The sequence below is a fragment of the Parasteatoda tepidariorum genome, chromosome 2, assembly GCF_982258835.1.
Source record: "Parasteatoda tepidariorum strain Cologne lab strain chromosome 2, Ptep-v5.0, whole genome shotgun sequence".
Lineage (NCBI taxonomy): Eukaryota > Metazoa > Arthropoda > Arachnida > Araneae > Theridiidae > Parasteatoda > Parasteatoda tepidariorum.
Window position 1 is genome coordinate 12,412,631 of NC_141756.1, and position 116,594 is coordinate 12,529,224.

General features: G+C 29.5%; 1 protein-coding gene across 3 annotated transcripts; it reads right to left on the minus strand.

Moving 5' to 3' along the window:
* Nucleotides 1-14,485: 14,485 nt before the first annotated feature.
* Nucleotides 14,486-115,498, minus strand: LOC122271711 (protein FAM117B). Of its 3 annotated transcripts, none has more exons than XM_043053902.3 (8): nucleotides 115,005-115,498; nucleotides 28,918-29,072; nucleotides 26,352-26,435; nucleotides 23,536-23,853; nucleotides 19,535-19,594; nucleotides 17,943-18,144; nucleotides 16,338-16,467; nucleotides 14,486-14,763 (listed from the first exon to the last, which is right to left on the minus strand). In XM_043053902.3, exons 1-8 carry the CDS (start codon nucleotides 115,255-115,257, stop codon nucleotides 14,583-14,585), a joined length of 1,383 nt encoding a protein of 460 aa, XP_042909836.1. In that variant the 5' UTR covers nucleotides 115,258-115,498; the 3' UTR covers nucleotides 14,486-14,582. The 3 variants fall into 3 exon arrangements, with proteins under 3 accessions (XP_042909836.1, XP_042909840.1, XP_042909847.1); XM_043053906.3 differs by having other exon boundaries at nucleotides 28,918-29,069; nucleotides 115,005-115,471; XM_043053913.3 differs by lacking the exon at nucleotides 115,005-115,498 and adding an exon at nucleotides 38,610-38,958.
* Nucleotides 115,499-116,594: the final 1,096 nt, after the last annotated feature.

Below are 116,594 nucleotides of genomic sequence, written 5' to 3' on the forward strand. Positions count from 1 at the left end.
TTGGCTAATTGTCCCGTTTTAACTTAATTCATCTGTTTCATGTTATTCTGGAAAAGCCACAGCTGCTGATCATCTGGATGTGTGTTCTGGTCTAAAGTGATCATATAATTTGAAACTAGCTTATATAGCCCATATACTAACAAACAAAGAATAATATGTGTTAAAACTATTAGATCACCTTTTATACAAGATTATAAGATACTAATTAAATTATATGAATTCTTGCAAAATTATTTTTGGTATTATGCTACCAGTTAAATTCTTTGCGCGTAATTTAAGCTGTAATTAGTTCATTTGAAGTATAAAATTAGGGGATAAACTAAGTTCTTTTAGCAACAAGTCAAATATTAATTTAATTACCGATTGTACGGGTTTTCACAGAAATAAGTAAAACTTACGCTATTAACAAATAAGCATATTAAAATTTATTCAAAATTGTTTGAGGCTCATATTTAGAGAGCCCTTTTTGAAGATCTCTGATAGAGATCTACAACCTCATGTTGCAGTCAGAATGCACTAAAGATGTTATCGGTGATTTGTTTTTAAGAGTTGAATTAGGGGGAAAAGAAGTTATTTTTTGAAAAAACTAAACATCTCAAACCTCTTCTCATTTTTTTGATATAAAATTAAATGCAAACTTGTTTATTTAAAATAGTTTTATCATTCATAATTGGTAAATTTGTTTTTACAAATAACTGTCAGTAGGGATCATTTTTATTGACGCTAAATTTTATTCATTGTACCAGTTTTCACGATTCCCATACAAGTGGTATTTCTACGCCAAGAAAATGACACTGAGTAAAATTAAATTCGCTTGTAAAAAGCATGTACCTTTGATATTTTGAAGTCAGTGGAAGTAAACCCTAAGACTGACCAACTTCATTTAAAGACCATTTTACTCTGGAACTCAGTCAGTCGCTCCAGAGAGGTTCCAATGTAGTATATACAACCTGATTTAAGTTACTCAAAAAAAATTATTGCTAGAAATATAAAAGAAATATTTTTTTTACAAGGAAGTTTTCGTAAAAACTAATTATCAACAAATATAATGTTCCTACAAATAAAATGTAGCCCAGCATAGCTCTTATCACAGAAATAAAAATAAGTATTAGAATCGAGCGTTTTTCTTAAACATGGGCGTCACGGGAGTCCAGATTTTAAGGGAGATAAAATACACAGTCACACTAGTTTTCAAAATTTTAAGCATAACAAAAAAATATCTTCTAAACAACTTTAAAAAGATTAATCTCATTCTTGATTTCATCTTCTGCAAGTTTAAATCTATGATGATTCATGATTTTTTTTTTTATTTGTCGGAAATTTAAAGATTTTCCCTCTACCACGGGTAATTAAGAGTAGGGGAGAGTGGGGTCAATTGTAACATTTTTTACTTAACTATTTTTAACTAACAAAAAATCCAATATATTATTAGTATTAATTGACAGACGAGTAAATTAGACTATCCTCTACTAGAAAAAAAAATACCTGATTTTAAATATTATTATATTAGTTATTAACAATTTTTGGCAGTTGTTACAATTGTCCCCACTTACGGGATCAATTGTAACAGTTCATAAATTCAACTAAAACATAGTTAATTATACATATTATCATAGTTGTGATATATTTTTTTATGGATCAAAATAGTAGTGATATTTTAGGAGTAAAAATAATAATGAGCAGAAACCTAAAGGGTTAAACTTTTAACTTTAAGGGGTTAAACATTTTAATTTATGCTGTGAAAGGTGACAAATAAAATAATGCACATGCAACATAATATAAATGATATAGGAAACTATTGGTGCTTCTTAAAGAGTTAAGTAATGGTTTGTAAACATAAGATTATTTATTTTCAGCTGTTACAATCGTCCCTTTACTTATTGTTACAATTGTCCCCAAGACGCCATTTCAGCTTCATTTGTTAAAAACAATGCTAGTTAATTAGCAAAACTACTCTTTTTTTTATTGAAATGTTAATTAAAGTGTCCACTTACATATTCGGTTACTAATTTTTATTTGTTTAAACAAAATTACTTTGTTACAATATAATATTCTAATACCAAAAAAAGTACTTGCGTGGCGTGAAAATATCTTTTGTGATGTAACTCTTTCAAAAGTACATAAAAATGGTTGCCATCAGGGGTGTACATGTAGATTTATTAAATACACCTTGTGCGCCACCTAGGAACCAAATCTAGAACCCGACACTCGAAATTTTTGCTCTGTTACAATCGTACCCTGTTACAATTGACCCCACTCTCCCCTACTGTATCGGTAATAATTGTGCAAATGTGTGTTTACCCAAACTTAAAGAAAAACAATAACTTCTTTTTTCAACAGTTTCGTTTATTTACAACAAATCGATATTTTAATAATAAATCAAGATTTAATTCTTACAAAACGATATTTCTCTATAAGGAATACAATAAAAAAAAAAAAAAGAAACCAATTCAGGAAATACAGTATAACAATCTAAATAGTGTGATATTTATATTTGTACTCTTCAGATCTACACGTAAAGAAACAGAATGAACGAAAAGCAGTCATTCACACAGTGGGTGTTACATCATAAATTACAAGTACCACAAAAGTACTCGTTCATTCATGTAAATGAGCACAAAACTGTCATTCCTTTATCTCTGATCTGATTGTGTTGTATTTGTTTTGTTTTTGTAGCATAGATACAAAGACATTTTTCCCCTTGTTTTGGACAGGAACATGCATTACAAACATAAGGAGCTAAGCTTTCATATAAGAAAACGAATACTTGTAAGTAAATACATGTAGAGATAAGAATAACTTTTTATTTAGGCCTAACCCAAACCAACATGTACAAGTGCTTTCTTCTAGCTAAAACACATAGCACAATAATTTTTTTTTCTTTTAATTTTTTTTTAAATATTTATTTTACAAAATAAAAGCAGCAACTTCCACAAATACTAAAAGAAAAAGAAACAAAACTAAACGTGTCATATAAAAAGAAAGAAAAAATAATGCAATATATATCCTAATAGGCAGGCATTCCAACTGTTTTTCATTAAAATATACATCTGCATGCAATCACTATGATGTTTACATTCAGTAGTAGATGGCAAATTTGTACTTTGATTTTCTGATTATTAAGTCTGTTAAACTGAAAAATTCACTTTCAATTACATAAAACTAAATAAAAAATATCACAAATGTCATGAGAACAATCAGAGAAGTAATAGTGTCCATGTCAAAGTAGAAAGTCAACATGGTAGGTGGAAGAATATAAGCATTTGACAAAGAAAAGGCTTTTTTTTTTTTTTTTTTTTTTAAAAAGCAGATTTACCCTCCTTTCCCACCAAAAATATTTAAAAAAAATTTATAAATTTTTAGCAAACTGGAAGTAAAAAAAAAAGTTCCTTTTTTTAAAATCAGAATTGATTTGAAAGTTCAATTTCACATAAAGAAAGGAATGGTTATCGTTAAATCAGAATAAATAAGCAAGATAGTAATTTAATAACTTTAAATAAAACTCTGTTTTGTCATGAAAAATAAGCATCATAGCAAAAATTTTGTCATAGCACTGATGACACCAGAATACAAGCTTGTATGCATATCCAGAAAGAACATCAACCAGGATGCAATGCTGATGATATATGCATACAGCAGTATTCCATAATGTACGTTTAGTTACATTTGAGACTGAACATAATAATTGATCTACCTTTGAAACTTTGAAATATAGTATTTATAAATTCAAAATAATACTATTCAATAAAAAAAAAATTTAAACATCAAAATAACTATAAATAATAATAAACTTTCAAAATAATTTTTTAACATATTTATCATTCATTTATTTATAGATTCCCTTATTGCAACATAAAATTTGATGTAAATAGAAATAAAATCGTGAAAATATATAAATTATTTAGTCAAAACATATATATTTAAATACATCCTATCAGGTTTTAGTTTCCCGTTGTTATCTTATAGAGTTGAAAGTAAATTACCAAATTCTTCCAACGACCAAATTAACGCATAGAATGATCTCTGACTATTGCTATTCAAAAATGAAGGAAGAAAAAAACATTCAAATAACTTAAACAGATTTGTAATTAAAATAATCACAATTTTGCTTTATGAATAATCAGTATCTTGGCAATTGAAAGTAAAGTAATTCTTTTGTGAGCAGATAGCAAGAATTGATAGAAATTTCTTTTCACCACATATTTTAAATAGGATTAAGAAATGATTGTCAATATTGAACATACTACTACTTTCAGAAAAGGAAAGAAAAAAAATATTTACTATAAAAATTCTGCTTTTTCAACTCCGCAAATCAATTTAAATTATCACTAACATCAGTAAAATCAAAGACTAAATAGACAACTCCATCATTAGGAATACAATATTTGTTATTTTCAAATTTTTAAAAAAAAATGGCCATACTGTTTACATATTTCTGTTTAAATAGCTATTGGGGTTATTTACTCTAACAGTATGTTTTGTTAGCTTTTAAAAATTAAATACTGACTGCTGCGCATAACACTTTGTATTAGACCTAAAATATTTAAAAAATAATAGATTCATGAAAATTAAAGCAAGTGCAAATGACAAGACTTATAACAAAAAATGCTTTTTTTTTTTAAATCGAAAATTAGCAAATGTTATATTCTTAATAAAAAACTTGTCCAAATCTTAAATAGTATATTATATTAATAATTTTAATCTCAACTGAAAACCATTTACCACTGAATTTCGTCACGGTTTAAAAAGCCAGCAATAGACAGAGATCATTCCTTCAAACTTTTGACCAGAGACACTTTTAGAAAACATGATTTTAAGGGGAGGGGGTAAATACAATCAAATAAAAATAAAAAACAAGGGAAGAAAAAATAATAATAACAGGACAAGTTCTTTGCTTGTAAACATTACAATTATCAAAAGCAGTTGCGTGCATGCAAAACCGCCATATGTAAGTTTTAACAGATGCAGACATTTTGAAACACTCAGCTTTGTCATCATTACTTTTCAGTGAAAAAATTTCGGAACAAGTAAACATACTATACAGTCTTTGTTCCAAGTGCACACACACAAAAGATCCATTCTTTTATGAAAATAATGAGGGGGATAGTGTTTAAACATGTTCATTTTCGCAATCATTCCTTTTCAATTGCAACTTTGCTAGGAAGGTTACAAAACAAAATACTTTTTGGTTAAATATTGGGATATTTTTAAGACTTTTCTATTGCACTTTTCATTCACTACCTTAATCGAACTTTTGGCACCACTGCTAACTGGAAAGTAGTCATTGTCATTTGATAAAAAAATTTAATTTATTACTTTAAAATTAGCATTTTGGCAACACATTAGTTTTTTTAAAATATTGTTTTTAACATGTTAAGTGCCACATCAGTTACCGACACTGTTAATGCCACGCCACTCACCGGTGACGGACACTGGTGATGCCACGTCAGTTATCCGTAACCCCGACACTAAACTTTCAGTTTAAACCACCTCAGTCACCAGTGGCTGATAGTGCAAAGTATAATTTAAAACTAAAAAATTACTTTGCTTTAAGCAATTACTGAAAGTTTATTTAAAATTGACTTGATTTTTGTTTATATTACTCTGTTACTAGTGCACTCACCACAATAACAGTGTTTCTTAAGCAGCATGTGTGCCCTGACAGGGCAGGTGTGGCGTTCAACATGTTAAAATTAGCATTTTTTGGCAACATGTTAGATTTAAAGGTAACAAAAATAGGAATGATTGTGTGCTTAAACAGTACCCCATTCCAACATGATGAATGAGTGTAAATGATTCTACGAAGGAGGCACAGGCTAAGTCCCTGGGTCCTGGCAACTTGCCAGTTCTGTGCGTTGGTGATTGGAAGCTGTGGCTGGGGGTGCTTTTCAAAGACCCCGTTTGTACTCCCAGTTCGACTCTCGTGGACTGGAACACGGAGTAGCACGTCAACAAACTATATACACATACACACACACATACACCCAAAACCCCTCTTCTGACCCCTTGCAGTGACTTATCAAAAGTAGGAATGCGGACGTGCTTATCAATCTTGAGAATGTAAGGCTATCCCATCGTACTAAGCACCAGGAATTCAGTACCAGAAGATAAGTACGTGATCCAGATATTCAGTGAACGTGGATTGTAAAGAGAGAAAAGGCCATAGGACGACCCTTTCTTTAAAGAATAAGGACACTCGTTAAATAGTCACCAGTTTCATACTCAAGAGTGATTAATTTCGTCATGTATACGACAGACTGTATGCTTTCAACAAAAATTAAGGAACATTAGGAAGAGCAAAAAGTGGCTAATTATTTTTTAGTCATCAGCTACTAACAGAAAAAAAGTTATGTATGATAGTCACAGGGAAAAAAAAGAACCATAAGATTGCCATTACAATAAGAAAGCTATATGAAACAATATCTTCTATTTCTATAAAAATATACATATACTTCAATGCAAGTGGTTTCACTATTTTAGAGTTAAGTCATTGATATTAAAAAAAAAAAAAAAAAAAATTTGCAAATACCTTTAAGTTCTTCAAATTTTAACAAAATTTGCTGACCAATATAATAAATATTACAAACAATATTTTTACATATTCATTACAAACTGTTAGCATAAAATATATATCAAAAGCAATGGCTTTTGAAACATTATTTTCAATTCTTTTAAAACATACATTAAAGATAAAAACAAAACTATTATGTAAAAAGTTGACTATAACAGTCTAAGTTAAGAAAAAAATCAGTATAAAACAATTTTATATTTTTTTTTTTTGGTGTAATATATTGAAGGTCATCAGTTTGCACAAAATTAAAAGTGAACATAAAATCTGCTATAAATATAGCACTTCAGACCTAAAAATAACCAAAAGAATTATCTTCAGCTAATTATTATTTTTACTATTATTATTATAACTTTAACAAAAAGCAAATGCAAAAATAAAACATTGGATTTCAATATTAATCATGAATAGTTTTTACATTATTGTACTATTGATTATTATTTTATTTTATTGATTTACAGAGTTAAACTTTAAATTATTAATTATGAATGCTCTAAAACCTAGTTAAGAAGAAAAAAGATGTTAAACTGGTGATAAATTTTTAATTTGAAACTGTCAATGCATAATTTAGGAGATATTTAAACAAAAGAAAAGTGATGGTGAATTAAGTAAAAATAAAATGCAATAAAACTCAGTTAATCATACAGAATAATGATTAAAAAGTTTTAATCATACAAGATATAAAAAAGCACTAAGATTAAGGAATGAAATTTAATTTTAAAAAAAATAAAAATCTATTTAGATGAGGATAAGTAAGAAAAGAAATCATTTAAAATTTAATTTTAAATGAATTTTTTAATGAGAATCTTATTAATCTACACCATTTTTACAAGAAAAGAATGTATGCAAATAAATATTTGTTGAAATAAGAAAAATTACTTAAGAGAATATATCAAAATTTATAAAACAAGAAAAAAATTTAAACTATTTTGATTTAATATATAAAACTGATAGGATTTTTCTTCAATCAAAAAAAAAAAAAAACATTCAATCTGATAAAGATAAGAAAAATGTCTGCAACTCATTTATTGGACGTGTTTATAGAGGAGAAGTGTAATTTTATTTATGAATAAGCTCTTTTATTGACAAAATCTCAAGAATCAATAAGCACCCTTGCAATGGTACATTTGCCTAACAGACAGCCCAAGAACTCATTCACACTTTTTAAAGGCATCTCGGCACCTTGAGGTCCAGTCATCATGCAATCCTGCAGCATGTGTGAGGCACTCATTGTTCTTCATTTTTTTTTAATTTTCATTTTAGTGACTTACTCACTAATTTATAAGCATATTAAGTTGTAGAGATGTGAACAAAAAGTTTCACCAAAAAATAAAAACAGATAATGGATTTAAATAATAATTTGTTAACCGTCTTGGTGTAAATTTCACAGCATATTTCCCTCCATAAAAACGTGAGATAAGCCGGTTTTATGTAGGAAAGCATAGAAGCTGAAATATGATTTTTTGTGCACAGTACATTCCATATAATACAGGTAATAGAGCTAAAACTCATTCGAGCTCGTTTTAAATTCAACTAACTAGTTAAATCAAAGATATACTCAACAAACATATATATATGTATATAAAATTATGCAATAAAAATAGTCTATTTAAATAAATAACAAAATAATTTAGAAATTTTTAATTACTAAAAAAAATATTTCATGTCCATATATACAGTATACTCTCGATATCTCGAAAATCTTGTCACATCAAAAAAATATTTTTCCCCTCGGCATTACATATCCACCTATTGTTAACTCGAATTCCTAAGTCGAAGGGTTTCTTTTCGAAGCCTTGCTGTGTCTAATTTTTTTCGAAACAGAAAATGAACTTTCTCACAAAAATAACAATGTAAGTTTATTGTAAATTAATTCTTTTCTATTTAATGCAATATTATTTTTGTCTTACTTTTAAAAATAAAATTATCATTGTTGCATTTAGACTCATAGTCAGCAACGATTATTACATACATATTTAATAATAATTATTCTTATGTTTCATGACTCTACTTTTTAAAGTAATATTTTTTAGAATACATTTTTCTTCTTTTTAAAACATATTTAGTTCCGAACTTGTTATCTGAAAAACTTGCTGGCTTGAAATTTTTTTAGCATCCCTTCAACTTTGAGATATCAAGAGTATACTGTACATATTTGTTTAAAAAAATGAACTTTGCTTTACATACAAACAAATCTTTTTCCAAGCTTCAATTTAGTTGCTTTCCTGTATAATAGCCAGGTTTTTCATTGTTTCTTTCAATGGAGAGACAAGCTTAAGAGAAAATCCATATTCAGATGCTTATGAGTGAGAGAATTATATATTTTTCTGATCTCCTTCAAACAGGTAACATATTTCTCATTTACTTCTTTAAAGACTGTCACAGACAGTTCTCAAAGATTTGAAATTTTTCAAGCCTGTTTAAAAAAAAATTAAAGAAACTAACTGATCACATCTCCTTGAATTTTAATTAATTAAATATAATGTTGCACACTAGTTTTTGTTCTTTTCATATTTTACTTAGCAGTATTTTATCCCATTTGTGTATCTTTCTGCAAGAAATATTCGAGTGGAATAAGGGTGTTGTAAATACTGCGCTAAAATAATTTACATCCATAAAAAAAACATACATTTGAAAGTCAAAATTACTTTAGTTACAATGAATATATCTAAGCTAGTCTAGCAAAATAAGAATATTTAAACATTTAATGCACTAATCCCACTTGAATAATGGTATTATAGCCCATACACATAAACACAGGAGTTGAAATAAAATTAAATTTTGATACAAATGAATACCTAAAATAATTAATATACTCCCTTTTTTAATGGAATAATATGTGTTTGAAAATATTTTTAATAGAGAAAAAAGTACTAATTTTAAAATTTACTAAAACTATCAAAGCAGATATAAAGTTAGAAATGTTTTGTCCCCTGTTTTTACAGTGGTCCAATGTTCAGCAACTTAATAAGAATATCCAATACTATTAAAAAAAAACATTTCACACAGTATACAGTACAGAGTCAGCACACTTAGAATTAAGTAATCCAACCTTGAATTTCCATACTTTTTCAAACACACACCTGATACAAAAAGCCTAAAAAACACTCTAGTTTTAGGCATAATAAGTAGTTATAGTTAACAGTATTTGGTGTAACATTTATAATTACATTTGACATTTAAATGTGTAAAAATAGCAGTATCCAATTGCTTATCAATATAGTCAATTTGTTTATTTCAGTTTTTCTTAAACTAAGAAATTAGTTCATTTTTATTTGTCAGTATTCAAATACTATTGTAACACAACCTTCATAACCAAGTACATAATATTAAATAAACAGGAAAGTGTAATCATAAAAATTAAGAGTTGTCGATTTACTTAAAAATTATCCTGTTAAATAGCAGAATGAAAATGTGGGAAATCAAATAAATTTTTGAAAAAAAGGAACTTGCTTAATGTGAAATTCAAACATTGATTTTTAAGACAAATTAATTAGATACCATAACTGAGTTTGTTTTTGAATGTTAGATAATATAAAAAGTTGAAATATACACCAAAACAAAATTGTTAATTTTCTAGAATTTGGTCCTTCTAAGCATGCAATTGTGTGCTATTTATAAGTTATAGGACTGTTTAAAACTTATTTCTCTTCATTAAACATTTGTGCTGTCTCTTAGGTGCTATTTTAAAGATGTTATACACAAAAATATATTTTCTTTTTTAAGTTCCGTCAAGTTCTAATAATGAAATATTTATTCACGTGGTATTTAATGTTGGCAAAAAATAAACTAAAAATGATTGTATCTTTACCATTTCAATTAAAGTGAGTTTATAAAAACTGCAATAGTTAGAAAATCTCGAATGTTATTCAAAACCGTTAACTTAATTATTTTTTAAAACAGACATTCTTCCAACAATTAACATTCAATCTTATTCATATCTCCTTTCACAATGAAGATGTGACTAGGCCACAATTTTAATAAACTTTTTCTCCATTAGCACTTTCACAATTCTGACTATATTGTCAAATTGTTTAATGCTAAGATTGTCAAATTCCATATGGTAACTTTCAAAAGAGCTATCCATAGATCAGAAGCAGCTTAATATTCATCACTGATTAAACTTCAAACGCATGTATTCATTGCATTCTGATTCAAACTATTTTAAATGTAATTTATTTACCAAAACACATTTGCTCACTTAAATTAAATCTTAAAAAAAAAAAAAAAAAAAGCTTTAATACTCATTTTAAAAGTCTCTGAATCTAACATAGTTGGAAAGTTATGGTATAGAGGTCAGTGATTGGCTGAAATCCAAAATTAACTGAAAAGAAACTAAATAAAAATGTTTTTGTTGACTTAACATAGAATGATTGAAAAAGACAATTCATCTTTGTACAGCATGCACTCAAATTTATAGGTATGCATTCTTTTCTCTAGTTTTAAAAAATTATCTTTAACATTCAAAGTATCGATTATTTGCACACAAAAGAACGTTAAATAACCATATATTTTGAAAAATAAATTAGCTTTATAGCTAATTATTATAATAATATAAATTAGTTATTATATTTCAAATGAACAGGGTTTTTTTTTTGTAAATTGTTAGGTTCCTTGCTAAGTGATTTCTCGTAGAAAAATTTTCAAACAAAGCAAAAAAAGAGCTAAATTTTTATAGTTAGGCATCTCAAAATAATTTATGAAGTTGGCAGGACTTTTTACTGATTAAAAATTAAATTATATGTAGTTCTATAAACAGTTAACATGATAATGACACCTAGTAAGAATGTGACATTTGGAGGAACCAAGTGAGGTAAACAACTCTGCTAATTTTAGGACATTTTTAAAGAGTCAGATTAAGAGGGGGACTACAGGACTTATAGTTCCAGGCTTTTTTATTGTTTAGGGATCTCTAAAATATATGAAGGTAAAGTCGATTTTTGGGATTTTCCAATTAGTAGGCTTTAAGGGTAATGTTTTGCAGTTTTCCATTTAGAATCTTTAAAAGTTTTATGCATTTTTAAAAGTAAAATTTGGAATATAGATAAACAAACTATATCAGGTCATGTTATTTCTTTCTGCCTTTCATCCAATTCACTAATATTTTCTTCTTTTGCTTTAAGTCCCAAGTTTTTGGTTTTCTCCGTATTCATTGATAAAACCCTTACAATTTTCAGAGGTCTCTCTCTGCTGGCCAAGCATAAAAAATTTAGTAAAAACGTAAAATTCTAATTTGTTTCCTTCAATTTTTTAAATTTGTATGTTTGGTAATTCTTACTACTACTCAAGATTTGCAATTTCATACAGGATGTTTTTTGCTGACATGGAGATTTAATCAAACATTAATGGTTAATGTAATTATTTTTGAAAAAAATTAAAAAGGTTTTTCTCGAAAATAAGTTTAATTGTAGTTGAAATTCATAAACATTTTCAATATTTCTGAATATAGTTATGTTTTGGATAGTTTGGCCAAATAATATTCTCATGATATATAATAGGTCTCATTATGCCTTAACACAACCCTGGCTGTTTGTCATAACTATTTAACCATATTAGATACAAAGACTTTTTTCTTCCCTGTTCAAGATTCAGTAAACTCGGGAAACTTAGATGAGTTAAAACCTCTACAGACTTATTCACTGAATATGCCATAAAATTTTTAAGAATTTTAAATATGTAGTGTCATTATCACTCAATTTATCAAGCATGGTCAAGTAAATAGGTCTGCTGGTTTTTCTTTTTAATAAATAAAAATTGATAAGTCTGAAGTGTGAGCTTCTCAACTATCCCTTAAGGCCGCTTTCATATAAACTGTGGAACTTAATGCCAAATCATTAAAAAAAAAAAAAAAACTACAAATGAATTATTTCGGAAATTGTTTCCTTGATTCATTTGCATTTCACATCTGTGAAAATCAAATTGTTTTTAAAAAACATATGCAATTTTGAGTAGAAAATACTTTTTGAAGCAAATCTCAGACTGAATTAATTTTTTAAAGTAAAGAATAAAAAAAGAATTTTTTTCTTTTTCTACACAGATTTTTAAATCAGAGATTAATGAAAGGGAAAATAACAGTAAGAAACTACATTTATTTTCTACTTAGTTGCAAAAAAATACTGCAATTTCAGTAAAGAATGATAATAAAAAATATATTATTCACAATACAGTTTTAGTTGCGGTTATAAAAATTCTTCTGAGTGTAAGCAGGTTTTTGAAAAATAATTGCCTTTTAATGTTTCGACCATTTCTAAAAATGCTCATCTCTTTCACTTTTTTAAATAGTAACAAAAAAGTAAATTAATATTAAAAAAAATTTAAATTTTAAGAAATAACAATAAAACAAAATAAAATATTTAAAAATATGAATGATAAATCCCCAGTAAAATTCTGATTTAAAAAAAATTAAATTACTATCAGGCACAATAGGTTGTTACTATTTTTTTAACCCATACATTCATCTTCATTAACAAAATTCCTTAATAAATAAAGGCTTAAACTGTTAAAAACGTTACTTCCTCGGCTTTTTCAATAAACATAATCCAGATACAAAAATAGTACATCAGCTCATATTTCATCAAGAGGATGCAGAAAATATAAACTGTCAAAAACCAAATAATTGTAAATGAAGCTTTGCAGAATGTATAATTATTTTTTAAGAAAATGCTTTTCAAGAGAAACAATTTTACATCAGATAGACAAGTCATAAATGGCATATCTATATAACCTTTTTTCCTCTTTCCCTTAACAAGATCTAAAAAGAATAAGTCACATGCATGTATGGTCCAAAATCTGATATACACTCATGATGAAAATGTTTTTGAAAAAATTTCTATAAATGGCTAATGAAACTATTATTTAACTAGTAGATAAATATTCACAACGAACAATTAGTTGGTAAAGAAGCACAGAAATTTTTTTAAAAATAAAATACAGTAAAGCACTGTTTATCTGGAATGATCAGGATCGTGCATTTTGCTCCAAAAAAAAAAATTTTTTTTTAGGGGGACAAAAAAAAATTCCCTTTTTACGACTTTGAAAACACTTTTTTCTTGCAAGTTTTTAAAGAGTAAAAGATGTTTTTAAATGTGTCTGAAATAGGCAAAAGAATCATACTGTTGTCGCATAAAAAAATTTATATAGTTAAAAAGAGTGAAAAAAAAGACGAAAACATTAAAATAGCCCTTGTATATGGCATTGGCACATTACGAGTACAAGGTATTAAAAAAAATTGCAATTCGATTTTAAACTTTGCATCAGTTTTTATTTCAAAAAAGGAAGAAAAAAAACAATAATGTAAAATGAAAAACAATGAATAAGTTAAATTCGAAGATGAATGCAAAATGTTTAATTCTCTCCAAAATAATTTCCAATCTTAAGCTTAGAATATGCGTCAAAGGAAGTAGACTAAACCATTATTCATAGCAGTTTTTCTTAAAGTTTTCAATCACTTAGATTTTTAATTTGCCAAATTGATTTAGGTCCCAACCGGTCTGGATAATCGGAGCTCTACAGTATTTAAAATAAAAGATAGTAGTTTTGAATTTCAGAAAGAAAAAAAAGAAACTTGCTTTAAAATTTTAAGAATCTAAGCTGGCCAATAACTCATTGTAAACAAAAAAGTAACTCATTACACTCAACTAACATATAAATAATTTGTTTGTCAATATATATTGACCACAAATTAACACTCACATTAAGAAAGGCAAATATGCAACACTGTCTAGATTAAACATAATACAGACACACACAGACACAAAATAATCAAAATTGTCATGAGGAAAAAACATATCGTATTCTGAATCATTGAGGAGACACGATTCATAGCTTGATAAACACGAGTGAATCAAACTCTAAACCTACTAACAGTATTTAATTAATATTTCTTTTGTTAACCTCCATGCTGTGGGATTTTGGACATTTTTCTTTTTGCTATGAAACAATTTTGTCATAAAGGTGAAGACAGAGGTTTTATGGTGGATGGTTTTTTCCCCCATATAATTTAATTTACTTAAATTTATTGAAGTCTTTTACTAGCGGATGGAGCACCAGGTTTGATGATGTCCCCGTTTGGAGTAGATATAGCGCCACAGTTCTTGCAGAGGGGATCAAATGCGGATCTTTGACTGGGTAACAGAACAAAATGCATACTGGGCTTGGGACAACTAAACTCTTGAAAATCAGCACAAACAGAGCTCCTAAATAAGAAAGGGGAAAAACTTTACAAAAAATATTCTTTAAAATACCTTATGAAATGGTATATTGATGAAAAAAATTGAATTATTCTTCCGAAAATATTTATAACATATTTATAGAGGAAAAAATATATGTGAAAACACATATGTGGTTTGATTTAAAAAAATTCATTTAACTTTAATGTTTATCTGTTCCCTATGTTTAACTGTTTTGTCCCCTTGAAGAAGAAATAACCAACAACTTTTTGAACTTTAAAATTATAAATGTTATAGATATTCTATAAAATTACAAATTGATTTTAAAAAATTAAATGCCTAATAAGAGATACATTGTAACGTAGTGTTAAATTGTCTAGAATTATTATTAATTCCTAATACTCTAAGAAGTTTCAGAGAAGATTTCCAAGCTTCCCCAGTTTCAAGAACAAATGGCCACTACGAAATTCAAGGCCATTTTTAGCCAGTACCAATGGCGTATATTGTTTAATTTGTATTAAAAAAAACAACTTATATTCATTAATTTCAAATAACTCATGCAATTTTTTAATAACCTAGGTGTAAAATTCTCAATAATTGAGGCATTTTGTAAAAGCTATAAACTTTATTTTTTTCATGTTTGTACCAACACATTAAGTAATCTATAACCATTAAAATTAAAATACAAATAAAAGTATAAGCTATTAACATAAACTCTATTAATAGTTAATGCAAGCACAGTTTAATCTATTCATATGCTAGAAATGTATATCGAATATCACCATAGAAACAGACAGGAAACAATTTACATGTAACATGATTTTTCAATAAAACAAGAACGATAACATCCAAAAAGCATACTAATTATTATAATTAAAGATAAAATTTAAACGCTTCAAAAAACCAAATAAGGAAAAAATAAGTTATTTCTTAATCTAAATTCCCGCACATGTATATAGATGAAAATATAGATAAAATTACAGCAAATTTAAAATTCTAAGTTAATGTTTTTTAATAACTAGGTTGGCATGTATTACTTTGGATAGATAAATATTTCTGTTTGACTGTGCAACACTAAATTATAAGTAATGCATTGAGTATTATATATTTGGAATAATAAGGAAATAAACTAGAAAAACAGATTTTAGGTTTTAAAAAAAGTAAATAAAAACTATATAATTTTGCGAATTAATTAATCCTTAAAACAGAAAGTTCTCAAAATTATGATATTGTAAACTGCGGAACATTTTATGTTTCAATTAGAATTATATATGTCCAACTCCAAATAAAAACTGAAATTTTGTTAATAATTTTGGTTTCACAATGTAATTTACGTAACATTTATAGATAATTTGATTAAACTTATTAGGGTTCCTTTTTTGTTGGAAATTCAGCTAGCTAAATATCATTACTAGTCATTAAAAAAAACTGCACAAATTTAACTGCCAAAGAGTTATTTTTATTTGTATTTGCTGATAGAGTTATTTGTATCTGATGACAGCACATTTGTAATTATCAGAAATTTTGTTGCCTACATTAAACTCGGCAATTAATTTTATAAAAATGAAGGATGTATTCCATGAAGAAACATGACTTCCTACCTAGTTTCCTCAGCTATTTTCACTTTCTCACATCCATCAGGGGGCTCTCTAGCAAGAAATTTATTAATATGAGGACTGGTTGCCAATTTATTAGTATATCCTTCTAAATCTGGAGAGTCTTTACTTCCTTCTGAAAAAATCATAATAAACCACATGAAAAATATTTAGAAAAATTAAGGAAAAAAAAATCTTTAATCACGATTTAAAAATAATATATAAAATCAACATAAATTATTTTAATTATTTTTAAATGTAATTCAATACTGATCTTTTATCACTATTACTAAAAATGCTACTCAATGATCTAAAATACATGTCATCCTCCCTTAAAAATACCTATAAGAAATTAATTTTATTCAATGACTTAGTTCTAAAAGACATAAATAACATATTTAACATGTAAAGTTCAAATGTGTGTTGTGATTAAAGCTGATAAGAGGAGCTGAGATTTTCTTAGATTAAGATTACGGATTGACGTGGGGACAAATTCAAGTTTTCTACAAAAATAATTAGAAATTTTTGAAATCAAAAGGTATTTACATTTGATTTTAATTTCTTATCATATTTCCTTCAACTCAGCTTAATCATATTTCCTTCTATTTTCTGTAGGGTAGCTCAGTAGGTAGAGAGTATCAGACTTTGAACGGGAAAGGCCGGGGATTGATCCTTGACATCTCTAAAACCCGAGTACATGTGATATACATGCTCTAAAAATCTGTGGAATCGAAAGATCTGTGGTCTGATGCTTAGTAGTACCATGGGTACAGGGATCTAGAAATTCTTTTCTTCCTCTTCAGATCTATGTGTGAATTGTGGAAGTGGGCTCACAAATGAGCGGTGCTGCCGTCTATCCAGGGGTTCTGAGCTAAGTGACACTTTTACCTCGCAATGCTCTCTGGTAAGACGGAATCTTCCTGACTTAATTCGCAAGACCAATGGCTTGTTTAAGCGTCATTAGAAACAACAAACTATTTTATATTCCAGTTTTAGACTAATATAATGACATATGGTTCTGAGAAATAACATTAAATATGAATTGCAATACAAAATAAAATGAATGGAACTCAAAAGCCTTCATAATCACTCTAAAATAAAAAAAATTCTGAGTTAAAAAAATGATGTAGTCAGCAGTAGTAGAAGTAAAAAAACTACAGAGAATCTACATAACTTGGATCTCTGCATAATCATTACATTTACAAATTTGGCCTTATTCCACTAAATTTTATATGATACATAATAAAAGGCTTATTATAAACACGCTTACAAAACGTTTTTGCAATGAGCCTAAGAAATCCAGATCGGTTGATAAATTCCTCACATAGTTTCTAATTAATCTGAAAGTCTTTAAAATTACCTATGACACTTTTCCATTAAGCTTAGTGCATTGCATAATGCAGGCAATATTTGCAAAGAGCTGGGCATTTTCTTATTAACTTAGAGCAGACATACAATATAATAGAGACTATATTTGCAGACACAACGCATACAATTAAATAATATTAATTTTTAAAAAAAAAATCCAACATATCAGGTATTATAACGAAGGCATAAGGATGCAAACTAAAGCACACTAATAAGTTTTCTTTGCTTAAATGATATACCTACCATTACTCGAGGGCCTAGAACTATCCATTTGACCAGGTATGATTGGTACAACAGGAGAAATAGATTGGCTGCCACTGTGGGAACTGTTACTACTCTGACTACTGGAACCACGATCGAAAGGAGTTTGAGTATTAACACTTTGTGTGTTTCGGAACAAATCAGCAATTGGTGCTCTGTGCCCTTCTGGAGTAGGTTCCAATGCCTGCAAACATAGAATGCAAAACTCAGTTTTTAATAGTTCACACCATAACTGCAGTCAAGGATATAATGTTAAAGGCACTTTGGATTGAAGCTATTAGTTCTTTTTCCTTTATGTGGAAATGTTAAAAGAAGGTGCTTTACTAGAACCCATTTCCACACTTCATAAGATCATGAAAACAATCTAAGCAATATTCATCTGTCCTCAAATACTAACTAAAAATTTACTCTGATATGTTTTGCCAATCTTGTAAAAAATACGAAACTCATTTTATTTTTTCAGCATCTACACAAAGAAGAAAATTTAAAATAAAAATTTTAATATAACTTAAATTCTTATTTAAATATGGAGCTAAATAAAGCAATTAAATAAGGATAAAAAATAAACTATTTTCTTAGCTTATTACAACTTTGAACCAGGATAACCTTTTTTTTATTAAAAAATTGTATGAGGAACTTAAGCAGTATATTTTAATATCTATTTTCATGTCAAACATAATTTTTTAGCTTGTTAAAAGTTTCTGAAAAATGTATTAAACTTAAATTTCAAATGACCTCTGAAAAATTAACATTATTCTCATTATTAAAATTTCAAAAATATAAATTCTGTTATAAAATTATTAAAAAAAAAATTTATAATTTTATAACAGAATTTTATAATTTTAAAAATCTTATAAAAAAATTTTTTGTCATTAAACTACTTTAATTCACATTACAAATAACTGAGTTTTTATGATGGATATACTTTGTCATTATCTTCCAAAAAATATAGATTAATTAACTTATGCAAACATACATGACAAGTCATGATTAAAAACCTAACCCTTTTTTTTCAGAATTCTTTGTTAACCAGGAAGAGAATAATAATAAGGAAAAAATGTATGAACCTGTCTATAATAATGGAGTGCAATTAGGAAAAATTCGAAAATTATGGAAAAGTTTAGAGGCATTGATGTTGACATTGACATAAAGATGAAGGTGGTTTAGTTATAGTCAGCATACGAATAATAATAGCTGTGAAAAGAGCATTTTGAAATCTAGTGACTCACAGAAAATGGTTGGTAGATGTCAAAGAACTTGAAGAGAATAAAGATTAAGAATTGGTAACTTTTATATCAAAACTGTAAAGAATGAAACGCTGTTGGGAGGCAGGATCGATTCAAGGGACTGTTAGGCTATTGAGAAGCAATATTTTAAGGGCAATTAATGTAAATGTGCGAGCTTTGATAACAGGTGTTTGGTAAAGTGACATTTCATTAAATAAGTAATCTAGATTGACTTTACATTGTACAATCACTAAACAATATTAATTTCCTTAAACATGGGAGCTCTCACACATTGATACAGTTAAAAATGCAGTTATGTAACTTAAGATGTGAAAGTAGATAACTTACTCTATCACTTTCTTCACCGTCAGTGTTAGAAATTTCTCTTAAAACTATCCGTTCTATTTCCTGAAGGAAAAAAAAACAATATTTCATTCAGTTTTAATTTTAAACTATTAAAAAGAAAAATATATCCAAATTTCACTTTAAAGAAAATTTATTATACTATTTAAGATATTTTTGCATTTAGCATATTTTGTCCATATTAATGTATTTTTAAAAAAATGAATATTCATTTTAAATATACAAGAATTCAATAAATAATTCCAATAAACTGAAGCAGTAAGATATAATTTGATTAAAGAAACTTCATTCCCTTCAAAAATATGTAGGTAGATTGGAAATAATACTCAACATGTTTAAAGCACTCAAAAAAAGTGTTTCTTCTTATTCATGTCTGGCATGTTTTGGAAATGGACACCTATTTTTGAGAGTGACTGTTATTTCCAATCTGCATAATTTTGAAGCGAATGAAAAATTTTTTATCAAGCAATACAAATATTGGTTTAAAAAAGGATTAAAAGACATCTAAAACATAATTATTGTGGAATGAATTTATTTCTCCAGAGTGGAGATAGATGGTTCTAGCTGTCTTTCATTGGATGTGTGGATAGCAAGTACTAGTTCAAAAATAACTCTGAAGTAGTGAAACTACTGTAGTCGCTACTTTTTTTCGTAGTTTGTGGTGTAGTGTGCAACTTCTTTAAAAAAGTAGTGTAGTGAGTAGTGTGATACAAAAAAAAAACAATAGTTTGTAGCAATCCCTGGCAAATACTTGTAACCTTAGTTCAGAAAAGAAATACAGCTCTAATAAATAAAAGAGCATTAAACAATTACTAAATTGCAAGTATTTGATAATTTTGCATTTCTTAAATTATATATTTGCTGTCAAAAAAGGCATAAAAAGTTGAAGATTAAATGAACAATTTCGAGAAAAAAAATGTTTTGGAAAAAGAAACCAGCATATGTAAAGATGAATAAATATTTCTTAATAATTTCCTTTTATTTAATGTAAGTCAATTTCTTATTCAAAACCATTTTGAACATAGGTGTAAATTAAGTTTACCAGCAGAGTTTGTCTCCCCTAAGAAGTGAAGTAGTTGCTACAATTTCCAAAGTAGTTTGTAATCATTACATTTAAAAAAAAAGTAGTTGTAGTTAACTATATTTGTAACTAAGTAGTTGTTGTAAACTACAAAAATAATGTAGTTTTTCTGACCACTACTCCGAACCATTGAAATAGCAGGTTGTCTAGAAAAGTGGTGTAATATGAAAGTGAATTCCTATCTTATGGGCAAAGAATATGTTAAATGTAAATGAACGCAACAAACCATCTGACATTTTTCTTGCATGACAAGACTAGCCGCCATAGTGCTAAGAAAACTTCACGTGGGAAGTGCAGAGTAATAACCTCATAACATATTTGACATACAGTGACTATTTGTTAATTCAGAAAATGAATGAAAGCTTATCTGAAACAAAGCTGAGTAAAGTCACCAAAAACTATTTCAAGTTGGGAGTGACATAATTTTAACTAAGATGGATTGAGCAAGTTGGCATGCCTTCTGTGAAGTTAAACTTTCTGTGAGTCAGTTTCCTTACTAATGACAAAGTAGTTACATTTTCAGAATAATATTGCAAAAATTACCAAAGGTACAAAGATAATGAAGTTACTCTTTTAATGAACATGAAAAAGGTTTAAAATTTAAAAAAATTTTACCAAATATAATCATTTTTTTCTTCCAATGCCCACCTGTGTTAACATCCGTCAATTCAGGCATATACAGAGCGATTTTGTTGGCCTCTCTTTCAGGGGCACCCTATTAGGTGGGCCAACGTCGCTTCCACAGTGAGGACAGATAGTACAGAGAAGGAAAGAACATTCATGCCTTGCCCGGGATTTGAACCCAGAACCTTTCTGATGCAAGGACAGTTCCCTGCCCTCTACACAGGCTGGTCACCAAATATAATCATAGATTAACCAATATTTTTGCGAATACATAGAGGGGGTGCAGCAAAAAAAAAAAAAAAAAAAATTTGAACAAAGATACTGCATTATGGTATTGAAGTTAATTTCTTTTTAATTTGTGCATTCCTTTCTTTTTGTGTATCACTTAAATTTTTATTTATTTTTACCTAAGTTATATTCAAAATTGATTGTCCTGGTTTTTTTTCTTCTTTTTTTTTGTCGCATCCTATAAATTTAAAAAAAAAAAAATGAACATTACCAAAACTGCAAACATTATGAAATTACCCTTTTAATAAACATAAAAAATGTTTTAAATTAACCATTATTAAATAAACAAAAATATGAAAAAATATTAAGTTTGGAACTTTTCGCCAAATATATTCATAAAAAAAAACAATATTTCGTAAGAAATAGGTTTCCCTAAAGCAGAAAATTGAACTTCGGAGTGACTAGATGTCACCACATATTCGAAAATGTTGACAACAATGGAAGACTAAATGTAAAAAAGTATTACAATATTGTCATTTAAAAAATTTTAAATAACATTTTATAGGATTAATAATATTAATTAACTTCCATAAGTCTGCCTATAAAAGAAGTTACCTTTATCACTGCTATTAAAAGGAAAGTATTTTCCTTTTTAACACAGAATATTAGTTTTCTTACAAGAGAAATTCTATCTGTGAAAATTAAATTTAATTTTTTGCATCTTAAAAATAACTCTCCTAATAAAGCTGTAGGAGTAACAAGTTTTCTTAAAAAATAACAATGACATATTTCATCTCAGGGTGCCTGGAGATTTAGTAACAGTTATAAATTCGATATCTCATCAGAATTTCTTTGATCTTATTCAACTATGCTTGTATAGAAAACTTAACTACTTTAGGATATTACAATTTTATTTTCAGTACATTTTCATGAACTTTTAATGGGCAAAAAGAAGAAATAAATAAAGAAAAAAAGTGCTCCAAGGTTTATATGCTGAACTTTGGAACAAGTTTATATGCATGCTGAGCCACTTAAAAGATTTTATTAAGTAACTTTTACAAATGTGAACTGAGCACAATAAAATTAAGTGAAATGAAAATGTAACAATGGAGCACACAATAGGTCATAAGGTTGGTTACGAACTTGAGTTCATCAAAGTGGGGGGGAGGGGACCTTGCTTTAAAAAAACAAAACCCTATTTTTTTCCAAGGTGGGTTTTTTCAAAATTTACTGAAACACATAAACAAGCTTTACCTCAAAAAGCAAAATAATTGTAAATTAATTGTATTTAAACAAAAACTTTCAAACAATCGATGATGAATTTACTTGATATGCTAATTGAAAAGCATTCAACTTGTTTTGAGGGCATATTAATGTGCCTTAAATTTGGATGGATAAGTGAAGTATCTGTTCTTATGAATAAATTTTTTAATTTATCAAAAATCTTTTATCAGACAAGTTTTAATTACAATTGCTAACTTTTGATATGATATAAATTTTGCATTTTTATAATTGTCTAGGAATGCAAATTTTAAAATGCTGCAAATTATAATTAAATAAATTTATTTCATTTATGAAAATTTTTCATTTTTTTATGAAATAAAATAATTTATATAGCTTGAAAAAATAATTGAATAGGAATTCAAAAAGCAAAGTTGTATATTAAATTTCAATGACAACTGAGAAAAATGATCAAGTATAAGTTTTTTTTCTAATCGACACTGATATTAAACCATTGCTAATGTAATAAAAAATTTTGCTATTCTTTAATTGTGTTATTTTAATTTTTTTGTAACAATCTGTCTGTCTTTATGAAACAAAAATAATAGGTTACATTGCAACAAAACAAGGTATAAATAGTTACCTTTCATGCTAGAAGCAAAACCAGCAATCTCATGGAGGGCTCGAGAAAAAATTTCAATAAAGCCAGGGTTTTTCATCAAAAATCTGATAAAACCCAGGGTTTTGATAAAAAGATTTTTTAAAAAAACACGCGGACTGGGCTTTTAAAAGAAACCCCTGTTATAAATATGAAAAGTGAGGTGATGGGTACCTGATTAAGACCCTCGACACTACTTCTCATTCTTGGAATCAGAGGCTTCGGAATGTCAGGGATTGGAATAGGAAGAGCACGCGATGATGCAGAGGCAAAAGAGGAATAGGTGGCACTGGCATTGTTGCCATTGCTAGCAGCAAGTTGTGCCCCCTGGTGGTGGGGAGAGATGGACGGCAGAATAGGAGATGTGGCTCCACAGGTGGACGATGATATGGCATGGTGGTCCCCTTGAACGGGACTCTGCCTTTGGTAAGAGCTGGAGGGCCCCGTGAGGCGGCTGTTATGATTGGTCCTTTGCAGGCGCTGGCGGATAAACTGAAACAAAATTGAAAAATAATTAATGTACGACAGCTACTTGTAATAAATTAAAAAGATAAATTTTTAAAGTGAGTGCAGAAAGAATAAATTTGCATTTTTTGTAGCAAACTGTTTACAAAGAAGAAATATTTAAATTAGCAACACTGCATAATATGTTTAAAAGAATTATAGGGTTGTTACATTTTTCAGTAAAACAGAGAATAGCCAATTTATGTTTAACATTTAAAAAGTATTTGTTTTCACTTTATTCATCATTATTGCATTTACAGAATTAATTACACCATCACTTAAATCATTAATAGTCCCTTGTGATTAAAATATGCAATAAGGGTTCATTCCGAAATGATGTCTTAATTCTCCAACTACATTTTTATCTTTGATAGGATGCTCAGAACTTAAGCAGGTAAATTGATTTTAAATTTCTGTACACTTTTAACCCTAGACAACTAAACATTCTTCTTACAGATTTTGCGAATTTGAAATGTTACCGTTGCTCTCATAGTACTCTCATAACTAGTACACTTATTTAAAGGAAAGGTGACAAGCACGGCTGTACACTAGTAAGTTTTCTGAAATCGTTGTCTAACAGTCAAATGTTTAGTTATAGCATGCAGATGTTTGCATCAATACCATATTTGGAAACAGTGAGTAGTTTTTTTGCTGTATTTTATTACTATCCTATTTTTTATTTTGTCCATCTAAGAAATGCAGAATAATAATACACGTGAAACTATTGCAACAAAGCTTTTGTGGAGAGCACACAGTGAGGCAGAATTTGACAGAACATTTTGAATTGTTGTATTTTAACTCATTTATTTTAAAGTAAAACTAATTAATCCTTCAAAATTATAATTCTTAATTTTAATTCGGATATTTAATTTTTGAAAAAGATTCACAGATTTTATGCAAATTCAATGCAAATTCATTTCCAAACCTATAGTATTAGATTATAAAAATATGCTGACTTCTCTGCTAAAATAGGTTCACATATTAATATGAGCTGTATTCTGCCATGCAATTGAAAAATTCCATGTAACTGTTTCACGATAAATGGAGAAAAATGGCTAGACAACTATTTATTTTCTATTGCTAATGCTGTAAACACAAAAAATAGAAATTTTTTTAAAAAAATGATAATGAAAAATTATTTTTGAATAAATACTTTTGCAATAACATTTTAAGCAATCTCATACAAAAATATTGAATGTCTAAAAATCTCAATTTCAATTATTTTATCACTTACATCGATTTTTCCATTGCAAAGCAGTATTCTCATAGGTCAGCAATATAGTTGAAATGGATTTTAAATATGAATAATGGGAATTAGTTACATAATGTATTAGAAAATGCAATGAGCTAATGAAATTACACATTCTTAAGATTAACAGCAATGCGTCAATCAGCTTAAATCAGTTATATCAATAACTGATTTAAGCATTATCTATTTTAATAAGAAACTAACCATATTTATGGTAAAAAATCATAAGGTAAATATGGTAAAAAAACTAAGCGCTGCTCAGCAATACTAATGCCAGAAACAATCCCTTTTATTAGTTGTACAAGGTGTAAAACAACAGATTCGAAATATAGGAAAATCAGCCTAGTAATTAAGGTTGGAAGCTATTGTCACGATTATTTTGTTCACTTAAATGATTCATTGAAGGGAAGTTTTTAATTATTTATTATCACTATTCTAAAATTCTGAGTTAAGAAAATTCTTTTTTAAAAAACCATGCAAATCTTTCCAAGTAAATTTAATTTTTATTTATTTTTTGAATAAGGGGCTAACTTTTCAGATCACTTAAAAAACAGCAAAGTCACCTATCTCCTATTTGCTCAATAGTATAAAATTCTTAAAACAATCCACAGGATTCTTAAATTTTAAAAAATGCAATCAATTATAGATGAACATATTCTTTAATTTTAAAAAAATATTATAAGAATTTACTAACACCAAGCATTATTATCGAGATAGATGGATAAAAAAAACTTTTATACGCATAAATTAAATCACAGTTTGTTTAATATATAACAAAGTGCCCTTAACTCTAAAAGAAAAATTGAGTTTAATTAATATTTTTTTTTAAAATTTAGTAGCTCACAGTAAAATTTCATGGTTAAAGAAATATTTAAGGAAAAAGCAAGAAAAAATTTCAGAACAGAAAATTGATACCCCAAGTACAAGAAACAATAAATGAAGAATTAATATTAACATCTTACAGGTAAAAATTTAAGTAATCCAAACAATTATTGTATTCATGAAATTCCTCCTGCATTAATTACTGAGCAATATTGCATTTTTGGATAAGACCACAGCAAAACTACAACTAAACAGTTTCCTTATTTTGAGTAATAAAATTTATTTTATAGCACACACAAACCTAAAAAGCTCAGAACAAAATGTATCTCAGTATAAAAAAATTAACTTAAAAAATATTCATTAAATAATTTAAAACATCTATTTTAATAAGTATAAAAGAAAAATTAGTGCTCACTTTCATTTCTAATGTTTCTCCAGAAATTGAAGATCCTTTCTTTTGAGATAGTCTTCGATCAGCCTCTTCAAATTCTTCTGGAGTCTAAATAAGTAAATCAAAAAAATACATTTAAGTGTGACAATAACAGAATAAAAATCTGAAGTTGAGAACACGCATAACTATATGATATAGAGCTCCATGAAACTATAACCCCACTTCATACTTTGGCATTTTTAGGCCAATCATGTAAATTAAGAAACCTCTGAATCATTATTTTCAGCAAAATGTTATTACAATTCTCTACTGTTAATTATTTGATATTAAAATTGATATATAAAGCCATTAAAAAGTGCAAACCATAAAATTATTAATGCATGGTTTTTTTTTATTTTTAGAAATTTTACACAAAAGTAGGAAATGATAATAGTTAATTTGTGTCTTAATGATTAAAGAAAACAGGGTTGGCAGGTTTCGACAGAGGCGATTAAAACTACCGGCATGGCTAGGACCTTTTTTTTGCCACATTTGTGGAAGATACTCAGAAAATGATATGAAAATAATTACTGACATACAATAGATAATGCACAAGAAAAACAATTAAATGTTATCCAAAGTACAATTTATTTATATTAATATCATCATTCGGAATCAAATATTACATTGTTTGCATTTTGCAGGAGTCTAAGTCTACCAAAAGACAAGTTGACATTTACATTTATGATTGCTTATATCAGAGAAATTATAAACATTTTTTTTTATCAATGAATCTATATTTATCAATGCTTCTTACATGAAGTAAAGATTGAGACTGGGCTAGTGTTTACATGATTTCATAGTCTTACACTTTTCGGAGGGGGAAATTCCCATTTTGGTTGAATCATAAATGAGCACTTACAATTATTCTGACATGCAATAAAGAAACATCAAATGCAGCTCTAAAGAAAACATGGTGGCTCGAAAGAAAGCATATTGTAAATAACATGGTGACCCACTTTTCTTATTTAACCCTTTGAGAAATAAATATAAAAAATTAATTCAGACCTAAGATGAAGACATAATTTCTCACTATCCCACAAACCTAATAACAAATATTTTGGTGATCAGTAAATCTCATTGAATATCAATTAAAAATGCATATTCTGGGAATCAAGGCCCCCTAAATAAAATAAAGATACCTGAATTGATACTTTTGCATGCTTTTTTTAATCACTATTTTAAACTTTTCAGTTATAATATGGACTAATTGTATTTAAATTTTTTAAAAAAGAGAGAGGGGGGGGAAATAAAATTTCGTAAATATGCTGAATGGTTCGAAAAATTTTGCTGAATATGGAAAATCTTTGGGAGGTCATAACATCCCATCCCAGCACCCCTGAATGGCACCAGTATTAATAGAGGACAATCTCTTAATAGAGTATCTTTTATTTCACTTATTTTCTTTCATTATAGTCTCAAGTTTTTTGCAATAACAAATAATGATATCATTGTATGGTATCATTTGTAATTAAATTTTGTTTTATGATACAAAATATTTGGGGAAAACTCCTTACCATTTAAAGCTCTCTTTTAAAATTTACAAAAATTACTTTGAAAATTGCTAGAAACTTACTAAAAATTTTAAGGTATTCAAATAGGACTTTTTTCAATAATCTAGATAAGCTTATAGCTTCAAATATGATGCAGAACAAAGTTAGGATTTTTTTTTAATTACAGTATTAAACGATTACTTTAAATGCTCATATCTAGTGCAATTATTAAAAAAAAATTTAAACTTTAAAATTTTATCATTTCTATTAATTAAAATATACTCCGATAATTTTGCTTAATTTTATTGAGTATTTCTATCGTTAAAGAAGGAAAACAAGAGGAAAAATTAGTTTTTTTATATAAGTATGTCCAAATCTTCATGAATATTTAAGCTAGGTTTAAGAAATTTTGTGCAACTATTGCATATAACAACCAAAAAATTGAGACAAGTTACAAGTTTATTGTTATATTACTTGGCATGGAATATTCATAAACACTCTCTTTTGTTCGTCATCCCCCCTCCCTCCACATACTCCTCCCACTACACCTTCTAACTATATGATTATGATCATAACCACCTTATAATAATTTGTTTTAAATATCATTTGTAGAGATTTTGAAAGGAAAGGATACAAATGACACCATTATTGAAAGCTTTCATGCAAAAAAAAATTTGTACACAAAAAAAATATTGGCAAATGAAAAAACTTAGTTGATTCTTAGGTTATACCATGAACTAAAACTCATCTGTAAAATAAATTAATTTAAAATAAGCTTTTCTAATTGGTTTAAAATTTTGAGCAAATAATTGTTCCAAAATGAAAGGAAATAATTTTACACTCTTAATTTTTCAAACTTAATATTTAAGAGTTCAAAAAGTGTAAAAACTTTTTAGCTAGCATGGAGAGAATTTCATTTTGATAACTTTGGTCAACCAGATGGAGTTTAAAAATATTTCTCTAAGTTACTTTTAATGTGTAAAGTCTTAACATACCTGTGTCTTTCAAAAAGGATCATTAAAAACAAAACTTATTTGAAGAGGAGTATGAATGAATACCTGTGTAGCCCTATCCATCATGAGACGTCCACAATAGCTGAGGTAGAGGGCATCTCTTTGCCACTGTCCCAGCAGATAGATGGTATCCACTGATGCTGTTCTCCTAATATAAGGGGCAGAACTGACATTCTTGGCCAAGGTCTTAGACTTATCTGCTGAAATAGAAATTAGCTAAATAAGGACTGAGTTTTTCAATCAAAAAAGTTAAACTCATTTTAAAACTGATCAGTAATAATAATAAATACTAAAATAAACAAACAAAAAAAAGATAATTGTTACAACAAAAAATTCTAAATAAGAATTAATTTTCTCTATCTAATTATAAAAAGTTACATCAATCAATATGACAATTAGTTCTGTTCTAGTTAAGGTAATGCATAAACTTAACTTACTAAAATTACTTCAAATTATAATTTTAAAACTAAAAATATTTTTTAATTATCAATCACAGTTTTGTCGTTATTCATTACAGATTTCTGTTGCATGGCGACAAAGAATTCACCATCTTTTTCACATAATCAACAAAAAAAATAAATAAAATATCAAGCATGTGAGCAGTCATAAGCATGAAAGCGTAAACATACATGTTTACTAATTTCTGGCACCAAAAAACTTCTTAAAAGACGAGCAAACATCTGCACAAGTTTTTTTATTTATTGTTTTTTTTTAAAACTGAAAATTGAAATCAATTTGGCACCTTGGTGATTGTAGTTGGCGTGAAATATCACGAGAAGGAAATATCCCCTCAATTGCCATTATAAGTAATAAGCAAAATCTTATGATTCTGACTAACTTTAATAGTTTGCTACCTCTATAAATTGTGAGGAAGGGAAAAAAAAAGACTAAGAATGCTTAGAATTCAGAAATATTTCAAACTTCTCAGATTTCTTTGATTGGTTTGCAGCAGTGCTCAAAAGAGTTGACATTTCTTAAAAACAATAAATGCACCAGGGCTCGAAAAACCGCCCGTCCTGGGCTGTCAAAAATTCCATGCGGACAACAAATTTCTCGAATCCGACGTCCGCGCGGACGGCCATTTTCCCGTTAATGTTCGCGATAAATTTTTAATTTTTGTTATCTTACAAGAGTCTATCGCGTCACTTCTAAAATGACCCTCTAATAAGAAATACAGCAACATACTGTGTATGTTTGAATTGATGTTTTCTCTGTTTGATAGTACTGCAGCGGTTGAGAGGGGCTTTTCAGCAATGAACTTACAAAAAAACACATTACGTACTGGTCTTAAACAAGAAGCGTTAAAAGCAATTATGAACATCATCCTTAATGGAAAACCCCTTTCAGATTTTTGTGCAGAAACCTCTGTAAATCATTGGCTTGATTGCGGAACTGGCAAACGTCATATTTGATTCATTTAAAAAACGCAGTACCCTCGGATAAATTGACATTCCAGATAACTTGACCTTTCTCATTTAAATTATTTCATAAAAGAAATAAATTATTTCATAAAAGAAATACTAGGTTTTACTAATAGTAACCTAGTATTTCTTTTATTACTGTATAATGTAATCCTAGTAACTACTAATTCATTGTGCAATTTATATAAATGTTAGTAATAAATTAGAGAAAATTATATTTTTATTTATTTAGAAGCTACGGGTTAGTTTCAAAGGAGGACGGATACATTGTTAAACAAGTCGTCCTAGGGGACGGGTAAAATTTCTGAGTTTTTTCGAGCCCTGAAATGCACAAAATTTTAAAATAACTTAATATTTCTGTAAATTATCTCAGAGACAACGAATATTGGATATCAAACGTTTGTATCTCGGATTGCGTTAGAAAGGAGTGTAATACATATTTTTTTTAAAATTATAAGATACTAACAAGCAATTAACTTGCATTTATTAAAATTTTGTAGAGATATTGTTGAACGGAAATAGTCACCTTTGATCGTTATAGCAAATAGATCAATAAAATTTGTAATGATTTTTATAATTTTTTCAATAATAAGCACTATAGTGTTATTTTCACACCTTATGGTCCATTGAGGGGCAGCAGATATCGAACTTAGGAGTTATTAGAAAATGAATGCTTCTTAATAATGATAGTTGAGACCCTTTAACAGCGCCAAACGATTTAAAAAATTTCGACCTATTCGAACCACCCTACCCCCTAACGATTAAGTTCTTAGCTGAAAGTTGTGGGTTCAATCATCACTCCACTCTTAAGAAATTAATTATTAATATAATTATTTCTTCCAAAATAGTCTTTATTTTAAGAATAGCTACTAAAAGACTAAAGTTATACAAAAAGATTACATAAATTTATCATTAGCTAGTGCTTTTTTACATTAAAAATAGAAAAAATAATAACTACTTCAAACTTCCCATTAATCAATTTTTGAAAACAAAGAAAGTTAACATAATAAGCGACGCCTCCGATCATTAGGTTAAATACATACATATTTAACAACGCGAATACAAGGAAGAATATTAGTAACATCAATACACATTTCATCAATGAAACAGTTACAACTCCTACCGTCTCATAACAATTCCCCTTTAATAATAACTTTACAATGAAAAATATAAAGAGGCTTAATATGTTCTCTTTTTGCACCACCTCAGAATGGAGCATTAATAATATGGAAAAAAAAAAGAACGAAAATGCCTCAGTAGGGGGGAAAAGATGATGGAAGCTTAGTCGATTCTTCTATCGCGTTTTTTTAACAGTTAACGTTTTTTTTTTTTTTTTCCCTTTTCCTTTTTTTCTCTACTCTTTTGTTTTTTTGGAACGGTGCCCGCGAGTACGCACGGCCTTTGGCTCTGAGCCAAGATTTTGTCCCTTTCTACCTAACTTCCTCCTCCATCCCTCTCTTTCTAAAACTCTTCAGCGAAAGAGTGCAAGTTTCGATAGTAAAGCCAATGTGGAAAAAATATGAAGGGAAATTCACAACATTTTACGTTTTAGGGATGAGTTCTTCAGAATAATTTTTAAAAAAAATTAAACCGAAAAAAAATCTTTCGACTTGAAAAAAAAAACAGCTACTCTCACCTTTTCCCCTTCTATTAAATTAGATACATTTAGAAAGAGTAGTTCACATCACTTTTTCTTCTTCTTGTGAACAGCATATCATCAATTATGAATTATTTAACCCATCGCTTAAACTGTTTCTTAAAATTCGTTAAAAAAAATTCGCATGCGAAATACAGTTTCTCCATTATAAATAAATTTAAAAGAAATTTTACTTAGAGAAATAGGGTTTGTTGTGAGGAAAAGTAATCATTGAGATTCCCCACTAGTTAAGTTGTGGTAAATTCTCAGTTGAAAAAATGCAAAAAAAAATTTTTTTTTCTATCTAACCATTAAATAAAAACGAATTAAATACTAGATAAATAAAAAATTAGAAAAAAAAACAGGTTTGTGAATAATCATGACGTTCTCAATGCTTTTAGCAAGATTTCGTATGAAACATTTGCAGCAGTGCAACAGCAAGAAATTATACTGCACACAGAACTATTACTTTTTCAACCATCTTTAAAAGAACAAAAACATTTTATGGTACATAATGATAATATTATATACAAAATAGTACCAAAATAATTAAATGTTACAACAAATAAAACAAAAAATTGCAATCTCAAAAATCAGTAAAATGAACAAGGAAAAAATGGATTTTAGCGAAAACCAGTGAAGGTTAGTTGTTCCCCCCTGGTAGGGTTCTTTAAAAATTTTAATGTGGGGGTAATTTTTATTAAGGACCTGATTGTCAGGCGTCTATGCACCTTTGCAACCGAAAATATTAAATTTAAGAAAAACGGATGCTGTGGGAAAAGAAAATGCTTGTTTAATCGTAATAATAGCAAATAGTTTTCAATACATTCGAAAACATTTCTAAAATCAATATCGAAATAATTTTTTTAAAAAATAAAGTAAATAATTGTAAGGATTCAAGAGCGGGATTGCGACGAACATTCTGGGAAAAAATTCCTCGAATATTCACTTATTTTTCCAGACTGATTTTATCAAATTTCACCAGATTCATGTAATGATGGCATAAATTTTAAATTATTAATTTTTCAGTTATGCCTGATTCTCATAAAAATATTACAAGACCAATTTTTTTTTCAAAAATATTGGATTCCTAAAATCTTTAATTAATTTTTTCTGACACCTAGAGTGTTTTAATTAAACGTAATTGACATATCCCTGACTTTTCCCTATTCCGTAGCCACCTTGAAGAAAGAAAAGCATATAAATGTTAGAACACTGATCAAGGCAGTATAGAGATAATTCAATCGAATCAGCTTTAAAAGGCAAAATACAGATAATCAAATTTTTCAATTGGATACCTGCAAGGGACATCACGTTTGTGTCAGCAAATCAGGTTCAATACACGCACGCGACGTCACTTGCAGGTATCCAATTAAATCTGATCTGGAAATTAAGTAAGCGTGATAATAAACCCAAGCCTTGAAGCTGTAACGTTAACGTGCCATGCACAATCACGTGATTAGACACAATCATGTTATTAGTAGCAAGTAGTACCCAAGTCGCTCACTAAAAGAAAAGCGAGACTGTAGACGTAAAGAAGAGCGAACTGTAAGATTAGACACGTAGGTACTTTACACACGACGCACTAGAGCTGCACAATGGACTATTTTCGAATGGAAGACATGCCATCGCAATTTTTGATCCTCTGCAGAGGGGATGGCTCCCCTGCCTTTTCAGCCCGACACCCTCACCGAAGTCGAGCACTTTACGGTAGAACAGTTTAACGAGGACCGAAATCGCGCACCCTCGGTCCCTACGCAGGCTGCTCACAGTGGTCACCCACCCGCTTACTGACCATAGGCAGTGATGCTTGATTTCGGGATTTTACTGGGAACCGTGTCTACGGGACACTAAGATTAAGACAGTGATCTAAATTAAAAAACTGAATCTCTGGGTAAGACATTAAGATAAATTGTTTTTGAAGATTTTTGCTTCTTAATTCTTTAAAATGAAAATAATAAAGAAAGCAACTCCAGGTATTGAAGCCATTTACAAGGATGAGACAAGTGTCACTGATTAATCACATTGAATTTTCGTTCATAAATACTTTCTGACATGAGGTGATAGGTTTCCTGTTCGTATATTTATTCCTGATATTCAGATTTTTGCATTAAAAAAAACTGAGCTAATGTTTTTATTATAAAAATTCAGTATATAGTGTGTGTTTATCAAATGGAAATAATTTTTCAGGATCTTTTAAAACTTAATAAAATTCCTACTACATTCATATTGTACTATAAATGTTTAATAGTTGATTAAAATTATTATATCTATGATCAGTGAATGTTTTTCATTGCTTAACAGAATAATAATAAGTTTTGCCTCTTGTATAATTAGGGGGAAAAACATTTTCATATGTTTGCACAATTAATAAATTTTTTTAATTTTAATAATATAAAATGGTCTTTTATAAACAAAAAACTTCTATACTTATTTTTGTACGGTCACTTCAAATTCAACTAGTTTATTCCATCAATTAGCTTAAAAAAATGTAAAACACTTTCAAGCTTTTAAGCAATTAATAAGTATATTTCCGCAGTTAAAACTAATAACAATCATAAAAAACCATTATAATTTCTTAACTATTAACTACTAATATTTATTTATTAATACTATAAAAAAAGCACCTCTCTAACATTTTAAGTAGAAATTGAGTTTTTAATTCAACAGTTTTTCAAGTTTTGTGCATTTATTTTTATTTTTTCAAATGGAAAAACGTTTTCCTCTTTTTTCCTTGCCTAAAACTATCTGGTTATTAGAAAAAAAGGGTGTCTGGTATTTTCCACTTAACAAGAAGATAAAGATTGAAAATTTCGGGATTCATGGGTTATGAGCATGGGCATAAATAACTTTTGTTCGTGAAATTTATGTAATAGTTACTGATTTTCTAAATACGCTTACTATTTATAAATAAATGATTATTACTTTCCCTCAATCACCATTTATTTTCATCGTTGCGCTTAAAAAATATAAGTTATCTCGTTTTTCCTAAAAATATTTTAGTTAGCATGTTTTTCCTTTTAAAAGGAATGATTTAGTTAGATTTAATCAATAATTTATGGACTTAATTAGTAATTTAGTGACTTAGTTATAGATGCATGGTGATTGATTTAATTTTTTAGTTATTAAGTTAGCTGGCGATTTAAGAATTCGGATAGTAGTTCACAAGCTAATTAATAGTTTAGTTAATAAAAGATTTAACAAATCAGTAGGTATTATGAATTAAATGTGAAGTTTAACAGCACAAAAAAACGGATATGACTGCACTGAACTAAAGGGGAAAAAAACTGATGCAACGAAGTTACTGCAAGAAAAATAGCAGAGTAGCAATGAAACTAACAAAAAAAACAAGGCCACCTAGGTGTCCTAGAGCCCGCATATACTTTAAAAACATAACCACCTGGAGAGGTCAACATGTGTTACAATCCGTTGAGCATGTTTGATTGAATGTTTAGTTTACAGGCTCAAAACCAGAGGAAGCTTTACTGCTCCAGATACATACGAAATCAAACAGTGTTCAGTGTTATAAACTAAGTCGGACTTAAGAGTAAAAAACGAATCAGACAATAACAAAAAAAAAAATGTAGTCCACTCGGATGCCTCAGGATTAAATACAGAGTTCAATGACAAATAGGCTGCAAGCGAGTTGGGGAAAAATGCTATCAATCAGTGTGACTGAAACTTAATAACTCAGTGCTCCCTCACTGTCTTGGGACGATATCCAACTCTCCCTCCAATCTGATAAACATTCAATGGAGGCCGCGGTGACTTAGGGGATAGAGCGCTCACCTTAAAATGGTGTGACCATGTTCAAAGTCCAGTGATGGCTGATCGATAGCTGCATCCATTTCGCACCGACCACGGTGCTGACGTAAAATATCCTCAGTGGTAGATGGATCATGGGATAGCTCTTGCCGCCAGGCTTACCATGGGAGGTTTTAATCTCAATGTAACACAAATGAGGGTTAGTTCCATCAAAGAAGTCCTGCATGAAGACGAATTTCTCCCAAACCATGAGTTACCTTGTCTTCTGGATTGTGTTCAAAATCACGGCGCTAAACTTCGATAGTCGTAAACTCAAAATTGGGTCGTCTGTTCAACGACGGTTATAAAACATTCAATTACAGAAATAAAGAGAGGAAGGTACTATCCAGAATAACTTTTGTACCAGTGATCGAACTTTCACGTGCTGACAATTTTAACGGTTCGAGGAGTAGAGTTATAATATTTAGTGCCTAACCATTCATAAAATTACGAAATCAGACACGCAGACATACTTTCCCTAGACAAGCAGAGAGCTTTTTATATGGTTGTTCGATGGAACCCTCGATTTATGGGTAGACAAAATTTAGAAAATATTGGTTGATAAATAGGAATCTTAAAAAGGTTACATAAGCCTATATTTTAAAAGAAAAAAAAGTTACGCCACAGCCGATTACAATATATCCGTATCTTAAAAGCACTGCAGCGCTTCTGATTGTTTTCCTCTAAATCGAGAGTCGGCCGAAAAGAATTAACGAAGTGATGGATGCAAATTGCTACATACATTTCAATAAACATGTCATTAATAATATCATTTACTTTCCGATTTCTTACTTTCAACTTCTGTTATTTAAAAAACATTGAGCTTTGAACAATTGGGCTTTAGTTCTGGGCCATTTATATATATTTGTATGAACTTTTCTTTCATTCGAAAGAACCCAGCAACTAATACCAACTATTCCGGATTCGACAAAATATTTATTAAAAAAAAACAGTTGATAACTATAAACTAAAATTTTGTTTAATTTTGCCGACTTTTTAAAAGGCTCAACACGGCTTAACTGCAACAAAGTGGCGTATCACGTAAGCTTTCGAAATATTTAGAAGTAGTGGCGAATAAAAACTCGATAAATCGAATTTACTAAGCGAAGAATCATACAATCAAAGACTACCCTGGTCGAAAATATTTATCTGCTGTCCAGAGGAAGTTCGAATCTCTGAAAACCGGACATAAGCACGCAATAAACTATTAAAAAACCTTACAGATGGTGACAAACTATAGGTGAAAAATTCATAGTAACCTCTGAACCGGGATTTCTACTTTTTTTTAATAAACTTTATACCAAAAAATAAACCTACAATTAAAACGGAAAGAAGTCTATAAAGCAACAATAACTTATTAGGTATGCAAAGTAGAAATCGAAAGGGAGCATTCATTAGTCCAGATAAGTCTCAACAAAAGGTTGTTTTTCGCAGTCTCCGTCGTAATATGAAATGATGTCTTTTTTTCGAAATAATATGCTATTTTTATAACTGCTGTGTGTTTGCAACTGTCACTCATGACTGTTAGGTCAAGTTTAACCTATCTAAACACAGCGCTGTGTACGCTCATTTTGAAAACGGCGCAAAACGTCAATATGGAGAAAAGTCACAGTTTTGTGAAAAATGAAAAGCGTATATGGTCCAATTTTTTTAAATTTTAAAACTTATTCCAATGCTGCATTACTTGGGCTCATAAAAATTTGGAAAAACTGAGAATAAGGCAGTGGTTTTGATTATTTTCCTCCAGGTGGAAAAATGCCACTAAATCAGCGATTTTTAAAAAAGTTTAATAACTTTTAAAATATATAAGTTATTTGTCTGTTCTAAATCCCAGATAATTCTTTACGACAAGATTATATATATAGTTCAAATTCATCGCATTGCTTCAAGTGTAAGGCACTTAAACTATGGCTTTTTTTTATTTTCCTTGGAGATAGAGCTTCGAAAAACAGCATTAATTTGAGTATGCGAAAATGATAAAAAGGCATAACTGGCACATTTAGGATCGGGAAGGCTCTTACATATTAAACTAATATAATGGACAGAGCTGATTCGAACCACATTGGTAAGAAAAACTAAAGAACCTCAGTTTGCAGCTAAAGAAATTTTTTGTTCGATTTTTTCCCAAGCGTTTTTGAAGTTATAATTGGAAGATTTAGTTACATTGACAAGACCAAACTGTTGTGAAAAGTTACTTCATCCCCTCTTACTAAAGAACGTTTAGGTAAAACTCCTTCAACCTAAAAATATGGGTTAAGATTTTAAATTTCGCCATTGATTTTGCGTGATGATTCGACGGTCAAAAGACCACCCGAATGTAGATGATTTGTTTAACACAGCGGTTTCCATTTGGTGTTCTGCGGAACCCTAGGGTTCCTCGAAAGAGTTAAAAGGGTTCCAAGAATCGGAGCATGTTTTTATTAGTTATGATTTTTAAACGTCTAATTATATTCAGATCTAATTAACAATTCATTTTCTACTGAATATTTCGGCTGCTGTAATGAAATTGTTTAAAGTAAAATGCCAATGAAAAAGAAATAACAATTTTCCTTTTATAAAAAAAGTAAATTTTCCAATAATTCTAATTCTAATTTCCAACAAACTATAAAATTCAAATCTAAATAAAAAATAACTAAATTCGCCAATTAAGTAATATGTTACCCTAATAACCATTTCGACATTTAAAGCAGTTTTTTTTTTCAATATATATACCAAAAATAAATTCATCAGAATTGTCTACATACTTTGTTTATAAAGTCGGGGGTTCCGGCGAAAGAAGGGTGATGATTTCGGGTTCCATAGCCGAAAAAAAAAGAAAATAATTGGAAACCGCTGGTTTAATAAATAGCATGTAGCAATGAAGTCTAACAACTTACCCATGGAATCAAGCAGGAGGACGACCATACCTCACGTGCTGCAGCGTGCAATCAGAGGATGCACGGAGTGTCGAAGGGGTTAAACCTTTATAAACAGCACGCAATTTAGCCAAACGAAATCGCTTCCAGGCAGAAAGCCAAAAGGGCTGTTTTCCAAAGATCTTAAGAGTTTAGGTAAGAACGCTTGAAGGTGAAGGCTACTACCTGAGCACAACAGTCCAAAGGGAAAACGTTCTTTTCCGTCGTAATTCTGGCGCCCCGCCGTCTGATGTTGTCATCTATGAGAGAAGACTTTTTTTGGCGAAGAACCGAGCAAAAGAAAGGTTATTTTAAACGGTTTCCAGGTATTCTGTAAATAAAGGGTTGAGAGTTTTATCTGCTGCTACAGATGAAGAACGCGGTAACAAAAAAGAAAGTCTATTTAAAATCAGCGTTGTTGTTCTACAATCGATACTCAGCGAAAATAGAACTTAATGTCTAAGCTCAGAAAAATGTTAAGGATGTTCAAAACAATGCCAGAACCAATTGAAATACTCTTAATTCAGATCGCTTTCTTGGATCAACCCGAAATTTCCTCTTATCAAGGTTGAAGGAAAACATGAACCTTGTGAGCCGATTTTTAAGGAAAATAACAAATATTTCTCATAAAATTGAAGAAAATAAATGTGTGGAAATTTTTTATGTCACTAACTTTCACGATAAAGACGAGGCAACATTAAGGGTAGGAGAAAAATTTTAAATTCTTTCAATTATACCAATAAAAAGGTTAACATCAGTACGAAATTAAGTTTTTTATTATTTTAAATAAAATAAAAAATGGTAATAAGTTTGGTAAAATCAAAAGCTAAAATTCTCCAACAACTAATATAAAGTGTAAATTCCTCTAAAATTATTTCTGGGTAACTTTTTTAAAATAGTATGTAAACCAAGTCTATTTCAACTTCGTATCCAAAACGTTGCATTAATACATAAAATAAGATTAAAACGATTTAATTATAATAATAAAAATCACAAGATTCAAACAGATGAATTATCATAATAGTTAAGGAAGCATTTTTAAAAAGTAAATTGTTTTCATCCTTGATTTTTTTAAAAGAAATATAAGATATAAATTAAAATTAATTTTTTGAATGGGCTGCTAAAGTTTACATCAAAATTCTAATTTATGAAGCCCGTTCCGAGGAATGTAACCTAAAATTTTTAATATGTTTCTTACCATAACAACATATGGCGCTACGCATCGAAATGAATGGATTTTTAAACTTTCCGTATTAATGAAAAGGAACATCGATCAGAATTAAATTCATATCAGAAGCAATGCCGGTAAAATTTATTGGGAGAAGAAAAACTTCCGCAAGAGCAGAAAACAAAGATTGGCAGAAAGCCTGGATGCAGCTGTCAGCCAAACACCGCTAATGACGACCTTCAACAAGGACTCAGTTATGCATTAGGTTAAAAATATCGAAGCGGCAGGAGGTTTTATAGTAACTAATAAAAATCAGGTGTTGATATTCATATCCAGGAAAAGTGATTCTGTCAATAAAGCTGAAATCACGGAGATACTACAATCCTCCTCCAATAAAAGAAAGAAAAAGAAACGAAATAAATAAGACACTTGATTTAAATTGAAGAATCCTTTTAAGAAACAGATAAAGTCATCTATCTTTAAATGAACCTGCAAGTTCAACTGCCCTCGACAGCAACTAGAAGATGTTCCTCGATGATCCAGGAAAATTGTACCCACTCCTCTAAAAGCGGAGAGGTTTTTTTAGCTATTTTTTTTCTCTTCTTTTTTTGCTTTCTTATTACGGAACTTTAAAAAAAAAAAAAAAAAAAAAAAAAACGCAGAGCGTTGTAATTAAAGAGATCTCCCAGTGTAAGAAGAACGTTCCAATATGTTTCGCACCCATATACCGGAAATTCCCTTTCAAATGTTCCATATAAGTGGAGTATAAGAGGACTTCTAGAAATTCGTAAAGGATCATTTAAAATGTATTAAAAAATGCCTAGTTGAACTGCACAAGCTGAGAAAAAATACTGAGGTTAAATAGTAGTTGTTATATTAGCATTGTCATTTTCAAACATTTAAAAACAAAAATTATCTGCATTTAAACTCCAAGAAGAAAGAAAAAAAGAAAATATTTTTATATTCATTCTAACTGTAGGTAGTCGAGGTCTACCAACATACTAAATTTTGCAGACGATTTGTATCAACGCTTTCACGTAATAAGACACACAACAACAGACAAATACCTTATTCTATTACAAATAATATTTTCTTTTTATTGATTTTATTTTTAAGTTTTTGTCTAGTGTTCAAGCCCTTTTTGCCTACTCAATTCTTCATATTAAAGTTTTCATCAAATGAATTTTACGCAAGAGAAATGATGATCAGAAATTTTAAACAAACATGTAAACAATTATTTCTTAAAAAAAAAATTATAAATGAATAAATTTTGCGAACAATTTTTGATCAATAACTTTTTTTTTTTACATTACTTTAAAAATATATAATCAGTGTTCAATACCAAATAAAAATAAATATTTTCTTGTATAGCTTAATCTTAAGTCCATGATACCCATGAATTTCTCTTTCGAAAAATTTGAAGAAAATCTATCATTCCATATTAAATGAAAAAGATATATAAATATATATTTCAATTTACACGTTAAAACCGCCTTAAAGGGATGATAAACTTATGCTCTTTCTAAAAAAACATTTACCCTAAATTGAAATGGTGAAAGCTGTTCGTATTTTGAATGTAACATTTCAGAAATTGAATCAAAACCTAAATTAAATACCTAATTACCGAGATGAATTGCAATTAATGCGTTATTCTGATTGCTTTCTGACACATGGATAATAATGTTGTCTTGAGATGGCATGAAACGCCAAATTACGCCTATAAGAGAGAAAATTCGCACATTTTGAGATTTACAGAAGTTATTATCACGTTCAAATAAAGATTAAAAACTAACAACCAGTAACATATCTACAAAACTTGTGCAGGCCTTACCAGTGTCACAAAATTTGCTATTAAAAACTGCGATAAATCTTCTTGCACATGGATTACTTTTAAAGTATGTCTTACGGTTTATCACTTATCATTCCAGACTTTTTGTGAAACATTACTCATAAGTTTTTTTTTTTTTTTTTTTTTTTTTTGAAAAATTATAAAAACTAGTGGTCTAACTTTTTTGGAAAGGTCTCTGTTTTTGTGAAACTGTGAAAAATCTACTCTGTGAATATGTGAAAATAAGATTTTTATGTTTTAGTGAAGAAAACATCCATAAAAAATCTTGTCTTCTTAGGAATTTTGAAATTATCAATTAAAGTCGTCATTGACGTAAAATGCAAAGATTTGCAATGATAAACTATTTTGTGAAGAGTCCGTTGAACAAACCCGCATGTCTCCAAGATGGACTTAACAGAAAAACCCATCGGGTACCAGTCTAAAAAATAAGATGGTTATTCATGTGCTTTGTAAGAAAATAAGGGAAATGTGTCTTGCACCATAATCAACTTTCAAACACATGTTTTTGGATGCATTCGATTAGAACATCATGTGATCTCGGCTTCTTGCCACAGAAGAAGGCATTCGCCGTTTCGTCGAATCTGATGGGTCATACAATGAAGTCTAGTGGACAATTTTGCTTCAATAAATACCCGCCATAAAAAAAAATAAGTTAAGTGCTAATAAATAAGAATACTTTGTTTCAAACTTTTTTTCTATCTCACTTTGAATAAATTAACTTGCAGATATTTTTTACAACTAACATACCACTTTCCGAATGGTAAAATTATCATAATTACTTAATAACTACAATAGCAAAAACCAAAGGTGTAAATACGAATGCAATAAAAATGATGTACGATATGTAGATTGGTTGATATACAATGGGCATTTAGCATTGGGAGAAAGCCTGTCATGAAAGCATCCAATTGACAAGATTTATAAAACTTTCAATTTCGTAGCAGCGAAGTATTTTTTATGAAAAGAAAAACTCTTAATAATATCTATTTTGAATTGTTCGGCCGGATACCATCAACAGTCATCACAAAGCCACGCAACAGGAAATCCGCCGCTCGTGATGATATGATTTAAAAAGTAAGAGAAAATTCAGGTTTAGCCAAAACACAAATTTTCACACGTCGTTAGTTTTTAACGCTGCATTGTGAATAAAAAAGATTAACTTGCAGCGCATCTAAAAAAATGTGTGAATAAAGGCTAAAAATCAACTTTTTGTTTACTAGAGGAATGGTTCCCAATTTTTTTTCGGCTGCGGAACACTTAAAAAACCAAACCTTCCTTTGGCGGAAATCCGAATTTATAAATAAAATGAAGGACAATTGTGAACGTATTAACTAAAAAAGAAAGACTGTTTTGAAAATATTTAATAAGAGAAAATAAAATATTTTGAAATTTTTTTTATTGTTTTATCCATAGTAATTTTTAAGTAGGTTTTACGTCCGAGAGTCAAATTCGCAGCTCTGGATCTGAATCTAGTTTATCCAACAAAGGATAGGGTATACTTTGTGCTATGTAGACTAAAGCAAAGAACAATATGAATAAAGAAGTTAGTCCATTTATGTACTTACATGTGGGCTTTATTTAAGTTGTTTTTTTGCTTCAGTCTGTAATCTAGTCCAGCTGTTAATTTATATTTGGTGCATATATATGCTATCGTGAATGATCGAAATCAAGAGAGTGTCGACTTTCACCGGTGAATGTCAACAATCACATAGTCGGTTTGGTGAATGTCCGAAATATTTGTTATATCTAATTTGATATTAATTTATTCGTAGATATTATTATATTTATTCGAGACTTTAATATCTGCTGAGGATAGATAAGGAGAAGCATATCAGTGTTCGGAGTACCGGTTAAATGTATACTGGGCAGTGGCACTTAACTAGACGTAGTATATATTTCGCACAACTACCAAAGCAACTATGTGATTGTCAACATTCACAGGTGCAAGTCTACAACCACCAATTTCGGTCACTCGCAGTAATATATATAAGCTGGAAAGGAATAAAATAAGCCGAATTGCGGTTTTATTTAAAAATTTAAAAAAGAAAACGTTGTAATAAACGTTGTTGCTTGGGAAACATTTCTTTATTAACGAATTTAGTTATTTTATTTTGATATGAAAAGCGTGATGGTAAAAACTAATGCAATCTTTTACAATTGCAAATCCGTTTCATAGCTAATTCAATACATAATGTTTGCTAGGAAAAAATATATATATAATTTATAAAATTGCTGACTTTTTAATTTAATAAAGGCTACCGAAATATTTTATAAATAATAAATAAATATTCAAACATAATTAAAGGTTTCAAACAACATTACTGGTTTAAAAAAAAATGTCCTAACTCTCGGAACCCTCTGAACTCCTCCACGGAACCCTAAGGAGTTTGCGAAACACCACTATGGAACCGTTGCACTAGAGGAAAAATATAGTGTTGAAATAAGCATTATGTAAAAAATAAGTTCATGTAGTTTCTTATTAATGGGTGCTGATAGTATTTTTATAAAATATTATTAAAAAATTATATAAAGAAAAAATGATAATTCATAGAGCTGAAAATTTTTTTACAGTGCATATTTTCAAAAACCTTTCATAAAACAAATGCCAGTTCAGATAAAACTTAGAAAGAAACGATTTTTTTTAATAAATTTTTTTTCAATCGTATTGTATTTAAAAAGAATTATCCGTTACGTTTTAAATCAACCCATAACAAAACTTTATATATAAAACAAGATTCTATTCTATAAAACAGAATTTTAACACACAATTTATTTTACTTTTGATTTGAAATAAGTTTTCGGGGATACTAAATATGAACTGCTTTAGTGGCCAAACGAATCCCAGATGGAATAATGTAAACAAATTAATTCATTTGAGCTAAAACCATATTTAAAAGCAGGAAGAAAAAAAATCTGCCAACAATGCTTAATTTTAAGCAGAAAAAAATATATGCTACAACACTATAAAATCAGGATTTGTGCCCCATTTTACATAAATTAAAATAATTATTAATAACTAATTATATTTTACGTAGGACTTATTATATTATGACATTTTTCGTTAATTATACAAAACATGGCTATTAAAAGATGAAAAGACATTTAATATAGATGCGTATACTAACTATTCATGGTAAAAATTTTTGTTTTTCAATGTGCAATTTTTAGGCACGTGATTAATAACTAATACAATGTAGCATTCAATTTTATTGTTATCAAATTATTTAATCGAAGCATTGATACATTCTGTATTATTAAATTTTTTTAAAAAAATACTAAAAGGTATGAGAAATTTTTGAAAGGAATGAGAATTTTTTTTTTCTTTTTTTAATTTCCTTTTTCACACTTTATAAAAGCTGCGCGCGGCGAATTTACATACACGATGCTTCAAATGAAACCTCACATATGCAAAAGCAACTAATTCTTGAACAATATTTTCTGCACTTTTTTTTACACTATATGTATAAAGAAGAAAAAAAAAATCAAGAGGGATGTCAGAAGTTACATTTCGAATATGAAGAGGGAAGTGCTGGGGAATTAAATTACGGGGGATATTGCAGAGGTTCTAAACGGGAGGGTGCCGACACCACATTTGGAACACATCCGCAGAATGATGTTTTTTACACGTGGCATGAAACAGGTCTATAACCCGTGATAACAAAAGCCTGATTGTGTGAGAGAAATATTAAAAAGAAGGTGGGATGGGAGGAAGAAACAGAAAAAAATAAAGTTGAGAATCCAATAAAACGGAATCGTCATGGCAACAGCAGCGGCTAAACAGAAAAAGGCAATTACACAGGAAAAGACAATTTGCATAAAAACATAATTTGCCACTATGCACACCAGGTTTTCCGTACTACCTGTGGCATGGCCTCTCCCCCTCTTCTCCTGTAATTACCACAACCAAGATTTTCAAATTCCGTGTATTCTGAAGAAGGTTATTAAATTTTAGAAGGTTAATGGAATGCAAAACCAGACTATCGACTCAACATAGTCTAGTCTCTTATATATAATACATAATGTGATAGTTAACGGCATTTTATTTTTCTTCCTGCCCCTAATATATCACCTCAAATATTACAATTTTTACAGCATTTTTTGATACTTTTTTGACACGTAAAATCATTAAACTATTTTGTATCAACGCTAACTAAAATGTTAGAGGAGGGGAAAGAAATAGGAGAAGCCGAAATTCAACTTTGTCTCATTTTGAATAAAGTAAATAATAACAATAACGACTGCGACTGAAGTAGTTAATTCGATGTTTTGAACAATTCAATGCTGATAATAGAAACAAGAGTTTGGGTCAATATAACGATAATCCACCTTTTCAAAGTGTACAAGAGAGCGTTTTTGGTCAGAAACGCCACGATTTCCGTGTACGCAATAAGATGTTTTTCCGTATTGTGCAGTTTCCAAGGGAGAATTCCGGAAAATTAAAAACCTGGAAACAGTACTGAGGGAGAAAAGTTTGATGAATAGTGATATCCAAATAGACTATAATTTAATTATTAATAACATTTTTCGCATTAGAAATAAAATATAGGTAAAGATTTTCTAAATTAAAATTCTTCATTTAACACTTTTGAAATGTGTATAGAAAAACTAGGAGTTATTAACTTCTTTTCACTGAAATCTTCATGTTTCCAACACATTATGGTTTTAGATTATAAAATAATAGAATAATAATTAAATATCAAATAATTGTTCGGCAAAGACACACAAAAGAGAACTGTGAAATATATAATATAGTTCGCGAAAAGTATAATATATGTCCGCGAGGAGCTTAACTATCATCTAATACGTTACGTTACATGCGTACAGATGTCACTTATTCAATTCTTAAAAAAAATAATAATAATAATCTTCAAAAAGCACGTTTTGCCTTTTAATTGTTTTTATCAGTATATCTATCACTTGAAATAAAATAAGTAAAAATAGATAATTTCCAAATTAAAAAGCATTTTTAAAACGAATTTCAAAATTGTTCATCATACTATAAGCAATTAACTTCTTTTCATCTAAATCTTAATGCTTTTTTTTAACGAATTATGGTTTTAGATCATTAAATAAAAAATCAATAATTAGTTTAATACCAAATAATTGTTTAGCGAAAATACAGACAAAAAAAGTACTCTGAAATATTAAAAATTTCATTATCAGGTTTACCTTCATTTCTCGCGAGCGCAGCGAATAATACTTTTTAGGGAAGTAGACTGCAATTTAGCAACCTAGTCTATTGAATAAAGATTACAGCAGCATGCGGGATGGAAATATGGAAAAAAAAGTAAAGGGGAAAAAAGGATAACACTACAGAAAAGAATTGCATTCACGATACGTTTAGAAACGAAATCGTGACACATCATAAAAGAAAAAGAGGCTTATCATTATTAACCCTTTGAACTAGTGGTTTTTCGCTATAATTGAAATAATGATGATAACGAAAGACTAGAAATACGCAAAAAGTTAAACATAGCAGTTCTGAAAGTTTCAACAACTACATGTTAAATAAAAGTTCAACTTGTTCAAAAGAAACTTAAATTCTTGGCTTGGAGGGGGGCAGTGTTTTTACTAAACGAGCGATAAGGAATACGGCGAGTATTAAAAAAAAATTATATGTATACCACAGACTTTGATGAATTTTTAAAAAATGATATTTGCAGCTCATGTCGATGTAGAAATACGTGTCTAAACCGGCGTAATAACGTGTCCTCCTAATTATCGCACCACAGCTTTCAACATAAATTTATAATGTTGGTTAATTTTGCAAAGACACATTTTGCGCTTATATTATTATTAAAATTATTTTAAGATACTTTAACGATAACTATGTTATAAAAATAATTCAACTACCTTTATAAGCAGGCAGATGGAACATACAACGAGCGGATAATATGTGGCCAAGTAGAGCCCGTGATAACTCTGATAAAAATTAATTTTTTAATATTCATTTTACATTAGTTGCCTTCATTTTCTAATGACACTATAAAATCATACATAAATTAAATTAAAAATACATCATTTAAAAACAATTAACTATGCTATCGATCAACTTAGTTTACATAGAATACTACAACTATTAATATGAGAAGTACGAAGTGGGTCGTTATTGTTGTAGCGTATTCTGTTTTATTTCTAAATACGATTGCTACGTGATTTGCTGAAACGAAATTCAGCTGGGGGAAAAAATTATTCTACACATTGAAGGCAATTTCTTAAGAATTTGAGTAAAGAAATAATCAAGAGAAAGCTGGAAGTGTTTTTAAAAGTTGTGAATCAGGAACGGCATGAATATTTGAAGTTGGCCTCCTCAATTTACTGAGGGGGAGACGGATCAAACGGGAGCAAACTCTACTCTCTAGACCAGGGGTCACCAAACCTTTTTGATCATCGACCCCTTTATAATTTTTCGAAATCTCCATCGACCCCAACAAAAGTAATTTTCTGTTAATTTAAATAAAACTCTATTAGATACTGTGTTTGTACATTTATTTTATGATTTAAACATTTATTAAAGTAATAGTACATTGTGTAACAATAGTTTTTGAAAAATGTATTAATATTGAAATTTAAATACCTTATTATTAAATAATAAGTAATTATGCATAAGTAGATATAATAAGTAAAGTAAAGGTGCTTCTTGATCAATATGATGGGTGTGCCTGGTGTTTTTTTTTTTTCGTCAAAATTGGTCAATTTTGTAATTTTTCTAAAAAAAATACAAAGTGTGCTATAGTTTTGTCGCGGGCTGTACTAATCCATATTATTAATTATTACCTTCTTTTTTGTGCATTGATAATTAAAATTGATATCTAAACCAAACAAATGGTTTTATCGAAACAATAACTAATTATCCAAAACTGTAAAAGTTTTAATAATGACACTGCAAATATTCAACACAGTTTTCAAAGATAGCTGAAACTGCATATGATATTTGCATTTGTAACGTCAATGCTCGTCACACGTGACATTTGGACAAACGCACATATGCGTTTGTCCGTTGACTTATAAACTGCCCTGAGTTCCTGCCACTGCGCGGTGGTACATAAATACTTGTTTCACCCCAATAAATATACGTTTATTAATTTATGTTTTATAAAGAAACTGATATTGAGTCAATTATAAAAAAAATTCACAAATTTTACATACTTAATTAGGTATGTGTGATTTGCGTATTGAGAACTGTTTCTTTTTTCGACCCACAATTGACCCTTCCGATTCGGATCGACCCCCATTCGCCCCCCTGTCTCAGATGGCCCCCCGCTTTTGTTAAATAGACCCCTGGGGGTCTATATAGACCACTTTGGCGACCTCTGCTCTAGACAAACGCGGTATTTTTCCTTTGTATATTTGAAGCTAAATCAAATGACATTAACTCGAGAAAAATAATAGCTAAGAAAAATATATACAGAACAGACAGAAGTTACAAAAAATTTAGTTGAAAGTATAGTATAAAATACAATGTTTGATAATACATATTTACGCGTCTGACATACTTATCTAGACAAATATGGCCTTTAACCTATGTATTTTTATATGCTAATTCAAATAAAACCGAAACAAAGCTAATAGCACAAACAATGAAGAAAAGAAAAAACGTTTTTGATCGTAAAATGTACAGTTTTGTATTTACAACTATTAACAGTCTAGGCCTTTGAGGTATCTATCTATGCAAGGGCAGTAATAAATCCTATATAGTTTTTAATACTAAATTGAATGGGGGGGGGGAAACCATGTCGATAGAGCTAATAGTTTAGAAGTTATGAGAGTTTTCAATATAAATTTATTAATCTTCATTAATACTTAAAAAAAAAAAAACGTTAAGTTTCGTGTGAAAGATTTTTGAAACTAGATGGTACAATGGGCATTTCATTATTACTTTAATATTTTTGATTCTTGAATTCTTAACTTATTGCTTACTGAACCATCCGACACAAGGGTAGGACTTGCAAGAACAACGAGAAACAGAAATAAAATATTAATAGTTTCTGATTGCTTTGATTTGCGAACCTCATTTACAGAAACGAAACCGTCAGTTTATTGAATTTAAGGAAAACTTCTAAACTATTAGTTCTATCAATTTACCTTTGATTTTATCGAATTAAGTAAAAAAATAATATATAAGAAATTAAGCCTCGATAGTTTAGATAAAAATGTTAGACGAATAAATCAGAATGAAAACAAAAATTGTTCTTTTTATACATGAAACCTTTACGACTCATAACTTCTAAACTATTTGTCCTATCACGTCTTGACTTGAGTCCCATTCAATTTAGCATAAAATGATACATAGAGTCTAAAATTTTGCTTGTTTATAAATAAATATAAAACCTTTAAAAATTTGGAATTATTTATTCGATCAATTTTGTTCCAGTCTCATTCGATGCAAAGTTTTAAAAAAAAAAAATAAATAAATAAATAAATATTTTTTGCTTGTTTAGAGATCGGAATTTCAGACGCGTAAATTGGTATTATCAAATATATATTCTACTCAAGCTCATCTCGGGTGAGGGAGAAACCTACGGGTTTCCATATTTTGCCCAACCTACAACTTTTAAAACTATTTTCAGTTTATCTCCGTATCGAGCTAATATTTGTGACACGGGAACTAGCTTAATTTATTATACATTTAAAAAAAAAAAAAAAAACAGAACAGGGGCTACCAAAAAATTGCCAAATTTACATTGACTCCATTGATTCATAAATAATTGTGATTATAGGCTTTTCAATCTCTTCCAAATGGAACAGTACCAAAATAAATAAATAAATTTAAAAGAAATATTATAAAAATAGAAATATGTAAACAAGATAAATCGACGTGACTTTATACCGTATTATATTCATTAAAGTTATGAAAGGGCACTTATCGAACTTTAATGTAGATACACAAATAGGCAAAATAGTATTTTTCTTTCGTCATATTCAAGTTAAATACAATGTAAGTTTTAGTTGAATGTATGTTTTTAATGCCAAAGTTCTAATTCATTAGTGAACTCTCGCTAAATTCTATTGAACAACCATTGTAAATTTTAACGAAAGCAGACCACCTCAAAATTCGAGTACGCGACACAACATGTCCTTTCAATTTAAATAAATATTTAAATAGAACATTCAAAAACTCATGATAATTTTTTTCCTACAGTAAACCGCGTTAGTTATACGCAGATTTTTCTTTCAGATTAACCTAAGAGTGAGGATAAAAGCAACTACCGCATTGCTTCGATTTAGATTAGAAAAAGAAACTACTATTTCCAGCAACGAACGGATGAACCAGAAACACGACCTAACCATGTGGGTGCACGCTCATCTAACAAAAGCCAGCTACAAAGTTCATAGGATTCTTTTACGTGTGGGCGCAAACAATTTCAGCCAAACAATACATGCTTTTATAACCGACACAAAGCACCGCCAACGAAAAAGAGGGTTATAAATATACTAGCGATACATTTATCGTGAATATATAATACTTAACATAAACCCCGAGAGTCGTTTTAATTATTAATTCTCCCTTCAGAGAAAAAAAAGAGGATATAATTGATGGGTTTATAATTGGGAAAGGCGATAGATAGCAGTTCGGTTACTGAACAAGTGTTTAATTATCCGCCGAAAAACTTTTGAAAGCAGGAAAGTCTTTTAGCGGGCGATTTTAAGGGTTATGGTTTCAAGCTCGTATCAAATACCTGCAAAGGGTTGTTGATAAGCGAGCTAAAAGCCTGCTGCTTTTCACATTGTTTGTAAGTCGATACTTCACAGATTCATTAAAGGAACATCATTCATTAAACTATTCAGCGCTTTATTATTAGTTGAGAGTTTCTCTTAAATTATAAATCGAGCAGAGTTACCGAAGCTTAGAGCTTGAGACTTTGGACTTAATAAGTAAATTCGATGATGTTAGTCATTCATTGTTGTATTCCGCATTAATATATTAAATAAATATTTTTATTTTCGACTGTCTTCTCCGTAATGATATAATCAAAAATTAGCTTTCACACAGAGAGAAAAAATTGCTATAACCATTTTGGGAAGAGAGAAAAAAACTTTGATTTACATTAGTTTAACATAACTAGGGGGGCTATCGCTCGCCAACCTCGAAACTGCTGACAACGTTCTTTTCAGATCGCCCTGGTCGCCTTATACAAGATGGTTTACAAGAACATACTGAGTACATTTTATTTATAAGGTCATTGAACATTTGTTTCTATTTATAAAATTTAAAAGCAAAAGAATGTTATGTACCATTTTATTACCTTTTATCTATTTCAAGTGCCTTGGGAATTTTTTTCCCTCCATTTTTGAGTCGCTTAGTTTACAACACGCTTTGATCAGCTTGACTACAATATATAATGTTATGTATGTTTGGGGCAGTGTAGCGGATTCCAGCACTTGTACCATTTGACTCTCGATTAAGTTCAGTTCAACTCTTTTTATACACTAGAGAGGATGTTTACTGTAGAGAGATTCTATGAGTATTATGGTAGTTGATTAAAATATTTTTCAAAACTCCTGTAAAAAAAATATAGGGTGACCTGGGGTAATTCCTGATCAAAAAATGCAAACATCTATTTTGTGAAAAAACTATTCAAGATAGAATTTTAATATTTACTGGAAGTTTGAGGCTATATGAGATGAGTCCTATGCCTTCTTCTTTTGTTTGAAAATCTAATTAGAATTTAAGAGATTTTAAATTTTTAGTGATCAGGAATTACTCCTGGTCTTGATCATTTGTGGGGTAATTCCTGATCACTTCTGGAGTAATTACTGATCACCAGTTTTAATTGTAAAGGGGCTGTTTAAAAATAATTATATAATGGTAATTAACAAATAAGACATCAAGATCAAACAAATAATCCAAAAAGATATGTTTAAGCAGCTAATAAAACTATTTATTTAAAAGCAAGAAGAAAGATTAACATTTTAAATTTTCCAAAAATCTTTGCATCATGCCATACATTTTATGCAATCAGCCAACTCATTCTCAAGTTTTGCTGAAATATAAGAGAGTTCCCTCATGGGTTACTTTTGCTGGATTTTTTAACTTCATTAAGTGAAAGTGTAAAGTAAAGTAAGGTATGTCAACTCAACAGCTCTGGCAGCAGCTCTCACATTGAAATTTTCATTTTCAATCATTAAAAGAAATTCACTAATTTTGCTTTCTAGAAGCTTAGTATCCTTTTTAGGCTAATAATTTCTCACCATATTTATACTAAGCTAATTTATAAACTTAAAAATTATTCTAACAGTGTACACACATAAAATTAAGATAGAAGCAAGGTATGACAAACCAGAAATGGTGCAAATCAGAATACAGTCTTGTATACCGTTAAAAACAAATTTTGTGATGACAGTTCAAACATATTTTATAGTTGTTCCACTTAAAAAATATGAACTGTTATTTAAGAAAAGACAATTAGCTATTTATTAGCTATTTTATATACTATTTACAGGGTTGGGTTTTTGACGTCAAAAAGTGTTTTTTGACATGACAAGGGTATAATACTGGTTTAAACCGTCAAAAACCCGTCAAAAATGTCTAAAACTGAAGTTTGCCAAGAAAATATAAAAACTTCAAAACTACCAACAGTTGCCATGCATTATATTGAAATTTAATTATACTATAGGTAATCAGCAGGTTTTAAAATATTTTTTAATTAAAATTAAGGTAAAATAACAGATTTAAAATCTCAGAAATTTATATTCAAATGCATGTGCAGAAAAATTTTGCAAAAAATTTTTTTAAATATTTATATTTTGAAAAAAAAATTTTTTTTTTTATACTTAAGAAGATTAAAAGTTTATTACTATGCATTTTTGACATATAAGGAACATATAACTAATATTTATAAGGAACTTACAAGTTATGTTGTATAAATACAAACTTGATACAAGTGTATAAAAAATTTTTTAATGTTATACCGAATATCTTTATTATCCAGTATGTTAATTTGAATTTAAAAGTATTTATATTTGTGAATAATGATAAATATAATTCATATTGTTTATTATATTTATTTATAATTATTACACTTATCATTTTAAAACAATTTTTACCTCTTAATTTTTTTTTCTCCACTTGTATTAAGAATACAAATAATGCATATCTTGAAAGCAGGAAGTAATTATTCAACAGCTGAATATTTAGATATTCAACAAAACTATATAGTATTCAGCAAAATGAAATTCACAAGTATTTGGATAAACTAAATTTTCAGCATAGTAAATGAATAGGCTGAATATACTGTAAATCGACACTAACTACTCTGTGTATTTAACAGAAAGCACTTAAATTTGTAATGTCTTATGTTAAAAAGATTATTAAGAAGATTTAAAAGAATATTAAAAAGATTTTTCTTTAAAAGATGTCTAATGTACAAAACTGCTAATGTTTATCTTTAAAAATGTCTAATTTTTAGTATAATCAATACTATACACTAAATTTGGTTATAAATAAGTTTCTTAATAATATCACTGCAGATTTTCAATAACACATGAAAATGAATACATAATATTACAAAAGATGTGAGCTTTCAAAAGTACAAGATTTTGGTTACTATTCAAAATATAAGTGTTTCTTCAAAATTTCAAATTTATTTTTTCTAGAACATATTTAGAAACACTATCCTTTATAAAAAAATATATAAATTTTATGCATTAATTAAATTTCACATATGAATATAGGTTTTTGACATTTTCGACATTTTTGACAGTGAGGTTTTTGACGTGACGGATTAAACCATGGTTTAAACTGTCAAAAACTGTCACATGTCAAAAACCTGCCAATCCTGACTATTTATAAGAAGAAATGACGGTGATCAGGAATTACCCCAGTGATCAATAATTACCCCATCTGTAGGGGGCAACATTTGATACAGTTTTCTATAATAAATTAAAATGTTTACAGTAGATGTGAAACAATTAAACAAAAGCTTACACTATCTTTATATCAAAGAAATATAAAGTAACTCAAAATATTTATTATTAAGAGAAGGAGGGGGATCTTTACAGAAATGTGCACATTTTGAAACCCATCTTTGAAATTGAAAATACAGAAAGCAGTTTAAAAGATACTTATTTTGTTAGATAAAACAAAAAGCTATTATTAAGTAAATGTAGTTATACTTTAGTAAAGTGTACAAGCATTCTTGTCCATGTCTCAAATTTAAAAAAAAAATTTTTTTTTTTAAATATAACTTAGGTGATCATTATTTACCCCAGAAACAGAGTGATCGTGAATTACCCCGAATCACCCTAACAAGTTTCATCAGCTGAAACATTAAATGAACCGTTATTTTTAGACCTGTTTTCATAATGATTACAACCATTTAAAAATTACGTTTATTCCAATCACTTCAAGATGGTGAGAGAAGAGTACTTAAGTTAAATTTTTAATTTTGGTTTTCACGAATGTTTCTTTTCAATACTTCACGAACTTTTAATAATAAATTATCATTCAACAGAACTATATCTTTCAGAAAAAGATAGAAAATAAAGGGATCGCTTTATTAGATTAGAAGAAATAGTGTTTGACAATTTTTAGATAAATGTTCGCACATTTGTCAATTTTTAAGATTTTTTTTTAAAAAAATTTGGTTTAAACTAACGAACGCCGATTTGAATGCTGTTAAAATAAATTTTTTAGAATCATATTGGTATAATTTCATCAGAAAAAAAATTAAAATAGAGAGTTAAATACCACACGCCTTAGTTATATCTCAAATTATGACAGCCTTCTATTTTACATGTTTCGAAAGATACTGCGGAGAAAGAGTAAATTTCCACCATGGACCGGGGTAGCCTGGTTAGTAGGGCACTGGGCCCATATCCAAGAGGGCGTGGGTTCGATCCCCGTTGGCCGAAGACTCCCCGTGTAGTAAATGGTGACTGATGCACGTTAAATCTGTCGAGTCACAAAGTCCTCCATGTTCCCATAACAAATCATACCTCTGGGGGTACTGATCCAGGAATTCCCCTTGTCTTCTGAATTGGGTTCAAAATTACAAGGCTACGGAGTTGAACATTAGTAATCGTAAACCAAAATTGGGTCGCCTGTTCAACGACGGTTATAAAATAAAATTTCCATCATCAGTTTATTTGTAAAACTTAAATAAAACGAAAAATAAATATTCAGAACTTTTCCAACCCGCTTCCACTCTTTCGGCAGTTCGAAAGGGAGGAAAAGGGCAATCGAGCCTAATATGACTAGAATTAGTATGTAGTATCATTCGAAATATTCCTGATATAGCGAGTGAAAAAGGTAAAAATAGAACGAATGAAGACAATATGGGAATCAATAAATAAGCAAACCAGTATATCAGCTAATCATTGAATGAGTGTATTAGTTTAGTTCGTTCGTAAATAATTATCAAAAAGTTAATAAACTAATAATTTGTGATAAAGCAGGACCCCTTTAAGAAAAATCTTTTATTTCTTACACAATTGAATACTTTTTAACAAATGGAGGAAATAAAAGCATTCATGGCATTATATTTTTATTTGGTTTAAGAATTGATAATTCAAAAGTAACTGAGAAATTCAGGATTTGAAGCCAAAAATGCAAATTATTCGTGACCCGGATTAACCTAGCTTAACATGAAACAGAAAAGGAAAACTCGGCAAGTAATCGTGATATATATATAAATATAATTAATCCAGCTCTTTGCAAATGTTCTCGTCTTTTTGCAAAAAGGCCGACTAATTGAAAAAGTTTCAAAATATTTTATATATTTAACTTTTTAGTAAAAAATTACTCAATCAGCCTTAATTTGGGCAGGCTTATTGCAATGTGCTATGTAGGTTCATCGCAAACGACTTGAGATAGATCAGACTGATTGAGCAATATTCTGTAATTAGCCTAGGTAAGTAAACTCATTAGAATAAGCCTGAAAGTGTCAGACGACTCCCAAAAAGTCGGATTTATAAAATCGTCAGCAACCTTAACTACAGGCTATGTGTGAAATACGCTGGCTCTCCATAGAATATCAAATCATTTTATAGAATGCGTATTATTTTTAGGCGCAATACGCGATATGATAATTATACACTTTATCTAGTAATTGTAAATATTACTTAGGCATTCTATACAATTAAAATTCTCAACAGGCAAAATATGAAAAAGGGTCAAGTTAGAATTGATTATAACTTATTTCTCAATACATAACTTCTTTCATTTAGGGGTGGGAGAGTTTTCTTATAATTATGTTATAAACATTAACGCCATTAAAAAAATTATTTTATTCGAAAAATGTTTATCATTATCCTTTAGATTGAATGCTCAGGCAATTTGCGAAATTTCAAATCGTTTCATAATTTGCGATCAATTTTTGCTATACGATAAAAAAAAAAAAAATGTAAAAAAAAAAAAATTTTATAAATAAAAATACTGCAATCCTACTCAACATCTTTCAATGACTAAACCAAACCCCCGGCAATTTTAATTCTCGAAAATTTGAAATAAGTATTATAAGTTCTTCTAATTACAAACAATGAAGGGGAATCGGTTGGAAAACGCCCGCCTCTTCTCCAAAAGTGAACGAACCCACGTGCCCGAACAGATCGCCCACTCATAAAACCTGGGTTGCTCCTGGCAACGGGAACACCAAATCCTTCGTAATGAGCGGGAAGAGTTCGAGAACCAGGAATCGGATTGGGATGGGGGGACGACATATGAAAGAGAGGAAAGTGAAGCACTTTCACAACAGGACAGAATTGGCTCAATTTGTAATAATGTAATCCTTCCGACATCTTTCGCAAAATCATTTTTCGTTGCCGCTATTATTTTGAAGAAGGCAAGCCCATTATAAAAGATGAAAGCGATAAAAACTAGCAAAAGGGATTCAACTTTACGAATTTATATTATTTCAATGTAAATGCAGTATAGTGTTTAAAAATATGAAGAGAAATCAAGATTTAGTGTTTCTACAAGTAAGTCTAGGGCAACGAACTTTGCTGTAATAATCTCCCGAGACATTTTATTTCAACACATAGCGAGAGAAAAATCTGTCCTTTAAAGTTATGTAAAGTTTCAATAACGTAAGCCATTGTTCTGTATTTTCAATTTAATGAATGACATCATTTCTTGTTTCTTATAAAAACAATGGAATAAAACGCTTCAGAGCTCTAAAAGAAGTTCAAATGGATTAACAGTTTAAAAACGACAAAAATAATAATACACTTTACGTCTGAGCAAACCTAAGGGGGTACAACACAGTAAAATTTTCAGAAAATGAAAAAAAAAAACTGCATTGTATTTTTTGATAGTTAAACAATAGAATGAATTGATTTTCGTAAAAAATTTAAATTACAGCATACTAGGCCGAGCGAGACGCGAGGTAACACATAAGAACATGTTAACTTGTACGCTCAGTTGTTTTGCTCACTCCTATCAAAACATTTAATAAAATACTATCATTTTATCGATTTTATTGAGAAAAAAATGTGTTTAAAACATGTACGAAAAAGAACTAATGGTAATATAAACAGTTGAAATTGCAACTTATTTAGCCTTAATGAAGGTTGCAAAGGGTTATTGACAATTATGGTACAGTTGGAATAAGATCAAGCAGCCAAAATTTAGGCTCAAAATGAAGATGACCAAAGAATTTCGGCTGCCACTCAAACATATGAGAAGTCAAATGAGGGGACAAGAAAAAGGGCCACTTGAGCCTGCTGAAAATCATGGAAAAAAAGCATTGATTGATTTAATTAGTTGCAAAATTTTATGCATTTATGCGGATCAGAAAATTTAAAAGCATTTTACTCGAAAACTATGTTTCTCTTACTTGCTGTATCTCTTAATTGGCACGATTTTCAACCTATTTACTTCAAATTTTGACACAATGTTCACAATAAATATTGTTTTCGTTGCACGTAGGGATTGTTTTTAAAAATTCGATTAACTGGTTTTGAGTAATCCACGAAAGTTTGACTTATGTTATGTCATTCCCATAAAAAAAAAAACAATTTCTTCAAAACACTGCCATTTTAATTTTTTAAAAATTCCACGAGAAACAAAAATTTCCGTCATTTAGTTTAAAAAAATCAAAACGAAATCAAATTTGATTACTTTTTTCTTCTTCCAAAGTTTTTGATAATTATGGTCATAAAAGAAATGATTGCTTATAACCAATAAATTATGTAATGATTATGGCTATTAGCAGGCTATGAATAATTTAAAAAATAAGTTACAAATAATGCATTATATAAGCGCCATTTTTTAAAATTTTTGCAATTGTAACATGATAAAATAAAGATTAGAATATGTACAATAAGATAAAAAAAAATATTAATTTAATCCCAATCGTTTCAAAATTCATTAAAAAAAATCCTTTTTACAGGTTTCTACTGTGTTGTTCGTCCTGAAAATACTAGCTGATTTGAATATCCTTTCCTCTTACTAAATAAAAATAAAAAATCGTAAATACTGTTGAAGAGAAAAGATTATTATTTTATTTATTTATAAGTCAGATTTTTTTTTTAAATGAATGTAGTAGTACTTTATGTTTTGAAATCCTAAAGAAAGGGCATTGGATTTTAGCCAAAAGATCAAGAAGTTATAAAAAGTACATAAAATGTCTCAATACACTAAGAAAATCAAGATACATTATGCTGGGATTAGCATGTAATTGATAAAAGTTTGTTTTTACAGCTTCTCAACAATGAAAATTTAAAAACAGAGGACTTAGCAATGAGATTTCAAAAGAGAATAGAGCTAAGAAAGGTTTCATCGCTTCGTTCGAAGAGAAAGGAAACTTAATTTTTCTGCACATAAAAAATAATAAATAAATTTAAAAAAAAAGATAGTAAATCCCACTCTGTTTTAAATGAGAGAGGAAAATCACTCAATAATTTGTACTTACTTTCAAGTTCATAGATTCTTCGATATCATAATTTAAAAATAAAGTGGGCGGAAAATTGCTAAAGTAAATTTTGCCACTTTCGAAAAAATTGTCTCATGAAAACAAGAAACTTTGCTTCGAAGAAAAATGTATAAACTTTACAATGGATTATTATTAAAACTGCTTCGATATTTAGAAATATCGCAAAAATCTTCAAGAACGATTTCAATAAAAACTAGATAAAAGTTTTAAACGGTTTGTTAGATTGCGGTAAACGTTTTTTGCACTCGCTTTCCAAATTTCAGAATACTATTAAGAGGTTAAAAAAACAAAAAACATTCCCTTTATTATAGATGCATAAGATAGCTGCCGATTCTCCTGAATTTTTCGAGAAGTAACAGCCGTGTTACGTATCATTACTGGAAAGCGTATACGTAGGCAATTACGGGATTAAATTTATACGATATGCATAAAAAAGTTATGCTACGAGAATTTAGTTAAAAATATTGAGAAAACATGGAAAAAATAAAATTTTTAAAAGAGAAGAAAAAATTATTAAAATAAAATTATTTTAAAAAAATATTTACAAGTTTTAAAAAAATTAAAAAGATGGAAAACAGAATAAAGAAAATATATGATATCGTCATCAGTTCACACGATTATATCCTCAAAAAAGAGTGCTTTCAAATATTGTATTAAGATAGTCAAAGCAAAGTGTGTCAATACAATAGTGCGAGGAGTATAAAAAAAATCGAAACGAAAATAGAATAAACTAAGCAAAAAATAGAAAATAAAAATTCAAGATAATACAGAATTAAACGCAAAGGTAATATATAAAGCGAGCAGTGAATTCATATGTGCATCCATTTATTGGAAACTTTCAAAAATGACTTAAAATATTTTCGTAACAAGTGTGCCAGATTACAAAATATGAAAATAGGAGCATAAATAGAGGGTGATGGGACTATTTTATGGAGCGTTCTTACTGAAGTTCAGAAGCACGTTTGATTTGTTATTTTAGTTACCTTGGATTGGCCCGAAACTAGATGTACACAAAAAGTAATATTATACTGGATAATTTAAAGTTTATAATTAATAAGATTGAATTTTAATTATAAAATTTTAATATCAATGATTTTAGAAATATTAACATTTAATAAAAAATTATTTTAAAAAATGTTTTAATATTGATTATTTTAGAAACATCAACATTTAATGAAAAAAAATTATTTTAAAAAACTATTTTTATTTCTAAAAAAAATCTATATTAAATATTTGAAGATTTGTCAGTCACTGATTTGCCCGAATTGGATTTGCATATGGTAAAAATAGAAATTCAGTTAATAACGAAAATTTCAATAAATTTATAAATAATTATAACATACAATAAACTCATTGATTTAATTACATTAGTTGGATATCAATTGTTTTTTTTTTAAACCAAATTTTAGAAGAGTTCGTTTTTTTTTTTTTTTTTTTTTTTGTAACCGAAAATACAAAAACTGAAGATTCGTCTCTTTGATTAAAACTGCTGGATGCTGAATGACAACTAAACAGCTTTAAATTAAACTATAAGACGGTATATGAAAGCAATAAGAAAGAAATTAATTCCTTTGAATTAAATGTAAATTAAAAATAAAAGGTAATTTTAAAATAAAAAATATTTTCATTTTTTTTAGTATAACTGAATTTGAAGGGAGGAAGAAAAGTATTCAATTAAGATCAGGTAAGTTTTATGGTCTGAAATTATAACCTAATTCATAGCTGTTATATTAAATGCGTTGCTTACATTGTTAACTTTCCTTAAACTGCGAAAATTGAACCATATAGTAGTAAATTCACCGTTATATGAAAAATAATTCAAGGATTAAGACTACTGACGCTATATTGATTTCATTTTTTTTATTTTTAAACAAAAATGAACAAAACGTTCCTCAAAGAGCTGTTAGCCGTAGAATATTCCAGGAATAGTACTCGTCTCTCCAACATTAATTTCAATACAACAGTGTATCTTTAAAATATTATATTTTATAGCAACGGATACAAAATTTTTTTTGCGAAGATGTCATCTTCTTCTGAAATCTGCATCATGTGAAGATTTCCAGGGTTCAGTGTCACCATGGTAACACCGCCTACGCTAGAAGACCCAGATAGAAACTTGAGGTGACCATTATCTACTGATTGCACACACTGCTATTTTTAAAAAAACTACATATTAAATTTCTTTAGAAAACTAATATATTTTCAAGACCCAACGAATAACATTATAACGATTACAAAACATATGAAGCACACAAAAGGAGAAGAAAATTTAAATTCAATATTCATTTAAATGGATATTTCTGAAATTTAAACGCGAGTTTACGATAAATCCTATAAACGTTGAGAAATTTTTTGAATAGTAATAAATTAGACTGGAGTTAAAAATTTCCTTGCGTTATTAAACCAGTCATTCTGAAGTTAAATGATCATTTATATACAATGTGAGAAATGCTAAAAGGCAGAAGATGATAGTTTGGCAATAATTTTTACATGCTTCAACGAATTTCTCCAAAAAATAATAAATTTCTCATATTTATTATTTGTTATATTATAACAAAAGAAATAAAAGTATACAAAAGTAAAATTGCAAATACCAACCAACTAATGCAGGATATTCATTAAAAAAAATCCCAGTTTCAACGAAATTTTATTTTTAATAAGACTATTTACAACAAATAATACACCAAATTGAAAATAAGCCAACCTAGTTTTAACCAGAGATACTATGGACTTGAAAGCCTAAGTGTAGCCTTAGTGTTGAATGTGTGTGTAATAAATGGTGCACATATTGAACACTTGTTAAAAAATTTTAAAAAAACTGGGCTAGTTTACTTTCATTTTGATGCATGATTTGTTATTAAATTGTTATAATATACCATTAAAACTAGAATATTCTTTTATGGAAATTTTATTATTATTATTTATTATTATAATTTATTATTTTAAGGACATCATTTGAGAATAAACTATAACTTGGACATTATTATAAGCATTAACTAAATAATGCCCAAAAGGTAGTTTTTTAACAAAACTTCGAATATAAACATGAAAAGTCGTGAAATCAACTAAAAAATTTATAATAAACTTTTGCCTGGAAATTTTCTGTTTTACATGAAAACGTAACAAAACCCGTAAAATATAAAGGTAAATAAATAAAATATCTAAATAATTAAAGACATATAAAATGAAAGATTTCAAGGAGAAAAAATTTATGTTTGCAAACGTGTTGCTAAAAGCAGCTGAATAAATAATTCAACAAATAACACTTTTTTGACTGACATTGTAGAAAACTACTTTTGAGTCGGATTTGAATACAAAAATGATTCTATAATCAAACGAACGATTCATACGAGTTATCAGTTATGTAATTTAAAATAAAAAGTAATGAAGTCAAATGACCGTACTAATGAATTGGGTATACTATAGCCTACGTCACAGGTCGTGTAATTCCTACTAAATTTAACTAGTAAACAGCATTTTCTGCGCTATTCGGCAGGTTGGAATTGTATTAGTCTAGTTCCTTTAGAAATAATTTATTTTGTTGTTTTATCTAAGTTTATGAATTTAGTAAACATATTTAAAACTCAGATTATTAATTAAACTAAAAGGTAAATGTTATTCCTAATAAAATTTTCGAAGTGAAAGTAGTTGTGTTTTTTTCATATTATACCCAATTAAACAATCACGTGGATAAAATTTCATAAAATAAAATATTAATTATAAAATATTATATTTACTGAACTTCAAAAAATATTTTTTGACAAAAAAAAGACGTATTGAAGGGAAAAAAAACTATGTTTAATAAATTGGCATGCTAGGCAAACACAATTACAAAACTGGTTCAATACTGCGTAGTCAAAGCAAATCACAATTACGATTGAAATAAAGTAAGAAATTCCTCAAAACTATAAATAGTAATGAAACCAACAATTGCTATCACAGTAGCAGGTGCAAGCTGACAACAAAAATTTTCGAAACAGTGATTTGATCAGCTTATGAAATGAACAGGATAGGATAAATGCAATGATATTCGGGAATAACATTCCGTCAAAGACTAAAATAATATTAATGATATACTAAATACTGCTTTTTTTCTTTCTTTCTTTAAAGTAATCACACAACTTATTTCTTAGCCCTGTTAGACAAAAGTTGTTCTTTACGAAAGTGTAACAAGAATACATAGATTTTAAAGTTTAAAAAAAAAGTTCTTTTTTAAATAAATTATACCTAAGTTTATAGCTGGCCAATTATAGCTATAGTTACAGTCATAGCTATATAGACGAACTGGGGGAGAAAATAGAGATTTTAAACACTTTTTTGCAGATAGAGGACATAATTTCTTATAAACTAAAGCATCGATCTCATTGAAATTTTTGTTAACTTCTGGACTAAGTATTCTAAGGGACTCCTCGAAAAATTTGTTTCATCATAACTTATTTTACAAAGGCAACGCATGGTTTTTATTTTACCAAAAATTGTTCCTTTTTGCATCTAACTCTGTTCTAAATTCAAATTTCCTTTTTTTTTTTACTAACAACTAAAAGAAAAATATTTGGTTTCTTCATTTAACATAAAGTATATCAAGCTTATTTCCGAGGGAACTTTAAAAAAAAAAAAAAAAAGAAAAAAGGTTCTAAGTGGTTGAATTTGCGAAATTTTTAGATAAAAATTTCATAAAATACAGCTTTTTCATACGACTAATGTTTGAATAAGATAATACTAACATAATATGTATAAAACATGAGTTTTTTTAAAAATTAAATACTGTTTTTACTGATTTCACATGACGAAATCAACTTATTTTCATATCAAGAAAATAAAGGAGTTTTATAATTTTTGATTTTATATAAAAGAGTTATTAAAATCATTTTCGAAAGTTATTTGAGAATTTCCGCATATAAATAACTTTTTTATCATTTTGTTATATTTTAGATTTGATTACATTATTATTATTATTACTAAACGGTAATTGTTTTTTCCATTTCATCAATACATTATTTTATTATAAGAAATTATTTAAAAACGAAAAACATAATTGCATTCAAAATTTTGGAATGAATAAAAAGTTTCACAATTCAAGAACCTTCCTATCACTTTTGCTTTAAATGGAAGTTTTAAAATCAACGTTAATTTTACTATATAGAAGTCATCATACAAAATCAGTGAACAAGCTAAATCTCCAACGACAATATGGATAGTAGTTTTACACATTAAAAATAAATAAAATTAAAGCAACCAATAAATGTTCAGGGGGCATTTGCTCAACTATTCTAGCATATAACCGTCTCCTGTCACAACGCACTCAAGTTAAAAAGGAAAAGTGAGAAGGGGCGCGATGAACACTGTTTTCGTATACATAATTGAACGCAATGTGTGAATGACCCCGCAACAAAAGGCATTGACCTAGCACTGTTTTTGACGAACGAGAGGAGATCTTGCCTATCACTCATTCTACAACGCATCCGCGCCTCCAAAACAAACCTGAGTCGTACGAGTGACCTAAAAAAGATGTTCCAAGCACTTTCACAGTCAGGTTTGCTTTTTCCTTCAAAACCATAAATCCTTCTCTGATATATGCAACTCAAGAATTTGAAAGAACGATTCGTTTGCTTTGGCTTCGATATATAAATCATTGATAGCACACATGCTTACAAAATATGCTAAAACTTAACGAAATATATCTGTCAGAGCTAATGTAAACACTAACAATTTTAAACAGTGTTTTTTGTGATATTTTTTCTTTGACTAATTCGAAAAAAAATTGAAGTGCGGGATATATTTAGATTTAAAATTTCTAGAACTAACAGGAAGCGGTCGCAACTTATACAAGGAATATGAATACATAACAATGTATGAATATCATTGCTTACATCGACCTTGTAGAGCAAATTAAAGGTCACGTGTAGCAGCGCATGCGTATAATATAAGTAGCATTCAGTATTATTGAAGCCAAAGCCAGTTTTTGTGAGAAAACTAAAATTTCCAGGAAAAAGGAGTAAACACTTATTTAATAAAAAAATTTATTTAAAAAAAATTTATAATTTAAGATTAAATACGCTAAGTACGAATTAAAATGCTTCGATAAAAAAAAACATTAATTTATGTATATTTTACATTCTTCTAAATTTTAAAATTTAATACATAAAAATCGTATAGTATTTAGCAGAATAAGTTTTTAAAATAAAAATCAGAAGTAATCACTAGTTATAAAATCAAAATAAATTTGCAGAGAATTTAGAGAAAAAAATGCTCTTTTTTAAAAAAAAAAAAAAAAAAAGTAAATAAATATGTAACTAATTGAAGTCTTGCAGCATATATCTAACAAAACTTGAATGAGCAGTTTCTTTTAATGTTTTACATCATTACTCATTTTATTACTAAGCAAAGCTTAAATTTGAAAAAAAAATTGCTATTGCAGATTTCATTATTAATCACTAATGAAAGGACAAAAACCATGATTAATTTTACTACCTTTTTAAATACAACGAATCTATTTGTAAAAGTTTAACCGAGGAGTACGTTGCTTACAGGTATTAGAATATAATAAAAATATTACTCCGCCGTAGTTCTCCAAAAAATTCGATCTGTTGCACTTGCCTTCCAATTAATATGTGCCCCTTTTCTTATTTCATAAGACCATCTTGCGCACGTTCGTTTTCTCAGTCGTTAGATGTCAGCATAACACCAGAGCAAAATGTTATAAATCCAGTGATTGTCATTTCTTCAGGCTATATGATCAGACTCATTACCATTTTTTACGTTTTAACTCACTTGATAACATTGAAGACTAAGTTTGTTGCCACGTTACTTGCTTTCTTGTAAAACACCAATTAAGCCTCAGTTAATACTTCTTTCTGCTGTTATGTTTCTTTTTCAAGGATCTGCTAGTAAGAGTCCAAGATTCAGATCCATTAATAAATAAAGGTAACAGATATTGAACATTATTCATGGAAAAGCAGACTTGGAATACGTTCTTATTCATTGGTATTCATGTTGTAAGAAGAAAACTTAAGTATTTCTTCGGTAGATCGGTTGAAATCTTCAACTTAATATATACTCGTCAATGTTTAAGTTTAAACGAACGATAGATTTATAAAATTTTTCTCAGGTTTTACAGCATTTTAAATCAGAAGATGGGACCTGTCATGTGCATTTGCTTAAAAAAATACACAAACTTCAAAAAGAAAAAAAAAATCTAAATTAGCACATGTGATTAGTCCAGATAATCTTGGAAGTTTATGTATGCTCATTTTATAAAGTTAAATATCTCACTGATAAAAAAAAGGGGGGTTCTTTATTTTGTCTCCTAGCGGATCATCATATTTGAACGTAAAATAATAACCGTATTCAATGTTTGAGGTTGACGTCATTTATTTCCTATTTTAGTTCGCGGTTGCGTGATGGATGGGATCATAAAAATTACGACGCCTATCTGCATTCATCTGAGCAGAGCAAAAAAAAAAGAGCCCAGGCTTTGATTATAGCGTGACACTAAATCTAAACAGCCAGATTATGAGGAATTAATCCCTCTCGTTGCATAATCGCAACTTATTCAAAATCACTGTCAAAAAATCAAGGCTAAAAAAGGCGGGATTCAGGAAAGCGTATAGAAATACAACACGCATTGTCCCTCGATTGGGTAAATCACTCATGAATTAGCCTTTTCAATAAGGATTTAATAAGTAGCTGCCTTATCAAATTCATGTAAAAGTCTCATCGTCCTCGTTAATTAAAGGGAAAGAGTTCGGTAAAGGTTCCAAAAAAAAAAAAAAAAACTGTCGAAAACAATGTTATTTTTATTAAGTTCGTGATCAACAATTGAAGAACTAAGTGAATGGAGGTTATAAGTAATATTTCAGTGAGTTTTCGTAAATTAATTTTTATGCTTAGACAATCGGAAATAAAGATTATGCCTTGTCTTCATTCGGCAACCTCAAACTTAGAAGTGGCAAAATTTGTAAATTTCTAACACTCATTTAAACTGTTAGCTTTCCTGGCTTTTAAATTTGCCGCTAAAAGACAAATTAATAGCCAAATTCACTTGAACCTCTTTTCTAAAACTTTAAAGACTCTCACTTACTATCAGATTGATCACTTGTGGTGTAACAGTTTAAGGTCCACTTACATAAATGATTAACTGATTAAGATCGGTTAGCTTAACATATTCCACTGTACCTTCATACAATTAGATCATAAAAAGTTAAAAGACTTAGCAAAATAAATCAATTTTGTATTTCAGAACTTTCTCCTGAGAAACGTCAATTTTTCAAAATTATGTCTCAGAAAATTTTTTCAATTAAACTCTTTCAATTCAAAGAAATAAAAAGTTAATACTGAAGGAGGTAAGTGGAACAAAAAAAACTTTAAAAAAAAAGTAAGAATGGTTGCTTAGGAAAAAAAGCCTCACAGTTGGAATTATAAACTAGAACAAGTGAACTATTTCTTTAATATCTACAGCACATGACGCCACTAAAAATTAACCGAACAATCATTACAGGGTTGTCAGTCAAATCTGGAAAAATATTCTTTGTGTTTTCCCAGTACATATTATACACAATATATTAAAAGGAAACACACTATCACAGTGCTCATGTGTGAGCTATATTAAAATAACTTTATTAGTTTTAATTGTTGGGGAAAAAAATAAGGAACAGAACAACATACTTAAAACAAATATTGCTAAAAGTAAATGAAATAGTATGGTATAGTTGAACTATTATCTTTAAATATCTTATAGATTGCGCTTTAAGAGATGGGCATTTTTTTAAAAGACGAAAATAAGTTTGTAAGGAAAAATTTAAAATTCCCTGCATTTTCCCTGTTAATTTAGATTATTTTTATATATTCCCTGCACTTTCCAAGTTTTCCCCTGTAGAGTAGCAAAAATGGAAATAGCTACTGGAGATGAGCGATGAACATTTAGCGTTATCACCAGTACTCAAGAGTTCATTTACATCAAAACGGAAAAGTAAAAGCATAGGTAAATAAAATAATTTCCTTGTAGCTTGAAGAGTAAAACATCCATGAAAAAGGACTGTTTCTTAACCCTTATAAAAGTAAATGGTGATGAACAGTTTTATGATTAAAATCCAGTTAAGACCATATTTTACTACTCCCGAAAACCAGCTACTTTTACTTTAATCTTTTTCGTCCTCACTTTCAGGCCTGGTCATAACTCTTCCCCTATACCACCTTCTGTTAAACTATCTTAAATTAGAAATTTCAACCTTGTATTTTTATCGATTAATAATGACTTTTCTTACTTTAGTTAATAATAGTTTTCATCCTTCTTATTTTATCGATTCAGTTAGATTCAGCGAGTGGTTGGAACTGCCAGTACTAAGAATTGGCAAAATTTGTGTAAAATCAAATTCAAGGGCAAACAACTAAAAAGTTAGTTTCTAAACAAAAGGCGATTTTCGAAACTTTAACTAGGTTCACTTAATATCTGAAACTCAAAAGCTAGGTTCATCACCGTTTTTGAAAAACTAATAAGAATACTGGTAGCGAAGTTTTTTCTTAGGACCGTAAGCCTATCAGAAGAAAATTTAAAAATTAATAAGAAAAGAAAAAGTAATAAAAGTTATAGCTTTTAAAAAAAATTCGAAATTTAATTTTTGAGCATGTTTTTTGTAATACATACTGAATTAAAACGATCTTATTAATAAATGCGGTATTGTTAGTATAATTGGGCAGTTTTTTTTATTTGAAGGAAATGAAACAAAAGAATTTTTTTTGTCTCGGCTATTATTCATACCTAAATAAAATTCGCATCGAATTAAAACAAATGAGTTTTCCCAAAAGTGAGGTGTCTTATCGTTTGGTGCATTTCTTTTCGAATATTTTAATTCGATAAGGAATTTATTCAACAACCAAATAAGCGATTTTTATTTTAATACATAAATTACTCTATCATACAACCAATCTAATGTTGAGATTATATTACTTAACCTTAATTAAATTAGCCGAATTTGGCAACCAGCTTGGTGACTTTTCAAAATTACCTCGTATAGTAAATAAACTCTAATGGTAACCAATCTAAATGCACAACTTAACAGTATTTAAATATTCTAAAATTCTTCCCCACCTTCAATTCTAACAACTTAATTAATTTTAAACAATATATGAACCCAATTTTTCCCAGTCTAGCTGTTGCCTACGCAGAAGTACTTTATTTTCAATTATAACTATTTTCAAGAGATGTCCGCCATTTTGTCAAAGTTCTCTATATATTGAATTTTAGTAATAATTAAAAAACTGCCCGGCAGCCATTAAAGCTCACGAACCACAGTAAGAATGAGTTGGTCACATTTCAGTATAGTAGGCAGCTATTTGCGTCTCTGTCGTGAGATAAGATAGAAATCATCCAGATGCTCCATCGAAGAACGTAAAAAGAAGTCCAGCTTTTCGAATACGTAACTAACGTGGGGAACTACTCGGTGTGGTACACTATACCAGAAAAACAACTTACAGGGTGAGCAGTATAGTCAGATTTGGCAGAGCATGTATACTAAGATCCAGCGCTTGTGCATAAAAAGTAAAATGACAGTCAGGAGGTACAAGAAACAAATGAAATAAAATAAAAATATGACCACCGAAGCCGACGTCTTCAAGGGGTACCGGCCTCGGTAGCCATTAAAAACAAAACCATTTCTATTTGAGGGAGAAGCAAAAGCTTAAAATATCTCCCTCAGTACCCCGATGGTTACCCGAAGGCCGTTTTATTCTTTCTTTCTATGTCAAAATGTATTAACAGATTTAATCAACATGGATAATATAATGTAGTCTCAAAGAAATATAATTAATAGTTTAGTACTGTTTATTAATAGTGTAAAAATGCAGAACAAACCAACAATAAACAAAAAGAGTTAACTTTTCTTCTTTGCACCCCAATCCTAGTAGTAGTTGGGAGGAGAGGAGGGTGTAAACCACACAGTTTCAAGAACCTCTGCTGTTGTGCCCCTAATAGTCGGCTTCTCCTTTATATACAGGGGCCGCACCTTATCTTGAGGGACTAGTTTACATTATGCCCATGGAAGTTAGACTTCTTCCCCTTTGTATACTCTTTGGCTCCAATACGTGTGATACTGCTTCTTCACAAACCTCTCCAGGCATAACTTGAGTATAGTATATATATGTGGAACCTCGGTTTTACGTTGTCCGTTTCGTACTTATTCCGCTCCCTACGTCATTTTCTGCTGTGCCGTAAAAACTGCTTATGCCGATAATGTTACACTACAACGGATGATTTTACATTACCCTTTTTTAACAGATCAAAATCATTTTTTATCTAAAAAGCTCACATAAACTTTTCTGAGTTTTCCTTTTTCTTATGAGAGCCTTGTTTATTTTCTGTTTGTAACTTTTCTGACTTCTTTTCTATTCTACCTTATTGTCCCTTTGTCTGTGAGAGGATATTTCCCTCTCGCCGGTTAGATGGCCGAGCAGACTAACGTCGCCAATGTCTGCGGGTTCGAGTTCCGCTCCGAGCACGGATGTTTTTGTCTTGTCTTCTGCTGTGTGAATGTGGCCCACCCCATGTAATATTTCCCCCTCGAGTCGAAATCAGAAGTGTGGTGGGATGGGCAAAGCACACAAAGTGTGGCTAAAAGAAATATGGGAGCTTAAATTGTAAAATTCAAGAGTGGATTTTTTTTCCAGCAAAATTCAACCTTTGAATCTTTCAATCATTTAAAAAAATGTTTCACTAAACAACTGATTAGGTAATCATTTCTTTTCCTTTATTCCGGTGACTTGCAAGATGCTTCTAGTAAAAATAAATGTTCTGGAAGCTCTGAATTTGATTTCTACAGTGTAGGACAGTGTCGACTAAAATTCATCACAAATGGATTTAATAAAGCATCTCGGTATCCAACGGGAACATCGGCCCTCCGGAACAAAATTATTAATTTTTTTTAATTTCTAGTAGCTCTTATATATATATATCATTCACTGAAGTGTAAAAACAATCCGCACAGACTCATAAGGAATGACAACAAACTAAACAAAAATTTAAAAACATTCGAAATACCAAAACAATTAGAACAAAGAAACATTAAATAGAATATCAGCAATAGAAATATAAATAGAAAATCAGTCAGTTAGCAGTGCTTGCAACTGACTCCCAGTATTCCAGTATCAGTCATAGATGTTGCCAATAACTGTGGGGCAGACTCCCTGATACTCAGCATTCACTGGGAAGTCCTCCCGCACAAGACACAGTTTGAATCGGGAAAGATATTAAGTCTATGTGAAGGTAAGTAGCAAGGCAGTCTTGTCCGGTTTCCAACCTAAAGGCAGCAACCGCATTGCGTCTCGGGTGATCAGGGATCTTATTCAGTCTCCCTCCACACCTTGCCACCAATTTGTTCATTTAAAATATTTTCACGACTCTTAATTATCGTGTTTTTAATTATTCTATTTATGGAAGAGTACGGAATTTCTCTCTGGGGGCTCTGTAAAATACCAGTTCCTTTTTTAGCTAGAAGATCTGCCATCTCGTTTCCATGGATATTACAGTGAGCTGTAGCACAATATTCTTTTTTTAAGGACAAAAGTAGTCCAAAGTTCTCTTTACAACTTTTAAGTCCAAGAGAGTCTAAAAAAAATCAACAGATGTTACGAACAAATTTATATGTCTGAAGATCTTCCGAAGTTGATGACGCAACCTACATCCCATTTCTTTTCAATTCCTTTAATATCTGATTTAATGCTTGCTCCCGATGATAGTTATGAAAACGATGAAGATGAGTAAAAATTATCGAAGGATATACCCACAACTGATCAAGAGTTGAAAACTTGAAAACTCTGAAACACTTGCAGATGTAAACCATAAAGCAAATTTGAGAACACAGTAGTATTGAGAGGGATAAAAAAAAAATTCAAATAATTCATTTGTAAATTTTTGAAAATATACATATATTTTTTTACCCTGATTTTACGTTATCTCGATTCGTGCGTTTTCTAACGCTAGAAGGGCGTAAAATGCAACATCGGGTTTCCACTGTGTGTGTATATATATAGGTTAAAAATAAAAACATGGGGGAAATATATAAATTCTCTACAGAGGAGAAAAATTATAAACTAACAAAAAATTTTAAAAAATATTTAAAAAATTATAAAGCCGGAAAACAAAATAAAGAAAAGTTATAATCTTGTCATCAGTTCACACAATTATATCAGCAAAAAGGAGTGCTTTCTAATATTGTATTAATATAGCCAAAGCAAAATATATCAATACAATAGTGTGAGGAGCACCAAAAAAATTTGAAACGAAAATAGAACATATTAAGCAAAAAATGCGAAATAAAACATCGAGCCAAAAATCTTATAAATATATTAAATTTATTATTCTCATAATTTTCTTCGTTAATTTCTCGTTTCTTTTACCACATGGTAGATAGATTACCAACCTAACATAATTTCATGTTAGATTTTATGTCAATTTTTAATTCCTATTTTAATCTAATTTTACAAAGATACTCAAAAAAATTCTCATATTATATTACAGTGTTCATATAATTATATAAACCCCTAATATGAATGAAATAATTAGTATAATTTCATATATTTTATGTAATTTAAAACAGCCCAATTACACAGACTGGTTTAATGCGAAAATTCCTCTTGATGAACAAGAAAGAAAAGAAAGAAACTTTCGGTCTTAGTGTCTATACATCTGTTCATACTAATGCCTAACGAATCGATGTGAACGTCCTTTCAAGCATTCAGTCTCTAGGACATTGCAATAATAATTCTGCAAGTCAATAATTATTTAAGAAATGATGGGAGCACGAACATTTGTTGGTGTTTACGTAGAAACCGGTCGCTCCTCTCTTTTAACAAACGACACAATCAAATCAGTTACGAAACAGAAGTTCTTGAAGACACTACAGATTAGATTTTTATGACCTTTTACCGCGACTTTCCCCTGCGGTCACCCGTTTTGCGATAGCTGTTCATTAGAAAGAGCGCGCTCAGGAAATGAACATTATTTGATACATTCTGGGAAGTCGGGTCGCACAAAATTGATAAAAATCAAGGAGAAATTCATAAATTATTCGAAAACGGATGTAAAATATGAATAAGAACATAATGATAACAAAATTCAAGCTTGCAAGAGGGAATGATGGGCAAGCAAAGCAGATACCTTAATGTTATAGATTTATTATTGCAAGCAATGCAATAGGTTTGAATTTTATAGCGCATGTTGAAACCAGGGTTGGCAAGTTTTTGACACATGACGGTTTTTACCGGTTTATACCATGGTTTTTACCGTCATGTCAAAAAGCCCTCTGTCAAAAACCCATAGTTTTGATAAAACTGTATTTTAATTTGAGTTTAACTGCTTATGATTTAAAATTAATTCATTTTTGGGCAATAAAATTCGAAAAAAAGTTGTTAAAAGATATTTAAGAACAGATTTTTGCACTTTCCCAACATGATTATATCAAATTATACTATTTGAAGTAAAATATTAGGATACTCTGCAAAATTTTCAACATTTCCAAGCATCATTTTGTTTGGCATATTACGTAACTGAAGAATGTCAAGTCATTCCTGACTTAGAGTTTGTTAGTAGTTACAAGTTCTGAAAGTTTTGTTTAGCTTATTTCTAATATTTAAGAAATGCCAAATTTTAAATTCTTCTTTTTAAGATCTTGAATTTATTAATAGTTCCAAGTTTTTTTTTGTTTGTTTATTTCTAACAATTAAGAAGTGCAAAATTTTGAATCCTTTGCAAATCAAGCTATAATAATAAAAGTTAAGTATCATTATTTTCAATAAGTATATTACAATATTTCTGTATGAATGCATATCCCCTTCTATAAGAATACATGTATATAGTTGCAAAATCACATTTATTTATAAAGGCAATTAAGTGAAAATAATATATTGTCCGCTATATGCCATAAATTAAAGAAAACAGTAGGTTTTTGACGGTTTTTACCGGTAAAAACGCGGTTTTTTCCACCGTCATGTCAGAAACCAGTTTTTGACGGCAAAAACCCAACCCTGGTTATAACTAAATAAAATTTTAACCAGCTATATAACAGATAAAATAGACACAACCTAAAATATAAATACAGTACACTCTCGAAAACCTTGTTGCGTCAAAATAAATATTTTCCCTTTGGCATTATATATCCACCTAATGTTAATTTGAATTCCTATGTCAAAGAGTTTCCTCTCAAAACCTTGTGTTATGCTGAATTTTGAATTTTTTTGGAAAAATCAAAAAGTAAGTTTATTGTAAACCAATTCTTTTCTATTTAATGGATCATTATTTTTGCCTTACTTTTAAAAATAAAATTATTATTGTTGTATTTAGACTTATAGTCAACTATCATTACTTACGTACTTAATAGTAGTTATTCTTATGTTTCACGAATACTTTTTAGAATAATAGTTTCTACTTTCTAGAATATAATATTTCAGAATATATTTTTCTACTTTTTAGAACATATTTCGTTCTGAACTTGTTATCTAGAAAACTCGCTATCTCAAAAATTTTTTAGCATCCCTTCAACTTTGAGATACCCAAAGTAAACTGTATATAAGAAAATTCACAATAATTCAAAACGATCTATGTATTATATTAAAATTTAAGCGATGAATTATTGCTTACAATCATATTTTAGTAAAATAAATACAAAGGAAGATTTTACAAAAGAATTTGAGTTTAAAAATGTGTGAAAGTCAACAGATAATTTTTTTTTCTTAATTTAAGTATTTGAAGGATGTTTGTTTTAATGGGAAAAAGTTGTGCCGTTAAAATTACCGTGCAGTTAAAAGTAATTGTAAGCTCCCAAATTCAATGAAATGTTATTTCGCATAATCTTCAACTGTGTTTGAATTACGGGGGAAAAAAGTATTAAAAGCCGAAAAACAATCATAACTATGCAAAAATATTAAAACTGGTCATCTAATTATTAGTTTAATTCCATTCAAAAAATATTTTACATATTTATAGCAACGAAAAAGGGAGTATCATAATTTAATGCTGTCTGTCTTATAATAAATATTTTTTCCTAATTTTCTCTTCACAATAAATTTTAAGATGATTTATATTAGTATTAGTTTGTTGTTTCATCCTTCTTATAGTTTTCTTTTTTAATGTTTTATAGAATTGCATGTCAATCTTTTTAAAAAGGATGATCAGCAAATATTTGTTTAGAAGGGGGGGGGGGAATCGTAATAAAATTCTGATCTATAAAGTCAAATTAGGCCTTTAAGAACCTTAATAATGCGAAACTTACAAAACACTTGCTAAAAATTATTTAAAAACAAATTAAATCCCTAAATATCTCCAAAAAAAAATTTTTTTTTAAATAATTGAACACGTAGTTTGTTTTTCCCATGGACTACGATGGAAACAAATTACTGGATTTGAAATATTCTCAAACAGAAAAAAAATACGCAATCTCTGAGTCACACAAAAATCACGCAATTCAACAATTATAACAAAAAAAGAAAGGAAATAAAAAAAGAGGGAAAAAATGCCTCTAGGAACATTTAAAAGATGAAACTCCTTTGGTATTTATGGGACACAGATAGCATTGCCCTGTATTTTATCGTAGTTTCATCATTCTCAACATTAAATCAATTGCATAAAAGTTTAAACAATTTTAACATTACTTTCTAGAACTGCTTTATTTTCTTCTTTTTAGGTGAAATAAAACGCTGAGTTCTTACCTGAAAAAAAGGAGAAGAAAATTAACACTTAAAATTTTCACGTTATTCAGTAAATATCACATACAAAATTGTAAATATTATCACAATTATGGTTTTCAAAAATATCATTTTTACCAAGAGATCAGAATATAAATTAACAACTTCAGAACCCAACACAAACACACGAAACTTACCAAAATATCACAATCAAGCTGACAAATAATAAAGAAAACATTACCACGCATCACAAAATTTTTCCGTTAGGAGCCCACTCTCACCAATTGATATTTTGTCCTATTGCTTACACAGGATTATTATTTTTTCATTTTATTTTTTGCGGATATCTAAGTCTTATAAAGTGCCCTTGTCTCCAAGGTGAAGCAACTGAAAAAGCCGTATGATTAAAGCCATAATTTTGACCAGGGTCAGACGACGTGGACCACGACTGAGCTGATGCCCCAATCATCAAACTTCCATACCACAACCAGCGAGAAAAACTTTCAACTATCGCAGATTTAACGTGCACCTTGCTGCGTAAGCACGTCAGTTGTACAGCTTCCAGGATCGAACTAACGACCCCTGGCAATAATAACAAAAACATATTTCCTTAAAAAATGTTATAAAAAATTCTTGCAACACAAAGATAAAATTTATACAAAGTGAATTTAATATGTAGAAAATTAAGTGAGATGAACTCGATTCTCATAAGTTACATTATACAGTTTTCTTGGACAACATCTAAATATAAATAAATCATTAAACATAATACCCCAGAAAATTTAAGCTCCGATAAGGTTAGTTTTGAGGACACTACGACGAAGATAAACCCTGAAAAACAAAATAAGAATAAAAAAACTGGTTATTATTAGTAATAACAATTTGAAAAGAATTACACACGATGTCCCAAATTTTTTCAAGTTGAAGCACCCTAATAAAATCTAAAATTTTCTCACGGCTCCTTAGTTATATAATAGTCTGAATTATAATATTTATTACAATGTATAAGTAAGAGTCGTGGAGGCTCAGAGGATAGAGTGCTCGCCTTCGCGGGTACGAATCCCCAGCGATGGCTGGTCGTTACGAATTCCGCATCCCGGCTGGCAATGACCACAGTGCTGACGTAATATATACTCAGCGGTAGACGGATCATTGGTTAAAATCTCTTAGTCTTGACAATTTTGAGAATCATTTCGTCACGAAATCGCGTTGTGACGAAACGAGAAATCTCAAATCTATGACGAAAACGTTTCCTCAACTCGTAGTGCATTGTGGGAGATTGTTAACCAGAATGACGTAACTAGAATAAAGACTAAACAATCGAAAAATAAAGTGACAAATTGACCCGGCCATCTGTATGGTTGCCAAGAATGCTATCTGTCACTGCAGCGTTGTGCCACCTATGTGGTGCCCACGATAAAAGGATTATCGGTAAAGTTAGATACATTAGGCACTACGTCTTTTTTTCGGGGGGGGGGGATAGTGACAAAATCGTTTAATTTTGACGAAATTCGTTTGTTGTTGTTGTCTAACTCAAGTAGTACAGTGAAATCAAATAGCCACCGAAGGCGTCCAAAGCAGTCCTGGCAATGTCAGAGACCCTTGACGAATAGAGCAGTTGATAATCTGTGGGGTTTGGGTCTATGTTGTTGAGTTTAGCCAGTGTAGAGAGAGAAGGACAATAAGAAATATGACCTGGAGAAAGTTGGATTTCAGGACAACGAAATTCGTTTCCTCGAAGTGACGATAATTATTTCGTCACTTTGACGGAATTTTTGCTCGGAACATATACCAGGTAAAGATTTCGTTAAAAATGAAGAAAGTTTCGTGATATTTGAGTATCCTTTTTTACAGTGTATGGTCATTTACTTAAACACGCTTTTCGAGTTGAACCCATACCTTTTTATGCTGTGTCTAGAATAAAAAGCTCGCAGGCGAGCTACTTGTTCAGTTTTACGCCATGTACAACTAGCTACACCTGGGATATCAGCTTTTGCATCCATTACATACGAGCTCCAGTTGATTTTATTTCTATCAATTATTTATCAACGCATTTTCTAAAATAGAGATAATGAGAGCAGAAGAGATAGAATATTTCTCACTGACAAAGGTCACGGTGAAATAAAATAAATAAAAAAAACAATGAGTTATTCTATGTCCTTCGTTGAGATAGAGCAGAGCAATTTCTTCCGACAGATTGAAATAGGAAAAGTGATTTAAAAAAAAAAACTACCATTACTTTGCCGGACACGATAAGGATATCTTCCGCGACATTCAGATATGCAGAGATGAATGAAAGGCTAAGTCAAGGATTAACACGAAAAGAGTAAAAATAGACATAAATATGCTGTCTTAATTTTACTTATCAACTTTTTTGACATAATTTTGGATTTAAAATAAGGTCGTCTCCAAGTTGTTAATTTTTAAATGAAACATCTTTAAAAATTTGGTGAACAAAAAAGGATCAGATAAAAAGATCAGTAGACTTAAAGTTAATTAATTACTTCTTAAATAGAACTACTATCCCACCGACTGTTCTGCACGTAAAAAGTCATATTTTAACCTGCTTCTCCGCATCGTAAAACCGGTTTTTTTACGTTCATATGTATGGAAATAGTATAATGGGGAGAAACATTCTCCCAATTTTGCCAATTTGCTAAACAGCAAGTTAGTTAAAGGAAGTATTCGAAAATCTATGCAAACCTTCCAACAAATATTCCATGAAGGTTTTCTATTACTACTGTGGTTTTCTATTACTAGTGATAAATTATTACGATGTTATGGTGGTACGCAAACCTAACAATCAGAACAAGAATAACATTTAATAGTTACCCATCTTAGAGACATTAGTCAAACAATGCGGGTTTTTATAATTATTATTTAGGTGCTAACGACTTCACAATGCGATAAACAAAGAAAGACACTACAATTACTCATTTTTCCACATTTAACGCTAGGAAAATCAATTATTTTTCTTGGAAAAACAACTATTTTTGTTTTTAGTAACTTGCTTAAGGGGATGTCAAATTAAAACTAAAATAAGTAATTAAAAAGAAGATTCGGGGTTACAGTTAAACAATCTCATGTAAGTAATATATTTAATGCATTCATTGGTGCATACATTTATCATTTTTTTTAAGAAAAGGTAAGGTGCTAACTTAGCATAATTTTATATATATATATATATATATATATATATATATATATATATATATATATATATATATATATATATATATATATATATATATATATATATATATATATATATATATATATAAAAAATTATGCTAAGTTAGCACCTTACCTTTTCTTAAAAAAAAATGATAAATGTATGCACCAATGAATGCATTAAATATATTACTTACATGAGATTGTTTAACTGTAACCCCGAATCTTCTTTTTAATTACTTATATATATATATATATATATATATATATATATATATATATATATATATATATATATATATATATATATATATATATATATATATATATATATATATATATATATATTATATATATATAATATATATATATAATATATATATATAATATATATATATAATATATATATATATATATATATATATATATATATATATATATATATATATATATATATATATATATATATATATATATATATATATATATATATATATATTTATTTAGAGCTTGAGACCTAATATCTTAATGTTTGAAAAATTACTCCTAGGTTGTCTTCTCTAAACTTTTAAAAATTAACAAAAATTGAAAATTTTTTACTGATTTTAAAGATTTTAACTGGGTAAAAAAAAAAATCTTGAAAAACAGCAATTTTTTAAATAAGTTTAATTATTCTTCTTTTAAAAAAATAATCAAAACCGTTCGTTTTAAAGCTCCAAAATAGAGCAAAAACTTAAAATTATAACTTTGCTTGAGGTTAAGGTATTTAAACTGTGGCTTTTATTATTTTACTCACAGTTTTGGAAAACACATAATATTTTTACACAATATTTCAATTAAAAAAAATCCTATTCATATCATTTCTATTTTAAAAAAAATCGCTTTCTTTCACTCTTCAACAAGGAAGACTTCAAATGTGAAAATACTTTTTAATATAAATTCAAATTTCAAACAAACTGCAATGTATATGTAGAATTTATACATCATAAAGATATATATGTATGAATACATTTCAAAAATGTAATAATTTAAGGGAACAATAAGCTCTTAAGCGACTGAAGAAAAGCTTTTTCTAGACAGTTTAAACAGTAATGTCATCGCAAATACCTGTATCGCATAACGAGAAACAATAGCCTGAAAAAACATGATTTATTTGTTAACTATGCCATACTTTTAATGCCTTCTTAAAAGTAAATGGACAACAAACTTTGAAGCAAAAAAAAGAGGGAAGCCATACAAAACACGTTTTAAAGCAGGTAAAAAAAAAAGAAAACTATTTAAATACGCTAACAAATTTTACGGTATTTTCTTTATGTAAAACTCAATCTTGTAAATAATGAATTCTCATTTGCATACTAGTCTACACGCAACTGCCATTTAATATTTAAATTTTGTACCTATAGCAACAATGGATTCAAAATGGTAACAACAGTACATTTCAGAAAATTTAAATCGTTTTTTTAAGCATGTAATATTAAATTAATTCAAGTATTGAGAAACTATCAAGAAATGTAAAGTTCTACTTTTTAACAGTAAAAAAGTATGACAGGAAAACAATTTGATACATTTAACTACAAATAAAATACAAAGCCAGGCAGATCGTAAAACAAAAGTAGACAGAGAGAACATTTTATACACTTTGTCTCAGAAATATTCCAGGGAATAAAATATAGTTAGTTATAATAAAAGATAAATACAATTAATGTAAACTGTAACAGGCGCGAATAAACTATGTAATTTACATTTCGCTTATCGCCCCGTTTATTTCTTTTGAGAGCAATATGGAAAATTTTACTCAGTTATGAATTATTATTTTTTTTTTTTTTTTGTATCTTTTTTGTTTGGAGAAGGTAAGTAAATTTATTATAAACATGAATAATTTTATTCAGGGTGCGTAGCTAAATCTTTCAACAAAAAATAAGCACCTTTTAAGTACTTTTTAAGCACTCAAAAAATATTTTTAAGCACTATATATATTAACAAAATGCAAAATAATTTTCAGACTTTAAATGATCATGAGAAAATAACTTGTTTCTGACTAAGAACACTTTTCTATAATCTACAGGGTAACAAAAAAATATAGGGATCATTTTTGAATGTTTTTATTTCCAAAATTTATTACTTAAATTCAGCGATACTTCTCAATATGTCGACCTCCAGCATAATAGATTTGTCTACAACGCTTCGGCCATGATTTTAAAGCCCGCAAAATGATTTCGTGGGGGATTTTCTTCACCTCTTCTCTAATAGCTCTTTGAAGGCCTCTCAATGTAGAAATTCTTCGCTTATTCAGTTTGTTTTTCAGATGTCCCCATAGGAAATAGTCGCAAGGTGCAGCATCAGGACTGTTTGGAATCCATTGTTCTGGTTTCAGGAATTGCACTTGCTGATCTGTTAGGAATTTCTATGTGACCTTAGATGCATGCGATGGGGCAGAGTCCTGATGGAATACAGCATCCCCATTAGCGTACAATCTGCAGTAATCATCCTTAAGAAAGGGCTTAATATATTCTGTATGTAACACTCAGAATTTATTTTGGCCCCAGGTTTCACAAACCGAGGTTTGGTCACACCATGGGCGGATATGCCCATCCAAACTATTACGTCTTTGGGATGAGGCACCGTGGTTGATGGTGTCAAGTCTAGCCTGTCCTGCACACGGCTAAGATATTGAAATTTAGATTTAGTATTGGTATCAGATAGATAGATCCAAGCTTCATCAGTTGTAATGAACTTTCGCCATCTGTCCTTACGGAGAAGCTTGCAGAGAGGCCATGAGCGTTGCCTCCTAATCTGCACCGGTCTCTCACTTAAATTATGACATTTAGGTTTTTTATGGCATTTTTTCTTCAAATTTTGTTTTAGTTGATAGCTTACAACTTGCTCACTCACGTTAAGAGCTTTAGCCATGCTTGCCTGTGCTGGTGGATCCGGTTTTGATGTCATCTTATCAAGCTTCTGCAAATCTGATTTCTTTAATTTGCTTGGCCGTCCACTTCCTTTAGTTTTGCATTATTTTGCATCGATCCGAGTTTTGAATTCCTGATGCGACTGATATGGCTGAGTGAAATCGCAATACCTTTCTTTTTAAAATGGGTTTGTATAATCCCGTGTCTCCATCGAAGTTCTAAAAATGCTTGTACTTGACCAATTAGCCTTTTGTCAAATTTCTTCAAAGGCATTTTTGTGATTTTATGAAATAGTATTGCAATTGAAAGTCTAATAGCAGAGCTTTAGATCAGTATGCTATGTATGTAAAAAGGTTTTAAAACTTTAGTGGTAGATAACCACAAAAGTGATCCCCATACTTTTTTGTTACCCTGTATTAGATATTATAAAAAGATACAGAGGTTTTTCGGTTCGATATCAGACGGTGGAAAATGAAACCTGAAAATGCGAATAACTTGCAAAATGCAGCAGTGTTGCACATGAGAGTGCAAGAATCTCACCAAATCTCCCAGCTCAGTAGATGCACATGCGGACAATATTTCATCAAACATGTAAAATGATTGGCGCTTTCATACGCTATGGACCGACGGGACGAAAAAATAGATTGTGATAGAATGAATTGTGTTGTTGTTGTAGTTCATTTACGTCGCACTAGAGCTGCACAATGGGCTATTGGCGACAAGGGAAACATCGCTAAGGATGATCCGAAGACATGCCATTCGAAGACATGTCGAGCACTTTACGATAGAACAGTTTAACGAGGACCCATACCGCACACCCTCGGTCCCTACGCAGACTGATCCAAGTGGTCACCCATCCGCACACTGACCGCAGCCAGTGATGCTTGACTTCGGTGATCTGCTGGGAATAGTGTCTTAAAAAATGAAGAATGAATTGTGAAAACGTTGAATTGAACAATGTGAAAAGCATGCTTCTGCTTAAAACGTGGCGAAAATCGACATGATAAAGAAAAAAATCTCATTTTCGAAAAGGGAAAATGAAGCACTTTTCAAGAACACCCAATGAAAAAAGCCCCTTTAAGGGCTTTTAAAAAAACGAAAATTGAAAAAAAAGCACCTTTAAGCACTTTTTAAAAACGCTACGCACCATGTTATTTAATCCAAACAGTATTTATAATGCACTTATTTTAGGTTTTTTTTAAACAAATTCTTAATTAAAAAAAAACACGAAACCAATAAATGAATTCGATTTTTGTAGAAATCTGAAACTTTGCACATAACTGTAACTATGACAACACAATTGGTTATATGTAGAAATTATTGGTTATATGTCCATACAGCTAGTTATCTCGAATATGGATAGATTTATTGCACATCGCTTCATGTACCATCATTCACAATTGATATATACAATCAAAAATGAACAAGAATCAATAATATTTGCAATCCCACTTTATCTTGAGTAAGTCTAAAATTTAGCTTTTCGGAATACTTCTTCGTTTCAGTATCTAAGATTATTGTTCCTTTGTACAATTAGGATATTCAAAAAAAAAAAAAATGCAAAAATATGGATCAAATTTTAACCAGACTGTAATTTGCATAAAATTTAATAATTTGCAGATTAATGAGTATGTCTTAGAAAAGTTTCTCAAATCATGAAGGTTGCAAGTTAGATGAAAATTCTATCACTAGATAAAAAGTTATACAAGTGATTCGCTTCTCACGAAGAAAAAAAAAAGATTGTATAGTAACAGGTGATAAAAAAAAGTGATAATATGAAAAATCAATAAAAGTAAAATGGAAAAAGTCAGTGCGGTTAACTGCATTCTGTTTAGGAAACTAATTTGAAAAGTCCAATTCCAAAATTAATTGAAGTTCGTTCACAGAAAGCACTGCTGACAATAAAAACTAAAAATAATGTTTTCTGCAGCATTTTAGACATTTCCAACTGAAACATTTGCACAATATCAATTTTGTCCTCAGATTCCACCACGTTTCTGTTGCTGCAAATGGTGGTCATTTTGAAAACATTGTTATATACTTTTCAGTTAGAAGCACCATCTGTTGATGAATTTTACAACATAATTTACATATCAATAAAATAAAATTTTCTCAACTTTAAAGTTGAATGTAACAAATCGTTCATTTCTAACTCATTCCGTTTTACTTTTATTAATTTTCCTAAAATTTGATCGTTTTAGGGACATTTGGTTTACAACTGTAAAAAAGTTAGATACAATAAGAGTCCAGAAAATATTTTTGTAAGAGGAGAGAAGAAAAAAATCTTAGTTATGACGTCCTGTAAACAGTATTCAAAATGGGAGGAAAGTAGTGAAATAAAGAAAAGAAAAAAGGAAGAAACTTTGAACTATTTAATACAAAAATGACATAAAAGGCTCAAATGAACAGGCACAAAAGACAAAAGAATGCAAAAATAACATTACAGGGATGGAACTTGCTCCGCTTGTGCTTCTTATGTATCTCTAGATTACCTTCTTCGAAAGCACGAAGATAATTTCTGTTATCATAGATATATAACATTTATAATATAAATACGATATACATATCGATATAAATTTTATATCGATATAGATCGAACTTACTGATATGAATTTTATATCTATATATATATCGAACATATCGATATAAATTTTATATCGATATTTATATTTTAAAGCTTAAGCTAAAAACTAACTTTTAAACACAACTTCTAACTTAACTAACAACTTCTAACTTTTTAATACAACTACTTCTTTTGGGCTGGAAGACCAAAATATAAAAATTAAGGACAAAATTTCCTCTAAAATTAAGGACAATTTAAGGATGCTAAGGGAGCAATTTGTAATTCCAACATGAATTCGCAGATATACAATTGGTAATAGTTTTGCTTTTTTTCCTACAAAAAAAAGGAGAGAAAGTAGTCTAAACATGGAAAATTGTTAAGCAGTAGCAAAATATGAGGATTCTCTTGTTAAAAACAGTAGAGTATGGATATAGTGGTGAGGAAGGAGTAGAAAGATAAGAACTTTTTAAATATTTCGAATCCTTTTATATACATCAAATGCTTTTATGCCATCAAATGAAGGGTAATTGTCTCGAATTCTGGAGGTAGATTAATATCGTACTTGACGCGCTATAAAGACTTTTGTCTTTCATATTGCTTTTTACTTTGTTTCATGACACATAACATAATTTTTGAATTTAAAATTTCTTTAATTCCTTTTTAGATCAAAAAAAAAAAAAAAAAATTGTTTCTACCTTTAACTTTAACCAAAATTTTAAAAAATCAGAACAATTTCAGGACATTTATTGAAATGTTTAACACTAGAAAGACTGAAACTTGTATGTACCTACCTATATTGCCCAAAAGCAGTCAAAATGACAGGATTGTGAAAGAATAACTAATGTGTAAAGAAATTTGTTTAAAAGTAATTTTTAACATTTTTAATACTATTTACACAGTTATGTAACAAGTTATTAGTAAATATTAACAGTAAAAAAATTATATGTTGTACAAAAAGTCACAAAATTCTAAGAAATTGTGTCATTATATACATCACTGTTTCTCTAATTGAAATTAAAAAGCAGTCACAATGACTTCCTTTGGCAATTTAGTGTTAATAATTTAGGACACTTTCTTTTGTTTAAGGAATTTAAGGACAACTTTGAGCCCTGCACATCAATAAATTTTATTTTTACTCTTTTTTTTTCAAATCACAGAACAAAATCTGGAATCTCCCTCTTTGAAGGAATCAAAACTAATTTGTTCTGAAGCCCTACTTTTCCTGGTTCGGAGCAAACGAGAAATGTGGGGGAAGAGACATAAATAATCAAACACTCTTCAACAACTACTCCACTTCGAACAGGAATTAGGCAAGACGCCAGTTAAATTATGCATCTCAATGTTTGGACAGAAAGAACAAGAGGTGAGAGAAAAAGAAGATTCGGATTTATATCCTCCACTAAAAATAGTGTGGACTCCACATTTTTTGGCAAACTCATAATCCAGTTGAAAGCAATCACATTTTTCATCTCACTGAATAAGGATTCTTTTTAAAAATGAAATTTTATATCCAGTTTTATTCCTCGCTCACATTCGCTTTTAAAAACATGGCCGAACAGATTTTCGCTTTAGCTATTTATCTAAATTAATTCCACGCAATTAAATTTTCAATTTATGATTAAAATTTTCTTCACACATTTAAAACGAGCGAGGTTCACCACTAATGAAATCATTTAAATAAAGGATGATAAAAGTTCTGACTTTAACGTGCAATTTTAAATTAAATTAGTGCTAAGCAAAATTTTGTTTATACATGCCTCTACAAAAAAAATTTGAGTATATATATATATATATATATATATATATATATATATATATATATATATATATATATATATATATATATATATATATATATATTTTTAACGTTTATTAGGTGATTTGGAAAGAAAAAAAATCGTATTAAAAAATCGTAGCACGCTATAATTGTTCAAATAATAATTTATTGCATTATAATTAAGTAAAATGGCTACAGCAATGAAGTTTTCTTTGTGTCAAGGAATGAGAAAAGTACAATTTCTTAAAGCTATTAATAATTGCCATTCGTGTCTGAATCTTGTTTCGTGCATGGCTATATCGCAAATCATTGAAAATACACAGTCCAGTTACATTAATGTGGCCACCTGCCAAAAGCCAGAATAACCATATCTCGCAGAGCGGACCGCTGCGCGACGCGTAGGAGGAAAGTCAATTAGGTTCATGAAGATGTTCACTGGAATGTTGAGCCATTCCAGTGCCGTGGCAGGCTGCGTTAGGTAACGCGGTTGAGAATCCATGGTGCGAACAACCTAATAGAAGTGATCCCACAGATTCACGTTCGTTTAAGGTCTGGGGAGTCTGATGGCCAAGGGAGTACGGTAAACTCATATTGGTGCTCTTCGAAACATCCACGTGCACTACGAGATGTACGACACGTCGCCTTGTAGTGCTGGTAGATTCCATCATCCTGAGGAAAAACAATTCGCATTTAGGAATGGACATGGTCCGCAAGGTGAGATGCGTACTTACGTTAGTCCATCGTGCCTTCCGCAATGATGGGTGTACTCAGAAAATGTCACAAAAGCACTCCCCAGACCATAATGCTTCCTTCTCCAGCTTGGACCCTTCCGGCGATTGTTGACATGTTTCACGCTCTATAGGTCAACGTTCATATTCTATCAACGTCTTTAATAAGTGGCGAGTGCTCTACTGATCTGGCAAACAGATCTCCAAGAAAAATGGTATACACTCCCTGGTTAACAAGCGCAAAAAAAATATTAATACATCTCCACAAGTAAGCCTTCAGAAAATCTTCAACATTTGGTAATGTTGATTCTTAAGTTTTTCTGCGCCCATATGGTTTGAAATTAAAACTCATCCTTCCCGTAAAGATGGATCTACACATTTTTAGAAAACTAGTTGATTATTCTCGATATCATCCTCCATAAATAAAAGAAATAGTCATTGAAATGAATAGAAACGCCGGTTTCGAAATTTGAGCTGATTTTTTTTAATTGCAGATTATCTAACTCTTATTCCATATAACGTCGATAAAACATCAACATCCGCCAACCAGATCCCACTCAATGTTAATCTAAACAAAGTAACTTTAATTCCTACGTATTGACATAAGTATAAAGCAAGGTCTTAAATCCCGAATTCAATTCCAATTTCGCTAATGAAATATTCAAACACAAAAACTAAAGTGACTGCAATTTCATCACAAACAGTTTTTACCAATCATTAGTGGTGACATGAACGTGACGAAGCAGTGACTCAATATGGTTAAATTGACTTCCAGAATAACCTCAATGCAGCAGTTAATAAGCTGAAATAATAACAGGAAAAATAGTTATCGCGATCAAGCAATTAGATGATCTCATTCCAGGATTAAAAATGCATCGCGACAAAAATCCGGAAGATTACATAAAGTCATTTTACATTCATTTTTAGGTCATTTACACCGGCTTTAAAAGTTGATTCTTTAAAAATTATACTCATGAAAATTTCTAAGCGATTGTAAGCAAAGTTTATTTATGATTTGCATTAAAGTAAACTGCAATTATAAAATATCTTAAACTAGCATTATATTTATAAATTGAAGTATAATTTAGAGTGCATAAATTTACAACGAACGTTCAAGACGATAAATTTCAGTCTTATCACTTAATAACTAATTTATTAACACGCAAAGGGAGAAATCATAACGCATAGTTAGCCTTTCTTCAAGACAAACAATCAAAAAAAAAAAAAATTATTCTATTAGCTTTTTTAAGAAAATTAACCATCTATTTTTTAAATCAATAAAAAGGATATATGAATAAAGGAATAAGGTTAGTTGCATTTTCCTAAAAAAACTCACAAAATTTCAAATTAGTAAAAAATTTCGCCAACAGATGGTGCTGCTGACTGAGAAAACTACAATACTAGGTTTCTAAAACTACCATTTGCAGAAATAAAGTGGCAATGTCCTTCAAGCATCGTTTACAGTTATCCTTATCAACATCGCCACTTGTTGACGATCTTTGTAATTATTTCAAAATTTGGTGAAAATGTATAGCTAGTTTCCAAAGCAAAACTCAATAAACTAATACAATTTTATATTCTTAAATTTTTCTTTCACTGGTTATATAAATCAGTTATTTCAAGGACACTCAGTATTTGTTTAAAAAGGCTGATAAGGAAAGATGCAGTTTAGCAAAGTTTATTAAGAGTTTAGAAAAGTTCATCATAAGCAATGTTCACGATAACCACTAAATTTCAAGTGATAGACCATTATTATTTTTTTTTTTTTCCTTAATTCGATGCATTTCCATCTGCGTGTAATCTGTGCAGATATTTAATTCTAAGGGAAGTGCTTGCTTCCAGGCAACCGCGGTTCGAATTCCGGTTTAAGCTTTGCTTTTTTAAATGAAAGGCTTTTTTTAAAAAAATAAATAAAGTGCAATATCATTTTATGACACAGCTAATGTTATTACTACAGTACTGGAGCCAAATGCATCTCTTACCTGCTAGGTTGTTTAATGACATAAGAACCAGGCGTAATATATAGGTACAAAGTCGGAAATAAAAACTAAGATACTATTACGTATTAAAAATAACGAAAGAAAGAAATGTTATACTATGCTTGAAGGGGGAGGGGGAGCGAAAACAAAACAAATAAGGAAGAAAATATTACTGTTTCTATAGAGAATTATTCCTTTCGCCTTTCTGTCTAGGCTATTAAGCTTCCAGTTCTTGGTAAAATATGATTTTAGATGGGTCATTTGAGTTATTAGGATTACTACTTAATCAATGAAAATACAGAGATGGTAAAAATACCCATAATCATTTATAGCAGGGGTCTCTAAACTACAGCCTGAGAACTAACAGCCCGCCAGCATCATCAATCCTGACCGTGGTTACATGTCTGACATGTCAAGCATTAAACCTGCCACAGTTAATTTTGATTATATTTTAAATATTACAACTTGAGTATTTCTTATAAAATAATCTGTGACATGTAATGGTATTGTAAATTTAATAATGTAATATTTCTTATGAATCCGTAAATATACATAATAAAATTGAACACTTCGATTGTAATTATTAATATGAAATTAGTCCTAAAATCCTGAACGGTATAATGAATTTATGCTTCATAAAAATCGAAATATCTGGCTAGTTCCGAAACGAAAATTTGAAACTATTTCAAAACTATTAAATTGATATTACGTGTTGGCTCTAAACCGTGAAAAGTGAGCTTGAAATGGCGCTTAATTTTCTAAGTTATGTTGAAGATGACCCATCCCTCTCGGAATAAAGCCTTAGCTAGCTCTAAATGCCAATTTCGGCCCTTGGGACATAATATGGACCTAAGGTTAACAAGTTTAAAAAGATCCTATTTACAGAGAATGCATAAAGTTGGCGGAAGTTCTTAAAATGATTCTTACAATTTAGAGAGTTATATATGCAGGCTTACTACCTCTAAAACCAATAGAGGATCATATATTTTTAATATACCGGAATGGCTCAGGGGATAGAGCGTTCGCCTTCCAAATGAGGTGAACCGGGTTCGAATCCCCAGCGATGGCTGGTCAATATGAATTTCGCCTCCGCCTAGCACCACCCACCACAGTGCTGATGTAAAGTATCCTCAGTGATAGACGAATCACATGTAAGAGTCCCCTTGCTGTCAGGCTAACCGTGGGAGGTTTTCGAGGCTCCTGGAGTCCCCTTCACTTCTGGATTGAGTTTAAAATTACAAGGCTACAGAGCTGATCATAAATAGTCCTAAACCCAAAAAATTGGATCGGCTGTTCAACGACTGTTATAAAATAAAATAATGTACCTAAAATGATTCAAAGCAAATGGATAAAACGCGCTGTAACGAAAAATTAAAATATAAAATTTAATGAAAGGGGGTAAAGGGTAATCAAGGAATGTATTTTTTTTTTAATCCCAAGGACAATCAAATGCAGAAAGACTACCTTACTGAGCGGGCCAATTCCGTTCAAGGTGAACCTAGAGTGCACCCCCTCCCTCCCACCTCGGGCACTCCAACAGAAATGTGCGCCTGCCCAATCGATTTGCGACGGTCGATTCACAGCCCTCCATTGAATCAAATTGTATTATACAAAAGAGCTTAATAACACTACTTTTTTCCCCCCCCTTCCTTCTAGAAGCGGGATTAAGAAAGGCAGAAAGCGGTTTGAGAAGAGATAAAAACACGCGATCCTCTTGCTCTTTAGACGCGGGAAGCTAGTGACCACCCTGGAAGTGCACCGATTCTTTTATTCTCCGACTCATAATTGCGAGATAAGATGGGGCAAAACAGAATTATTCGCCTTTTATCATTCACATATTTATTGTGTCCTAGGAAATTACATTTTCATCACGCTTTCAGATTTCAGTATCCAGCTGTAGAGTCACTCACACTGAAGAATGAACAGAATATTTTTACAAAACAAATGTATAAAAGAGATTTGTAGAGTGACCGATACTTATTTTGAACAAGATTTAATACTCGCTGAACAGACCAGCATTATTCAATATTTTGAAACAAAAACTATCTTATTTGTGAAATATAAGATTATGGTCAATTTCTGATGAGGAATGCAGATATTTGAAAAATCACAGGACTGAAATCATGGTGAATAATTTCGCAATCTTCGTTGGGATACATAACTTTAGTTCAATGATTGAATTCGAGTATATAAAATAAATTCACGTATTAATATTTTTAATAACTAATTAATGTTTATAATGATAATTTACAGTAAGCAAAATAAAAAACCGACGGCCCTAAATAACTTTCGATCTAACGATGGGATCTTCACGTTCCAGGACTAAATTTTAAAAATTTATGGGGAAGACCTCATATATGCTAATTAATTAGGGCAGACGATATTTTAAGTTACGAAATCAGACAAAAACATGTACTTTCTCTGAATAAGCATACCTTTTTTTCCCCAACGGATTTGAATTTCTGACCCTCAAAATATAAGCGGTAGCCGCAATCTAGAAAGTATGATACCAATAGTTTGGTCAGGTGAGCAGTCCTAAGCTCGGACCCCTTAATGTTAATTTTACTTTTTGCGTATTTCACCATATCTCGAGAACTTTCTAAGCGAATTGAAAAAATTTTACACACATTTATAGAATTTGTTTTTTTTTTTACAAAGAATATTCTATGCAAAATACAACTTTCAGTAAATATTTATTATTTTATTTAATAATAGTTAAAAACATTTGAATTGCATTAACATACATAATTTCTTACATCACTTTAAAGAATGCAATTTTACAGAAAAAAATACAAAATTTAAACGAATTTGATAGAATATTTCCTGTAAAATCAATTTGTAAAGAAGACGTAATTTTTGAAATTTAATTTCTCGGGGACTATTCGACCGATTTCTCTCATTTCTTTCGATTCTTTTGTAAAATTACATTCTTTGGAACAATGTAAAAAAATTGTATACCTTACAATTCAAAATGTTTATGACTATCATTGAATAGAATAATAATATAAAATAATGAATATTTACTAAAAGTTATTTTTTGCATGCAATTAGAGAATTAGAGATTTTTATCATGTGGTTAGAGAATTATATAAACTAATTTTATAATTTTTTGCAATAGTTTTTTGATTCGCTTAAAAAGTTCTCGAAATATGGCGAAACACGCAAAAAGTAAAATTAACATTAAGGGATCCAAACTTTGGGCAGCTCTCCTGATTAAACTATTGAAACCATATTCCCCGGATTGCAGCTACGACTCCCTATATTTAGAAAGTAAGATCCAAATCCGTTGAAAGTATGTTTATTCAGAGAAAGTAGGTTTCTGTGTCAGATTCGTTACTTAGATCAAAAGTTATTTAAGGTGGTCCGCTTATTTTTGCAGCACTGTACGTTATACAAGAGCTTTTACATACATAACTCGAACTATGAAAGTTTCAATGCAATATTTGAAATAAATCAGTGGAATAATCTTTTTTTTTTGGGGGGGGGGGAGTTTCTCATCACCAGGGTTGGCAAGTTTTTGACACATGACGGTTTTTACCGGTTTATACCATGGTTTTTTCCGTCATGTCAAAAACGTCAAAAACCCATAGTTTGGATAAAACTGTATTTTTATTTGAGTTTAACTGCTTATAATTTAAAATTCATTTTTTTTGCAATAAAATTTAAAACAAAGTTGCTAAAAGATATTTAAGAACAGATTCCTGCATTTTCCCAACATGATTATATCAAAACATACCATTTGAAGTAAAATATTAGGATACTAATCAAAATTTTCAACATTTCCAAGCATTTTGTTGGGCATATTACATTACTGAAGAATGTCAAGATTGATAACTTTCATTCATAAAATCTTGCTTTGAGAAACACATGTACACATAAAAAGAAAGCCTCATAAAATAAACTTTTCTTATCATTTTTGTTTTCAATATTTTATACAGAAATGAGACATGAAAAAGCCTGGGAAATCCTTTTAGAGTTTCCTGGCAACATTGCACTATCATTATCCTCAATGATTTCGAATCGTCATTATTCTCGAATTTTGGACTCATCCATACTAAATTCAGAAATCGACTGGGCAATGAAAAAATCGCAAAATTAGTCACTTGCTATCGTATGCTTCGGCACAGTGACCCCGACTACTGAACATATAATTTTGTTTGTAATTAAGTTTTGTTTAATGTGCTTTTTCAAATGAATAAAAGCTTTTAACTTGACAAAATAGCAGTATTTCTTGACATAGAGTTTGTTAGTAGTTAGAAGTTTTGTTTAGCTTATCAGGGGTCTGTTTAGAAGAAATTTGAGTCCGTTAACGGACCCTTCACAAAATATCTTTTCATAAAAACGGACTTTTCACAAAATATTTTAACTTAAAAACGGACCCTTCACAAAATGATTTTTCTTTTAATCGGACCCTTCACAAATTTGTTTATCTTCATTATTATTTTGTTAATCGAATAAACCCTTTCCAGGGCAGAAAACAAGAAAGATGTATGTAAACGAATTAAGTTTTGTCTTCGGCAGACGATTCTTCCATTATTCGTCCGAATTTAATATTCTGCGTTCAGCAGTATAGGCTAAATACCAAATATTTGTATGTTGCATCTCTAATTTAAAAGGAGCAATTGTTGTTTATTTTTTAAAATTTAATTTTTTTAATTACAATTTTACAGTGTTGAGCATAATCTTGTATGTCTATAAAATTTAAAAACTCCTTGAAAATTTTTTTTCTTGCAATAACGGACCCTATTTGCACAAATTCATAAAAGCGGACCCTGGTTGAAAGAATGTGAGTAATTTTTTCACAATTTCACGAAAAACGGACCTTTCACAAAATGTCTGGGCAGACCCCTGCTTATTTCTAATATTTAAGAAATGCCAAATTTAAATTCTTCATTTTAGTTCCTGAATTTATTAATAGTTCCAAGCTTTTTTGTTTGTTTATTTCTAACAATTAAGAAGTGCAAAATTTTGAATCCTTTGCAAATCAAGCTATAATGATAAAAGTAAGTATCACTATTTTCAATAAGTATACTACAATATTTCTGTATGAATGTATATCCTTCTATAAGAATACGTGTATATAGTTGCAAAATCAATAGCAATCATTTACAACATTTATTTATAAAGGCAATTCTGTGAAAGTAATATATTGTCCGCTATATGCCATAAATAAAAGGAAACGGTAGGTTTCACTGTCGTGTCAAAAACCAGTTTTTGACGGCAAAAACCCAACCCTGCTCATTACATCAAAAAATTGACCCTTGAACATTTCAATTAAAAAAATAAGCCTATTCCATCTGATAATTTTATTTTAATAGATGAGTTAAATATTTTTTTTAGTGATTGTCAACCGCAAAAGAAAGAAAAACATTTTTTTTTTGTCGCATAATTGTGAAACGATCACAATTTAGATGAATGAAAATAGAAATTATACAAAATATATATGCCAACCACGTTTTCTTTTTACAAATATATAAAATTGCCCCTTATTTAACGATACGCCTGAAGTGAAAATAATCCAGATCGTAATCATTTACAGACATTACCTAAATTGAGAAAAATATGCAGTCATTTTCCTACTCAATCAAAAATCATTTTCTGTTATTTCACAAAGTATATTTTTTTAAACACATCTAAAAAATGTACGTGATTGTCCGTAAAAAATATGAAAAGAATATATAATGCGCTAACAAAATAAAAACTACACCTCTCCAGTCACCCGTAAAGCGTAACTTCCACTCATTAAATAATTGAAATCGAACATCTTTGAAGTTAAGTAAGTTAAACAAGTTTAAAATTAAATAAACTAAGCTGCAATTAATTTTTTTTTTATAATGGAATGCTTACAAATGCTGAGTACTTCTCTTTTAAGTCAATAAAAATTGGAACTATAAAAGAGTTTAAAACAGTAGCGTTCTTTTTTTTTTTTTTTTTTAACGATGCAAATTAATTACTCTCTTCCAGTGGTCGGAAGTGGTGCACTACAAGTAGTGAAACTACTGTAGTCGCTACTTTTTTCCGTAGTTTGTAGTGCAGGTGCAATTTTTCTTTTTTTTTTCAAATAATGCAGTGAGCAAATTAAAAAAAAAAAAAAAAAAAAAAAAAAAAAAAAAAAAAAAACACTAGTGTGTAAAGATTTCTGGCAACTACTTTTTACGTTAGTTTAGTATATAAACAGGGTTCTGATACAACTGTTTTTTTCGAAATTAATGGGTTCAATTCTTCACGGGTCTGTCAAAGGACGCAATTTTAAATGTCCCTTTGACTGTGAGTTAACAAGAATTGAATATTTAGAGTTACGTATAACTAATATTCAAGCTATCCGTTGCGAATAATAGATAATTTATTTCTATGGTCACACTTTTACGTGCGAATACATATTTTCAATTATTAGATAACATATTTTCAATATGTTATCTTCAATATGTTAGGAAGATAACATATTTTCAATATGTTATCTTCCTATGAAATATCAATGTTTTACGTGCCCGTAAAACATTGATATTTCATAGGAAGATAACATATTTTCAATGCACCTAATTTCTTAGAGGGAATAAAAGAGCATTAAACATTTAACGAAATTACAAAGGTTTGATTATTTCCTAGCGTCTATTAAATTAAATATTCGCTGTCAAGAAGGGCATAAAAAGTTGACTAAATGAATAAATTTGAAAGAAATATTTTAGAATAACAGACTGGCTCATGTAAACATGAATAAATGCTTCTAAATAATTCTCCATGTTTAATATAAGACAATTTTTTATTCAAAACCATTTTGAACATAATGTGAAGATTAATTTCTCCAGCAAAGTTCGGTTCCTTAAAGTAGTGAAGTAGTCACTACATTTAAAAAAACGTAATTGTAGATGTAGTAAACTACAAAAATAATGATTTTCTGATCACTGCTCTCTTCCATATAAAGGAAGGACTTAATCTGAACCAAATTATCCATTTTCACAACAAATATATATTTTTTAAAACTTTTAAATAAAAAAAATTAAAAAAAATTAAAAAAAACATTTAAAAAAAAAAAAAAAAAAGTCAATACAGATGCACTGAGCATATAAGGAGTCATCGATAGTTGTTTAAGTAAGGAAAAAATAGTTATCAATTTCTAGCCAATGATTATCCAAATTCATGAAAGCAAAGGATTTATAAAAAGGTTCAACAAGTTTTTAAAAAAAAAAAAAAAAAACTGAAAAGGTGGAAGCATTTCCAGTATAAGTAAAAAATTAAATTTTTAGCTTTTAATCTGGAATAAACAAAGATAATTTTCACGATTTTACAAAATTTGAAAGTTACATTTAAATTGAAGACTTGTCTTAGTTAAGAAAAAAAAATTTAAAACCTTTTGCAAAGTACATTGAACGGCTAAGTTTTATTTTTAATAAGTGGGTTACACATCCTTTTAACGGGTATCCAATGATTTTGAGGAAAGAAATTTCACCTATTTCAATTATTTTGAAAAATTTAAAAAGTATTATTTTTATTTTTAAAACAAATTTAAATAATACACAAATTAAAATTGGTGGGAAAAAAATAACACCCTAATAGTGTACCAAAAAATCTACTACTGAGGAGTAAAAACCGAATTATTTGTCGCTTATAATTTAAATTCTTCTATAATACGGTTTTTATTTTGGCGTGGCCTATAATTTACCAGCATTTTGTCTATTTTCAATTTAGTCATTCCGCTGTCATATTCACAATTAAATTGTTAAACTAAGCGAGCTTCGGGAGGATCAGTGGTCGAAAGTAGCGAAACTACTGTAGTTGCTACTTTTTTCCGTAGTTTGTAATGTAGTGCGCTACTTTTTAAAAGAAGTAGTGCAGTGAGTAGAAAAAATTTCGAATCTGAATGGTGCAAATCCTTCGCGTGCCTCTGTGGCCGAACGTTGACAAGATCTACGTCTGATCAGTGCGAAATCAGCCGAGTTGTTCCTAAGAAATCGAATTTTAAATATCTGACTTTTTTAAAATTAGATTTCACAGGAATTAAGTACGTTTTGTGTCTGATTTCGTAACTTAAATCATTTGCATTAATTAATTAGCATATTTGCGGTCACCTCCTCAAACCATTAAGATTGAGTTCTAGAACGTGACGATCATTAGATCAAAAGTTATTCAGGGTGGTCCGCGTTTTTGTTTTTCGCACTATACTCTACTTCTTGGAAGATATAAAAAAGCATTGACTACTTAAATCACTAATATTTGATAATATATGCTAGTAATTCCTGAATCACTGCCGAGAAAAGCATAGAGTTTGAAAGTTTAAAGAACAATTAGTAAAAAGTGCTTTAGAATAAAAATAAAAAAAACTATTCCATGTAAACATGAATTAAAACTTCTTAATATCACCTCATAATTAACAAAGCCAATTTTTTATTTAAAACCATTTTGAATATTAGTGAAAATTATTTTCTCCTTTTAGGTTGATCTTTTAACAGTAGTGAAGTAATGACTACATTTCGAAAGTAGTTTGTAGTCGATACATTTAAAAAAAAAGTAATTGTAATTAACTACATTTGTAATAAAGTAGTTGAAGTCAATTACAAAGAAAATGTAGTTTTTCCGACCACTGGGAAGCATAGCTTTATCTCCAACAGTCAAAACTTTTCTTGCATTCTTTTGTTTCGAACTGTCTTATTAGATCCATTTTGTTCGTGAAAAACAAAATAAAAAAAATGAAAACTTGAATTGTAGAATAAGAACGAAAGTAGTCATCATTATATGTCCCTCCTAACTTACTTTATTTAATGATTTAAAAACAGTGTTATGAAAGATAGCATTAAATAGCAAATTAAAATTCTGAACTTTAGTCAAAAGTATTTCATTGTTTCATCTTTTCAAACTAACTTCTTGACAAACATATAAAAAAATTAAAGAAACTTCTCTCGATAAAATGGATTTCCATAAAATTAAAAGGAAAAAAAAAAAGAATGAATGCGAGGGTTTTAAATTTCTACGATAATAAAAAATATATATACTAAGCGACAAAAAAAGTACTTTTAACACTTCGTAGATTTCTGTCCTTTAACTTTCTGCGTTCTGAATATAAGTGAACGCATACAAAAACAAGATCTGCGGCTGCACATAATCACACTCTGCAGTGGTGGCTCCTCTCATGCCATCTTCTCTGGTTTTTTTCCCACTCATGATTGCTTCTTTTCCCCCAACTCCTGCTCTGTAGATGTGAAAAAAGTTACCCCATTGACGCATTTCGAAACACACCTGGGTTAAAGTGAGATCACATCACTTTTATAAAAATAATTTTAAAAAAATATAATAAAAAACGATTGAGAAAGAGGAAATTAAAACCTTCACGCAGAATGCAATATAAATTCTATTTTCTTCCCGTCCCGTCTTTTATCACACAATTGAACACACGGTACTCTTTTTGTTTAAATCAAAACCTGAGCGCTAAACAGGCACACCGCATTTAGACTGCAAAAGATTAAAATAAACTCTGTTACACTTTGAAAAATAAATAAATTCTAACTTGTCGTCTAAAATCAAAGAAATCTATTCTGTTTAACTTCAACTTTCAACCTTCTTTGGGAATTAGTTTGCAGTTTGGATTATTCAATGTTGAAAACAAAGAAACAAGAACGGAATTCAATTCTGAATAAATTTAATGTCATATACAGCAAAACGAACAAATGAATTTAGTGTCTACCAATGAACGTTACGATTTCCCTGTAATTTAAAATAATTTTAAAACGTACGTTTGTTCCAGGAGAATTCTTACTAAATTTCTTTTGCCAAAATAAATAAAATACATATGGATTTGGGATCTACACAGAGCTTCAAATGCCCTGCTAGACTAAGAGTTGCAAGCTAGTTTTTTAATAGCCTGGTTGGTAGGGCACTGGGCCCATGTCCAAGAGTTCGTGGGTTCGAATCCTGCCGACCGAAGACTCCCCGTGTAATAAATGGTGACTGATGCACGTTAAATCTGTCGAGTCGCAAAGTCCTCCATGTTCCCATAACAAATCAATACCTCTGGGGGTACTGATCCATGAATTTCCTTGTCTTCTGGATTGGTTCAAAATGACAAGAGGAGTTGAACATTAGTAGTCGTAAACCCAAAAGCGGGTCGGCTGTTCAAAGACGGATATAAAATAAAATAGTTACAAAATACACTACCTGGAAAAAGATCACCCCTGGTATTATTACATACAGGAATTGGTTTTCATAGCCGACAACGAAACAACAATACTTAGTATGATTTTGCTAAAAAAACTCCTGAGATATTAAACATTTTCTAAGTAAAAAATTTTCGGGCAAAACGGGGGGTAAAATTTTCTCACAATGAACATGAACCGAATTTAAATTGTCCCAGGTAACCCTCTAAATCTTCTAATCCCACCACACCTATCGAGAATTCGTAGGATAAGGTAGAGAGATCTGTTTGAAAAATTCAACTTGAAGTAACCAAGAGCTTTCTCACCCGTCTCTGCAACTTAAAGAGAACACAAATGCGTACCCAAATTAATACCATTACTAAATAAGAGAATACTTCATATTTTAATTCAATGTGGTTTTAAGAACATGGAGAGGATCCCCTGAAACGAGGAAATTTTGATTCATTATTTTAACGAAGTTGCAGTTCAATACAGAATCCAGATTCTTGTCGATAGAGCACCTAGGAGATGAGGCATCAATTACCTGAAGAAGGCAAACTTAAGAATTCCTACAGAGGGAATCACAGATTAATGCTTCACAATTTCGTGCCCAACGGTATGATTGTGACTATGTTGTCAACATTGAGTACAAACTGCCTTTACTTCCCCCACAAGCTGGAACTCATCAAACTGAAGCTAGAGGGCCGCCACTCAGGATCGAACCCCAGTTCTTCACAATGACAGTTCAGTGCCCTAACCATTGAACTATCGCAGCTCAAGGCAAAACTACCTAAGGTAACTAATGTCTATGACGTAGCCTCTTTGATACAGCTACATTATGGTTGGAGAATTCGGACATGGGTGAAGGATTTGGTTTTAGAAGCATCGCTGTAACCTGAAATGCTTATGCACACATGACCAAATAAATAATAAAATGGCAATGAATACGAAAAAATACAGTAGATTTCACGAAATAATAAATTTCATGATAATTGTTGCATGATGTACTAAATATTTTACACATAGGGAATTTCAGGGATTTTTATAGTCATCAAATCAGAAAAACTGCAATATTTTCCAGCTATGATTGAAATTAAACAAACTTGAAATGTTATGCATTATGTTCACTCACAATTTCAAAAATTAATAGGCATTTAATTCATCAAAGATAGTTATAAGATTTTTTTAAATTAATTTAAAAAGAGAGTTCTGAATAAAAATAATTAGAACATTTTAGAACAAAAAAAAAGTTTTGAACTGATTTCTATAAATGAGGTTCGATTCATGATGTATTAGTAATATTTATTTAAATATTCAAGAAAGCAACAATCTGTACAAAAATTCTATTTTAATACGGATTTTTTTTTAAGAAACTTACTCAATTTTAGGGAATTTTAATTAAACCAGTAAACCAGGAGAAACTGGCAAAATCCAGTAGAGTTGGCGGCTATACAATAGGAACTTAATCTAACAAATTAACCACTTTTTTCCCCAATGAATATGCCTTTTTAAATCTCAGTAAGCTGGTAAGTTGAAACAGGGGGGCAGAATATGCCTGATCACGTAAACGAGGTTCGGTGGAAATTCAGACAACTTTAAGGAACACATTTTGTTTAAATCAGAGGTTCCCAAACTTTTTTTTCTCGTGGACCACTTTCAAATTTTTACTATTTTCGGTAGACCCCCTGCTGCTACATTTCTACTGTATTCCCAAAACTCCTAAAAAATATCACCCTAAATTGGGGGTGTTAAGAAGAAAAAAAAAAGTAGCACATTTTCTTGTGTCCTATTTATTAAAATAACACTTGTGGTTATACAAAATTATAAACATTTATTATTACAAACATTGACAAAAAACCAACAATGAATTCTGAAATGTAAATCAACAATAAAAAATAGTCATACTTTTAATGAGATGGATGTACTTGATGAATTGGCAGCAAATTATCAATATTTGGCTTCAGTTTCGTAAGAAGTAATCTCAAATCTCTCCGTTCTGTGGTGTCCAATCTGCTCCTTTTTTTTTTGTTAACAGGTTGGTAACGACACTAAAACTTGTTTCGACAAGATATGACAAGGGAAACGCTATCAAAAATTTTCTCACAATTTCCCACAGCCCAGGATATTTTTCGGGGATTTCTGCCTTTAGCCAATATGTTTGATAGCCTTTTTTAAATTTCACCTTCAGTTCCTCGTTAGTGCTGAGCTCAAGTAGCTCCTCTTGTAATACCACATCCACCTCTTCCGTAAGTCATCATGCAGGGTATTTAAATGCGAGCGGGCGCACGGGCGGCACTTTGCAAGTCTCGACATGTGGTGTACACTTGTGCTATTATCTATTGTTCTATTCAATTCTGTGATTGAACTGAGTCTAGAATATTTTTGAGTACCTACCTAGTGAATGATGCTACCTGCCTACGTTGATAGGCAAATCCAAGCCAAAATTTTTGTTCTTTATTATGAAAACCAGAAATTTTTTCTTGGACCCCCACTTAGAACTTGTGAACCCCTGTTTTCTTTTCACGTCTACGTGGACCCCCGTGTGGTCTCCTATGGACCCTGGGGGTCCACCTGGACCACTTTGGGAACCTATGGTTTAAATTAACAAGAAAAAAAAAAAATGCCCAATTTTTGTATTGTAAAAAATGTGTAGCTTTAAAAGATTTTTTCGCACAGATTTTACAGATGTTTCCCTGTAAAAAAATAATTGGAATGAAAAATTATTTCTGCACTCACTAAGTTTCATAGAAGAAAGAACTAGGATTGGCTGAGTGGACAAAAATAAAAGAATATTTCCTGTTGTGTTGGAAGAAAAAGAATGCTTTCTGTTATATCAAATACAATACAATCAAATAAAATGTCAATTTGTTTATTTATTAGTTTTAACTCCTTCAGTTTACAAGTGGGACCATAAATTTAGTTTCATAAATTATTTCTACTTCAATATATTTTGCTTTATGTGCTAATTCATTCAAGAATCGAGTAAAATCGAATGAACTCTTTCCTGTTAAAAAAAAATTTATCAAAAAAATGTAACAATCCACAAACTTTACTTTCTAAATGTATTTTAAAAAATTTATGTAACTAAAAAGAAAAAAGAAAAAAGGAAGAAAAAAAAATTTCTATAATTTTGGGGGAAATTCCAAACTAAAAAAACTGTTCTGGGGAAATATGCAGCTCTGAGAATTTTCTTAACCGCTGAATTTAAAGCTCAGTAAGCCAAAGCGCGTAAGTATCTTAACATTTTGGATCCAGATGATAGTAGGTGATTCTTTTTAATGGCATAATAATAAGATTTTATGGACAGAAACCTTTAGCCTTAATTTAACATTTTCAGCTAAGTTTCACATGTGACAAAGAGTTTTGCACTGAGTATTGATATCCTTTAACAGTACAAATCACATAAAATAGATTGCAAAAGTTCCTCAATAAGTGGTGTTAATGTGACCACCTACAGTTTAATAATCAAAAAAGCGCTAAGTGAAAAACGAAAGTGAAAAAAAAAGTTAAACAAATGTCTGAAGAGCGAAGAAAGTGAGGCGGTATTAAACAACTTATCGAACCATGCTTACTTAACAAATAATTATAAATTTAAATAAAAAGTTGACAGAGTCGTTTACATAATTTATATTAAAAGCAATTTGGTTGAATTGAGCTTCTTGCGATTTTTAAATTGGTTACCTTAAGAAAAACTTCACATTCGTATAATATCAATATATCAAAATCTCTAACAATAAATATACAATATATATATATATATATATATATATACAGCTTAAACTAAATTAAGAAAAAATAAAAACTATTTTTCAAACTATAAGAAATAAAAAAAAATCAAATAAAATACTCTGAATATAAATGCAAAAGTCCTTTCCAATCTTTTTTTCACCCAAACTGTCCAAACCAAATGTTTCCCTGAATGTTGCATAAACTCATAATATACGTAAAAATGTTAACTATTCCCATTTCGGGAAAATAGCTCAGAAGAATATAATAAAGATCAAACTTTCAAAACCAATTTTTATAAAATTATGCAAAATTGGTTTTCACTCCATCTGCGCTCCTTACCAAAAGTTTTTTCTATTATAGAACAGTATAAATATGTAAATGTATTCTTCAGTTCCTGAATGGTTGTCTTTTCAAAACAATTTAAAAGTTGAGTTGGGGTATTTGTATTTTGAATAACTTAGCAAAAGTGAAATGATAAGAGTTTGCTACGAATTTATAAACATCAATTGTGTAAAGCCATGAAGTCAGAAAAGTAAATTTGGAGTATAAAACACTTGAGTTTAAAATGTAGATTATTAATTATTTAGGAAGACAATTGCATTTTCCAGCTCAGAGCTTGTTGGTTGTTTTGAGAAAAAAATAAACTTAAATAATACGCGACAAAAAAAAATCTGTAAACAGGAGATAATAAAAATGAACAGCATAAATCTATCGATGTGTTATATATACGCTGGACATATGTGTGTTATTGATGTGTTATATATACACATTTCAATATACACTGGACTTCAAAATAAGATAATTAGCCTATATTATTGAATATCGTGAAAACAGCTGAGCAAAATGTAAATCTTATAAGTCGAATACGTAAAGCGTATAAGTGTGTGTGAGCGGAGCTAGTAAGGGAATAGACTTTAAGTAATGGCAAAATCTGCGTCTCGCTCGCTTGCAAATCTTGTCGAATTTCCTGATTTTTTTTCTTTCAGCAATCTTAACCGATTTTTTCTTTCGATTTAATTTCAAACAACACAAAATGAGTAACCACCAACGCTTAGAAGAAAGAATAAGACGGCGAATTGCGGGGAGACTTGAAGCTGGCTAGTCTCAAATCCAGATTTGTAGAGAATTCTATTTGACACTCAGCGTCGTGTGCAAGTGCAAGTTAAGGAAACGGTTTCAGGATTTGTCGAGAGAAAGCCTGGCCAAGGTCGGCTAAAAGCCACAACGGCCAAACGACGAGAGTAACAATAATGCAACAGCTTCTCAGCTTTCTCGAGAACTCTATGCGGCTACAAAATGCTGAGTTTCAAGGGTTGTTTCCAGAAGGCTTTATGAGTGAGAGCTGTCTGCAAGACCTGCTGTTTTCGTCCCATTGTCTTCTATCAACAGAAGAGTCAATTTAGGATGGCGCTGAGATCAATAGTCAATAGTTTTTTTCACTGATGAATCCCGCTTCAGAATGGCCACTGCCTCTCGGCGTACTTTCATAAAGAGAAAACCAAGTATTCCTACACTCCTCTCCATGACAGGTTGAAGTATAGGGATTAGGTCTTGGAACCCTATGTCCACCTTCTCAGAGGTACAGTGGGTTTTGATTTCATTTTAATGGCTAACAATGCGACACCACACAGTAGAGCACTTTATATCGACCATTATCTGAAAAAATGAAAGTATTCGTTGGATAGATTGGCTAACCAGATCTCCTGATCTTAACCCTATAGAGATGTCTGGGACATTTTACAGAAGTAATTGCAACACGTAACCCCTTCCAAGAACTATCCGTCCCGCAGTGGACTGATCGTTAAGACACGGTTCCCAGCACATTACCGAAGTCAAGCATCACTGGCCGCGGTCAGTGTGCGGGTGGGTGACCACTTGGATCAGCCTGCGTAGGGACAGAGGGTGTGCGGTATTGGTCCTCGTTAAACTGTTCTACCGTAAAGTGCTCGACTTCGCGCGCAGGTCGTCGGGCTACCGAAGCGGCGGAGCCATCCCCTCCGCAGAGGATCAAAATTGTGATGGAATGTCTTCGGATCATCCTCAGGGATGTTTCCCAGACCGTCGCCAATAGCCCATTGTGCAGCTCCAGTGCGACGTAAATGAACAACAGCAACAACCAAGAACTATCCAGTGTCTGAAAACTGTGTCACTAAAAAGAGTGGGAAAAACTGACACAGAAACTCATTAACTACTTTAAGTATAAAGTTACGGTGTGACGCCGTTATATCTGTACGAGGTGATTATAACCCTATTAAGCCTTTTTTTTTTTTTATTCGATTCTGTAACCACCGCTCTTTGATACCATCCGACTCAGATGTGCGTAAAGCACGATCATGTATGTGTATTATAACTGTTGAATGGTTATTTTTGTATTATGTCAGTTTATGTTCAAACAAAATTTTATTAAAATATATCCAGTAGTTCTAGAGATAATTGACCAAATATAAAAATATCTTAATTTTGAGCATCAGTGTACTATTTATCATAACACTTTTTTGCACGAATATGATGGCAGGGTAGATTTCTGCTTGCAGCCTCGACGCCGACCTTGTATTGAAGACCACCAGGGCAAACTCAAACTGATCAGTCAGTTCTTCAATTCAAATATCCCAAAAATATTCTACTGTTATATGAGCAGAGCAGAGTTCTAGTTCTCCACATTATTATTTAAGGTGGAGGTTAAGAAGTAATAAGTTAGCTAAAACTCTTAAATATTTACCACCATCATCTAAAAATAACAGTTTACATTTTATGTATATTTTTTAATTTTTAATATATAGTGTTGTTCAAAATACAGTAGGGAACCGATTATCCGGAACGATCGGGACCATCGCTATTCCGGATAACTAATTTTTTCGGTTTCCTGAATCGCTACAAAAAGCCGTTTTTTTATTGTTAAACCCAACTAAAAATAATTTTTTTTTGGAAATAATCTTAAAAAGAAGAAAAAACGATGAAGTAATACACTAATGATTATTTCCAAAATAATGGTAAGGTGAACATATTTCAAAAAAAAAAAAAGAAAAATCCTAAAATCTTATGAGGAAAAAAAAATTTTTTTTTTTTAAATGGCGGGAAAATTTATCGAATTTCATTCCGGTTTTTCGGTTTTCTGATTTCCGGATAACGGGTTCTGTACTGTATCTGTAAATGAAATGTTAAAATAAAATTTCTTCAACCATTTTAAATACATGGGGAAAATCTCCGGCAAAAAGCCAAAGAAGTTGGCAAGCCTGCATAAGTTAAAATTTATTGAACAATAAAATTATCGAACTAAAAGCGCAAAAATATTAAGTTTTTCTCGCTGCATTTAAAAAAAAACTGCTATTGACTGTTTTGGATATTTAATATGTTTTGTATTTTGTTTTGCTGTTTGACGATTAATTTTAGATCAACGATTAACTTTTTTTTACCATGGATTTTTAACTGATCAACCTTCTTTTCTCTGTAACTTAAATATATAAAGACAATTGAGAACGTATTAACCTATGAAGGATTTAGTTTGAAAATGCTTTAAAAAAAAAAAAAAAAGGAATTAAACTTTTAAATCGTTTTATCATTAAAAATCTTAATTTGATTTTATGTCCGATAGTTAAATTTGGAGTCCTGGAGCTGTAACTAGCCTAGTTATGATTTTTTTTTTTTTTTTTTTTTTTGTGGAGGCTGAAAATAAAAAATATAAGCGAATTATGTTCTTTTCTTTGAAAACTAAAAGGAACTGACATAAATGCTGCAAAAGATTATTTGGGGGACAAAAGGGTGCTTTTTTATTTAGGTACTTCTTTTTTATAATTTATTAAATATATAGTTACAAGAAAAATTATATTTAAAAAAAATTTTATTTCTTTTTCAATGACATTTTACTTTAAATACTAATTTCATAAAGTAAACCAAAATATTACATAATGGGTTATTGATTGAATCTAAATACAGTACAGAACCCGTTATCCGGAAATCAGAAAACCGAAAAACCAAAAAACCGGAACGAAATTCGTAAATTTTCCCACCATTTTTAAAAAAAAAAAAATTTTTTTCCTCATAAGATTTTAGGATTTTTCTTTCTTTTTGGAAAGATGTTTACCTTACTATCATTTTGGAAATAATCATTAGTGTATTACTTCGTTTTTTCTTCTTTTTAAATAGCGATGGTCCCGACCCGATCGTTCCGGATAATCGGTTCCCTACTGTATAATTAAGATTTCAACTCAATTAAGAACTTAATTAAGAACTCTAACTCTCGCATATAGATAAGGATTTGAGAGATGCATAGAAAATCCTTTTTAAGCGGAGGAGCGTAAATGAATTAACTCAGAATATTGAAGTGGACGTCAAATCACACCTTTTAAAATGACTGCATTCATCACCATAAAAATCAATAATTATAATACAATAAATATGAAACGTAGTAACATAGACAAATAAAGAAAAGTACAATTTATTACTTCATTGATTGATTAGTTCAATATAAAATTTTAGTAACATCTTTTGAGCATTTTCTTCTAATTTACACAATTTTGCAGATTGTCCATAGTTCTATTATTTTTGTTTAAATTATTTCATATTTATGAAACTTATTTTAAATCATTTTAAAACTGAACTGATTATACTTTTAGAAAATATTAACAGTTGTCAGCTTTTGTTTTCAGAAAAATCCTAATCACAGTTGTGGCTTTTTATTTTATTGATTTGACAAATTTCAATTTTTAAGAGGGGGGCGGTGGCGAAGCGACAAACATTTTGTGAAAACTAAAATTGTTAGCAACATAAACCTATTTAGAAGGAATAGCTTTTTCGAACCAGTAGAGGTGGGAGGGACTTCCATTAAAAATCATTCATGCCAAGTAATTTAGAGCTGGAACAACGTTCCAAAATCCTCTATTTGAACGATATTCCGGCATACAGCCATTTAAAGAGTTAATTATGCTCTCCAACTCATGAATTCTCACGGAATAAACATAAATAACAAGTCACATCAAAAACATGCACAAAAATGTAGTTAATAAACCACGAAATCTAATTATTATGCGACCTTTAAAAAAATTCCATAATCATTGTTTGAATCCTCTGTAACAACCGGAGTAGAAATCAGTTAGAATTATCTCTTTAAAACTAGTATCTGTTATGCATCTGAGATAGGACGCAGAGATAAAAATAGTACGACAATAACATCATTAGCGAGGGAGTGGGAAACAACACGTGCAGCCTTTAACGGAAAGCGTTCAATACTTAGATTTCAGGGAAATGTTATTCAACTATACATACTGTAACAAGTACTTGATCATTACGAAATTAAATTTAAACGCTAATGTTTCCGATGATTTCACATTACACATTTATCAAATCTCTTAATAGTTTTGAATATATCGATTAGTGAAAGCAAATAGTCCACCAACTAGAGTTGGAATGTTGCCAGATTATACTATTTACTATTTGCAAACAGACCATTAGTTATACAAAGAAAATTGACTTTCTACTTTACATTGCAGCTAACAATGAATTTTAAAACGAGCTATTGTATTATTATAAAAACTTTCATACGAAATCATGCTCAGCAGTTTCTTGAGTAAATTAATTTACAATGAAAGTTAGGCTACCAACCAAGCAGATTTCACCCCTTCCACAAAAGATGTAAATTTGATAATATAAAATTGTATTTACTTAATTAGTCTGTATACATTTGAATAAAATTGTACCTCTACATTTTGCATGTAACATGTAATATTGAACATAATTTAAAACTTAATAGAGGACGTCTGATTTTGTAATTTGTACAGGGTAAATAAATATGGATAAGTTTATAAAGGGTACTTTGGGATTATCCCGTCGACCATTTTAGCCGAAATAGATATTATCGCCCAAAAGGCCACCTGTGCAAATAACCGCAAAGCTGTTATCTTTCCTTGGTCACAAAAATACCAAGAAAATTAAAAAATAACCATTTCAACGAGATTCTGTTTTAGTACTACACAAAGTTAAAACCCTCACGAGTGGTGCAACACAGATTTTCTTAACTTTCTTTGAGCACAAAACTGGCCACCTTATTCATCAGACTTTATTTTTTTGTTTGATAGAACTTGAAAACAAGGGTTTGTGTTTTAACCAAGAACTATTTAGGTATCCTTAAAATGCAAGAAATGGGACAAAGTGTCGCTAGATGTAGTTTTAAAATGGCATAATTAATAAAAAATAAATTTCTATTACTTCACAATCTCTATATTTGAAAATTATAAAAATGTTTGGCTTAAAAGTGATAACAAACAATCAGAATATAATTCAACTAATATTAGAGTTTCCCAATGAGAGTAATACACTAAAATAATGCACCTGTCAAAATTAAATTTGCTCACAATTATTTTAGAAAAACACATTTATTAAAAACATGTTTTGTAACTGAAATATAAAACGCTATGCAGTAGCTGGGTAATTATCAATTAATTTAAATAATATGAAAGATTTAAAATCATTATGTATATTTTTCTAAAAATCATTTAATAAAATTAGGAGTCTTTTCACATAATTTCCATAATTCTTTAAGATTATTTAATATAAGATTAAGGTTTATTACACATAAGAAAAACATTAAATACTGGATTAAAAGCTTATTTAAGAGCAATAAAATATAAATGTAAATTGCAAACATTCCAAAATTGAGCCATAATTCAGTTAAGATACGTTTTACACTTGAAAGGATTAAATTAAACTTTCCAATTTTCATTTAAGCCTTCTTTATGTAATTTATGACATATTTCTCTGTTATGAGAGTTAAAAAAATTGAGAAATAATTGCAAAAAGAAATACAAATTTTTTAAAATAATTTCTAATTTATGCAACTTAATTGCATTCCATGAAAGATGACTAATACTGTGCAACTAATTGCATACTCTAAGCATTGTAAACTTTAGAAGTACCTGGAATGTTCTGAAAAGAGCACCCTTAAATATGTAGTCTTAGAATCTTTATCAAGAATGAAAACAAAAGCATAGATATTACAGGTCAAAAATTAATATTTAAAGGAGGGAAAAAAAGCATTTGACAAATCACTGTGGGGAAATCTGATGTCAAACAACACAGATTTTTGATGTTTAGTACATCCACCTTCTCCTACTGTATTTTGTCAGATTTTGATATTATTTTTAGATTTTTCTTGCTAAAAAAATTTGCGTCCTCTAATGTGTATCCGTTTTTAATTTGAATCTTGATAAAGGATTCTAAAAATACACATTAAGGGCGGTCTTTTGGGAACTCCGTATTTTAAAAAATCATTCACAGCTACATGTATTTTTATTAACAATTTATAATCTGAACTGCTGACTTTATTTTTATCTTTATTTCAACTAATCATAATTTAATAATTTAAAACGGATTTTGGCATGAGCCTTATGGGATGCAGCCCCCTACGAACACCAGTTATCATAGCAACCAAGGCTGGATTACCCAGTAGGCCATGGCCTGGGGCCCCCAATGATGAGGGGCTCCCTTAAAATGGATTTTTTGAAAATAAATTTTAAAAAATGAAGAAAAAATGAAGGTTTTTCAAATCTTTTCAAAATGTTATTATTTTTTAGTTCCAATATTATAAAATTAAGTAAAATTTAATTTATTATTATTTACTTTTATTTCAAATATGCTTTCTTAAATGAAAAGATAGATAAATACTTTTATATTTGAATAAACAAAAAATTTACAAGAAAATTTTTTTATCTAAGGGCCCCAAAAATTTTAATGGCCTAGTGCCCATTACGCTTGGGTAGCTTCCCTGATAGCAACCGAACATAAAAATATCTGTATATAATACTAACAGTCTTAAGTTGATCTGCTTATTCAAATACAAAATCATTAAAAAAAATCAAAAGGAATATTGAAAAAAATTATTGTTGACATTCAGCCAAAAATCAAATCAATTTAAAATAGTTAACTCACATTTCACCAGCAACAGTGGTTTTATCTCAATTCTTGCACATTTTGTAGTGTTTTTCTAAAAGATTTAGCCAAAATGGGCATTTTTGTAAATATGTTGTAAATAAAAAGAAGAGGGGGGTTTGTTGCTCAGTACATAATTAAACTAAAAAAAGGTAATTAACTTTCGATGGATTAAAAGAAAGCAAAACAAATGAATATTTTTAAAAAAAATTATTTTTATAATATCAGATTAACATTGAAAAAGTAAAAATTATAGCACATGACTAATGACTTAAACCACTCGAATTCTATAAATCATTATTTTTAATTTTCTGATTTTCTTTAAAGCAAAATAAAGCACAGATTTAAGTCAAAAACATTTTTATGCAGTTAACTTATAAATACGAATTTATGGTTGTGATATTTTTTAAAATGTCTTAAACATTAAAGGTTTTTACCAACAAAAAAATGAATAAATAACAAGGTATATGGTTAGGTATAAGATGGGATAATATAGGTAAATTATTATTTTGTCACAATAGACTAATAAATAAAAAAAGAAACCTATGTAAAACCTCTAACTTTCCATCAGCTGTGTATAAAGCAATTCGCTGTTATATAAAGTTGGCCTAAATAAATAATGATAACAAAGACTTGTTCTGCTCAAAGTTATTCATGTGATATCACTTAATTATTTATTTATTTGTTTGTTTTTTTGTCTGAATAATTCTATATTCAAAAAATAATTGTCTAAATAATTTATTCTTTATTTGACATCTAACTTACAAATTGGGACTTTCATTGAGCTAAAAATTCTTACATAACATACCTTTATTTCAAAACTTTTGTTTAAATTCAAAAAGAAAAAAACTTTGAAAAATATGGAATAAATTACGCTAGCGAAAATTTCAAAATAGTACATTTGGGATAAGAAAATTTCTTTAATGGGTTTCTGGGATCAAGAGTTTTACATACAAAAACAAAATTCAAAATTTTATAAAAAAGAATAAATACAAAAAGTTTGTTTTATATGAAGTTGAAGTTATCTTTTATTTGCATGTAAATAGCAAAATTTTTTAAATTAGATTACTATAGTAAAAATCAAAGCAATAAAAATAAAAAAAAGTGGGGGGGGGGGAGACAGATTTGTACCTTAATATTTTCTTATTTTTCCAACAAGGGGAGAAGATAAAGATGCTTACATAAAATTTGACACCCCAAACAGAAAAGACAACATAGATGAGAAATAATAACATGATACATAAATTCATTGTTACATACTATTTCTTCAAAATACAGGTTTAATAGCTATAATCATAATAAAGAGCTATATTAATTTTTTAAAATATTAAAACAGAAAATAGATCAGCAACTCTCAATTACGAATATCTTTACACTTCTCACAAAAAAAATTTTACTAACACTACTACCTAGAACAATCCATCAAATACAAATCCAAACCATACAAATCCATTTTGTTTTTGTTTCTGTCTGCCTAAATTCTTTTATTAAATATTTGGCTAATTATTTATAACAAATACAAAACCGTATCATTAAATGCATATTGTTAGGAAAAAGAAACAAGGAAAGTTTATAGAAAATTCATCAAAACAAACTATTAATTTTTATTTAAACTATATTTTTATACATTGTTTACACTTCTTCAAATAAAATTATTATCAAATAAAAATAAAAAATATTTTAAGAAAATAATTTTTACAAAAAATAACTACATGTAGCTACATTATTTTTTAAAAAATTAAAGGAAATTTAACTTATTTCAATTATAAAAAATAACCATGTTATAAATCTTTGCAAACAATTACAATTCGAGTCAAATTTTCTTCATTAGCTATACTGTAACAAATAAATATGGGTTAACTTGAACAAATAAAAAGAATTAAAATTTAAGCAGAGACTGAAGAAATAATTTCTTATAACCATATGCAATGTGTCGAAGTAAAAATGGTAAAAAAATACATAAAAGAATTTCAATAAAATTATGTCTAAAAAATATGAATAATAAAATCATATAATAAATATTTGTAAATTTATTATGAAGCCATTTAAAACATACATGCACAATTTTTTTAAAAAATATGAAACTTGGCAAAAAATATATTCTTTGTTTCCTTATTTGGAAAAAAAAAATTCTGATGAACAGGAGAAAAAAAAGCTCTTAAAATATATTTTATAGTAACTATAAATGAAATTTGAACCATTACTTAAATTTTAAAGAGAATTATTTGTAAATTACAATATAATAAAAATTTCATGAACACACTGCAACAAACTATTTTAATTACAAGCTTAAATGTAAATACAGAATTTCTTATGGAACAAAATTAATAACAAGACAAAATGGAAAATAAAAATTTTTAAATGCAGAAATAGATAAAACACACTTAAGTTTAATACATTTTACATAATTACATAATTTGTCATTATACATGTTGATTATTGTTTTTACTCTTGTTTAAGTGTGTAGAGTTCAAGTTTAATACAACTTTATTTATTAGTCTAAATGCAACTAGAGAATTACAAAAATTAGCAAGGTATAGGTTTTAATAGCTTACATATTAGAATGTTTGAGTGAGTAACTTATTCATATCTGCAGCTTAGAAATACAAATTTAATAATTTGAAAAAAATAATAAAAAACATTTATGAGAAATGCCATAAAAAAAATGTGACTTTTTATTGCAATATAAACTTAAAAATATTAGTAAGAAAATTAGTTCAACAAATTATAATAAACTGTTTTTATTAAAGGAAAAGAAAGAAAACATTTTTAATAACATAGCATAAAGAATGAATTAAGCCTAACCGTTTACTTTAAGCTTATTTTATTATTATATTTTTAAGCTTAAAAAGTTTACAAATGAAATGCTACAGCATAAACAATAATTTTGAAATAAAAATAATCTATTTCTTTTAAATTAACAAACAAAAGATTAACAGAGTAAATAAACTAACCACTTATGCCTAATAATCACTTAATTACCTAGAAATAAAATAATGAATTATAAACATCCTTATTTAATTACAACCCTAATTATTATTGGTAAAAAATTATTACAATTAATACCATTTAATTTAACTTCAGGAATTCAATGTGATCATGAACTGTTTATAGAAATCAGCGAATTTTTTAGGTAAACTAGCTTGACTCTAAATTAGATAATGGCTAATTTTTGTAATAAATTTTAACAAAGAAAATTCAATTGATTTAGTTGTAAATATATGCAAAATATCTGATAAATCAGGAAAAGAGGAAACTTGATTGTAGAAATATAATTTAGCAACATTAATTTTAATTATAAAGTAACCCATTCATTGTTAAATGATATATATATTGATTAAATTAATTAAGTATAAATGATATTAACGTAAATTAAAGTATTTCTCACTTAAAAAGTCTTGAAAACTCAGCGATCAAATATGGCGTCTATAGAACGATCGTCGTTATTATTGTTTTTTTTTTCTTTCTTTTTTTATTATTTAACTTGACATAATTTCTATATTTTCAGAAAAACCTACACTTTTTACATAAAATGCAAAATTGTACGTAATTGTTATTAGTTTCCATTTCGACAAAGCAATATAGAGAGAGACGAGCAAATTTTTAATCATGGAACGTTTATTTTGATTGTCTTGTGAATCTAAGTTTACAAACATTGGCTATGAAATAAATATGCATTCAAGGACATTACAGTTTTGCAGTAGTTAAGAAAACATTTAATGTTTTGCAGAAATTTATCATTATTTTCGGAAATAAATTAATCAAGAAGTCCCAATCCAAAAATATGAGCAGACGATATTTCTTCTAGCAGAAAAAAACTACGAATTGCAGAGCTTAATGCAATTTTAATTAGAAAAGTTTCTACTACCATCTTATATAGTGTCACATCATAACAATAAACAAGAAATTATCTTACCTCTATATACAGGAGAGGTAGTGGACTGGGTTTCTGGCGATATCCGATTATCAGGAGACAGTCTTGTTTTGACTTTGCTTCCTTCGTTAGCCCAATTAACTGGTGGTGAATTAGAAGGACTACTTTTTAGACATCTCGTTGGACTACAGGTTTGCATCAGGGATAAAGGTACTGTAGCCCTGATAGGACCTTGCTTTGTAGCTCCACCGGGTGAAACATTTTTTCGAACTCTTTGCGATTGTTGGCTCGACATATTTTAATTTACCTTACAAGCTCATGCATTCATCAAGAGAAAAAAGAAAAACCTAAATTTATTAATTAGCTATCAAGTCCTAAAATGGTGGTGTAATATTCCCTAATCCGGTGCTTAGAGAACATTATAGTCTTTTTAGAGGAGTGCTAGCGCTTCCTCCGCCTATCAAGTTTACTACTACGGACCGCTCTCTGCCTGTCAAAATCGTACGTGCAGTTTACAGCATCTATGGATGGATGTAGTAGAATATAGGGTTGCTGGAGATAGCTTTCTCGCCAACATCAATCACACAGCTTCATCGAAAGAAGAAATGCCGCCAAACTCCGCCTCAGTACATCTGAGGCCTGGATTATGGTGAAATTCCAAGAAATAGCTGATGTTGCTCTTCGCAGAATGCTCTACGGCATTAAAAAAAAAAAGTATACATATATATTAAGTTTTATGTTTGAAATTTTATTTGCACACATTGGTTCTGTTAAAAAATACACAACATCATGGTAGGAAATTCGGTTTACGCATTTAATGTTATTATAAAATTTATCTTTAATAATGTTAGAAAAATAGCTGTTGTTATTGGTGTGTTAATAATTACTACCTTTAACTAAAATATCAAAATAATAAATTTAAGAATCGAAGGAAATTCGGTTTACGCATTTAATGTTATTATAAAATTTATCTTTAATAATGTTAGATAATTAACTATTACTATTAGTTAGATATTAACTATTAGTGTTAACAATTACTACTTTTAACTAAAATATCAAAATAATAAATTTAAAAGAAATTCTCTTAAAAAAAAAACTTGAAATTAGCCTGATTATTTACAGTATTAAGCATTATCCCTTACAAATGTTAGGCGTACATTTCTCTGAATGTGCAATGATCTAATTGTAAAATGGTAGCAAGTGTATTGGGAATTGTATTTTCCATTTTAATTTTCTCTAAAATTAAGAAGAAAAAGTTTTAAAGAAAAATAATGAATGCAAAGTACAATTCAATAGAAATTATCTTACATTAAAATGCATAATTGGTAATGAAAATTAAGTTAACATTCGTTACTCTTGAGTAGATTTAGAATAAATAAATATAATGTTGTGAATAAATATTATTATGAAATGCAACTTGAATGAACCAATAAAAAAATAGAAATAATTCACATTAAAAACGTTAATTAATTTGCCAACATTGTTTACTATATATCACTTCAAATATAGTGTTCTGTTCTTCGAAAAATTAAAACTTTTGTCTTTATTATTTAAACGGTACAAAAACTAATTTCAACGTATACTTTTTGTTACGATATTTTTTTCCTTCAAATAGTTGCTATTTTTGACCAC

Excerpts from the sequence above, each read along its gene's own strand:
- LOC122271711 (XM_043053902.3), bottom strand. The coding sequence starts at position 115,257 with ATGTCGAGCCAACAATCGCAAAGAGTTCGAAAAAATGTTTCACCCGGT. Across the intron at positions 26,436-28,917 it reads TGATGGATAGGGCTACACAG|ACTCCAGAAGAATTTGAAGA; the intron begins GTATTCATTCAT and ends TTACTTATTTAG. Across the intron at positions 18,145-19,534 it reads ACGGTGAAGAAAGTGATAGA|GCATTGGAACCTACTCCAGA; the intron begins GTAAGTTATCTA and ends CTATGTTTGCAG.